General features: G+C 41.1%; 1 protein-coding gene across 1 annotated transcript; it reads right to left on the bottom strand.

Moving 5' to 3' along the window:
• Positions 1-47503: 47503 nt before the first annotated feature.
• On the bottom strand, positions 47504-120803 carry LOC142836132 (uncharacterized; the record flags this gene model as incomplete). The annotated part of the gene is made up of 17 exons (XM_075950143.1): positions 120750-120803; positions 119571-119730; positions 78919-79036; positions 78034-78207; positions 77347-77453; positions 74059-74120; positions 71269-71305; positions 69570-69631; positions 65771-65804; positions 63769-63830; positions 61225-61261; positions 59448-59509; positions 57298-57331; positions 55465-55522; positions 54850-54882; positions 54043-54192; positions 47504-47689 (listed from the first exon to the last, which is right to left on the bottom strand). Coding segments are annotated over exons 1-17 (1395 nt in total), but the record flags the coding sequence as incomplete, so codon positions are not given.
• Between the last annotated feature and the right edge of the window lie 23376 nt (positions 120804-144179).

Raw genomic sequence — 144179 nt, 5'->3', positions numbered from 1 at the left:
ATAAATATTGTAAGTGTAGTATTTTATTGATACCCATTTTATTATATGTAATTTTACTATGTTAAAGTTAAATCCTTCCTTTTCGTTTAAACAGAAAAGGGGAAATGGTGTCAGAGGTTTTTCTGTTCATGTGTTGCTTTAATTGGTTAAGGAATAAAGAAACTGATTTGGGCCTGTTAGGGAAGAAATTAGGTAGGCGGAGAAGATAGAACTGAATGCTGGGAAGAAGGGCACAGGGAGAGCTGCCATAGAGCAGCCAGTGTCAGACATGCTGAATCTTTCTTGGTAAGCCACAGTCACGTGGCAATACACAGATCAATAGAAATGGGCTAAATCAAGATGAGAGAGTTAGCCAATAAGAGGCTAGAGCTAATGGTCCAAGCAGTAATTTAATTAATACAGTTTTTGACTCGTTATTTTGGGTGTAAGCAAGCTGGGTGGTCGGGGTGAAAAGCAGGCCCTCCTCTGATCCTCCAACAGCAAAGAGGAGGAGGAATGGTTACCTCTTGCCTGCTACTGTTCTTACTCAGTGAAGGCCACTGTGCAGGACTGGACAGTGGGACAGGATACTGTAATCTCTGTTGGTCATACAGGAACACCAAGGCCAGGATCCAAGTTATACACGTTTGCCCAGTTTTCCACCTCTTCCCAGAAAAAGATGTCCTTCTACAGCTGGGAACCATGTATCTGCTGGGTCTACTCAGTCCAGGTGCCCCCAGATGTTTGAACACTGGATGAGGCATACCTTTTGTCTTTTTCCTTGGTTACTTCATCTTCCTAAGGAAGGGTTCTTTACAGGAAGGGGATTAGGAGCTGGGGGTCTTTGGAGGTGGATAGGGGCTGGCATGCAGGGTAGTGGTGAGGTGCTGGGTTCTCGGTAAGTAGCACCTAGGCTGGAGCGGCTGGAAAGATCTGCATTGAGTAGGAATCTGAGGGTTGTTTGAGGAAACCATGGTTTTTGATTGGTAATGTCTGCTTGGATGCAGGAGAGTGAGATGGCATTCCTTTGGGCCCTTCGTTGCCTGACCTGATATACCTGTATGGTACAATGTATACAGAGTCCAGGCTGGGAGAGAAGGACATGCTTAGGTTACTCATCAAAACAGAGCCTGCTGACCAGAACAAGCAGACCCATTTGTGGATCCTAAAGCAAAATGAAAATATGGCACTCCTGTTTAAACAGGAAGAATCCCAATATGGTGACAGCAGAATGCTGAAACTTACAGAGTCCCATCAGTGATTGTGTGTCTCCAGGGTTCTGTGCCTTGTAGAAAGTTCTGCCATTGCCTGGGATCGCAGCTTCCTGAGTGACTTCCTCCTTACTATCTTCCACAGGCTCCCACCATGGGCCACAATTCCCCCTGCTTCTGAGTGTCGACATGGAGTGGCAAAATCACAGTCAGAGTCAGCAGGGAAACAGGATTGTTTCAGCCAAGAGCCTTGTGGTCAATTCCCTGTGCAGAGCAGGATGACTCTGTTCAGAGCAGGGAAGTCCTGCTGTGGATGCAGGGACTCTTATCATCCTGATAACTGAAATTTTAGTAGTAGGTCCCCAGAAGCTTTGCTGAGGGGTGCCAAGGGTACCAGAACCCACTCCGGGAACACAGGAAAGAAGGAAGGCTTTGCTACTGCCAGTATCAGTATTCTCGGAGCTCCCATTAGAGTTTGCATGGGATTTCTCCTGGGTCCCTGTGTAGCTCTCAAAGGGCTATGCCATGGAGGTGGCTTCTTCCAGGCAGAAAGTAACAGGGTGGTTCCAGGACATATGATGCTACTGTTTTGGTGATGGTCCAGGAATGTCATGGATGTAGAAGCTGAGGCTTGGACAGGCCCATATCCTCTCTAAGAACCCAACTCAAGAGACATTAAACTGGGATTTCACCTCTGGAAGCAAGTGCAGAGACGTCTGACATGATTTGGACTGTACACAGGTCCATCTGCCTTGGATCCCCTTCTGTGGCTTTGAAGGGTGACACAATGGGGAGGACTTTGTTTTCCTCCTGGTGGTGGATGTGTTTATAATTGCCTAGGGTTTCTCAGACTTCTGTCTCGATCCGCCAGTACTGGGGGTCTAGGTTTATGTCTTGTCTAGCCATGGCCCTCTACCCTATGGTTGGCACCTCTGACTAATGGGTATATTTTGTGCTGATTCACTCCATGCACTGGCTTTTGGACTATAACCAAGAGACTCAGAGCATGGTTTAGAAAGTTGTGTTAGACCTGGAAGAACAGAAGATGCTCAGATGGAATAATGGGAGTACCCCTGACACAGAAGCTGGGGTGCATGAGCATGCGGCTGACTATCTGAGACCAAAATGGATGTGTGGAATGAGGCCTTTGGTCAGAGATTGGGGCTGCAAGATGACAGTTTACACTGGCTCCTGAGTCTCTCCCAAACCCACTTGTTACTGAAATCTACCAGTCTGTGGCTTCATCTCTTGGTGGCTCAGATTCCTTAAGACTTGGCTTTGTCCCCATCTCCTCTAGATCTCATTTACTATCATCATGACTTCTGTCTCTAGATCCAGCTGGTCCCCACTTTCACTAGCATCCCAATTAGAGGTTGACGCCATTGTAAGTCATTATGATAATGACACAAACACTTGTCTTAGCTGGGTGCAGTGGTAACTGTCTCTTATCTCATTACTACGGAGGCCGAGGCAAAAGAATTGCCATGAGTTTTAGTATTGCCTTTACTGAGACCCCATTTTTCCCTTGCTTTTATTTCTAAAGCTGCTGCATGTGGATTCAGAGTCTATGGCTACAGAGCCTTTGCATTAGCTGTCTCAGGGCTGCTGTGGATACCCTTCCCTCCCATTGTTTGCCCATCCTGGTCACCTTTCTGGAGGAAATTTCTGTTTCTTCTTGTTCCAGTTAGTAAGAAAGTTGCTGAAAGTCCTTCAGCATTAGGCACTTAGTCATCTCTCACTAGCACTGGCAAGGAGGGACATCATGATACCAGCCTCCGTGCTGAGCACTGCCTTGTCCATGTACTGATCATAACAGCTTTCAGAAGGAGGCACTAACAGAATTACCATTTGCTAGGTGGATAACTGGAAGCTCAGACAGGTGAAGTCACTTGCCTGGAGCCACACTGTGACTATTCTACCACTGAGTTACATCCCAGGTCTAAACTCATCTTCTACAACAATTACAGGACAGACTGGATAAGGGTAGCCAGCTGTCAATTTGTTCACCCCAACACTGGTCCTTGAGAATGGTTGAGAGAATGTATTTCAACATTTCAAGACAGGAAGTATTTAGTTATCTGGGGGATAAAAAAGAAGTCCACAGTCTACACTGTGACTGAGGAAGGCTGACAAGAAATTGCCATCTACCTGCACAAATGCCAGTAGAAGAAACCAGGATAATACCTATCTGGTAGCATTTACCAAAGCAACCACTCTGCTGAGGACACAGAGGTGAGTAAGGCATAGCTATCTCAAGATTCAACAAGATACTAAAACAGACAAAGATCACCAATCAATATAGCAATAACTTAGCAGTGTGGCCTAACCCAAGTCTTGCATAGTTACCAGTGTATCTATAGATGGCTCTTTCTGTGTCAGGGTTTTCTCAGAAATAGGAGGTGACCTATGGCAGAGAGTAACCAAAGCCTCTACTATGATGCTTTGCCTGCTGAGTTTGTAAATGCCTGGGGTTGTCAATTCCTGTCTGGGGACCCACAGGCTTGCTTCCTTCCACATTTGAACTCTCTGATTGACTTCCAGTCTCAGAAATTGGATCTGCCCCCAGGAGTTCTACAATCATAAAACAGTCACCTAGAAGAAACCTCTCCTCAATATACTCTGACATCTCCAATGGCAAGGGGCAGAATCAACTGTTCATCACATGCGCACAAATGTACAATAAGAAAAACACCCATTCACATAAAATAAAAAATAAATAAATCTAAAAAGAAAAAAAGTACATCAAATGCTTGGGCAAGGACAACAGCATCTAGACAAACGCTGCTTCCCTAAGTGACTTGGAAGGTCATTATCTACGTTGTGTGCTTATCATTGGTGATGGATACAGTATGAATACTGATTTCCTCATAAAGTGTGTATCCATGGAGCAAGCCAGGCTATCCACAACCAAGACACCAATAACCTGCATAGCTCTGACTGACTGGGAACTCACTATGCAGCCCATGCTGCCTGGAACAAGTAGAGATCCATGTCTGTTTGTGAGTGCTGGGGTTACAGCAGTGTACCAAAACACCAGAAAAAACAAACTTCTCTTAGGTGTGAAGAATCTGAAATCACTTTGTATTTTATTAATAAACACTACATTTTTTCAAATGGAGCTTTTAATGGGCAACCAGTATAAACAGTGAATGATACCCTTGGCAAATTATGAAAAACAAGAACAAATAAAATCAAAATAACAAAAGTAAAACCTAAACAACCAAAATAAAATAATCTAAACAAAAGGACAAACAAAAATTAAGCTGGCAGGATTCTCTCACTGCAGATTGATCGCACAGACCTAGAGCTTACAGCTGACCTTGGACAGGTGGAAGCAAAGCAGTCACTGATTGTTACAACCTTTTCAAGATGAGAAGAGCCATGCCTCTTTGGGGTTTTGTAGTGGGGAGCTGCGGGCTGCGTTCCTGCCACCCGGCTCCCAGCCACCTGGCTAGCTTATGCCCTGAAATAATAACATGAAACTGTATTCTTTGATGGGGAAGAGTCTTCTGTTTTGTGTTAATTTCATTGGTTAAATAGAGAGACTGCCTTGGCCCTTTAATAGGACAGAAAATTAGTTAGGCGGAGTAGACAGAACAGAATGCTGGGAGAAAGAAGCCAAGTCAAGCAGTTGCCATGATTCTCCCACTAGACACAGACACAGGTTAAGGATCTCCCTCGTAAGCCACCAGCTCGTGGTGCTACACAGATTATTAGAAATGGGCTAATCAAGATGTGAGAATTAGCCAATAAGAAGCTGGAATTAATGGGCCAGGCAGTGTTTAAAAGAATACAGTTTCCGTGTAATTAGTTTGGGTGTAAAGCTATTACAACAGAGTGGCTCCCAACGTGGCCAATTAAATCCACTTAAAAACCTGAGAGAACTTTAAAAAAAGGGAGAGTTTAACAAGGCTTTTTGCTGTTTCTGGGTGGCTTGCCATAAAGTTTCCTGCCTCAGCAGCAGGAAAAAACTGGCTGTTTTAAAATGCCGGGTTTCTCGGCTTTGCCACCATTGCAATCTCTGTCTGGCTCCTTCCGGAGACAGAGCTTTTGAATGGAGCATTTGGAGTAAAGTGCTATGGCTTGCTTGATGGCAATGTGGACTGATGTGTGCCTGGATATTTTGCGTTGGTCAGGGGCACCAAATGGCTCCGAGGCAGGAGTGGCTCAGCTCCACCACGCTGAACTGTGCTGGTCTCAGGCAGGAACTACCATAATTACCATAATAACAGCACAGTTAAGGTTAGGCTGGGCAGGACACAGGCGGTACTGTATTACCCCCACATGGTGAAACCTAAGTTTTTAAGAAGTGCTTAACATTTTAAGAAGTGCTTCTGGATAGTAAAAAATTACAGATTCACAATAGGACAGATTCAGACATAAAAGACCTCGATGAATGTTGGATGAGTGTACGTAGGCTTGGGAGAGAGAAGAAAAAAAATATAGAGAATGCCTTAAAAAAAGGTAAAGTCTTTAAAGAGACAGAGTACAGATAGTTATAGATTAAAAGAAATAAAGAAAAATAAGCCATGTAAAAATGGAAAATTCACAAAGAGTCTGGATTCTTTGTATTATTGTGCTGTCTTTGAATCTTTTGACTGTAAAGGAGCTAAGTACAGAGACATTTCATTACATGGGCTGCCAAGCTAAACCAGAATGAATATAAGAGTATTATGATTTCAGAATTTGGGTCTAAGAATATGATGCTTTGGAGAGGATCTTCTTTTGTTTTCACAGAGGATGAGACCCTGTGGATTGCTTCTATCCCAATATGGTATGTTAGACCGCGCCCTCCTGAAAGGTTTCTGTGAACACCTTTAGAAAATTACTTCACTCTATTGCTGACTGAGATGAACCTGGCACACAGGTTATACCATAAAAGACCTAAATAACAGTGCCCCATTCAGCAGGAAGCAGTTTGGAGAGAAATAACTATGTCCATATTCCCAAATATTGTTTATAAATGTTCTTTTACATTTAAAGGGGGATATCATATAGCTATGAATAATTTGCATTGGTGTGGATTTTAAGGTCAATTTTGTTATAAGTATATATATTTCTGATCTTAATTAAGGTATTGTGATTGTGTAGTTCATTTTTAAAATGTAATGTATAATTAGGAAATATAGGTTGTTGATGGATAATCATAAATAATAGTCAAGCTTGTAGTCATATTAGTTAGATTTTCTAGATATATAGAGATACATTTCAATTAGACAGGCATTCTTCATATCTTTCAAAGACTACAGAACATGGCATTTAATTTTTTAATAACTTAGGGCTTTTCGTGACAATGAGACATGTCTGCTCCTGGCAGCACCAATCTACTTCAAGAGGAAGATGGGCATCAAAGAGGCTCCTTATGGAGTTTGATAGCCATTTGGGCAAGAAACTGAACTTGCCTGGACTGTTACATAAACTGGACACAGAGAACCCACAGAAAGAGTGGGTCTTTCTTGCCTAATCTTGCCTAAAGGTGAGATGGTCTTTCGGGGTTACTGATTCATGAAAGGGTCTACAAGACATTCTGCAGGACACAGCAGAAAGTGACTGAACTGTCTTTGGAATTTTCCTGCTTCATGGAAATGTCTGCTGGAAACTATGGGCCTGTAGGCCGAAAATGGATGCCCCAACGATACAGAGGAACTTTGGGTGACTGTCCAGGCAGCGAAATGTCTCTGTCATTTCTAGAGGTTTGGACTTCTTGTTTACTTAGGTAATATTATATCCTTCTGGAGTCTTTGATAGAGTTGCAGAACGGTTAGTTATAGTTTTCCTTAGTTATGATAAAGGATAAAATAGATATAAATATTGTAACTGTACTTTTTGTTTGATAATTGTTTTATTATATGTAATTTTACTATGTTAAAGTTAAAGACTTTCTTTTTTGTTTAAAAGAATACAGTTTTCATGTAATTATTTCGGGTGTAGGGCTAGCTGGGTGGCGGGACGCAGCCCGCCGTTCCTATTACAACAATTTTTTAAACACTGCCTGGCCCAGTAGTTTCAGCCTGTTCTTGGCTAACTCTCACATCTTGACTGACCCATTTTGAATAATCTGTGTAGCACCATGAAGTGGTGGCTTACCAGAAAGATTCTAGTGTACGTCCATCTTGGGCTGGAGCTTCATCGAGTCTGCCCGAAAGAGGAAAGGCATGGTGATTGCCTCACTTCCTCCCAGCATTCTGTTCTGTCTACTCCACCTACCTAATTTTCTGACCTATCAGACCAAGCAGTTTTCTTTATTGATTAACCAATGAAACAACAAATTGACAAATGACCTTCCCACATCAGGGTTTTATACTATATGTCACATTCTCACCAAGGTCAAGGATTAACATGTTACAGGCTTTGTCTCAAGGACTGATGAATTCACTTGAGTCATGTCCACTAAATTTCCCTATATGGTCCATCAGGATGAGAAATGGTTATACTGGTGGACTCCTAGTGGAAGTCCAGCAGCTCTGGATTTGCTTCATTTCTTTTGTGAAGCCCTCCCCTGTGCATCCTTAGCTAGAGTAGAGTCCCAAACACCTCCATTTGCAGACACATCTTAAGTATACCTGGGCCAAGGCTTTTCCTCATCTGCAATCATTCCATTCCTAAGGTTATAAACATGTTGAAACTTCATCTTCCTAATGTGCACTGATACTGTTGTACCATACAGATTCTAGCAGTCTGAGTCTCCCTGATGCTTTATTCTGAACCCCACAGCTCTTTCATTTCTTTAGGCATCCTGCACATAGCCATGCATGTTTGTATCCAGTGTAACTTCCTCAGCTCTGAACTGGCTGCGGAGCTTTATGCACTTACCTCTGTCCATTCACAAGTCTACAGTAACTCATGCTTTTTTCTTCACAGTATCTCCTGCTCCACCATTAGGAACATACACCTTCAAAGTAATATCAGTTCCCCTCTTCATCAAACATGCTTAGTTCACACACCTCATAGCCCCCAAATCACTTCATTTCCTGTTTCCTTTGGGGTTAAGATAAACCTCCAATCCACTATGATTCTCTTGCTGGGAATCAGGGTTGCATGGCGAGTAATTTGTATGGTTCTGAGGATCTTTTCCCAACAAAGATCAGAAAGTTGGAATTGCCCTGAAAAGTCAACCTTATGATTGATATATCTATGTCATCTTATGGCATGCCTAAATCTCATCAACTGCTGGTACACTGGCAGTAAGCTCAGGTCATGCTCCCTGCAGGCAACGTTTGCTATACTTTCTCGTTCTACTGTCACATGATGCACAGGCGATACCCACATATTTTTCCTTTATACTCAGCAAGATCTCATCATCAACCAGGGGTCAGAAGTTGACCTCCTGCACTGGATATAGGGTGCCATGCTGCCTCTCGATGACTGTGGATTGTCGCATTCTGTAAGCATAAGCATGTCTTTCAGCTGATGTTCATGTGATCCATGAACACCTGACACAGCTTTGAACACCAGAATTTGATCTGAATTATTCCATCCAAATGACTGCTAGTGCCTACTAGTGATAATCTCTTGACTGAGGTGATAAACTCTTGACTTAGCACAGAGCACGCTCTGAGACACTAAGGGATGTGTTGGATGACTGCCCTCTGCTGACATGATATACACAGACTTGTTAGCAGACCTGAGAAGAATAAGCTTTACAGAAGGCTGATCCTGCAATGTGTTGACCATTATGGGTTTTTTTTCAATCAACATTTGTCTGTGTGGTTATTCAAAACATAACAAATCTATGGAGATTATCTACTGTCCATTTTTAATCTTAGCACTTGTAATGAGGAAGCAGGATGACCTGCTGAGCCAGTATGAGGACAGCTGGGGAAACATTGTACCTTGTCTCAACAAACAAAACACACAAATAAAATATACTCTACCTCTAAAACCTCACCTACCAATCCTTTCTAATAAATAGAACTTACAATTCTCCTTAACAGTTTCATCTTAGGAAGATATGGTGGGCAGAAGAAGTGATTTTTCTAATCTAAGTATCTTGCTCTTGCCTTTCCTTAGGTTCACATACAGACTGGATGGAATTGGGTATGACCATTTGAACTACTGAGCAATGTACACTGATGCTATCAAAGTACTGTGTCTATGACAATCTCTGCCTTTCCCTGAGTTATGCTGGTGCAGCATGAAGTGTCAGGGTCTGAGGCCAAACCATGCTGATCCCTTCAAGGGACTATAGAGAGAAGCCATCAGAGACACTAAGATTCCTTGGTTAGAGATTAAATCAAGCCAACCCATTCCAATTGAGGTGGGCTGTTTAACTACTGTTGATACTCCAATCCCCAAACTTCAGAATTCAGTTCAGGGTGGAGTTCAGACACCTACACCCTTGATGAGTACCTTGGTATCCTACCCAAGTGTCACATTTGTTATAGGACTGGCTGTAGATAAGCAACTTGTTGCTGACAGTAAGAGCTGACCCTGCCCAGGAACTCTGCCTACAGAGACTTTAGGGAAATCACTCCCTTATTTGTCAGGACTGTTAATAATGTTGTACAGTCTTCAGTTGGGAGTCACCAGCTACAGAGTACTTGAAAGGTGACTCACATTGTTAGGAACCTGAAAGTTTTTATTTCCCTTCTTTAAAGAAAAGCAGCTAAATTGAAATAGTCAATGCCTAGCCAGGGCCTGGCCATCCCACACGGGACCTCTCATTCTAGCTGCTTTTCCAGGAATGCTATGGATTTAGTTTTCTTGGTTCTACAGCTTCTGGTTTCAACATAACAACAAACACTGTATGTCTCTCAAACAGAACAAATAAACAACAGTAATGTATTAATATGAGTGCATCAGTGAAAAATCAGGCATAACCAGAATTGGGAAATCATGACTGTGGCTCACACGCAGGAATGGACACACCTTGGGAGCTTCTTCAGGGACAGTTTGAGGCAGAATGGGCATAGAGGAAAACAGAAAGCAGCAGTGCTGAGGCCACACAGGTCAAGTAACAAGCAGACTCTCAGCTCTCCATCTACGGAGCTCCTGTCGAGGTCACGGGTCTTGTCTGACCCCGGGCACTGGCTAAGATCATGCAGGTTTCTGTCCAGGGCACACAAAATTCCATTCAGGAGCTGTCAGCATGAGGAGCTAAGGTTGGGAATGGTGACTCACTGCCATTAATCATGTCCTGGGGTCTGACTGCTGTATTCTGGCTTTGTATGTATTGCTCCAAATTCTAATCCTCCTCACTTTTCTTTATTTCACCTTGATGTTATTTTGAAGATGGGGTTGGAATATGTAGAACTGACTGACCCAGAACTTGCCATGGAGAAGAGGGTAGCCCTGAGCTCTTGCCTCTGCCTCCTGAGTCCTGGATTGAAGACACTCATCAGCAGGCCTGAATTTCCTGTCACCTTCTCCATCCTCAACCTGTGTATCCACATTTTCTGGGCCACTTGGTTATTAAAGTGATGTTTAGTGCCTCAGTAAGTCAATTTCCTCATGCCAAAGCTCTTACGTGAAGCTCCCCATGAGACAAATGTCAAAACAATTCCCAGTCACAGGACATGTCAGCTTTTTTACTTTTTCCTCTTTTTTTCTAGACAGAATTTGTCTGTGTAATAGTCCTAGCTGCCCCGGAACTAGCTCTTGTAGACCAGGCTGGCCTTGACCTCAGGGAGACCCACTGTTTCTACCTCCCAAGTGCTGGGATTAAGGTGTGCATCATCCTGCCTGGCTATATCACAGTTTTCTGAGTCCTCTCACAACCAAGTTTTTCATTGACTTTGAACCTTTAGGAAACTTGAGAAAATACTTACATATCACACAGAAGGGAGTGGACACTAAGGTCGTGTCAAAGCTGGTATTAACATTACAAAATCAAACCAAAAACAAAGCACTGCGGGAACTCCCAATATAAGATATGCCTAATCTACATGTTACCCAGATGAAAAGTGACGGATCTGCTCCATAGCCAACAAGAAGTGATGCTGAAGAATGATCCTGAACCCACACAGAGCAGTAGGGACACCAGAACCCTGCATAGATACCTGGCAGCCTAAGACAATTAGCATGCCTACTTCATGTACCTGTTCCTACATGTACCCAAAATTTTCTCTCTCTGATTGGAGGTGATCCAGTCTAACTAATACAGTACATAGGGGTAGAAAGTTAAAAGCCAAGAGCAGAAGTTGGAGAGATGGCTCAAGTGTTAAAAGGATTTGGTGCTTTCAAAAGGCTCCAAACAATCCTCTATAACATGAGATGCATTGCCCTCTTCTGGCATTTTAGGGGAACTGCATTCATGTGGGGCATGACTATTTAGTAAGAAAAATACCATTCATATAAAAGAAAAATAATGAGCCTAAAAAGAAAAGCACATCAACTGCAATTCAGAGCTAACAGCCAGTATAAAAATCTGTTTCCCAAAGTGGCTTGGAAGGTCATTATCTTTTATGTTTATCACTGATGCTGTATTGTACAAAAAACCAAGGTTTCCTGGTTTCTTCTATACTTCCACAATGAATATTTTTATTGCCTGAGAGCCCATAGAGCATACAAACGTGTATTTCTCAATAATTTGGTCTTTATGATCAATTCACAGAAGCGTGTCTATAGAGTACTATATTTTATGAATAGCTAAATATATGACAGCTTGGATACAGTATGGATACTGACAGATCACATCAGAAATTGTGTATTTATGGAGTCAGCCACACATGACACCAATCCCCTGTATTTCCCTTGCTGGGTGGGAACACACTATGTTGTCTATGATATCTGGATCATTTGTAGATGCATAAATGCCTGTGAGTTCAGTGATTATAGGAGTGTGAAACCACACCTGACTAAAGAAGCTGGACTTAAGTATGAAAAGTTGTAATTGCTTTTTTAATTAAAAAACATAGAATTTTCTCAAAAGGGGCTTTAACGGGCAGTAAATATAAACAGTGAAAAGCCTTAGTAAATTGGGAAAAACAAGAAAAAGAACAAATAACATCAATATAACAAAAACCTAAATAACCCAAAACAAAACCCTAAACCAAAAACCAAAGAAAATGAAGATAAGTAGCATTCTCTCTCTGCAGATTGAACAACACAGAGCGACAACATATGCTTTGCCTTGGAGACATAAGAGGAAGACAGTCAGCAGGGCAGTGGTGGTGCACGCCTTTAATCCCAGCACTTGGGAGGCAGAGGCAGGCGGATCTCTGTGAGTTTGAGACCAGCCCGGTCTACAAGAGCTAGTTCCAGGACAGGCTCCAAAACCACAGAGAAACCCTGTCTCAAAAAACTAAAAAAAAAAAAAAGAGGAAGACAGTCACCAATTGTAACAGAATTTTCAAAATGAAAACAGCCACTCATCTTTGGGGCTTTATATGTCATGTTCTCCCCAAGGGTGAGAAGGCATTTTCCTCCTTGTGAGCTCCCAGTCACAAAGAGCTGTCTGTTTATGAAGAGGCCTAGATCCTAGGGTAAAAATGAGATGTTTTCAAGATGTCTATGAGTTTCTTAGGCTTCCTCAGTTCCTACAACAGCATTGTCAAGGGGGAAACGGAGTCAAGACTCAGAATCAGCCATGCTGGATCACTGGCTAGACATAATCAAGACCTATTACACAAAGGAAACCAAATTTGAAGAACACGATGCATGCCTTAAATTGAGTAGCTTTTGGAAATGGGGATAAACAGGTGGCTCTTACCACAGCAGCTCCTTCTGAAAGTGACCCTCAGTCTGGGCTGTAGCCTGTTCAAGCCGAGCCTGAAGATTTTTGGACATGGGAGATTGGTGTAGGGGGTTCTTCTGTCTATATGTTGCTTTCATTGGTTGAATAAAGAAACTGCCTTGGCCATTTGATAGGGCAGCACTTATATAGGCAGGTAAAAGAGAACTGAATGCTGGGAGAAAGAAGGCAGGCAGGGAGAGATGCCATGGAGCCGCCAGGTCAGATATTCTGAATCTTTCCTGGTAAGCCATGACCTCGTGGTGAATACAAATTATCAGAAATGGGTTGAATCAAGATGTGAGAGTTAGCCAATAAGAGGCTAGAACTAATGGGCCAGGAAGTAATTTAATTAATACAGATTCTGTGTTGTTATTTTGGGGGTTAAGCTAGCCGGGCAACGGAAAACGACCCGTACTCCTTTTACTACAGTATATGAAAGCAATTAAAACGAAGGTGAGGATCCATGGCATTTCAACTGTCTAGCTAACTGACTTCTCCATGGAGACCATGAAAGCCAGAAGGTCCTGGATAGATGTACTACAGAAAATGAGAGACCATGGATGCAAGCCCAGACTACTATACCCAGCCAAGCTTTCATTCACTATAAATGGAGAAAATAAAATTTTCCAGGATAAAAACAAATTTAAACAACACGCAGCCACAAATCCAACCTTACAGAAAGTAATAGAAGGAAAATCACTAACCAAGGAGTCCAACAATGACCAAATAACTCAGATATCTAGAGACCCTTCACCAACACAACTCAAAGAAGGGAAACACACAAACTCTATGACTAAAAATGTGAACGGAGTTAACAACCACTGGTCATTAATATCACTTAATGTCAATGGGCTCAACTCACCTATAAAAAGGCACAGGCTAAGAGATAGGATACCAAAACAGGATCCAACATTCTGCTGTTTACAAGAAACACACCTCAACCACAAAGACAGGCACCTACTCAGAGTAAAGGGCTGGGAAAAGGCTTATAAATCAAATGGACCTAAGAAACAAGCAGGTGTGGCCATACTAATCTCTAACAAAGTTGACATCAAACTTAAATCAATCAGAAGAGATGGAGAGGGGCATTTTATACTCATAACAGGAACAGTTCATCAGGATGAAGTCTCAATCCTGAATATCTATGCCCCTAATATAAAAGCACCCATGTATATAAATGAAACATTGCTAAAACTCAAGGCAGCCATCAAACTGCACACACTAATAGTAGGAGACTTCAACACTCCTCTCTCACCAATGGACAGGTCAATCAGACAGAGAAATAAGAGAATTAATGGAGGTAATGAAGCAAATGGACTTAACAGACATCTATAGAACATTCCACCCAAATACGAAAGAATATACCTTCTTCTCTGCAGCTCATGGAACCTCCTCGAAAATCGACCACATACTCGGTAACAAAGCAAACATCCACAGTTACAAAAAAATATTAGTAACTACCTGTGTCTTATCAGATCACCATGGATTAAAGTTAGAATTCAACAACAATGCTACCCCCAGAAAGCCTACAAACTCATGGAAACTGAACAGTCAACTACTGAACCATACCTGGATTAAGGAAGAAATAAAGAAAGAAATTAAAGTCTTCCTGGAATTCAATGAAAATAAAGAAACAACATACTCAAACCTATGGGACACTATGAAAGCAGTCCTAAGAGGAAAGTTCATAGCACTAAGTGCCCACTTAAAGAAAACAGAGAAAGCTCACATTGGAGACTTAACAGCCCACCTGAAAACTCTAGAAAAAAAAAAGAAGCAGGTTCACCTAGGAGGAGTAGAAGACTGGAAATAATCAAACTGAGGGCTAAAATCAACAAAATAGAAACACAGAAAACAATACAAAGAACCAATGAAACAAAAAGCTGGTTCCTGGAGCAAATCAACAAGCCTGACAAACCCCTATCCAAACTAATCAAATGGGAGAGAGAGAATTTGCAAATTAATAAGATCAGAAATGAAAAGGGGGACATAACCACAGACACAGAAGAAATTCAGAGAATCATTAGATCTTACTACAAAAGCCAGTATGCCACAAAACTGGAAAATGTAAAGGAAATGGACACTTTTTTAGATAAATACCATATACCAAAGTTAAACCAGGAACAGGTGAACAATCTAAACAGACCTGTTAGTCGCGAAGAATTAGAAGTGGTTATCAATAACCTCCCTACCAAAAAAAGCCCAGGACCAGATGGTTTCAATGCAGAATTCTACCAGAATTTCCAAGAAGAGTTAATACCTATACTTCTTAGTGTATTTCAAAATATAGAAACAGAAGAGGCATTGCCAAATTCCATTTATGAAGCTACAGTTACCCTGATTCCAAAACTGCACAAAGAATCAACCAAGAAAGAGAATTATAGGCTAATCTCACTCATGAACATCATCACAAAAATCCTCAACAAAATACTGGCAAACCGATTCCAAGAACACATCCAAAAAATTATCCATTATGATCAAGTAGGCTTCATCCCAGAAATGCAGGGCTGGTTCAACATACAAAAATGTATCAATGTAATCCATCATATAAATAAACTGAAAGAAAAAACCATATGATCATTTCATTAGATGGTGAAAAAGCATTTGACAAAACTTAACATCTCTTTATGATAAAAGTATTGGAGAGATTAGGGATACAAGGGTCATACCTAAATATAATAAAAGCTACATACAGCAAGCAGACAGCTAACATCAAATTAAATGGAGAAAAACTCAAAGCCATCCCACTACTCAGGAACACGACAAGGCTGTCCACTCTCGCCATACCTCTTCAATATAGTGCTTGAAGTTCTAGCAATAGCAGTAAGACAACATAAGGGGGTCAAGGGGATTCGAATTAGAAAGGAAGAAGTTAAACTTTCGTTATTTGCAGATGATATGATAGTGTACATAAGCGACCCCCAAAACTCCACCAAAGAACTTTTACAGCTGATAAACACCTTTAGTAATGTGGCAGGATACAAGATCAACTCCAAAAAATCAGTTGCCCTCTTATAAACAAAGGATATGGAAGCAGAGAGGGAAATCAGAGAAGCTTCACCTTTCACGATAGCTACAAACAGCATAAAATATCTTTGGGTCACTCTGACCAAGGAAGTGAAAGATCTATTTGACAAGAACTTTAAGGCATTGAAAAAAGAAATTGAAGAGGATACCAGAAAATGGAAGGACCTCCCTTGCTCTTGGATTGGGAGGATCAACATAGTAAAAATGGCAATTCTACCAAAGGCAATTTATAGATTCAATGCAATCCCCATCAAGGTCCTATCAAAATTCTTCACAGATCTTGAGAGGACAATAATCAACTTTATATGGAAAAAAAACCCGCAGGATAGCCAAAACAATCCTATACAATAAAGGATCTTCTGGAGGCATTACCATCCCTCACTTCAAACTCTATTACAGAGCTACAGTGATGAAAACAGTGTGGTACTGGCATAAAAACAGAGAAGTCAACCAATGGAATCGTATAGAAGACCCGAATTTTAACCCACAAACCTATGATCACCTCATTTTCGATAAAGGAGCTAAAAGTATACAATGGAAGAAAGAAAGCATCTTCAACAAATGGTGCTGGCAGAACTGGATGTCAACTTGTACAAGAATGAAAATAGATCCATATCTATCACCATGCACAAAACTCAAGTCCAAATGGATTAAAGACCTCAATATCAGTCCGAACACACTGAACCTGATAGAAGAGAAAGTGGGAAGTACCCTACAACAGATGGGCACAGGAGATCACTTCCTATGTATAACCCCAGCAGCACAGACATTAAGGGCAACATTGAATAAATGGGACCTACTAAAACTGAGAAGCTTCTGTAAAGCAAAGGACACCGTCACTAAGACAAAAAGGCAACCTACTGACTGGGAGAAGATCTTCACCAACCCCGCAACAGACAAAGGCCTGATCTCCAAAATATATAGAGAACTCAGGAAACTAGACTTTAAAATGCTAATTAACCCAATTAAAAAATGTGGCACTGAACTGAACAGAGAATTCTCAACAGAAGAAGTTCAAATGGCCATAAGACACTTAAGGTCATGCTCAACCTCCTTAGCAATCAGGGAAATGCAAATCAAGACAACTTTTAGATACCATCTTACACCTGTCAGAATGGCTAAAATCACAAACTCCAATTATAGCCTTTGCTGGAGAGGCTGTGGAGGAAGGGGTACCCTCATCCATTGCTGGGGGGAATGCAATCTTGTGTAACCACTTTGGAAATCAGTGTTTTGGTTTCTCAGGAAATTCGGGATCAACCTACCCCTGGACCCAGCAATACCACTCCTGGGAATATACCCAAGAGATGCCCTATCATATGACAAGAGCATTTGTTCAACTATTTTCATAGCAGTATTATTTGTAATAGCCAGAACCTGGATACAACCTAGATGCCCTTTAATGGAAGAATGGATGAAGAAAGTGTGGAATATATACACATTAGAGTACTACGCTGCAGTAAAAAACAATGACTTCTCGAATTTTGAATGCAAATGGATGGAAATAGAAAACACTATACTGAGTGAGGTAACCCAGACCCAAAGAGATGAACATGGGCTGTTAATCACTCAAAATTGGTTTCTTACCATAAATAAGGGTCACGAAGTCTACAATTGGTGAACCTAAAGAAGCTAAGAAAGAAGGTGACCAATGGAAAAACATATAGTTATCCTCTTGGCTATGGAAAGTAGACAAAATTGCCGGGGAGAAAATTGGGATCTTGGGGGTGGGGTGGGATGGGGGTAAGGAGAGATGGGGAGAGAAAAGGGAGAAGGGGAGGATGGGAGGAACTTGGGGAAAAAGGATGATTGGGATAAAGGAAGGTTGGATAGGGGAGCACGGAAGCACAATTCTTAGTTAAGGGAGCCACCTTAGGGTTGGCAAGAGACTTGAACCTAGAGTGGCTCCCAGGAGCCCAAGGCGATATCTCCAGTTAGTTCCTTGGGCAGCTGAGGATAGGGAACCTGAAATGACCCTATCCTATAGCAATACTGACGAATATCTTGCATATCACCATAGAACCTTCATCTGGTGATGGATGGAGATAGAGAGAGAGACCCACACTGGAGTACTGGACTGAGCTCCCAAGGGCCCAATGAGGAGCAGAAGGAGGGAGAACATGAGCAAGGAAGTCGGGACCACGAGGGGTGCACCCACCCACTGAGACAGTGGGGCTGATCTATTGGGAGCTCACCAAGGTCAAGTGGACTGTGACTGAAAAAGCATGGGATAAAACCGGACTCTCTGAACATGGCGAACAATGAGGGCTGATGAGAAGCCAGGGACAATGGCACGGGGTTTTGATTCTACTTCATGTTCTGGCTTTGTGGGAGCCTAGCCAGTTTGGATGTTCACCTTCCTAGACCTGGACGGAGGGGGGAGGACCTTGGACTTTCCACAGGGCAGGGAACCCTGACTGCTCTTTGGACTGGAGAGGGAGGGGGAGAGGAGTAGGTGGAGGGGGAGAAGGGTGGGAGGAAGGGGAGGAAAATGGGAGGCAGGGAGGAGGCGGAAACTTGTTTTTTTTTCCTTTTCTCAATAAAAAAAAATTTAAAAAAATTAAAAAAAAAACAAAGGTGAGGGTACATGGCATTTCTACTCTCTAGCTACCATCTTCCAAACCTTAGGTGGCGTGGACAGTCAACATTGATCTTTGGACTGATATCATACTTTTTATCCTCAAAGGAAAAGGATCACATAGTAGCTAGGTCTAGCATTTTTCCAGTCCTAAATATGTCATATTTTAAACAGCACTGTAAAATGGTCTTTCTACTTGAATGAATAGGACATTCTCAGTTCAGAAAAATCATTTTGTAAATAGCAACAGGATATTAATACCATGTCCCAGAGTATATGAGCAATACAATTGTTATTGATGATGAGTTACTAATCAACTATTTCATTTTATTGATAGCCATAATAAAGCCTTGCCATCTAGGAAGCTGAACAAGGTCATGAGGCTAGCTGAGTTCTCATGTCCAGGAAACAATTGAACATGAACATCATGCAGGATAGAGCCTCTCACGCTAGAGCAGCATTTCCTGAGATGTGTGGCTGAGAACCCTGGCCCTGCCAGGGCTCTGAGACCAAGCAGAAACTGGTGATTTCCTTGGCACTAGAGCTGGGAACCTGCATCCTGGCTCTCTTTGGGAATCTGTAACAGCACACTCTAGAAGGTTCTGATCTTACCTGCAGCTGAGGCATCTGCCTGTGTCATCCTGGAAAGTTCTTAACCTATTCTATTCAAAGAACACTTTGCACAGGAAATGGGTAATATTGCAGAAAACAAAGTTCAAAGGTAGAATTCTCTTCTCCACAAGGGATGTTCCTAAATAAAAGTGTTATTTCAGCCAGGTGTGGTGGAACACACATTTCAATCCCATTACTTTGGACCTGAAGCAGGCAGATCACTGCCAGTTCAAGAAACTTCTGCTCAGAACATAGAGAGTTCAGAAGGGAGACTCAATTCTGGAGACACACTGAGTATCAAATGTATTGTTTTCTGGACAGAATTTTTTGTTGACTGGACCAGCACAATTCCCTTAGGTATTTTCCTTGGTTCTAGTTGGAAACCATACATGTGAGCAGACAACCATAAAAGACATAGATCCCAGGTAAAAGGGACCCACTGGGCTCTACTTCCTCATCAACCCTGGGTTCCTACCTCAGCTGGGAGACTTCAAAGTGATGCTGTAGCTTTTCTTCCAAGTCCTTTTCCTGCATGGGCATTTCCCTCTGCCTCCACAGGAACTGAAGACTTTCCTCCAATCTCTTGAGTTCCAGTTCATTAGAAGACTGTGTTGTTACTGGAGGGTCACAGACCATCATACATCTCTAGGCACATACAAAGGATCCAAATAGCATGCTGAACAGCTAGATAGACAAAACAGTCAAAGTACCCAGGAGAGTAAGAAACCCTGATTCAATTTAGAGACAGATCAGAAACACAGTAGTCTCCTTTAGCCAATGGCACACATGCATGACACACAAGATCAGCTAAATACTGATACTACTACTACTACTACCATACAACACACACACACACCTGCAAACATACACACACACATTCTCCATCCTATGTACAGGGACCTCCTGGTGCTTTTAAACTTGTTATCTTGGCACTAGATCAGCTGGCTTCACAGACGGAGGATGCCATGGTTGCTTGTGTTCACTGAGTATGCTTAGAGATTCAGTGTTGCCCTCCATGTTACCAGGGTTTATGCAAGACGTCTTCCCACACCAAATATTACAATGACATTTCTCCCACTTCAGAACAGCGATTCTAGGTCCCCTGTGACTATTACACAGGATAATGATATAAACTCCCACAAGGGATTTCTAGGGGTCATAAAGGTGAGTATGTAGAACAAGAGTTGTGCTGCTTAAAGTGGGGTTTTCTGACCCCTAGCACCACCTGGAAATTGGTACAGGTAAATCCTCATGTCCCTTATAGACCCCTGGATCTCAGAGTCTCTATGGACACACAAACCTGAAAATGCACACACACACACACACACACACACACACACACACAAAATGAAAACCCAAACACATTAGGGAGAAGAAGCAGATAGGGGGAGAGAGGAACAGAGAGAGGAGGGGGGAACCATGTTTGCATGCTAAAGAGATTCATGGAGCATTATTGTCTAAGAGTATGAGGCACAAAGCTAGAGAGAAACTGTGATGAGTCCCAGGACTCATGCACACAGATGGACAAAGTGGGAACAGGTCTCTCCAGCCTCTACCAGGAACTTCCAGTACACAATCAATCAGCTTTCAGACAAGTTCAAAGACTCACACAAGCTCACAGCAGCTAGTATCTCACCCAAGCCACCACCTGTCAGGTCCTTCCCAAATGCACTCAGGGATCGGGAAAGTGCACATGACTATCTCAATCCCTTAGTCGTGTGACTCAGACCACAGGCTCTGGTTTTCATTTGGAGAAAGAAGAACAGCTAGAGTCACCATCTCCCTCCCCCCAAGCTTCAGGTCTGCCTCTCCTGAGAAGAATTTAAGACATGGGTCACATTGGAGGTCCGGTGCTGAGAACCCAAAACCTTAAAGGAAACGGTGAGGGTGACATTGCTGAAGGTCCCATGAAGACTAAAACAATGAATACCTGTTCTCCATGGTATCTTCACTGATGAAGGTCAGGTGGTCTTGCCGCTCATTTCTTTGGCTTGTAATCAGCTGCAGTTCCGTGGTCAGCCTATCCACTTCCTGCTTCATCTGCTTCTTGGTGAGGAGCATTGGGTGGGATTTTGGCTCCATAGCAGCATCTGTGGGTAGACAGAACACAAGTGAAACTGCACAGGATAAGGCACAGAGGACAGACAGACCAGCCTGAGGCCCAAACAGAAAGATCAAGTTTGGAACCAAGTAACAAACCAAATGTTTTGGCTCGGTTGAGTTGCACCCTCTGTGGATGTAATCTTTCCCATCACTATGCAGAGATGAGGCTACATAAGAAGCCAGGGGTTTTCTCTGCCTCCCTACACATGTTTCAGGTGAAAACAGAGGTCACCTCTTCAAGCTTATTCATAGCAGCACAGGATGCAACATGGCCCAGGGCCCTGAATCCTGCCCGTGGTTTCAGAAGCCAGGAGAAAAATGACAGCGTGCACAAGCACTCAGGTTCTGTGAGGACTCCAGATCTCCTGCCTGGAAGGGTTGTGAATTGAAAAGTCATGCAGGGGCAGAACATGATCAGCAGACTCACTAAGTCACCCCACTGACAGTCCAGAACATGGGAGCTGGCATCAAAGAGTCGATCTCTGCGCTAGTAGCATGCCTCTGAGAGTTGTTTGGCTACCCTAGAGAACTGGCTGCCCCCCTCAACTGCTGATCAGAACCCTAAGTGGGCCACTGTCAGGGAGAGGTGGTCAGAGGAATTCTGCTGTACAATCTGAGGACACAATGTCTTAGCCAGAAGCACTTTTCTCTCCCTGTAACTAGTGTCAGAGAGCCACTGAACCTAGAGGAAGCTGCTGAGTGTGAGGTGCAGTAAGGCATGTCCTAAGGTGGGGACACATTAGTGCCTCCCTGCCTTCTGCTGTTTGTTCTCCTTCTGTCCCCAAACCCCAGTAAATGTAGAAGCTAGATACTCCCACATAACAGTTTTGGCACGGCCAGTTCCTAGATTAGGGAACTGATAAACTAATGTTATGGAATCCTTGAATTTTAGGAATTATGATAAAAAGAGATCCCATTTGCATCTCAAGAATCTCTAGCTCCTCTGCCCCATTACTGGAGGGCCCACCTCCTCCAGGAAGCTCAACATTTCCTGCCCAGGACTCACTGTTTCTATCCAGAGCCATTCATTTGATCTTGTTTTACTCTTCTACATCTCTCTGCTTCCTGGATGATGATCACCATTCTCTCTTCAAAGTAGACTCCTCAGTCTTGACAACATCTCTAATGGTGTACCCTACAGGCACTGAAGGAATGGCCTAAGGGCAGCTGGAATTGCAACATCACTGGTGGCATCATGGGAGTCCAGGAGCTTTCCAGGATACAATAGATTGCGCAGAGAAGAGACTGCTGATGTCATGGGGAACAGCCTTTGCCACCATGCAAATTAGCTTTCCTGAAATGACCAGAAGCCCAGGTTCCCTTTCCAAGAGCCTCTCTTTGAACATAGGAGAAGATCTTCAGCACCTCTTCATTCTAAAGCTAGAGTTCCCTTAGGCCCATAGTACTTTCCATTTTGAGAAATAAGCTATGCTTTTCAAATAGCGCCCAGAAACTTCTTGTTCCTTCCATAATATCACTCTATTCATCAATATGAGCAATTCAATATTCCTGAGAAGTCATAGTAGGATAAATGTAGATGAGAAAACATCATGTTCCCGAAGTACAAGTGTTTGACAACACATACAGAAGAACCTGCAGGGCTGGCTACAGTGTAGGATTTGGTATAAGAGTACAGTCATAGAAGCCATAGGCTTAGATTTAGAAAACTGTCCCAGGTGCACTTAGAGAATGCACTCATCAGGCTACTGGCAAAAGTGTGATGATCCGTTGGCAGAGGAAAGCTGAAATAGTGGATCCACCATGATGAAAGGCCTCAGGCTGAGTGTGATGCTCTCCACACTGCAGGAAATACACAAAAGCAGGATTAGTTACAGGGCTCTGTAAGTTACAGCGAGGGTCTGACTAATGGAGGAAAAAGAAGGATAGTGGGAAAATAAAGACAACAACTGTAGACATATCTCAGTTGGCAGAGTGCCTGCCCAGCATGTGGCAAGTCCTGTGTTCAGTGACTAGTGCTGCCCTCACTGGTCCTGGTGGCTCCACTTATAATCTTAGCATTGTGAAGTGTAAGCAGGATGACCTAAGCTCAAGGTGAACCTGCAAAGCCACTGTGAGGACAGCTTGGGAGACATTAGACCCTTCCTCAACAAATAAACCAGAAACCAACCCTACCTTTAAGGCCTCACTTCCCAATCCTTTCTAATAAAAAGAACTTACCATTCTCCCTAACAGTCTTTCATCTTATGGAGATGTACTGGTAGGTAGAGTCATCTTTGTAATTAAAGGATATTGCTCGTGCCTTTCCTCAGATCCACACAGAGGTCAAATGAAAGTGGGTTTGGCCATCTTATCTACTGAGTAATACCCACTTCTGCTAGCATAGTACAATGCCTATGACAAACTCATGTAACTATTGGCTATAAAAAAACAAACAAGAGGCTGAGAGATAGCTCAGCAATTGACAGCACAGGCTGCTCTCCCAGATGCCCTGAGTTCAATTCCCAGCAACCACAGGCTGGCTTGCAACCATCTCCAGTGGGTTCTTATGCCATCTTCTCTTGTAAAGCTATGTGTAGATAAAGTACTCATTTACAGAAAATAAACAAATATTGAATAAACAAAGCAAATAAGACCATAGTTTCCATTTTGACCATATCCATTTTTGACTTATATGACTTTCCAAAGGCCAATCACTGATCAGAATAGCAAACCTGCCCTCTGAACAGTAGACACTGCCCTATTAGCAAACAACAGGCATTCATGAGCAAAGGGACAACGGGTCCTAAAGAAACAAGCCAGGGAGCAGCTACCTGATGGACTTTCAAGCTTGATAATCTCTTTGATCCATGACACACCACGGTGATGTTCATGGAGGCTACCCCTGCAAAGCAGAACACCTTCAAGGTCACCTGGGTGCCTGGTTCACCAATGCTCTGTACACAGAGTGCACCCAATGCACAGCCAGGCTGCATCTCTGCTCTAGAAGAAAAGGGCACAGAAGAGGGTAGGATGCAACAGTGAAAAGGACAGAAAATTGTTGGGTACAGGTTTCTGGGTAATGCCTCTTTTATTGTTTTTATCGACCTGTACGTTGTTCTATGCTCCCCTTCCTTCCTCCACTCTCTCTTTTTACCCTTTCCTATGACTGCCATGCTCCCAATTTACTCAGAAGATCTTGTCTTTTTCTCCTTCGTATGTAGATCCATCTATGTCTCTCTTAGGGTCCTCTTTGTTGTCTAGGTTCTCAGTGGTTAATGCCTCTCAAAGAAAATTACAGATTCTGTTGGTCTTAGGATGGAAACAGCAGTCAGTCCGGCAATGTTTGTGCCAGAGGAACAGGTTTGCACAGACTAGGAACAAGTGCCATGAGGCAAGCAAGACAGTCAGTGGGGAAGATAATATGGCTGAATTCTGTGAGGTAAGCATGCGATTGATACAGGGATAAGTCCACTGTGTGATGTAGTTTGAAGTGGTCTGCTCTTACTGGGCATTAAGGTAGTCAAAGTACTAGAATCTGACACATAAGAACCTGAGATTCCTTATGGGCAAAAGATGTTCAGGAAGTATCTTTTCATGTTAAGAAGCTTACAGGCAATGGTCCCACTGGAGACCACAGATGTGAGGCACAAATTCTGCCTGATGCAAGCAGTGATGTTGGGACAGTGTGCTTGTTAGTTTTCATTATTAGCCTGACCCAAAAGAAAGTCACTTGGAAAAAGGGACTCTCGATGAGGAATTACTGATATCAGATTGACTTTGTCATGACTGGGGGAGACTTTATAGATTGTTAATTGAGATAAGAAGACTCATCCTAAAATGGGCAGAATCACTTCATTGCCTTGGGCCTGAACTGTATAACAGTGAGGAAATCTGGAGCATACGCAGAGGACTTACGCAGGATCTCTGTCTGCACTATTACTTGTTATATAGATCTGGCTGACTGAACTCATAGAGGTACACCTGCATCTGCCTGTTGACTGTTTTGATTCAAAGTATGCACGACCAGGTCTGGCCAAAAATTATTAAGAAATATTTACATATGTGTTAGTTTTTAGAGACAGGGTTTCTCTCTGTAACAGCTCTGGCTATCCTGGAACTCCCTTTATAGACCAGGTTAGTCCCAGAACTACTGAAGAAGAAGCTGGAAGATCTCAAGGAGTTGAAGGCCAGTCTGATCTAAAGAACTAGTTCAGGACAGCCAAGGTCACAAAGAGACAACTTGTCTCAAAAAAAAAAACAGAAAAAATTAAAAAAAAATAGATTGTTGTTGGTGGAGTGTAGTTAGAGCTGCAGGCTGCATTCCTGCCATCCAGCTCATGGCCGCCTGGCTATGTTATGCCCCAAAATAACAACACACAACCTGTATTCATATAAACACTGCTTGGCCCATTTCTATTAATGTGTGTAGCAGCACGAGGTGGTGACTTATCTTGCCTAAGTCAAGCTGGGTGTCAGCTGTCTTCCTCCTATCACTCTCCACCTTAGTCCTTGAGACAGTCACTCAGAGAACATGGAGCTCACAGACTGGCTAGACCAGCTGGCTAGGAGCTTCAGGGATCCTCCTGTCTCCACCTTCCAGCCCTCAGATTACAGACACAAGGTGTCATGCCTGGTCCTCAAGGTAACCACATTAACATTTTACCTACTGACCAATTAAACAGCCCCTCCATAAATTTTCAAATGAATGCTGGAAGAACATCAGATATATGCTAAAAATATAGTATTGTTCACATTAGATGTAAATAACTGGGTCTTGTTAGGTATGAATAAGGCTCAACAACTTACTTGTGTAGAAGTCTATAGCACCAAAGCAGCCATAGACAATATGGGTGTGGATGCATCTCACTAAACCCTTATTTATGAAAACAGGCAGCAGGCCAGAGAAGAAAGCACTACTGTATCAAAAATACGGAGTACCCTAGGGGTTGCCTATGGTAGAGTAGGCAATAGATGAGCACCTAGAAGGTGGCAGGTCTATCAGATTGGAAAATGGTAGAAATGTTTTGACTCTGTTGCGTTACAGGCAGGTATGATTTATCATGACTCACTAAATCTTATGTTCTTAAAATGGGTGAATTTATTGCATTTTGTAATACCTCAACAAATTTGATTTGTTTTTAAAATAAAGTTGAAATTTTCATATGGCAACATCAATGATATGGAAAAGCCTGACCTCTGCGTCATAATAATCAACTCAGTATCACATTAAGGCCTACTAGGTAATTTTTCCTCATTCTAAAAATTGGTTAATAATTTTATTCTCAGGATTCTTTCTTGGTCCCCACCACAGGAGGGACGGTGTTGAGAATGAAATGATGAAAGTAGGTAAAATAAAGGGTACCTATCACAGAAGAAAACTGAGTGAACTAATTTTAAATGATAAGTATGAAAATGACAGTAAAGAACAGCAGCTACACTGACCTCCTCCGTAGTCTGCTTTAAATATCCAGACACTGTTCACTGTTAACTGCTGCTTCACCAGACATCAGACCCCAGCATCAAAGTCAGCTGCTGTATCCACTGTGATTTGCATCTAACAAGCATTCTGAACCAAATGTTAGTTTAAAAATACTCCCTGATAAATATTCAAAGAGATAATATGAGAAGACCCAAACAGAAAATGAAAACAGGCCAGCTTTCCCAAGCAAGAGGAAGGACAGATGTCTTATAGTAGTTTAGTTGCTTTCCATGGGGGAAAATAACAGCGAAGCTAGTGGCAAGTTTTCCCTTGAGGGCTAGGGTTTACATTTTGTCCATACCAGGAGCTGATCAATGAAACTGCACCAGCACACAGTATGGGGATTTCTGGCCTGTTTCCCACAACAGCAGCATTTAGCTGACAGGATAATATATTGTGGGGAACGGGAGTGGAGCTGGAGGTGGGAATAATAAGCAAAGATACAAAGTCTGAGAAAGATAAAATGGCTTGCTCAAGATCAGACAGTGAAAAATAGCAATGTCCTTTAGTAGAGATCACAGGAGAGTACCAACTTGGGGTTCTACAAAACTTGATGTTTAACTTCTAGGAAAGGCTTTCCCCTATGTTGACACCTCAAATTAAAAAGGGCAGTTGATTGTAGTGTACCAACCTAAAAAATTCTATACCTTTCATAAATAATTCATTATTTGTGGTGACAGGAACTGATTCTAAGATCAAGAGCAGGCTTATGATCAGCAAATAAAAATTCCTACAAGAAGCCTACATCATGGCATAAAGAGTAAATGCCTCACACCTTTCCCTTTCTTTCACTAACCATCCGTATCATACAAATGTCCCAAGATGCAGCTCTGAAGAGGTAAAACAAAGCACCCCATTGCCCAATGCAGAAATCAATCACAATGTTTCAGTACTGATCAACCATTCCAACCACCCAGCAAAAACTGATAAAAATAATGTCTGATCTATATACGATGACTTGATACACACAAATATGGACTAGAAACTATATACTTGGGGACATGTGCATGAAATAAACATCTTCCCACTAAAAGCTTCCTTCTCTCTCCCACAGTGTAGTAAGCTAGGCAGAACACACAGCACAATGACATTCACTTCCATAAGGATGTTCGTCCTTGTCAGTAATAACTAACGAGGAGGGGTCCCTTTGTTTGTCCCAGCTGCCCTACTAGCTTACCCCAGAAATAATCACACAGAAACTGTATTCATTTAAACACTGCCTGCCCCATTAGCTCTAACTTCTTATTGGCTAACTCTTACATATTAGTTTAACCCATCTTAATTAATGTGTATCGCCACGTGACTGTGGCTTACCAGCAAGATTCTAACTAGCGTCCATCTCAGGCAGGAGAATGCTAAAGTAATTGAGGCAAGGAAGCCCTGAGTTCAGAGCCGGCCTACACTACAAGACAAACACTAAAACAAAGAGAAAGGGGGAGTTAGGCCTTTAATTCCAGCACTCAGAAGGCAGGTAGATATGTGTGAGTTCAAGACCAGCCTGGGTTACATAGTGAAATCCTATCTCAAAACAGAGAGAAGCCTTAGCAAATTTTCCTAATCTAAATTTCACCACAGATATGCAAGCTAATTATCATTTTGTTCAAGGCCCAAGAATTACTAAGTCTCTCCCGTGTACATTATCAGTAGCTGGTAATCAATCACTTCACTGAAATCAAACGAATGCTCAATACTAACTGTGTGTAGAGACTTTTCTAGTAAAGACAGTACATAGCAAAATACAGCCCATCAGAGTCCCTCAGGAGGAAAAGGACTAGGAAAGACCATTTACACTACATACTGTCTCCATTTAGTGAAGCAACTTAAATTCTAAGGAACCCTAACACAAAATTATGTGTTGTCACATGTTATCACAGTCCAGGGAAGGAAAGCAACTGGAGTCCTGGTCACCTGATTTTGTAGGCAATTATGTTTGAATTATGTGACTCCCTAATAACTTCCAACTTTGCCAACCTCCTTTCCCTCACCACACCCACCTGGGAAAGGAAAACTAAACACAAATATTGTGTGTCCTGGATTCCTGGGACTTAAGAATATTTTCCCTTGCTTTCATCGGGTAAACAAAGCTGAATTTCAAGTCAATAAAAGCCAAACAAATCAGAAAACCCAAGCCACTCTTCTCGACGTTATTCACATAGAAAATAAAGCAAAATATCATTTGCAGTATTTTTCAAAGAAAACTTTAACTTTATAAGATGCCAAAGAGATGCACCTGAAATTGACATGAAATGGCGTGGCCATCATACTTCAATATGAATGACAGGACACTTAAGCCAGTTCCCCTTGGGAATTCAAACAGAATCATAACCATAGCATAAATCCAGCCACGGAAATGCAGTGGAATGAATCCACCACAAACTTAAGAAGGAACGTGGTCAATGCAGTTAGAAAAGCCCCAAGAAATAAAGATGGACAAAATGACACTGATTTATCTCACAGATACCTGAACTCATGGGAACGTCTTTACAATGACCTTAAAAAACTGGAGCACTTCTCCAGACCCGGGCAATCCAAAGGTTTAAAGAAATGAGTAAATGACTTTGGGGAATAAGAGGGGGTAATAAAAGGGTGACGGCAGTAACCAAAAAAGACACATCACTTTGGCAATGAAATCCCAATGTAGCTTCATTGTAAAGTGGAAAAGCAAAGACCGAATACTAAAATGTTTCTCAATCCAATTTTCATCAATTCAGTAGAGTTCAGAAACTTAATGTGATCCAGATAATCAGAGGCAACATGGGGTGGGAATGGGGCTAGGCAGTTTCTCAACTAGAAGAAAACAGGGTTTTCTACATCAATTGTTTCGTGCATCCTGAGAGTCCTGTTTACCAAAAACAGCAACGTCCTGGGTCTGAAAGTGTTAGCCTCTGCACTAGCGCCCCAGCTGAGGATCTGAATGCAGTTTTCTGAGCACCGGTCACCCCCCACCCCCAAGAAAGCGTGGGGAAATGCCCTAAGACTGCCAGGGCACGCAGTGCTTACCTGTCTGATCCGCTGTACCAGGGAGCTCTTTCCTGTGATGTCCATGCAGAGCAACTGTCCCTCAGAGGAAAATCCCAGCAGGAGCAACTGAAGATGGTCGCAGGAGAACGCGGATCCATGGAGGCTGGCATCGGCTGACGCACCACCCACTCCTCACCACGGATGCTCTCCCCTGACCCGGGTCCTGTATCTCGTGCGTGGCCACGGGCAACCGAGGCAGAGAGGCCATTGCGCGTGACTGCTCCTCAGACGCCCAGACTTCCCTCAACTAAGCTGAGCCCTCACCGGTCCGCTCCCCGGGCTCCCCAGCGGCCAAGTCCGAGCAGCTCCTCGCCTTGGCGGTGATGGCCAATAGGCGGCAGCTCCTTAGCGGCGGCCGGGCGGCCGCGGAGAGGTCGAGACTCTGCGGTGTTGAAGGAGCCCAGAAACCGAACAGGGGTCTCCTTGAATCCCCCTGCATACAGCCCCGCCCACCCGCGCATGCGCTGCCTGTGGACCTTGAGTAGACAGCTGCGCCCCCCCAGTGAACGCCCCTTCTGGGGGCGGGGCTTCTGAGGAGCTGTTGACAGTTGATCTCTTCAGGGAAAGAGAGTCAGTTTGAGAATTGGAACCCCTTTGATCAACCATGTCTCAGTGGATGCCCAAACCCCATTCAAGTCCGTATACTGGCAGCAGAAATTGAACACAGTGAAATTTGTGTGTGCGCGCGCGTGCGCGTGTGTGTATGTGCATGCATATATATGTGTGTGTGTATTTATATACACATACGAGCACATATATGTACATATATGTCTTAAATATATATATTTTTTTTAAAAGAAGAAGTTGAGAGGGATGGCATGGGTGAATATGTCCAAAATATATGAATATACAAAATTTTCAAAGAATTATATGAACACTTTCCCCTCTCAGTCCTAGGACTACAGGATTGAACCTGTGCAAATCTTGTGTTTGCTGCCACAGTCTACATGAATTCATATGTACATCAGTCCTTCTGTGCCTGGAAGTCACTCTTTCCTTGGAGTCATGCATCACCTCTGGCTCTTACAGGTTTTCTGTCTTGTCTCCTCATACCTCCCTGAGCCTTGTGAGGAGCAGTTCAATCAAAACATCCCATTTAGGACTCAATGCCTCAATGTCTGTCACTTTCTACACATTGTGCACTTGGGGTTTTTTTATCTACTAGAAGAAGAAGCTTCTCTGGTGTGAATTGGGCAAGACTGATCTATGGGTATAGCCAGCGGCCATAAAGAGACATTTTATTGATATGTTACATTATCAGAATAATAGTAGGCATCCCCTAAGACCATGACATCAGTTTGAAGCTCTTAGTCACTTTGCAGTGTAGGTATGAGTTCCATCTGAGGGAATCACAAAGTTATTGGTTGCTCCCACAAAATTTGTGCCACTCTTAAGCTAGTGTGTCATACAGGCAGGTCACTGCTGTAAGTCACAGGTTTGTAGCTCGGTAATATCGGTGATTACATTTCTCTTATGCTATCAAGCAGAGTACCTTCTAGAACCAAATAGCTGATCAATAAAGGTGAAGCTTCTAATTAGGCACTGACTCATCACTTCTATATTTGATGATAAAAGTAAATGCTATCGTCTGCAATAGAGCCTTACTATCAGTTTATGGAAAGTGATCAGTAGCATTGGAAATAACCTGTGATGTTTGAGAATTTCCATGGGGCTTCTTTGGCCAACAGCTCAACAAGGTATCAGCTATTCCGGGCACTGGAGGTTTTACTTGGTGGCATAAGATGTCCAGTTGTCTCCACTGTATTTGGTAACTCCATTTAGATTACTTTCAATCATGCATGTGTTTTAGGAATCTTCTACAGTAATAGGTTTCCACATTGGTTTCTCAAATGTCCTTTAGTGTTAGTTGTCCTCCCCACAGTCCCTCCCTTACCCTTTTCTCCCATCTCCTCCCATTTTAATTCTCCTAGTATCCCTGTCTCTCCACAACAACATATTCTATCTTTTATTCCTTAGGGGAGTCTCTCCTTCCCCAACTCCCTTACTTGGTATCCAAGCTCTATGGTTATCTGGACAATAACTACATATATTGAAAGCTTAAAAGCTAACATCTACATATGAGTGAAATCATACAATGTCTTTCAGGATCTATGTTACCTCAGCTGAGATGATGTTTTCTAGCTTTCCATTTACCTGAGAATTTTATGATTTTTAAGAACTGAATAATATTCCATTGCCTAAATGTATCACATTTTCATTATCCATTCATCAGTTTGTTGACATCTAGGTTGCTTCCTGTGTCCAGCTATTATGAATAGAGCAGCAATGAACATGAATCAGCAAATATCTCTGTATTTTGGTATATATCTAAAAATGGTTTAGCTAGATCTTGAGGTAGATTAATTTCTAGCTTCCTGGGAAATCACCACGCTGATTTTCATAGTGGCTGGAGAAGGTTGCACTCCCATCAGCAATGGATAAGTGTTACCTTTCCCTACATCATTGAAAAATTTTATTGATCTTGGGCAACGTTGTAAGAGGTGGAACACTATCCCTAGCTAGACTCCCAACAACCTGTCCATATCTGCCAAGTCCAACCTTGGAAGGGGAACAGAGCATCCCCAGCCTGGCTCACTAGCTATTGGCCATCAGTTGTGGAATAGTGGGTGCATCTTCTGCAGCCTGGATCTGTTGGACATGGCCAGACCTGGCAAAGTCATCTGTGAAAGAGAGTGCACAATTTTCCAACCCTAGATCCCAGAGAATGGCTGGCCCTGGGAAGTACAGTCGTGGGAGAGGTTGGCGCAGCTCCACCAGCCTGATTCCCCATGAGATGATCAGCCCAAGAGAAGTCTGTCATGGAAAAGCAGTGTGCCACACCCCTAGCCTGGCTCTCCAAATACTCTCCGGTCCAGGGTAAGCCAAGAGTTGAAGAAGGGGAACAACTACTTGGCCTGCCAGTCCCTGGGAAGGCTATCCAAAGAGGAGGTGGCACAGATTATTGTCAAGGGCAGAGACACCCAGGTAAGCCACCCCAGGGCCTGTCCTTTACTGTGGAGACCAGCTGTGGACAATTGGTGGCACAGCTTCCCCAGCATTTCTCTTAAGGGGTTGTTCAGCCCTGAGATTATCATACGTGGAAGATAGGGGCACAGCATCCCAGGCCTAGCTCTACAGGACATGTTGTGACCAACCATGGGAGATAGGGGTGCAGCTTCCCCCTACTGTCTCTGCAGGACCTGTTTAGTCCTGTTGAGGTCAATCATAAAGATGTGGGTGCAGACCCCTTGACTGGCCCTGCTGAATCTGGCCATACAGAAACCATTTCTGAAGGAGGTGTGCATACTATACCGGGACTGGAATCCCATGTCTTGTCTGGCCCTGCATTGGACAGCTGTAGAAGGAAGGATGAGGCTTCCCAAGCCTGAAATCTGCAGGGCAAGGTAGGAGCCTGGGAGGCCAGTCAAGGAAGAGGGGCATAGGAAATCCATGGAAGAGGGGCACAGCTTCCATGACCTGGCTTCCCATTCTATGGCCGGCCACTGGGATTTCTGTCATGGAGGAAGGAGCACAGCTTGCCTTGCCTGGCACCACAATCCCTGTTCTGTCCTAAAAAGTCAGTTATGAATACAGTGTGTGACTCCCCCAGGCTCTCAGGCCCTGTGGAGGAGTCACAGACCAGGCATGGAAGATGGGGCAGAGCTTTCACACAAGACACAGCAGTTACTGGCCAGTCCTGGAGAGGCCAGCCATGGAAGAGGAGAGGCAGATTCCCTGTCTTGACTCCCCATGTCCTGTTCATACCTGGGAAGGCATTCATGGAAGAGGTGTGTGAAGCATCTCTGGCTGGGCTTTCCTGGTACTCTTCTGTCCACAGCAGGCCAGCTGAGAAAGGGGAAGCAGGTTCCCTTGCCTGGCTCCACAGGGTCTTTCTGGCCCTGAAGATGCCAGCCTTGGAAGGTAGGGGCACAACATCCCTGACCTGGTTTCCTTTGGCTTGACTGGCCCAGATGGAACCACCTGTGGAACAAGGGGCTCAGATTCCAAGGCCTGTGTCACCAGGGTCTGTAAAGTTCTGCAGATCTGTAAAGATCTGCAGTTTTAGAGGGGGGTCACAGGTTCTCTGGACTGAATCCCCAGGTCCTATCTGACTTTGCAGAGGAAAGCCATGGTAGAGCAGGGCACAGGTTCCCTGCTATGGCTCCCAGTTTTTGTGTTGTCTTGCCGAGTCCAGTCATGGTTAGAGGTTGCAGATTCATATGGTCTGGGTTTTCAGGGCATGTTGACCTTGTGGAAGCAAGTCATGGTAAGTGGGGCACAGTTTTCCCTGCCTGGTTCTCAAGGGTCTGTCTGGCAGTCTGGAGAACAGCTGTGGAAAAGGGGTTATGGGTGCCATGGAGTAGAATCCAGGGCATGTGAGTCTTGGGATGGGCAGATTTGGAAACAAAGAAGCAAACTCAGGCTAGTGTCACATGGCTACAGTAAATGTCTATAAAGAAAACTGTAGGAAGGCATGTGTTTATTTGCCTATGCTTTGGATGGTACCAATAGATTTTGTAAAGATCATGGTTTCAAAGAATAGCAGTAATTTTTAATGGAATTAATAGAAGCAGCTATTAAAGATTGCCGCTTCTCGTTCTACTTAGTGTGCTTTGTAGAAAATTTCCACTTTGTTTAGAATTGAAGACATTGGGTGATAATGTAAATGATGGTGTGGAGAAGGTATATATGACTCAATACAAATCCTACTGAGTACAATCAGTCAAAAGAGTTAAAATAGCATTGTGTTGTGATGTGGGAGTGTCATATATCAATCTGTTGATTTCATTGGTTAAGCAATTAAGAAACTGCTTGGCCCTCATAGGTTAAAACATAGGTGGGTGGAGTAAACAGAACAGAATGCTCGGAGAAAGAAGCTGAGTCAAGGAGTCACCATGATTCTCCCACTCCAGGCAGACGCAGGTTAAGATCATTCCAGGTAAGCCAGCTCGTGGGCTACACAGATTAATAGAAATGGGTTAGATCGATATGTGAGAGCTAGCCAATAAGAAACTGAAACTAATGGGTCAGGCAGTGTTTAAAAGAATACAGTTTCCATGTAATTATTTTGGGTAAAGCTTGCCATGCAGGCAGCCGGGTGCTGGGGATGCAGTCCGCCGCTCCTATTTACAACAGTGTTGAAAAGAAACTTTGCAAAATATTGTTATTGGGTTGTAATGTAAACACATATAAAAGACATATCTGTTTTATACTTAATTATTAATTATATGCAATTTACTCTCCACTAGTGAGAATGATAACCAACAAAATTAATGTTTTGAATTGCTCCTTGTTGATCTTGTTATATGTAAAAGGGATTTGAGAGGGAGCACGAGCAAGGAACTCAGGACCGCGAGGGGTACACCCACACACTGAGACAATGGGGATGTTCTATCCGGAATTCACCAAGGACAGTTGGCCTGGGTCTGAAAAAGCATGGGATAAAACTGGACTTGCTGAACATAGCAGACAACGAGGACTACTGAGAACTTAAGAACAATGGCACTGGGTTTTGACCCTACTGCACGTACTGCCTTTGGGGGAGCCTAGGCAGTTTGGATGCTCACCTTACTAAACCTGGATGGAGGTGGGCAGTCCTTGGACTTCCCACAGGTCAGGGAACCCTGATTGCTCTTTGAGCTGATGAGGGAGAGGGACTTGATCGCGGGAGGGGGAGGGAAATGGGAGGCGGTGGCGGGGAGGAGGCAGAAATCCTTAATAAATACATAAATTTAAAAAAATAAAATAAAATAAAAATAAAAGGGATTTGATAAATCAAGACATAAACTATATACCTAGTCAGAATGAAAGAAAATGCTGCATTTTTTATGTGTGTCTATTTTTCAGCTTTGGGTTGTTTTTGCAGCAGGGGGTGAGGTGGGTAGGGTGTTGAGACAGAATATCTCTATATAACAGGTGTGGCTATGCTGAAACTTGATGTTTAGACTAGCCTGATCTCAAACTACAGAGATCTGTTTGTCTCTGCCTCCCAAGTGCTGGGATTAAATGTGTTCTCCACTACTGCCTGGCATGTGATTATGTTTTTATTTTCTTATTTTTTCAAAATTCTTCATTTTGTTTTTTAGAACAATCTTTTCTGATTTAGCATACCCAACCCAGTTCCCACTCCCTTCCCTCATACTTCCCCATCTTCCCTCCTTCACACCCATTGGCTCCTCAGAGTGTATAAGACTTCCCATGGGAAGTCAACATAGTGTGTTGCTATATTTTTTGTTATTATTTTTCTCTTTTATTGTACTATACATTTTGCTCTTCTTCCCTCTCATCTTCTCCTCTACTTTGCTACACTTTCCTGTGATCCCCCATGCTCCCAATTTACTAGGGGATCTTGTCTTTTTCTCCTTCCCATTTAGATCCATGTTTGTTTGTCTTAGGGACATCTTTGTTGTTTAGATTCTCTGGGATTGTGGATTGTAGGCTGGTTTTTCTTTGCTTTGTGTTTAAAAGCCCCTTATGACTGAGTACATTTTAAAACAAAAGATTTAGGTAAGTGGAGTAAAGATATCATTTTTTTGCTTGAAAAATTAAGGAAATAGTCTCTATTTTTCAATTTTAATTTATTGATCTGATGGAATTGCAGTAAATAATAACAATCATATTAGCAGAAAACTAACCTTTCAAAGAGTGAGAGCCTGTACTACATTTCTCTCTTCATGAGTCAAGTGTTTTGCCTTGCCAGCTTACAAAATAACCTTGTTCATGCTGCTTTCCAAATAGGTTAAAAAGTTTTAAAAAACAAACATTTAAAACAACAAAACCCTCCAAAACCAATACTATAAAATAAAATCAGACCCAAAAAGAAAAAAAAATAAGCAAACAAAAACTCCACTAAACCATAACCAAATTAAAGCATAAACACACAAAATGTGGAGTCCATTATGTGTTGGTCAGTTATTCTGGAAAGTGAGGCCTGTCCTGGATGGGTATCCAGTGTCACGCTATAAAAGAAAAGTGATTATCCTTGTCTAAGCTAGCATAACTGACAATTCTTTTGTTAACTTTTATCATAGTGTCTGAAGTGTTCATTCATTGAATAATTCATTCATTTTTCTAAAAAATATAACAAGATAAAATGTAAAATAAATAAAAAAAACTATTGCATCAGAGTTGGGCAAGACAAACCAACAGTAGGAAAAGAGTCCAAGAGAGGGCATAGGAATCAGAGATCCACTCAGTCACACACTCAGAAATCCCATAAAATCATTAAACTGGAGCCATGAGGTAAACTCTGCAGACCTGGTGCAGGCAGACCCTGCAGACCATGTCCATGCTGCTTTAGTCTCAGTGAGTCCATAAGAGCTTTGCTCCTGTTGATTCTGAGGGCCTTCTTCTCTTGGTGTCCTCCATCCACCTTCTTTTTATGGAGTTCCCTAACCCCCAAGGACATGAATTTCATGGGTACAGCCCCCTTATGGAAAAGTGGTTCAAAGTCTCTCACTCTCTGTACAATGTCTGGCTGTGGGTCCGTGTACTTGCTCTTATGTGCTGCATAAGGAAGCTTCACAGATAATATCAGAACAAGACACTGATCTATGAGTTTGTCAAAATATTAGGAATAATTTTATTAATGTATTTTTGTTAAACATGCAGTATCATAAATTTATTATAAACTGAAATATGAAAATGTATTGTTTACACATTTTATTAATGCATTTTTCATACCATCATTATTTCATTTTTCAATAGGTCCTTGGGCTATTAGTTTAGGGAGGGAAAATATGATCAAAATACCTTGAAATTAGAAATTTAAATTAATACAAAATATAAAAATAAAATCAGTTTGTGCCTTTCTGATCATGTGTGTGTGAGCATGTGTGTGTGTAATCTCAACCTGCTGCTATAAGACAAAACAAGAAGTATATAGTGCTACACACCACTGTTACCTCGGATCAGAATAACTGGAAAACTAGGACTAAAGCTTTTAACCTGGAAATGGTTCATTCAGGGAAGGAAACTGAGACAGGGTGGTAAAATATTCCATTTGACTGAAGAACTTGTAGCTATAGTGGTCTCCCCACTAGATGTGGAACTAAGGAAGAGCTCTAAATTGCTAAAGGGTCTTGCAAACTCCTTTCCTGCTCAGATCTACAAAATCCCTGATTAATTAATGGTTCTCCCTCCATGACAAGTGACGTGGTCTTCAAAGAACTTCTTTCTCCTGCTGTTGGTCTGAGGTGAGGCTTTAGCTGCTCCACTGCAGAAGCTATGTAGTCAGAGAACGCCATGGACAGCTGGTCCATGAGCTTCTTGCCTGATGGGGATAGGTCTGTGGGTGTGGAAAATGTGCAGGGGTGAGTGAGGGGTCAGAGGAACTTTGCACGCAGAGACAATGCTTGAGCCACATTTCTGGAGTCAGACCAGCTCTGTGGAGATGGTGTCAGAGCAGATGGGAGTCCCTTTACTGTATTTTAATGAAACAATTTTCTTAAATGAACAGACATTCCTCTCTTCTACGAAGTGATCATGCAGTACAGTTTATTCTTTTAGGTTTCTTTACAGAAATATAAATGCTTTATATAGTGTGGTTGTTCTGTCACCCTTTCTTTTGTGTCTCTCTACGCATGTATTACTATTCACTCTCTATTCTTCCATTTTGCATAATGTAATACCTTATGTGATTATAATAGTATCAATCCCACAGGGCAGGGAACCCTGATTGCTCTTTGGGTTGACGAGGGAGGGGGAATTGATTGGGGGAGGGGGGGAAATGGGAGGCGATGGCGGGGAGGAGGCAGAAATCTTTAATAAATAGAAAATAATAGTATCAATCTCCCATTGTAATTTGTATGCTTCTAATTTTCCAGTGGATTCTGCTTTTGTATTAATGACATTGGGAACCTATTAGGCATTTTCTGGAAGAGAGATTGTTCAAAAGTTCTAATAAGCCTGAGCAAAGTTAATGCATTCATAGTGACAAAACAGATGGCTAGGATGTCAAATTCTGAATCACTTGATTTGATATTGATATATTTTTGTATCTAATGGAGTCATATACATATGTAGTTTGGAAATTTGTCTAGTGTTCCTGCACCATTAGTGCTATAGGCATGAGCCCATTGCAGTACATGCACCATGAGAGGTGGGATACACGTTTCAGCCTCCTAGAGTATCTACAATGTGAGTGCTGGAAAACACTCATCAGCTTCTCACAGTGTATGCACTCTGAGTGCTGGGTTACTTGTTGGTGGTCACCCAGAACCCTCCAAAGAAGGTCTGGGATATAGGTGTCAGCATCCATAGTACAATAACAATGAGTCCTGGGTTACATCAGCATGTCCTTCCCACACGAGTGTTTCTGAGATACAGTCATCAGCCTTCCACATTATATGCACAATCAAATATGTGTGACAACCATGAGCCCACCACAGTATATGCACCATGAGAGGGGAGATACATATCTCCCACAGTATGTACCATGAGAGCTGGGTTACAGCTATGTGCCCACAGCAGTACATATACCATGAATGTTGGGTAATAGGAAATCCCATCCAAAAGTACATACACTATCAGTTCTGGGTTATAGCTATAAGCCTACCATTGTATATGCACAATGGATGCCAGGTTATTGGCATGATCCACCCACAGTGCATGCAGCTTGATTTTGGAGTTCATTATGGCACAGTATATTCACAATGAGAACATGGTTGAGGATGCAAGTCCACTACACTATGTTCCATAAGAATGCTGGACTGATGGTTTGAGCCTCATACAGTAGATCACGAGTGCTGCAATACAGCTGTCCAGTTCCCATTGTTAATGCACAATTAATGCTGAGTGTTAGCCATAAGAGCACTCCAGTACATGCTGGGATATATGTATGACCCTGTCACAGTACACCACCATGTGTGGTTGGAAACATATCAGCCCTCCACAGTACATGCACAGAGTGTTGGGATACAACCACGAGCCCACGATAGTGCTTGTACCATGAAGGCTTGGATATAGGCATGAGGCTCTTGCTGTATACACATGACTTGTGCTCAGTTACTGGTTTGAGTCTCACACATAACATTTACAATGAGTGCTGGATTTTAAGCATGAGTTTCCCTTTAATGTGCATGGTTGTATCTAGCACTCATGGTTCATGTTCTGCTGGAAACTCTTACTTAAAATTAAGAATTCATTGTTCATGAATTATTGTGGGCTTATGGGTGGAAACCAGCACTGAATGTGAATGTACTGTGGGAGACTTAGATGAGTCTCACAGTACTCATGGTGCATGTGCTGGGGGAGGATCATGCCTAAACTCCAACAATAATGTGAATGTACTGAGTGAGACTGAAGAACTAATGGTTTATGTGTGGATGGAGACTCCCATAGCTAACCTATCACTCATGGGGCAGGTACTGTCAGAAGTTCATGTCTATATCCCACCACTCACTGTGAATGCACTGCCCCAAATGCAAACCAGTAGCCCAGCACTTCCCTTGCATGCACTGCAGGAGGCTGACACAACTGCAGCAGCACTCACGGTGCATATCCTGTGTGAGACTGACACTTGTACCAGCAAGCATGGCGCGTGCACTGCAAGATGCCTGTAACAGTCTTAAAGAACCAGCTTCCAGGCTGCTGACAGCACTGAAGGGAAAGTTCACAGTGTAGCACAAACTGAAACTTTTTTTATCTGAGGGCTTAGGGAATGTACACTCAGACCTATTCTGATGGATTCCTTCTTTATTCTCTCATGGTGCTTTCATGATGCCCCTTTGTTACCCTCCCTACTTTCTCCATCTCTCATTCTAACTCTATCTTTACTCTTGATGTTTCGCTCCTGATTCTCTCATGCGTGATGTTATTATTCTTCTAGCCCATTTTAATTCCTTCTCTCATGGTTTTCCTCTGATGCCCCAAAGTTTCTTTGTTCTTCACAGCTTAGATACCCCAAAATTTTTCAAGCAATATAGCATCTGATTTGGCAAAAAAAATCATCTGATTTCAGGATAAGGACTGGAGCACCCTACACATTCTTTGTATTAAGGCATGGCCATGTTGCTTGGTCATTAAAATGGGTCCTTGTCTTGCTTCATGCCATGCTGTGGTCCTGGACCCTTTGTGGTTAGGATTGTCCTTGGTCAAATGAGATGAGGGTGTGGCTCGAATGCCCTTGAATTTAAGCTTTCCCCAGATGCCTTGGTAGTTAGGGAGCTGCCACACTGCCAATGATGTCCCTGGATCTTTGTATGGACTGAATGTTCTGTGTCCCTTCTGTTTTACATGTGGTTCCAAGCTTTGAATTCTCAGATTAATGTTTTTAATTTAGAATACCTGTTAAAGCCAGAAAGCATGAAATGGACCCTTAGAGGAGAACAGGCCTGGAGGGAGTGGGATGGCAGAGGAAATGCACTGTGGACGGGGTGAGGGAATCTTGCAAGTGGAAAGGTTTAACCAGGGATGGAAGAAGGGTGGTGTTGGGGAAAGGGTTAACCAAAAGTATGCATGGAGGAAAAAATCCTTTTGGACAAATATTACATTTTAAGTTGTTTAAGTTTAGCATGTTAAGGTTCTTGATGCCAACCATATAATGTTAAGTTTGATGTTGGGAAGTTACATAGTATAAGGTAAGAAAATGACCCAGAAAAAGATCCTCTGACCTCCACACATGGACCATGGTTTGCCACCAAGCCTAATAAATGAAGCTGCATCCTTGGAAGCCTAATAAAACAACTGAATGAAGGAGCCCTGCATGCATGGATAACGTTCCTCCCAGAAGATTAAGTTGACTAAACAAAGATCCCAATACTATGGGATAGTTCCCTCTGAGCTGTGAAGTAAGGGGGGCTCCTGTCAAACATTACAAGCTCTTGCCAATGTCCTCATTTACACATGAGAATTAGATTGTAGGACTCTTCTGAACACACTACACCCTTGGATATAGGACATTTAGAAGTCATGTTGTATCCATGCTGGCTAGCTTTCACAATACTAGAACTTCTATGCAAGCTACTGGATGAGGGAATTGCCAATGATTCTACCCATCTGTAGACCCTGCATGTGACAACTTGCCTGGCAAGATATTCTCTGTGTGTTGACTCTTATAGGAACAATGAAATTTGTGCTTTGCTTTTAGGTCTACCACATAGTGGGGAACTCTTGGCTGGTTCTGTAAACTTGGTTAAGAGCCCAATGACTGAGGCTATGGTGATGTAATATGGCAATATGTCTTATTCTAGAGACTGGAACCTTTGCTTGACATCACAGCCAGAGTTCATAACATACCTTGAGGTCACTTAAGACATAAGGCTGCTGTCCTACTGTGTACTCAAATTGATTGTTTAGCCAACTTTTAAGAGAAAAACGTAACAATTACCACTACTTTCCTTGGTCTTCCTACATAGCCACCTTTTACAAACTAAACTAATACTTAATTGTAATGTTAAATTATGTCTTCTTCTGTGCTTCTGATCCAGAATAATTCATGTATATCATTTGTATAAAAGAGCAAACAGAGGTTGAAAAACACTTCTAAATGAGTATCCACCAAAACAGTTGGGCACAGCAGCATTACTTGGCAATCATGGTATTTGTAATTTCTTTTCCTGTTTGGGTGAATTGGGTTCAGTTGCACTCATTACCTTAATCCCTTGTAAGACTCCATGAATGATTTCTGTAAAGTACCCCACTCCTTCCCCAGGTGATTCTTATGGGGAAATTCAATAGAAGAGAGAGCAAAAAAAGGGGCAGACACACAAATTCACACATAGGGTCACATGTAGGAACAGACAGACATAGGGACAGACAAAGACTCACACACACACACATACATACACACACACACACACACACACAACCAGACAAAGGGACAGACAGACTTCTTCAGAAAGGCACAGATTTGGAGGGAAGACAGGGAACATGGAGAAAATTCAAACCTGGAAATGACTCTCAGTGGAAGTGCTTTTATTTCCTTACTGCCATGCTGATGCAGTAGTGGTGACTCTGAGTTAATCACTGATGTGGTGAATCCACACAATAGGCCCTCTGTTGTTGTTTTGTTAAAATTACATGGCATCAAGCTGCCTTCTACGTACTCTCCCTGACACCTATACATTTGAGCAACTGTAATCCCTAATGAGAGAGGCTTCTTTAGGAAGTGGGCTCTGCTGACTGCACAGACTCACACCTGGCCAAAGTTTAGAGAACACATAACTGCGCAGTTCTCAGACCTCAGCAGGACACCTGAACCACAGCACACTGCAAGGCTCAGGGACAACTTTGGAAGTGAGAGGCAGAGGTTGAAGATTGTTTCTGTGAAATGGTGTCCAGGACACAATGATAATCACACACAGGAAGGGGCTCATAAGGCCCCACCCTCAGTGAGGGACTTTGCTCACTTAACATGTGCTTGGTGATGGAATGTCATAAAAAGTAAAGAGGGAATGCAGGTAAGCAGCCGCAGTTTAAATCTATGGATGTTAAGGCCAATAGAGTAGTTCGGGTGGTGTTTTTACTCATGTGAGAGCAGTGTGAGAATGGAAACCTCAACATGACTGGTTTGTGCCTTGGAAAATCCACTAAAATTCATTGAACTCCAGTTTCCAAAACTGCAATTGCAGGCCCAGATACCCAGAAATGGGCTCAATTTGGACTTTTGGAGGATTTCTGGGGGGTAGATAAATCCAACATTCCTTAAAAACTTGTGAAGCTACTTCCTCTTCTCAAAGGGGTCATTTCTCTTATCACTGGCAGTAGGAAACGTTGACTATCTGTGGTGGCTATTACTATAATAAGGTACAGACTAGCCTCCAGGCTCCTTCAGTAGAACTAGTACCCACTGTACATGTCAGAGTCCATGCTTGTGTTCTAGGTCTTCCACCCTGCTCCCTACACTAAACTCCCTCTAGTTCAGAAGCATCCCTATCCCAGCTTCTCATTCTCTTTCTAAACCTATCTCTCTGTCTCCTCCTGTCTCTATGTTGCTCTCCCTCTCTCTGCGTCCCATCTTCTGTCTCTCTCTATCTGCCTCTCTGCTCTGCTTCTGCTTCTATCATAGGCAGGTGCAGCTGACTATGTTCAGCCAACATCTCTTTCTGCTCTGGGTGATTTGATATGCTGCTGTCTGTTCTATCTCTGATAGCTATAATAGAAGCTTTCTCCTTAAACATGTCACCAAGAGGTCATGCCATCAGCTTGTACAATACAAGGAAACAGTTTAAAATATTTTCATAGTACATTTTAATGAAAAGCTACTAAAAACTTATATACAAAATTCAATATATACTGTATCAATTTTCAGAGAAATATTTAAGATTAAAATTTCTAAATTTTTTTCTGAGAGTAAGAATTTTATTTTATTAATTATTATTATTACTATTAAAATTTTTCACCTCCTCCCCTCCTATTTCTCTCTCCCTTCCCTCCTTCCCCCTTCCCCTCCCTCTCCAGTCCAAAGAGCAGTCAGGATTCCCTGCCCTGTGGTTAGTCCAAGGTCCTCCCCCTCCATCCAGGTCTAGGAAGGTGAGCATCCAAATAGACTAGGCTCCCACAAAGCCAGTACATGCAGTAGAATCAAAACCCAGTGCCATTGTCCTTGGCTTCTCAATCAGCCCTCCTTGTCAGCCATGTTTAGAGAGTCCGGTTTGATCACATGCTCCATCAATCCCAGTCCAGCTGGCCTTGGTGAGCTCCCATTAGATCAGCCCCACTGTCACAGTGGGTAGACGCACCCCTTGTGGTCCTGACTTCCTTGCTCATGTTCTTTCTCCTCAGTGGTAAAAAAACAATGACATCTTGAATTTTGCATCCAAATGGATGGAAATAGAACACACTATCCTGAGTGAGGTAACCCAGACCCAAAAAGATGAATATGGTATGTACTCACTCATTAGTGGATTCTAGCCATAAATAAAGGACATTGAGCCTATACATCATGATCCTAGAGAAGCAAAATAGGAAGGTGAACCTAAAGAAACACATGTAGTTATCCTCCCGGATATTGGAAGTAGACAAGATAGCCAGGCAAAAATTGAGAGCTTGCGGGTAGGGGTAAGGTGGGAGTAAGGGGAGAGGGGAAGAGAGAAGTGAGAAGGGAAGGATGGGGAGAACTTGGGGGGATGGGATGGTTGAGGATGGAGGAAGAGTGGATATGGGAGCAGGGAAGTATATATCTTAATTAAGGGAGCCGCAAGAGAGTGGACTCTAGAGAAGTTTCCAGGTATCCAAGGAGATGTCCCCAGCTTGTTCCTTGAGCAGCTGAGGGGAGGGCGCCTGAACTGGCCCTATCCTATAGCCACACTGATGAATATCTTGCATATCACCATAGAACCTTCATCTGGCGATGGATTGAGATGGAGACAGAGACCCGCATTGAAGCACTGGACTGAGCTCCCAAGGTCTAAATGAGGAAAATTTCTAAATTTTATAAAATATTTCTGACAGATTGTCACTTGAAAGCCAATGTAATAACATCATAAAAACATCATTTTAAAGGTGTCTAATATCTTTAATTTTTCAAAATAATGTACAACAGGTTAATAGGTTTTTTAGAATACTACAAAAGGAGGTGAACTAAGAAGGAACTAGATTACTATATGCTACCAGAAATACATTATAATTTATTTTTATGATATATTTTGATAGTATTCTTTCCTCCCCTGCAGTATATTCCACATGCTTCCTTAAAAATACAGTTTTAAAATCATGCATTCTGACTACAATTGAGCTCATTTAAAGGACCAGGTATTTTAATTGTACATATATACATACATAACCCCCCCCCACACATATGCCATGTTGATTTTCATATTCTAACCCTAGCTGGGCCTCTTAGCCTCAACAATTCTCAGTGGAATTTTTCATTCCTGAATGTTGAACAATAGGGTGCTAAGGAACCCATACATATCTATATTTGTATTCATAAAGATGTGGCAAACTCAGCATCTAATATTTGTCATCTTTTGTTACAAATGAGCAACTCTACTCATTTTCTGAAAATCTCATGAAATTCATTCTAGGCAGAAATTGATTTCAATATTTTATCAGATGGCAGAATAATGAATTTATTGACCTCTTGGAAATACTTTTGACCCTTTGCTCCTTTCAACTCTCCATTACAGATCCTTAACCTCCTTAGAATTCCACACAACTAGGAGGCTTCTGATCAAGGATTAAGAGAGAAAATCCAAGTAGCAAAGTGTTTTTGTTTATCTTTCAGAATTTATCAGTATGTTCCACTAGATAAAGTCAAATTCCTATTGAATTGTGTATCCCCTTGAGTTGTGTCCTCTCTCTGGGGATGCATGTACAGTACATGTTTAAATAGGTGAATGAAAGTTTAGCAAGCTTTACATGTACTGAAAGCATAATAAGGTCTATAGAATTAGATAAGATTTAATGTTTTAATGCCTGGCCAGTAATTCAAGGAACAAAACACTATATGTAATTTATCTGCAAAAGTGGTGCAAGATAGATGTTATGTCTCCCTCCCTTTTTTAATAACTCACTTAGTCCAACTGATAATGTCCACATGCACTTGGCTGTGGGGGATCCTACTGGAAGTCTTACTCCTTAAGATAAATGACACAAAAATGGGATGGGATGGAGGCAGAGGACAGGGATGGGGAAGATATGAGCAACATGGATGATCTGAATTACATACATTAAAATGTCAAAGAGTAAACTGAAAATATTCTTCAAACAATAAAATGAAAGAAAACCTTAAAAATATTTCTAACAGCTTGTCATTTGTTGACAGGAGCTCCTCTTAGGTTGTTCAGAAGAAACTAAAAAGAAAAGCAAGAATTATCAGTAGTATCAAGAACATCATTGGTGGCATCGTCAAGATAAGCAGTAACAGAGGCATCACCCGTAGAATCCTATGTAGTGTCATGTCACAATGAGTATCATTGTATTTGAGAACGGTGAGAATGTGGAGTCTTGTTTCATTGGTTTTATTCTCAGAGGTTGTTTCTTTTGGGGTGTTTGTTTCCAAAACACTGCTGTCCACATAAGTCACAGTGTATGGACACAAAAAAATAACAACTAATATCTAACAGTTACATTTCCCTGCTTAGCCATTCAGAAAATACAAGTTTCACATTAAGAGTGAAAATCATTTCCTCATTCCAGCATGGGAGGCAAGTGTGTGCTTACCAACTTTACTTGATCAGTTTGGTTGGACTAAACTGAATTGGTAATTTTATGTGATGCATTTTCAATATGACTAGAAAAGATAATCATTTTTTCTAGTTATAGGTAATATCTAAAGAGTCCTATACAAAGTATGAAATTTATTTATCATCATGCATATTAGAGCCAAAGAGAATTGGATTTCCCGCACAGAAATATTTATCTATTTTAAGACATTGGTGTGGTCTACCTTACCTTGTTAAGCTCCTTTAACTTTAACTGTGCAGGATTTCTAAATTAGGTTCCATATCCACGGCATCGTCAAAGCCACCAACTGCAGCAACCACATTGACGATGTTAGGAGGAGCAAGGATGTGGTTGCTGCCCAAAGTAGAAAAACCATGACAGGAGTCTTCGCTGCATAGCTGGTGCCGTGAGCAGGACTTGAAACAAGAACCCGCATATGAGCATTCTGAGGGTCCAATGCGTCACCTGGGATACAAACAAGAGCAGATTTCTGGTCAGTAGTGAAGCTAAGACACTGTGTTCTCTTCTAAGCAGGTATCAAGAACAAGGTCAGAATGTTGCACAGGGTCCATGGTGTCACCACTGTGGCTACCAGGAGCAAGCTCAGGGACAGCATGTGTTCTCCCCCTTGCATGCCCAGTATAAGTACCTAGAGAAGGTGTGTGATCCACGCTGGTGTTGTTAACAGTAGTTTCCTTAGATGACGATGACTGAAGATTGTCACCTGTTTCACTAACGCTGGTGGTGTTAACAGTAGTTTTTTCAGATGACCGACGATTGTTACCTCTTTCACTAACGCTGCTGGTGTTAACAGTAGTCTCCTCAGATGACCGACGATTGTCACCTGTTTCACTAACATGAGAAGTTGATGTGGCATTGGCATGGGCAGGAGGCTGGGGCACGATGTCATGCATATTAGATGGAGGAAGGAAATCTTCTCCCTTCTTTGTTTCAACCTTTAAGGAAATTTTGAGATGTTAGATTTCATTGAAAATCTCACTTATTTTTGTTCATTTTAGAACTTATCTGTTAATGTCAGGGTCTTGATTTAGAGTCCCCAAATGTTTGTTTTCTCGGGCTAATTTTATCACTATAACCGCTGATATCCTGAAACTTTTGCTTCCATTGGTTTAGTCAAAGGCCCAGAGTTTGAGAATCTTAAAAGGGGATCTATTCAGCTTTATGCCTTCTTTTCTTCTGTTCTTTGCTACCTCTCTATAATGGAAAGATGGAAAAAAAGACACAATGTGTCCTCTTCTGTCTTTATGACAAGGATTTTACATTCCATCCAGATTAAGAAAATGTGACAATCGGGGGCTTTGGAAACAAAAGGAACCTCGCTCTTCTGCACCACACTACTGCTTTCCCCATGGCTTTCACAATTGCCCATTAGGTTCCCTGGATAACAGAACAGTGAGGGTGACTTTTGAAATGCATGAATAAAGTGTGCCACTACCCACAGTGGATGGGAATTATGGGGCTGAAGGAAGGGTTCTGGGAGATGCCATCCAAACTGTTACTCCTTAGCTATGACTCTTTTTATATATGGCTGATGAATGTAATGGACTGTTCCAGCATCTCTGTGGTGGCTTGAATGAGAACAGACTCATGGGCTCATATATTTGAATGTTGGTTTCCAGGTAGTGTAACTATTTGGGGGGAAGGATAGGTGGTGTGGCCTTGTTGGAGGAGTTGTGTGGTCTTGGGTTTCAGAAGACTGGTGCCATTTCTAGTGAGCTCTTGGTTCCTTGTATAGATTTAAATGTAACTCTCAGCTGCTGCTACAGCACCATGCCTGCCGGCCTCAATCATGGTGGTGATGAAATTGTATGTATCCCATTGGAACCATGTGCCTTACTAGAACTGGATGGAGGTGGGTGGTCCTTGGACTTCCCACAGGGCAGGGAACCCTGATTCTCTTCGGACGGGCGAGGGAGGGGGACGTGACTGGGGGAGGGGGAGGGAAATGGGAGGCGGTGGCGGGGAGGAGGCAGAAATCTTTAATTAATTAATAAATAAATATATTTAGGAAGTGCCAGTTTTGAAAATGCATTTGATGCTGTTTGTCAGAAGGGGAGCCTCCCCAACTTTTATTCCAAATACAAATAATGATGTTAGGCCTTAATCATTCATGACATCTCAGGGAGACTCCTAACTTAGCAGTCTATGTTTACCTTTCTGTACCAGGTTTGAGGAGGATTTGTGCTACTTATGTGAAATACTCAAACGTTCCAAAGCTTACCCAACATGATCAAACAATGTAACGTGGAGATGGTAAACAAAATAGCTTGAGAAGCATTGTTTGTAAAGGAAAACATATGAGGAAGTAACATACTACGTGTGTGTCTGAACTGCTCAAGGGCATCATGTAAAAATGTTCAGTTCATTTGTTTCCTTGAGAATGATGAGCGTGAACACATCAAAGCTCAAGATTTGTGAGCCTTAGACACATTTTCACACGCCATATGTTTCACTCATTGCTTCATCATTAACTAAATATGCTTAAGCCAGTTATAAAAAGGAAATGAAAGGGCCACATGGTACAAGTATAGTTTTCCAGGACACATGTCACATGGAAATTAGAAACACTGAAGATGACTGAGAAGACCCTGAAAATATTTTCCTTATATGTTAGTTACACAACAGGAGTGCCAATCAATATATAGACACTATTTATTATCTGAATAATCAATATTGTATCATCCTAAAAATTACTATTGGAGTGTGTGTTTGCTTGTGTGCTTGAATTAATATGCCTGTTTGTGCTATGCTAGTGCGTGTGTGTATACGTGCATGCATACATGTGTGCGCGCACGTGTGTGTGTGTGTGTGTGTGTGTGTGTGTGTGTGTGTGTGTGTGTGTGTGAAGGGCAGAGGATAACCTTCAGGAGGCGGCTCTCTGCTTTCGCTGGGTGAGACAGGGTCTCGCAATGTTTCTGTGCCTCTGTGTGTTCCAGTCTGGCTGGTTTGTAGGTTTCAGAGCTATTCTACTCTCTCAGCCTCCAATCTGGATTTAGGGGTGTTGAGATTACACATGTGAGACACTTGTTGTTTGTTGTGTTATCTGGGATAGAACTCCTATCAATAGGATTGCAATGTAAGGGCTCTGATCTGCTGGCATATGTGTGTGTGTGTTCTAGCTTTTTAATGAAAAGAAGTATGTGTGTGAGAGAGAGGAGAGAAAAACAGAGATTGAGGTATTGGTTTTTATCAGTTCAGAATGAAGATGGAGAAAAACTCATTGTGATGTGAGCTTTTTCTTTCTCCTAAGCTAAGCATCATCTTTGTGCCTTTGAAGCCTGTGTCATTTATCAGCGTGTCTGACTGTAGCTCTTCATGAAGACTTCTGCTTAGTATTCTGTTAGCATGGGGAACTGACATTATCTAGATCAGGTGGTGACTTTATACTCATTACACTGCAATCACCAGGTAATGGGTTCTGGAAAACTCATGTGTTACTATCATTTTATGCAAATCTAACATCACAAAAGTGATGTCTCTTTTTATTTCAATCACATCTTTGAAGGATAGAAACAACTGCCCTTTCACTTTATTTGCCTCAAGAATATGCTAAGATCTCATTTCTATTAGTGATATTGTGGTTTGTATATTGTGGCTTATATTCTAATCCTTTGCATATCCAAGATGTTGGTCCCTTCACGCCAAGGGGAACACTCCATGGCCGCCACACTCATCACATTACCATTTACTTTCTGTATCAAACTAAAATTTCAACATTAGTCTAAAATTTGCATTTGTATTAATCATGTCAACTTATATGCTAATGATTTTTCACTGAAATCTTGGAAGATGTCTGGCAACTGAATGTCTGTTTACTAAAATCACTTGAGATCTGTCTCCCTGCTAAGACCTCCCTTGACTAATTACTCACTTTGATCATACATAATAACTAATATTAATTTAGAAACCAAGATGGATTAAGCTTAAAAGAAAGAACTTTTGAGTTTGGTTCTGACAATATTAAAATTACAAGTCTGCTCCCATCTCTCCTATTGCTGAATTTAGATGCTTCAAGGTAACTAGCTAGTTGTTAGCCATTTGTTTTTGTTTAATTTTTATTTTATTTTATTTATTTTTTTTTTTTGCTTTTTCGAGACAGGGTTTCTCTGTGGTTTTGGAGCCTGTCCTGGAACTAGCTCTTGTAGATCAGGCTGGTCTCGAACTCACAGAGATCCGCCTGCCTCTGCCTCCCAAGTGCTGGGATTAAAGGCGTGGGCCACCACTGCCCAGCTTGTTGTTATCCATTTGTAATGGAAACTGGCAATTGGTTAAGTAGGGGATACAAACAGAGCAAGCTCTGCTGCTTGTTTTTACCTTCTGAAGGTTTAAAACACAAAAGAAAATTGTTCATTTCCTTTACATTTTCCACTTTTCTCAAATACATATTTTTGAAATATGACCAGATAATTCTCTGGATTTCCTCAGTGTCTGATGTTATGTCCCCCTTATATTTCTGATTAATTTGGATTTTGTCTCTCTTTCTTTTGATTAGTTTGAATAAGGGTTTGTCTATCTTGCTGATTTTCTCAAAAACCCATTTCTTTGTCACATTGTCTCTTTGTTTCATTTACTTTGTTTCTATTTTATTTTATTTCTTTTTTGATTTTTGAGACAGAGTTTCTCCATAGCTTTTGGTTCCTGTCCTGGAACTAGCTCTTGTAGACCAGGCTGGCCTCGAACTCACAGAGATCCGTCTGCCTCTGCCTCCCGAGTGCTGGGATTAAAGGCGTGAGCCACCACCGCCCGGCTTGTTTCTATTTTATTGATTTTAGTCCTCAAATTGATAATTTCCTGGTATCTACTCCTCCTGGGTGAGACTCCCTCTTTTGTTCTAGAGCTTTCAGGTGTGCTATTAAGATGCTAGTGTGAGATTTCTCCAGGTTCTTTATGTAGGCACTTAGTGCAATGAACTTTCCTGTTAGTACTGCTTTCAAAGTATCCCAAAGAATTGGGTATGTCATGCATTCATTTTCATTAAATTCTAGGAAGGCTTCCTTTATTTTTCCTTGATCCAGGGATAATTCTGTTGAGAATTGTTCAGTTTCTATGAGTATGTAGAATTTTTGCAATTAGTGTTGTTGAATTCTAACTTTAACCCATAGGTGATCCAATAAGACACAGGGTTATTTCCACTTTTATTAATCTGTTGAGATTTGCTTTGTGATCAAATATGAGGTCGATTATAGAAAAAAAAACCTGTAGAAACAGCTGACCCAAGGTTGTGGGAGCTCACTGGCTCCTGACTGACAACTAGGGAACTGGCACAGGACCAAACTAGGCCCTCTGAATGTGGGTGACAGTCATATGGTTTGGTCAGTTTTGTTAGTCCACTGGCAGTGGGTCCAGTATTTATTTACCCCTAGTGTGTGAACTAGCTTTTTGGAACCCATTCTCTATGGAGGGATACTTTGCTCAGCCTAGATACAGGGAGGATAGCCTTAGTCCTGCCGCAAGGGATATGACAGACTTTGTTGACTTCCCGTGGGAGACCTCATCCTCTATGAGGAATGAATGGGGAGTGGGGTAGTGTGGAGTGGAGTGGTGGGCAGTTGGGAGAGCAGGTAGAAGGGAGGGAGAGCGAATTGGGATTGGTATGTAAAATAAAAAAGATTGTCTTAAAGAATAAAAGAAAAAGTAAAATAAATAAGTAAAAAACAACGAAGGCTATTACTTTTATAGTTGCTGTGACAAAATATTTGACAGAGATTATTTAAGCAAGGGAGAAAGGCTCATGGCTACAGGGAACTACTGTTTGCCTTCCCTGCTCTGACTGACTGACTTTCCCTGCAGCAGTTGAAGTAGGGAAAGCCAACAGGGAAGCTTTGTCTGTGGCAATGGTCTATTGCTTCTCACATGCTGGTAGACAGGGAAGGAGACAACTCAGAACTGATTCCAGAAGTAGTGATAACCATTAAGACCCACCGCAGACCTGCTAACCAGACCAAATCCCATCCCAAAGGTTAACCAATCTCCTAAATTGTAACAAAGTATTCAAACACATGATATCCCTTCTCTCCCTGTCACGCTTTTTCTCTTGTTTGGCGGTGGTGGTGGTGGTGTGGGTGGTGCTGGTGGTGTGTGTGAGTGCTACAAAATTTCAGTCCAAGTGTAAATCAGAGAGCCAGTGTGATGGCTAAATGGATGAAGGCACTTGCCAGCATGACTGACAACTTGAATTTGATACCTGAGCCTGAAATGAGAAAACTTACTCCTATATACATTATCCTCTGAATTCCACACTTCTGCTTGGTGCACATGTTCCTTGCCTCCCCCATCCTTAAATAAATAGAGACCAGGGTGTCCTTGAACTGACAGTCAGCCTCTGCTTTCTGATTACAGGGATTAAAGGTGTGCACCAACATGCCCAGCCTCCTATTGCTCTTTGTGCTGCCTCTGTGTTCTCTGGATTTCAATGTGTCAAAGTGGCCTAGGGCTAGCAGTTTAGTAAACACCCTGAGACTGACTACTCATTTCCACTGATGATATACTCTATTTGTGTACCAAACAGATTCATTCTGGGGACTGGAAAGATGGCTCAGTAGTTTATGACACTTGTTCCTCTTGCAGAGACCTGGACTAGATTCGAGCACCCACACATATGCTGACAACCATCTGGAACACCAATTCCAGAAGATCGAATGCTGTCTTGGGTGTCTGTGGGCAGCACACACACAAGGTGAATGGAGAGAATGCATGCAAAATATTTATACGCATAAAATAAATCAGTTTAAAACATTGTATGTATGTTATGTGCACTCACGTTGACAGTAATGACTCCAGGAGTCTTTATTTTTTATTCTCTGTATTTCATGAGTCCTCCACAACTGTGATAAAAGTTACTCACTTTCTGATTTTTGTTTCCATAGTCTAATTTGCTATCAATTACACCTTAGAACAGGGATTCTCAACCTGTGAACCCATTTGGGGATCCTAGGACCTTTTTACAGAGATCATCTAAGGCCATGTGGAAACACAGATATCAGCATTAGGATTCATCACATTAGCAAAATTACAGTTATGAAGGAGCAGCAAAAATCATTTTACAGTTAGGATCACCACATGAGAAATTGTGTTGAATGTTCACAGCATAAGGAATATTGAGAACTTCTGTCTTAGAAGGGGACAGGCTCGCATGGGTATTCATAGGAATGAGAGTATGACGGAGGTGAAAGGTATGTTCAAGGCTTTGTCTTCCCTGACAGGATTTGCAACTATACAGACTCAGAAACACAAAGTCAACATTCTCCTCACAGGCAAATATGTTACTTTTTAAATTAATAGGAATTACCATCAAGCATGATTTCTTTTTAGAGAATTTAGGCAGTGCCTCTCCCAGAGTACTTACGTCTATCATTGATTTTGATCTGCTAAGACCTGCTTGGTCCTGCTTCTTCATTGCAGCGATCTTCTTGGAATACAAACTTTGTTTCTCTATGATCTGCAAGGAAAAGACAGAGGATCAATTTTCCTAGTTTGATTAGGAAATGAACTCTTGATTTGGGGTGCACAATATCAGAACTAATTTATTCCGTACTAGCTAGATTGATACAATCATGAATTTGAAATTTGGCCTTTCCCTGTGATTGAGACTAAACTTAACTCACTATATTTTAAACTTTCTGAATCTTATTTGAGATGATGATTACTGTTAATAGCCCCCCTTCATCAGTGTTTCTCTTCTATGTTTGGGAGGCAAAATGTATATTATTTTCAACTTATAAATATACTCTCACTTACTAGTGTCCTCCATATCATAGTATCTGTGAAACTGCTTTATAGAAACCCATTTTTCTGCTGAGTCCCATTCAAAAGTCATTAATATTCAACTTCTGATTCACACAACACTTACTCTAAGGCTCCAGGTTACAAACAGGATTCCTAACCCCCAGCAGCTCACAGTGATGAGGTCACATTACTATGAACACATAAATGCTAAGTATAACCCTAAGATATTTTAAATAGGTGAACATGATACAAAGAATCAGAGTATATATTATTGTCAAATACAGAGCAAATATCCAGAAACCAAGGTGTTACTATATGGTATTGAATCTTCACGTCTACAATTGCTGGCTAATTGGGGAAAAATACTTACCGTGTACCTGGAGGAAGAGTTGTCAATATCCTCCTAGTGGAATCAAACAGAAAACAGACTGTAATCTCTTCATAATGAAAACTTGGTTGAACAGATTACAAATAGCTAAATTTCCAAAATTTCTTGCTAATGTAAACACAGAAGAAAAGAGACAAACAGAGGAGATGCTTTTATCTGTGATCCTGAAATAGAAATATCCAAGGGAAGAGAAAACCTACCTGCAATTATGCTGAGAGAAAAGGCACCTGGGTGATGCCTGGACCACTACAATAACCGGACCCTCTAAACTGTATTCAGATGTATCACCACAGTTGTTTTTAAAATCAGTCTAATGTGTATCTATTTCTGCAAACCATCCTTGATCAAGCACCAGGCATCTTCTAATATATGAGAACTGCACTCAATCTTCCCCTCCCTGTGTTTCCAGTTCATTCTCTTATTGGGCCACTGCTATCTGCAAGGACTTACTGCTCACTGGAATTTATAGAAAGGATGGTTCACTGATACCAAACACTTTTCTCTGACCAAATTTCCATATAAAACTGTGATAGGTAGAGTACTGCTGCATTTTAACAAAATTCATAAGGAAACAAATTTCACAAAGGAGAATTTTACCTTAATAGCAGAGGTGGTGGCCGTGTCCTCTGTTGTAACATGAGGGTTTTCAGAGAGCCTTTAGAGTAAAAACATGCAGTGAGGGGTGAATTTGGTCCTTAGAGCATCTCTCTTGAAAGATTTGTTATCTGTGCACTAAGTGACATTTTTGCATTTATGTAATTCAACGTTGACCCCCGTTTTAAAAATTTTTGGTTTGGCAGTTTCAACTTGTCTCAATCTATGGAACATTCAGTGAAGACTCACTCATAGTTCTATTTAAAAATGAAAATTTAAAAAGCCAGTGGTTTGGGAGATGGCTCAGTCAATAAGAATGTTTGCTGCCAACACAGATCAACCTGAGTTTGAATCCTCAGCATCCACATAAAAAACTGGGCATGGACACATGCACACGTACCCCAGTACTGTGGGTGGAACAGGCTACCAATTGGGCTTGATGGCTGCCAGACCAGCTCGAGGGTCAGTCAGAGATCTTATGTCAAGTGGATAAGTTAGAGAATGATGCAAGACACCAATATCCTCCTCTTTCCCTCATGTCTGCACAAAAAAATATGCAAAGCATGCAACAGGCACAGACACATGCACACATGCAACACACACATGCAACACACACACACACACACACACACACACACACACACACACACACACACACACACCCAATCACATAAGAGGGGGAAATGGCGAGTTTTGCACACACTTGTTATGATGCTTGCAGTAACTGATTGTTTTGAGCACTTAATGCTCCTATTTCATTTGTTCCCCTAAACCTAAAGTACCATGGCCTGTTTTTTGTAAAAAAAAAAAAAAATTAGGCATTTCATTTCATAGCACTCTCTTCAAAGAGTTGCTTTGTGAAAACATGAAATGTACTCTATGTCTAAGCATTAAGTTGCCATCTATCTCAGAAGTCATCATATTTTGGGGCCTTGAAGATTTGATAGTGTGTCCACATGCATATGTTGAAACTCTTTATACTCAAGAGTATTTCTGAGTCATTTTATAGGACACTAGGGAGCAACACTGTCCCCTCAGCTTTGATTCATCTGAGCTACAGCTACAAGTCCCTAATTTCAGGGTTTTTGACTGGCAAACTCTGGAACAAACACTTTCTTTTTGTAACTTCCACCTACCTAGGGATTCACCACAGAGGTGGAACTCATTAAGAGGGAAATAAACCTGCTAAACAGAAGCATGTCTATAAGGCCATTCTGAGGTGATTTTCTCAGCAAAGTCTGGGAGAGTTTTGCCCACACTCTTCCCAGCAGACACCTTGTCCCAAACATACTAGTAAACAGGATTAACAGCCTGAAAACTAATATTTTTACATATATGTAACTGCATGTTATGTGCAGTGTATTTGTAAGTATGTATGATTCAGATAAATACGTGCCAGTGTATAGGTGTGGTGACTGGAGTACAGACTTGGGTGTCGACCCTCACCCTCAGCCTTAGTTATATGGCTGAATCTCATTCATGAATGCAAGCCCCAGGCTCGCAATCCAGGCAAGACATCCAGAAAATGTGAGAGTATGCTCTGTCTCCACCTGCAATCTCACCAGGATTTTAGAAGCGCACAAGACTAACAGGCCTCATGTGGACCCTGGGCATCCATCTTCCATTTTCCCATATGCACAGCCAGCATTTTATCTGCCGAATCACCGCCACAGACAGGGAGTCCTAACAGCATTGCACACTGTATCTGAGGCATAATTCAGCTTTCATTAGCGAATAATCAAGAAGCTAAAATTGTCTTACACAGAGGAAAACTTGGTGCCAGCTTCTGAACTTTATATTCTCTAGATACTGTATTTAAAATCCAGACATTCTTACCTGAGTGGGATTTGGTCTTGATTTCTTCCATTATCTACAGAGTAGAAAGGCAAAATATGTTATAAGCAACTGTAGAAAAAAAGAGCATTGAATGCCAAGGCCAATGCTTCGTTACTACATATACTTTGAATCTGTGTAGCCTTCAAGGTGAATACTGGTTTATAGACAATATAAACAAGGATAACTCTTAATTTACATTTATTTGTATGTTTAAAATACAGAGACAATTTTATCAAAAGTCGATACTAATAATAAATTGGTATACAAAATACCTATGATCATGAGAATTATCAGAGAAACTGACATCTTAACCAGATCAATATCACAAGCTGAAATGTTAATTGGTAGCACAGTATTGCTGCTGCTGGATTTGTCTCTGGACTAGTGGTGTTAGGAGAATTGTGAAAAGAGCCTCTCTAAAGATTAAGTTGAACTTATTTCGTTGAAGATGAAAATTCCAGACACAGGGAAGCTAAGTCTATGAGGACCGCTCTTTGCAGCATAGCAAAAGTTAAGAAACACAGGTAGACCAAGGGCAAAGAATTTCCAGATGCCAGGGTGGCAAAGCTACAGAGAGAGAGAGGGGGGGGCATTGTGTGTACTCTCCTCAAGTGCTTCTGAGGAAGCTGCAGAAGCCCCTCAGTTCTAGCTTCTGGTCCCTCGCTAACGGGCAGTACAAAGAAGCTCAGCACTAGCTGCTATCACCTCTCATGGTAAGAGCTATGGGAAAGCCCCCTGCAGTAGTTATGCACCCTGAACTGTATCTCCAGGGCGAGAAGCATGGAAGAAACATGGGGAAAAAGCAGCAATTCCACGGGAGTAGTACCTCACAGGAAACGTTTGTGTCCACACAGACACAGCTTCAAGTGAGCAGCTTTCACTGCATGCTAACAGCCCGCCCTCTACAAAGGAATAAAGCAAATTTTTGCTTATTTCATTCACAGTATGGGAACTGCAGTATAACCTCCTTGACATTGCCTATGGCTGAGGCAGAGCATTTGTCCCACCAACAAATGGACTGCCAGTGAGGCTTAGCATGTGAGAGACCTCCATCAACCATCGTCACCACAAAGGAAATTTAATGTGGAAATAATGTAAAGGACAGTCACCCACATTACAATAATACTGACTCTTTTCAATAAAGTCTTGCAGACCCTCTACACTCCATGTCCTCCTATTCACTTGATGCTGTGCTCTCTATAGGCAAGGTAGGTGTGAAGACACTGTGGTGACAGCGGAGAGCCCAAACTCTGTAGTGTTCCTCCCACTCTTAGAATCTTATCCAGACTCAGTGGACCAGTCAGTGCTGTCCCCTGCAGAATGATGCTCTTTTCTCAGCCTTCCTCCTACTGTGGTGAATTGTTCTGGAAATTATGTCTATCAGCATATAAACCAAGTATCACCATATCCTACACTAATAAAACCAAAGGAAAAAGGTGCTGGCGGTATAGCCATTAGGGCGAGCACTAGTCTAGAATGCTTAGAATGGCAATGTTCAATCTGCAGCACTGCCAAAGGATTCAAAGTCCAGTTTTTAAGAAAGTTGACCAAGCCTATTATTTCTTATGCCAAGAAATAGTCAGATTAAATAGCAGATAATTAAAGATAAACATAAAACCATATGTGAATTTTCTAATATGTCCAAGTAGAGAAATTATAGAAAGGAACAAAACCCATAAAAATGTAGTTAATTTAGTTCTCAAAATCCTTAATGAAAGTAATTGAATACTGTATTTCTGTTTTTTGCATGATCACCTTTCATTGACACTAATATATATGTAGCATAAATGTAATATATTTATCAGAAAAAATGAAAGAAAAATTCATTTTATAACAAGCAAAATTGCTGTCACATAATTCTATAGGACACATACTGTGGACTAGTTAGAGGTCCTTTTATTTATACAAAGATACTGTGTGCATCAGAGGCTCATGTTAAATAAATAAACATGGTTCAGATAATATAGTTTGATGCTGAAATTTCTGAGAAAATCATTTCTGAAATAATTTTGAATGTGAAGAACATTAGGAAGCAAATTTTAATAAATGAAATTACATTTATATCTTATTTACTTTGTTCCTTTTTTGAATGAATTAAGTTGCTATTGAAACTAGGGAAGTAGCAGCAAAGTATTCATGATTACTCTTACCTCCACTGATCTGAAGAGACTTCTTAAGTATTGGTTTCAGCTCTCCAGGTGGTCGTATGCTGCTGTTGCATATTTTAAAATGTAATATTTTAATATTCATACAAGAACATTTACCAAATGCTTTGATTACTTGCTGTCTGATTTCCTAACATACATTAGAGATTTACAGTCAAGCATTAACTTGTCCTTCAATCAGTTGATTAGGTTTGGAGACACTTTTTTAAAACTTTTCCCATGTGAAAGAAAGGAAAGATTTAGTCAACAGAAATTAGTCCATCGAAAGCATAGAAACACACGAGGGAGAGAAAGAGAGAAAGACAGACAGAGATAGAAAGAGAAAGAGAGACAGAGAGAGAGAGAGAAAACACCAAAGACAGTAGTTTCTTTGTAGCACATTTTTTAATGCTGTAGTAACTGATGATCACTCTTGTGCTCAATGTAATTAGTACCCCGATTCCACTTGTCATGTCATCGTCTGTTTCTAGAGCATCACAGAACCCCTCTCTCTCAGGTTACTTTGTGGGCTCTCAATGCATGTGCTGCTATCTCTCACAAGGTTTGTTTGTGGACCATAGAATAGATTCCTGCTTCTGCTAGCACTCTGACAAGATACCATGGTCTAGGCTATGCTCAGGCTGTCCCTTAGTAGTCCATTCATGAGTGAATCTTGAAACCACAATCTGCCTGTTCCTATGCCAAATGAGCATTGCTATTAACTTAATGAGATAAAAATATGAACAAACAACAATAAAACTCAGTGGATAATTTCAGGTTATTAGCTTGAGACAGTTTAGAATTCCTAGTAGAAGAGAACATGGTTTTTACAAGGTGTGTCTTTGAACAGTTGTAGCTACGGTAATTTATGAATCTACACTTTGGACCTTTTAACTTGGAGTAATTTATTAAGAAATAATTAGTAATAAGCTATTTACTAATGTGTATCAAATGCTTTATGATACATGTTCCCACAAATGATAACACAATTGTCCTCTATTATGGAAGTAATCAATTAAGATGAGCACAGAACCAGCTTGACATACCACCTTTAATTTTCTGCCAAATCAGTGTCTGAGATAGCAGATCACTGACAGAAGGGGCCTTTTACTCTATGTTCATGTCCTACTGATGGGGAAGACAAAGCCCCTTTTATAGACACAGAAAGAGTAAACATGCCACAATTTGGCTCTCTACATCCAGATAATCTACTGAGATCCAGAGACTTCATTACTGTAGAAAACAGCTCACAGGAATGGAGAAGTGATGGATGGAGCACTGTGGTAGGAGGAAGGCACGGGATCTTCCACCATCTATGAAAGGGTCCTACGCAGAACAAAAGGGCCTCTGCATGTGGAGATGGTGTCAAAGGAAGAAAGTAATTTGTTGGCTTCTTGTAATACTGTGTGATAATGCAGAATGATCCAAAATCCTCTCAGTTCTCAGAATGACAAATGCGATGAAGATCTAGTTCACTAGCTGATTCCAGAAAAAATTTGAAAAGGCACTAAGTGTCAGATGGACAGAGTGAGTGTGGTTATCATCAGTAGGCTCGTTTTCCAAAACGCAGAATTGGTACTTGGGACATGATGGTTGAGTATACAACTCATGTCCACGATCTAAAAACAACAATATTTCTGGCTAAAATACATTGATAATACTATGGGGATTGTAAGACAAAGCAAAAATTGAGTGTATAAATCAGTATCTATCTGAGAATACAACCAATAATTGGTTTGTTATCTTGGAATTTCCTTAGTATTATTGTATTCTTAAACCTTACCTGCAAAAAGGCTTCTTATTGGTATTGTAATGTACTTCTAAAAAAATCAAAATGAATTTGTTACACTAGAGAAATATAACATATAAAATGATTAGATACATAGTATCCATTTTTGAGACTAATCTAGACTATTCTAGAGTAAATACTCTTTTTTAGGAAATTTGTTCATGTAGAATTAATCCATTTTGTTTATTTCAAATCAAACAAGACTTAACTTTATCAAGCACAATACCTAAAAATAAACAATCACCCTGTGATTCCCAAGACAGCCAGAACTATATAACAATAAAACTGTGTCTCACAAACAAAACAATAGATTCAAAATGGAAAACAAGGTCCATGGGCCTATACATATTTTTGTTCTTCAAGGAAACGAAGAACCTTGTTGAGCCTTTTAGTTAAAATTGTTCATTTTATTAGGCAAATTCCTACCACTGGGACTATATGTATTGTTTCTGTCTTTTGTATCAGGATAAAACCTGGCAGAAAGAAAGAGAAGAGGGACAGGGACCTTTACATAACAGCTCAAGGGAGGGCAGGCATCAAGCTTCCTCTCCTCATTCCCTTTGGGGAAAGAATATCCTTAGTTCTATCTGTGTTCCCAGACTTATATGCAGCTTAAAGGATGCTCATGATAGCAGGCATCATCTCCCCTGAAATGAATTACTGGAAAGATCTCTCCCTTGGGAGTAATAACCCCAAGCTCGACCTCAAGTGCAAGAGCATCAGAGAAACAGCTGTGAGACTGCAGCAGCAAATTCCATGGGCTTCCTTCTGACATAGGATCATTGTACAAGTTTACATATGTAAACAATAAACTCACTCAATCCTTCACTGTACACTTGCAGTTTGCTTTTAGAAATGAAACATTGGAGGCTGGCAGTGGTGGCTCATACCTTTAATCCCAGGGCTTGGAAACAGAGGCAGGAGGCTCTATGGGAGTTCAAGGCAAGCTTGTGTAAAGAATACATTAAAGGGCAGGCTCCAAGTATACATACAGAAAAACCCTGTCTTAAAAAAAACCTAAAATAAACATAAATAGACCAAAAAAAGAAATGAAATCATTCATTTTTGTCTTGTTTTAAGTCAAGGAAACTTAGTGTGCCTTTTTAGCATTCCCCCATGTCTCAGGAAGGTCATTTGAGCCACCAACTAGTGGACTGGGATTGCGGCTCAGTAGGAAAGCCTATGCTTATTATGCAGGAGGCCTCAGTCAGTTCTCACCACCACAGATGCCATGAACAGCAAACTTCATAATACAGTGACACAAAGCTGTCTCCATTACAATAATATTGACTCTCTTCATCTTACCTCTTGAGGGAAGAGGGTTTTGGATTCTCTACCTAGTGTGGTTGTCACTGACAACGTAAGGTATAAAAGACACTGTGATGACATCTGGTGAAAGTAAATACTACGTGGTGTTCCTGCCACTGCCACAAAGTCTCTCCAGACTCAATGGAGAAGCAGACAATTCTTTGAAATACAGAATGATGTCATTTTCTACACTCTGCTTTTTGTTTCAATTTTTTAAGATGTATTATATCTACAGTGTTTTGTCTGCATATATTCCTGCAGGCCAGAAGAGGGCACCAGATCTCATTACAGATGATTGTGAGCCACCATGTGGTTGCTGGGAATTGAACTCAGGACCTCTGGAAGAGCTGCCAGTGCTCTTCACCTCTGAGCCATCTCTCCAGCTCCTTGTTTCAGTTTTTATTCTTGGACCATGCTTTGCAGCATGGAAATGATATACACCCTTACCATGTTCTATTTAACAAAAACAGAAGGCAGAGATAATGGGTAGGGTGCTTGCCTACAATGCTCCCAAAGCCTTATGTTCAACCTCTAGCACTTCAGAGAAAAGAAAGAAAGAAAGAAAGAAAGAAAAAAAGAAAGAAAGAAGGGAGGGAGGGATTTAGGGATGGGTGGAAGGAACGAGGGGAGGCAGGGACCAAGAAAAAGGAAGAAGGAAAAGAAAGAAAAGGAAAACATATAAGGATTGTTAAGTCTTCCTAAAATCAATGCATTCACTGTAAAAGAAACACTTCCACCCTAAAGTAGGAGATTTCTAAAGAAAACAATTATACAGTATGCCAAAACTTTCCAAACTGAGAACTTTCACAGACATTTAAGAACTCAGATGATTTAATAACATCATAAGGTAGGAAATTAGTTAATGAAAATAATTAAGGTTTTTGTGACTTAATTTCATTTTAGTGGCAGTGAGATGTGTTAGCAATATGCAGTGCAAAATACAAGGCATTTGTCATAAAACTCAAGAAGAATCTGGATTTCTGACAATCCTATTTGCTGCAATGTGACTATGGAAGACATGTGCTGTGTAAAGATGTTTTCTCATTTATTCAAAGGCTGTACAGATATCAGCATTAAAGTGAAATAAGCAATGTTTTGACAAAAATACTTCACACTTGAAAGTGCTTGATGTATACTTGTTTTCCTTAACTCCTTTTTGGGTTCTAAAATCTTTACTCTTCCTTATTCCTTCTTCTTCGGGAAAGGTAGGACAGATGGAGTAATTCTTACCTTTGTTGAAGGTGACACACTTTTTCTTTCTCTGCTCTGGCTCTCTTGTCATTGTTCCTTCACTGTGACATATGTTGAAAGTGATTATCATTTAATTATCCATATAAAAACACTTAGCATGTTTATAAATTCTTTATTTTTGAGTCCCTAATACATCTTATATTACATATTACATAAATTCTTTATTTTTGAGTCCCTCATACATCTTACATTACATATTTACAAAAACATTTTTTGAAACAGGATCTCATTATGTATTCCAGCTAACTTTTAATACACTATATGTTTCATGCTTGTCTTGAAATCAAAGAGATCTATGCCTCCTGCCTCCCACATCCTGGGATTAAAGGCATGGGCAAAGAGGCCGAGCCAAATAATTCTGAATTCATTTTTCAACAGTTGGTGATGATGAATGACTGCTCTCCTTTCCACCTTTCCTCATGGAGAAGAACACAGACAATTTATCTCTTGATTAAAACACACACACACACACACACACACACACACACACACACACACACACACACACAAGCACAAGCACACAAGACAGGGGAATGGCGGTTTTTCCACACATTTTGTTCTGATGGTTGCAGTTACTGACTGTTTTGTGCTCTAAGTACTTAATGCTCCTATTTCATTTCTTCCCCTAAACCTAAAGCACCTTGTCCTGTTTTCTGTCAAGAAACTTTTTAGGCATTACATTTAGTCACTCACTCTCTCCCAAGAAATTGCTTTGGGAGCAACATCTTGATCTAAACATCAAACACCTAAAAATCTAAACATCTAAACATCAAGCTGCCAACAATATCAGAATTCACCATATTTTGGTGATTTGAAGCTGCTTTATTGGTAGTCTGTGCGCAAGTACATGATGAAATTCTTTTTTTTTCCTTTTTTTTTTTTTTTTTTGGTTTTTTGAGGCAGAGTTTCTCTGTAGTTTTGAAGCTTGTCCTAGAACTGGTTCTTGTAAACCAGGCTTGCCCTGAACTCACAGATCCGCCTGCCTCTGCTTTCCTGAGTGCTAGGATTAAAAGCATGCACCAAAACCACCTTGATCTATGAGGATCCTCTTTATACGCAATGGCCAGTACTTCCTGCACAAGTCTTGAGTATTTACAGGGCACTGCAGAGCAATACCGTACCCTCAGCTCTACTCCATCCGAACTATAGCTAAGAGCTCCAAATTTCAAGGCTTCTGGTTGGTAAGCTCTGGACCAACCAGTTTGTTTTTCTAACTTCACCTACCTTGTGAGTCACCACAGTTGGGTAAATCATTAAGGGAAATATTAACCTGCTGGACAGAAGCATGTCTATAACGCCATTCTGAGGTAATCTTTAGCAAAGCCTTGGAGAGTTTTGAACCTTGCCATATTATTCACACTCTTCCCACAGACAACTCAAACAAACAAATTAGTGAAAAAGATTAATGACTTGAAAATGGATCCTTTTACATATACGTGCAAAATATGTTATATGCTGTGTATTTCTATGTATGTGTGATTTAAGATAAATACATGCCAGTGTGTAGGTGTGGGGATTGGAATATAGACTTGGGAGTTGACCCTAACCTTAAGCATTAGTTTACTAGCTGGGTCTCTCACTCATGAATGCAAACCTCAGGCAAGCAATCCAGAAAATGTCAGGGGATGCTCTCTGTCCACGTGCAATCTCATCATAACCTCACCAGAATTTTAGAAGCACACAATACCAACAGGCCTCATATAGACCCTGGGAATCCGTCTCCCATTTTCCCATATACATAGCCAGAACTTTACCCACTGAATCACCTCCACAGACAGGGAGTCCTAATAGTATTTCATGCTGTATCAGAGGAATAATCAGTTATTTAAAACTATATGCTTCTCCATAGATAAATATTCAGCTTTGATTAGCATATAATCAAGAAGCTGAAACTGCCTTACACAGAGAAAAACATGGTGGCAGCTTCTAAACTTTATATTCGCTACATGCTCAGTGTATTTTAAAATCCAGACATTCTTACCTGAGTGAGACCTCGTCTTTTAGTCTTCGACTACCTATAAAGTAGAAAAACAAAATATTTTATAATCAATTGTAAAATATAAGAGCATTAAATGCCAAGGCCAATATTTTTTTACTACATATACTTTGTCCCCAAATGAGGCTAAAATTTAAAGTGAATATTGATTTATAGACAACAAATATAGATAACTCTTAATTGAGACTTCTTTGTATGTTTCAAATAGAGACAAACTTATCAAAAGTTACTACTTATAATAAATTGGTGTACAAAACACCTATGATCTTGAGCACTATAAGACATCTTAACCAGAATCAATATCACAAGCTGAAGTGTTAAAGCAGTAGCACAGTGTTGCTGCTGTTGCTTTTGTCTCTGGACTAGTGGTGGTAGGAGAATTGTAAGTGAGTATACTCATCTTGTATGGAAGTGAAAAGAGTTTCTCTAAGGTTTGAGTTGACCTTATTCCATTGAAGATGAAAATTCCAGACACAAGGAAGCTAAGTCTATGGTGACTGCCCTTTGCAGCATAGCAAAAATAAAACAAAACAAAACCACAAGCAGACCAAGGACAAGGGTCCCGGCAAAGAATTTCAAACTGATAGGTTGGCAAAGCTCCAGAGAGGGGTCAAGGTGTATACTCTCCTCAAGTGCTTCTGAGGAAGCTGCAGAAGCCCCTCAGTTCTAGCTTCTGGCCTTCGCTAATGGGCAGTGCAAAGAAGTTCAGCATTCGTAGCTATCACCTCCCATGGTAAGAGCTATTGCAAAGCCCCCTGCAGTAGTTATGCACTCTGAACTGTATCTCTAGGGCAGAAGCATGGAAAAACATGGGGACCAAGCAGCAATTCCATGGTAGTAGTACCTTACAGGAAACATCAGAGTTCCCACAGACAATGTATCAAGGTCCCACTGCATGCTAAAAGCCTGCCCTCTGCAAAGGAATAAAGCAAATTCTTGTTTATTTTATTCACAGTATATTAACTGTAATATAACTTCCTTGGCATTGCCTATGGCTGAAGCAGAGTGTTGGTCCCACCAACAAATGGACTGCCATTGAGGCTTAGCATCTGGGAGACCTCCATCAACCCTCTTTACCACAATGAAAATCCAAGGTGGTGCCTGTTCACCTGCAAGCTCTGTGGAACCCTAAAACACAGTTTGTTCCAACACTGACGGGCCCCAAGAACCTGTGAGCTCCGTGGAATTCTGAAACACAGCTTGCTCCAATACTGAGGAGACCTAAGAGACAGTCACAGCAAAAATTGGACCAAGATGCCAAGACATTGCTGGCCTCATTTGAAGGAAGAGATGGTAGGTGCCTATGCAAAAATTCCTCCAATATCCTAAAACACACCATGGTAACACGAGAATCCAGTAGACACACAAAAGGAAGACTTGACCATTCTAACCCAGAAGTAGAAGAAAACGACTTTGAACGTAACTTTATGAAAATGATGAATACCTTTAAAGAGGAAGTGAAAAACTCCCTTAAAGAAATTGAAGAGAAGACACACAAATTTGGAAGAAATAAATAAATCCCTCAAAGACACCCAAAAAAAATACCCATGATAAAACAATCAAACAAGTGAAAGAAACAGTTGAAGACTTGAAGACTGAAATACATGTAATAAAGAAAATTCAAACCACGGGAATTGTGGACATGGGAAATCTGGGTAAATGAACAGGAGCTACAGAGACAAGTATAACCAACGGAATATAAGAGATAGAAGAAAGAATCTCAGGTGCTGAACATACTATAAAGAAAATACTCATTGGTCAAAAAACATTAAATCCAACAAATTCTTAACACAAAACATTCAGGAATTCTGAGCCACCATGTAAAGGCCAACACTAAGAATAATAGGAGTAGAAGAATAAGAACTCCAGCTCAAAGGCACAAAAAACATATTCAACAAAATTATAGAAGAAAACTTTCCCAACCTAAAGGAGGATATCCCTATGAAGACACAAGAAGCTTACAGAACACCAAATAGACTGGATCAAAAGAATATCATCCCCTAGCTATATCATAATCACAACAAAGAACATACAGAATAATGAAAGAATATTAAAAGGTGCAAAGGAAAATGGTCAATATATAAGGCAAACCCATCAGAATTATGCCTGACTTCTCAATGGAAACCATGAAAGCCAGAAGGTCCTGGATAGATGTGTTGCAGACACTAAGAAACTATGTATAACAAGCCCAGGCTACTATACTCAGCAAAGATTTCACTCACCATCTATGGATAAAGCAAGATACTCCATGACAAAAGCAGATTTAAACAGTACATATCCAAAAACTCAGCCTTACAGAAAGTACTAGTAGGAAAACTTCCACCCAAGGAAGCTAACTACACCCACAACACCACAGAAATCTTACTAAAAGAATGTTTCTTAGTAAAAGAAACATTACTAAAACTTAAATCATACATCAAACCACACACAATAATAATAGGAGATTTCAACACTCCTCTCTATCCAATGGACAGTTCAATTAGACAGAAACTTAAGAGAGAAATAAGAGAAGTAACATATGTAAAGAATCACATGGACTTAACAGATATCTATATAACACTCCATCCCCCCCCAAAAAAAAGAACTCACTCAGAAGGAGTAGAAGACAGGAAATAATCAAACAGAGGGCTGAAATCAACAAAATAGAAACACAGAAAACAATACAAAGAATCAATGACACAAAGAGCTGATTCTTTGAAAAAAAATCAACAAGATTGACAAACCGTTATCCAAACTAATCAAAAGAGGGAGAGAGATCATTCAAATTAACAAAATCAGAAATGAAAAGAAGGACATAATAACAGACATTGAGGAAATTCAGAGAATCATTAGGTCATACTACAAAACCTGTACTACACAATATTGGAAAATGTAAAAGAAATGAACAATTTTTTAGATAGATACCATATACTCAATGCAGCAATCTGTGCTGTCGACTGTAGAATGATGCACTTTCTCAGCCTTCCTCCTATTGTGGCAAATTGCTCTTGAAATTATGTCTATCATCATATAAACCAAGTATCATCATATCTTAAACTAACTAATAAAACCAAAGGAAAAAGTTGCTGGCAATATAGTCAATAGGGCGTGCGCTACCGGAGAATGTTTATAAGAGCAGTGTTCAATCCCCCGAACTGCCTACAGGACTCAAAGTCCATTTATTTCTTTAAATTTTGGTCAAGCCTATTATTTCTTAGGTCAAGATTTTTGTCAAGATATATTCAGATTAAATAACAGATAATTAAAGATAAACATAATACCATGTGTGAATTGTCTAATATGTCTAAATTGAGAAATTATAGAAGGAGCAAAACCCAGAAAAACTTATTACCATTTAGTTCTCAAAAAACTTAAAATAATTGAATACTTTATTTTTGTTTTTTTAACATGATCATCTTATTGACATTGATGTATATAATAATATGTAGCATAAACACAATGTGGTTTTAATAAAAAATCCATTTATAACAAGCCAACTTGTGGTTACATGACCATAGAGGACACATACTGTGGAATAGTTAGAGATTTTTTATTTATACAAAGATACCGTGTACATCAGAGGCTCACATTAAATAAACAAACATGTTTCATATGATAAAGTTTGAGACTTGACAATTTCTCAGAAACTATTTCTTAAATAATTCTGAATCCAAACTCATTTGAAGGTAGATCAAAAGAAGATAGAATTACATTTCTATATTATTTCCTCTGTTCATATTTTGAAAAAACCAAGCTGTTTTTGAAATTAGGGAGTTGGTAGTCAAGTATTCACCATCACTCTTACCTCTCTTAATCCGGAAAGACTTCTTCAACAGGGATTTTAGCTGTCTTGCTGGTCTTACTGCACTGTGGTATATTTTAAAAAGTAATATTTTAATATTCATATAAAAACATTTACCAAATGTTTTCCTAAAATACATTAGAGATTTACCATCAGCCATTAAATTGTCTTTCAATCAGTTGATTAGGTTTGGTGACCATTTCCTTAACACTTTTTCTCATGTGAAAAAAGAATTTAGTCCACTAAAAACATAGAAAGACACACACACACACACACACACACACACACACACACACTAGTTTCTCCATAAAACTTTTTTAATGCTGTAGTAACTGATGGTCACTCTTGTGCTCAATGTAATTAGTACCCTGATTCCACTTGTCATGTCATCATCTGTTTCTAGAGCATCACAGAAACCCTCTCTCTCAGGTTACTTTGTGGGCTCTCAATGCATGTGCTGCTATCTCTCACAAGGTTTGTTTGTGGACCATAGAATAGATTCCTGCTTCTGCTAGCACTCTGACAAGATACCATGGCGTAGGATATGCTCAGGCTGTCCCTTAGTAGTCCATTCATGAGTGGACTTGAAACTACAATCGGCCTGTTTCTATGCCAAATGAGCATTGCTATTAACTTAATGAGATAAAAATATGAACAAACAACAATAAAACTCAGTGGATAATTTCAGCTTCAGACAGTTTAGAACTCTTATTAGAAGAGAACATGGTTTTTACAAGGTGTGTTTTGAACAATTTTAGCTATGGTAATTTATGAATCTGCACCTTGGATATTAACTGTGATGCATTTTGGACCTTTTAACTTGGAGTAATTTATTAATAATTAGTAATAAGCAATTTACTAAGTTGTATCAAATGCTTTATGATACATGTTCCCACAAATGATAACACAATTGTCCTCTATTATGGAAGTAATCAATTAAGATGAGCACAGAACTAGCTTGACATACCACCTTTAATTTTCTGCCAAATCAGTGTCTGAGATAGCAGATCACTGACAGAAGGGGCCTTTTACTCTATGTTCATGTCCTACTGATGGGGAAGACAAAGCCCCTTTATAGACACATAAAGAGTAAACATGCCACAGTTTGGCTCTCTACATCCAGATAATCTACTGAGATCCAGAGACTTCATTACTATAGAAAACAGCTCACAGGAATGGAGAAGTGATGGATGGAGCACTGTGGTAGGAGGAAGGCATGGGATCTTCTCCCAACTATGAAAGGGTGCTAGACAGAACAAAAGGGCCTCTGCATGTGGAGATGGTGTCAAAGGAGGTAAACAATTTGATGATTTCTTGTAACACTATGTGATAATGCAGAATGATCCCAAGTTCTGTCAGCTTTCAGAAAGACAAATGCAATGAAGATCTAGTTCACTAGCTGATTTCAGGAAGTTTTGAAAAGGCACTAAGTGTCAGATGGACGTAGTGTGTGTGGTAAATATTAGGAAGCTCATTTTCCAAAACACTGAATTGGTACAGGAGAAGTGATGGTTGGGTAAAAACCTCATGCCCGTGATCTAAAAACAATAAATTTTCAGTCTAAAAATACATTGAAAAAAATGTGGGGTTGTAAGACAACACAAAAATTGAGTGTATAAATCAGTATCTATCTGAGAATACAACCAATAATTAGCTTGTTATCTTTGAATTTCCTTAGTCTTTATATATTGTTAGACCTTACCTGCAAGAAGGCTTTATGTCAGTGCTGAAATTTTCTTCTAAAAAAATCAAAATTAATTCATTACAATGCTAGAGAAATATAACATATAAAATTCTTAGGCAAATAGTATAATTTTTTGAGATGAATCTAGATTATTCTAGAGTAAATACTCCTTTGTAAGAAATTTCCTCATGGGGAATTCATTCATTCTCTTAATATTTCAAATCAAAGAAGACTTAAATTTAACAAGCATAATACCTAAAGGTAAACACCCACCCATAAACAATTGAGATGATCCTAAGTGATCTCTCTCAGACAGATGGAGAGTAGCATCCTTACCAGTATAAGCATCAATTGACTGTGTCACAGAATAGCTTCTATGGTTCTTGTTTGACTTTGAGATAATGACACTTGAGAAAAATTCTAGAGTCTAGAACAACTTTAATCCCAGCACATGGATGGCAAAGGCAGGTGGATCCCTGTGATTCCCAAGACAGCCAGAACTACCTAACAATGAGATGGTGTCTCACAAACAAAACAACAGAATCAAAATGGAAGAAAAAATCCATGAGCCTATACACATTTTTGTTCTTCAGGGAAACAAAGAATCTTGTTCAGCTTTTTAGTTAAAATTGTTCATTTTATGGTACAAAACGCTACCACTGGGACTACATGTATGGCTTTTGTCTTTTGTATCAGGGTATAACCTAACAGAAAGAAAGAGAAGAGGGGCAAAGACTTTTACCTAACAGCTCAAGGGAGTGCAACAGGATTCCTCTCCTCATCCCTGTTGAGGGAAGAAGTTCCTTAGTTATATCTGTGTTCCCAGCCTTATATGCAGCTTAAAGGATGCTCATGAAAGCAGGCATCATCTCCCCTGAAAAGAATTATTGGAAAGATCCCTCCCTTGGTAGTAATAACCTCGAGATCTACCTAAGGTGAGAGATCAGCAGAGAAGAAGCTGTGAGACTGCAGCAGCAAATTCCATGGGCTTCCTTCTGACATAGGATCATTGTACATGTTTACATATGTAAACAATAAACTCACTGAATCCTTCCCTAGACACTTGCAGCTTGCTTTTAGAAATAAACATTTGAGTTGGGCAGTGATGGTACACTCCTTTAATCCCAGCACTTGGTACCAGAGACATGCAGATCTCTGTAATTTCAAGCTTAGCCTTGTCTACAGAATGAATTTCAGGTTAGGCTCAAAGTCAACACACAGGAAAACCCTGTCTCACAAAACCAAAATAAACATAAGAAAACAAAAATGAAATGAAACCTTCATTTATTTTTTTGTCTTGATTAAAGTCAGAGAAACTTAATGTGCTTTTAAGCATTCCTCATGACTCAGGAAGGTCATTTGAGCCACCAACTAGTGGACTGGGATTGCGGCTCAGCAGGAAAGCCTATGCTTATTATGCAGGAGGCCTCAGTCAGTTCTCACCACCACAAATGCCATGAACAGCAAACTTTATAATACAGTGACACAAAGCTGTCTCCATTACAATAATATTGACTCTCTTCATCTTACCTCTTGAGGGAAGAGGGTTTTGGATTCTCTACCTAGTGTGGTTGCCACTGGCAACTGAGGTATAAAAGGCACTGTGATGTGAGTTACTGAAAGTAAATACTATGTGGCGCTCCTGCCACTGCCACAAAGTCTCTCCAGACTCAATGGAGAAGCGGACAATTCTTTGAAATACAGAATGATGTCATTTTCTACACTCTGCTTTTTTCCAATATTTATTCCTGAATCATTCTTTGCAGCATGGAAATGATATTCACCCTTACCATGTTCTATAAGAAAAACTAAAGAGAAAAGGACTGAAGGTAGGGATAATGGGTAGGGTGCTTGCCTAGAATGCTCCCAAAGCCTTGTGCTCAATGTCTAGCTCTTCAGAAAACCAAATCAAAACAAAAAAGAAGGAAAGAAGAGAAGGAAGGAAGGAAGGAAGGAAGGAAGAAAAAGAAAAGGAAAACATGTCAGGATTGATAAGTCTTCATAAACTCAATACATTCATTACAGAATGAAGCTTTCACCCCTAAATGGGAGATTTCTAAAGAAAACAATTATACAGTAGGACAAAACTGTCCAAATTGAGAAATTGCACAGACATTAAAGAGGTCAGAAGATTTTAATTATATCATAAGGTAGGAAATTCTTCAATGAAAGTTATTGATTACTGAGGTTGGTTTGTGACATAATTACATTCTAGTGACACCTACCTGTATACTGTTATGCAGTACAAAATACAAGACTTTTGTCATAAAACTCAAGGAGAATATGTATTTCTGATAATCCTATTTGCTGCAATGTGACTATGGAGGACACGTGTGTAAAGTTGATTTCTCCTTTATTCAAAGGCAGTACAGATATCAGCATTAATATAAAATAAGCAATGTTTTGACAATATATTTTCACAGTTGAAAGTTCTTTGAAATAAATTCTTAATTCTGACTTTTCAGAATATTTGAAAACCACAGAACTGCATTTATACTGGATTTCCTTAACTCCTTTTTGGGGATCTAAAATCTTTACTCTTCCTTATTTTCTTTTTTTTTTTTTTTTAATTTTTTTTTATTGATAAAAGGAGGGTAAAGAAAAGAAAAAAAAACAAATTTCCACCTCCTCCCACCAGCCTCCCATTTCCCTCCCCCTCCTCCCACTCTTCTCCCCCTCTTCCCACTCTTCTCCCCCTCCTCCCACCCCTCTCCCCTACCCCCCACTCCTCTCCCCCTCCCTTTCCAGTCCAAAGAGCTGTTCCTTATTTTCTTTAGGGAAGGTAGGAGCAGTTGGAGTCATTCTTACCTTCGTTGGAGTTGGCACACGTTTTCTTTGATTGTTCTGATTCTACTGCAGCTGCTCCTCCACTGTGACATATGTTTAAAAGTGATCATCATTTAACTAGTCATATAAAAATACTTAGCATGTTTTCTAAATTCCTTATTTTTGAGTCCCTAATATATCTCTCATTAGATATTTACAAATAATTTTTTGAAACAGGTCTCATTATGCAGTCCAGATTACTTTAAACCCACTATATGCATCATGTTGGTCTTGAAATCAAAGAGATCTCTGTGCCTCCTGTTTTCCAAGTTCTGGGATTAAAGGCGTGGGCAACAAGGCCCAGCCTAAGAACTCTATACTAATTCTTCAACAGTTGGTGATGATTAATGACTGCTGTCCTTCCCACCTTCCCTCAAAGAGAAGAAACAGAGAAAATTTATCTCTTGATTAAAACACTTTCTCTCTCTCTCTCTCTCTCTCTCTCTCTCTCTCTCTCTCTCTCTCTCTCTCTCTTGCACACACACACGAATGATAGCAGTGCTTTTTCCATAGATTTGCTTTGAATGCTCCAGTAACCTTGTATTTCTATGCTCGTGGTGTCAGTGTTCCTGTTCCACTCATCTGCCTGCTTGTCCCTAAGGCCCCACAGTCCTATCTGTCAGAACTCTTTGGAGGTATTTTGTTGAGTACTATGCTCTAAGTGGTCAGTATGTAAAAAAGTATTTTTTTTTTTTGCTTCTAAGCATCCTTCTGCCTGCATTCTTAGAAGCCATGACAGTTGTGGCACCTTCAAATTGTTTTAACAGTTCTTTTATGTGTGAATGCTGAAACCACCGCCTGGCTGTTTCTTTGTTCATAAGCCTTTTTGTGTAATCCTGAGTCTTTGTAACTCACGACCAGCTTCCAAACTCAAGGAAAGCAACGCTCTTTTGTCAGCTATATTCTTCCCAGGTCAGAGCTAAGACTGCTGTACTTCAGGGCCTATTGCCAGTATATTCTGGACCAGCAGTTTTATTTTCCTAGTTTCTGCTTTGGCTGTCATCACAGTCTTGGAACTTGCCATGGGGACTTTTCACCTGCAGTGTGAACCTTGTCCAAAATAGCACCGCTGCTGAAGTGATCGCCAGAAAACTAAGAAAACCTTCAACCTTGACCACTATTTCCCATGTCTTTTTAGCAGATAATGATCCCCAGTCTTACTAGATCAACAATCTAAACTTACTTTTTCATCTTCATATTTGATATGCGTTCCTGTTTACATCTGTGTATGCATTTGTGTCTGTTGATCCTAGTGCATGTTTTTTAGGTCAGAGGACATCCTTGACTGGCAGTCCTTGCCTCTTAACTTAGTTTTGAGGCAGAGTTTCTTGTTGTTAACAGCTGTACAAAGCAAGACTATCTAAAGTATAACTTTCCAGACAGTCTCCTGTCTCCATCTCCCATGTCCCTCAAGGTTCTCTGAGATTAAGATGCACACAGCATATGAGGCCCTTTCTGTGTTCTGAGGAGCTGAACTCTGAAATCTTGGGTTTGTGTGATAAGTACTTTATTCCTGAGACATGTTCCTAGTCGTGAATTCCTAAAACTGTGCTATTCCATGTCAAAGTCACAAGCATACTTTATTTGCTTCAAAAGTACCAGCTTTACAAATTTCTGTCTGTCTTGTATTAAAGGAAGAATAAATGACCTCAAATGGTTCTTCTTAGAGGGGAACACAGGCCCTCTAACTGGATTAGAGGTTTAATTGAAAGTGCTCTGCACTCAGAAGCCTTAGTTGCATAATTAATAGCAATACACTTAGAGCCACCTCTTAATTTAGACCCAAAGTCTTCTTCTAAAAATTGAGTGTTTTACAGCCAGATAGATGGCTCAGTGGGTATACATAATTGTCACAGTAGCCAAGAATTTGAATACCTGGAATTCAACAAAAAGTCAGACACTGTGTAAGGTATCTATAATCCCAGCACTTTTATAGTACAAAGAAAGTGGAGGTAGTAAGATACCAAAGAGGCTTCCCAACCTGCTTACCTGGAGTAAGTGGCCAAGTGCCAAATAAAAATAGAAAAAATGCCTCAAATAAGATGGAAGACAAAGCCATCACACAGTGCTATACTGTGTCTTGGCTGGGAATATCAGTGCATGCATGTCCTCTGACACAAAAACAAGTACATGAAGATGAGGGATGCTAAACCATGTTTAGAATATATGGTATGTCCAAAGTGTATTTTCAATAAAAACATACACAACACACAGGCTTTACTTTTTAATTCATCTGAGTTTAAACTTGTATGTATGAACAAAAAAGGTAATCATTTAATTTTTAATGCTGAAATCATCTTAAATACCAAGTGTCCATTTTAGAGCTGCTATTTCTGTGATAAAACACCATGACCAATATGAACTTGGGGACCAAAGGATTCATTTGGCTTATATGTCTGCATCATAGTTCATCATTAAAAGAAGACAGGGCAGGAACTCAAACAGGGAAGGAAGCTGGAGGCAGGAGCTTATAGAGGCCATGGAAGAGAGCTGCTGCTTACTGGCTTGCTCATTCTGCTTTCTTATAGAACTCAGGGCCATGAGCTCTGGAACAGCACCTCCCATGATGTGTTGGGCCCTTATCCATCAATCACTAATTAAGAAAATGCCTTACAACCAGATCTTATGGAGGCATTTTCTCAATGGAGTCTTAGTTCTTTGTACTCACTTTGGACAAGTGTCCCTATCCAGATTAGCTGTTTCAGGAGTTTGGGTGTACAGATTCACATCTGACTAACACAGTGTCAAGATAGTTCAGACAGGACAGGGGAAAATAATAGCATCTGGTAATATCATCTAATTGATGGATACCCTAAACTATTTGCTTACCCAAATTCACTTAAAGCAAAGTGAGTGATCAAAGAGACAACATGATTTGAAAAAAATATTTAAGTTGAACATATATAAGAAGAAAATATATAAGGAACAGGCTAAAAATAATAAAATTATACATTTCAGTGTTGATAATAAAGTTGACACTTTTCAAAGTAAACAACATTAATGTGAAGTTGCCTTAACAAGTAGAAAATTGCCAATCAAATCAGATTAGAAATGATCACTTGTTTTTGAATGGGAAGCTGAGCCCTGGTACACACTGTTCCTTTGTTTATGTTGGAACAGTCTCTTTTCCAGCTCACACTCCCTGTGAGCTAGTCTTTCTCAATATATGCTTATGAGTTGAAGCCATTTTCCCTCTAGCATTTTAGTGTTCATTACTTAAGCAATGACACCCTCAAGAACAACACTAAGATTGTAAAAAAGAAACGGTACCTATTTGGTGTAAGCTCCGAAGGTGCTTCTGCACCGTTCTCAATTAAAAACTCCGCCATTTTAAGTTGATTTTCAAACAAAGCGAGTTTATAGGGTGTCAAACCATACTGTAAAGGAAAAATTTCATTTTATAAATTGACATGCTTTTCAAATGAAAAATGTATCACAGATTTTGAAAACAAAATGAGTCACAAAGGGATAGATTTTCCTTCAGCCCTTGCTGCATATTCACACACACAGGGCTTCCCTTTCCTTTGAAACATCTTTCCCTGTCCAACAATGCCTGTGAACACCACTATTTCCAGAACTTCCCACAAACACTTGCTGGTTCCAAGTTTCTTAGCTCCATAGAGAGCTCAATTGCCCCTATCCTAAAACATGGAGATAGATTTCTGTTTTTTCTACAGACATTTATCTTAAAATTATTTTTTCTATTGTTTGTGTGTATGTGAAGTATGTGTGGGCCCAAGTCCTCTACTTGTTGAATTTTAAAGTAAAGCCCAAATCTGAAACAAAATGTGCTGTGCTGAGTTCCTTTAAGTTACCTACAAAACTATGAAAAACAGATTTGAAAAAAATGCTTTACTCTGAACAGATTCAGTGAGACTGCTTGAGCTTCAGAATATGGAAAGTGATCTGAGTGTCATTGCTAGAAGTACATTGTGAATGAAGTTGAATGATTCTTACCTCTGTTTTGGCTTTAATGTCTACATTATACTCCAGCAGTTTACTGACAACTGGTATGTTCCCTCTGCAAATGGCGTGGTGGAGGGCAGCATCGCCATTGGCATCTACAATGTGGGGATCAGCCCCGTGCCTGAGTAGAATAGAGATGCATTCTAAATTGTCCCGCTGGGCGGCCTGTGGGTATTGGATAAAGAAAGAGACACTGAAATCAAGAACTTTAATAAGCATTCCAACAATTCCATTGACTAGTTACCCTTGGATGAGACCAATAGTTTAGGTCATGCATATTATCCCTCTCAAGTAACCAGACATTCCTAAATTCATAACCTCCCCACCAAAGTTTTCCAAGTGGTAAAGTTTCAGAGGTGTGCCACCACACCTAGGTATTAAAGGATTTCACTAGCACTGTTTGGCCTTTTTTGTAGTGGGGGAGGTTGCTTGTTCATTTGCTTGTTTTGATAACTTGACACAGGTTGAAGACACCTGGAAAAAAGAATCTCACTTGAAGAATTGGCTCCACCAGACTGGACTCTGGGAAGCGTGTATAGTATTTTCTTGATTAAGGTTGATCTGGGAAGGCACAGCTTCTTAGGGGTGGTGGCATGACTGGGAAGGTTATCCTGAGTAGTATAAGATATCTGAGCAAGCCTTGGAAAAAGCCTCGGGAAAGCATTATTCCCCCATGACCTCTGCTTTATTTTCTGCCTCAGGTCCTGATTGAACTCCTGACCTGGTTTCCCTTCATGACTGACTGATGTGGAATTGTAAGCCAATAAGCCTTTCCTTTCCTGAGATGGTTTGGGCCAGTGTTTCATCACAGCAACAAAAACCAAACAAGGATAATTTCTAATCCATTTTATACCAAAAGTGTTTCACGATAGCTACCTTAATTAGGGGCGTGCAGCCTTCATCATCCTTCATATTAATATCGGTACAGTCGTTGGATGATAGCAATGTTACTACATTAGGATGATTATGGGCAGAGGCGTAGTGAAGTGGACTCCTACAAATTGAGAGGACATTTTAGGAAATTACAGATTATTATGTAAAGGCACACTCAAGTAGACACTAATGTGCATTTCCTTCTGATGTAAAAGAAGAAACTAAAATTTTCTTATTTACTTATTTCTCTACTCAGGTGTTCATTTTCTGTGCTAGGCATATAGCGCATGGCTGTCCCATTCAAGGCGAGTGCTCTATCACAAGCTTCACCCTTCCTCAGAGCAGCCTCTCTGGATAACAGGAGAATGCCCAGTAGATTGAACTCAGATTGGATTTGAATCCTACGCTAATCACCGAGGGTTACTAGTTACAACATAGACCTCCTATGAACTCCACAAATCAATCTCTCCATCTGTAGAATGGGGATTCAACACTGCAGCTCTCTTACACAGTGCTGCTGTGACGCTTCAACTCACATCTTCAAGAGCACGTACAAATGCTTCCAGCACCTGACAGCTCAGTGTTGCTAAATACGATTACAATTTGTTCCTAATGGTAACAAACAGAATATTTCAATGAAGAGAAATAGCAGAATTATACCTACTGCAGATGTGAAAGTTTTTACTCAAGTATCTTTACAATATTTTAAAACTATATTCCCTAAGCTGGCCTTGAACTTGGTAATCCTCCCAGTAGGTAGGAATGCAGGCAGTTCCACCGCACCCACCTTACTCTTTATTTCACACTTTAGCATCGCTGATGTCTGCCACTTATAATTCATGATATTTTATGACTAAAATTGGCGATGTTTTTTACTTTGCTACCATACAAAATAAAAGGTCACCATGCAGTCCATTGTGCCTGACATCCAATGAAATATGACACAATCCACAGGCCCATGACACATCTAAAGGTCACATGTATCTATGTAAATTTCTGCTCTTAAGACTATGAAATGTAAACTATTTAGAATAGCAATAACAACAAACAAAAATCTAAAATTTCAGTCATCAATACTTTAATTTTTTGCATTTCTCTTTGCCCAGAATTAATGTTTCTATATTTGCTGCCAACAGGGACACAACATAGTCCTCAGTCAATAGACAAAATGTCCATGTTAATATAGACACCAGGTAGTAGCAGATGGCTTTGCCTTATACCTCCATGAATTAGCACCAAAACTTATTAAATCTATCCAGAAGGAGATAACCCATGGTATCATAGCTCCCTTGCTTTGATTTTCAAAAAGTTTAAAGACAAAAATTACTAGGGATTCAATTGAGCATCATTCGTTGTTTTCAATATTTAAATTTATAGAACGTCAGGAAAGCTGACTGAACAGAGAAATGTAATATCTTAAGAATGAGAGGGTCTTGAGAGCTAGTAGGTTTGTATGCTGTACAGTAGATATCTAAGTTACATGCAGGGAATAAGTGGATTGGCAGAATGGATAGATACAGCTGGAAAATTCAGTGTTTTTAAAGAATATACTTATTAAGCAAAAATACTTTGAAACAATAATTTACTGTTCTATTATTTGTATGAAGCTCTAATTTGGAAGACTGAATAACTATAGACTAAATAACCTCACAACTACAGACATGATCAAGAAGCATGTGAGCTATGGAGAATCTACTGTTGAGGGTCATTGTTTCCTGCCTATAATCTAGTGAGAAACAGGAAACAAGGACTAGGAAAGAGGGCTGCAGTGATTGTTACAACTAAGTTGGAAAATCACTCACCCTGCAAGCCTGAGACCCCAACTTCAGAACCCCCAGCACCTTGAGAAACTGGTGCTGGAGATGTGGATACAGGAGGATCCCCACATCTATCTTGCCAGCAAGTCTAGGTCAATCAGTATACTCCAAGACAATCAGTCAAACACAGCGGGGATTTTGGTGAGAGAATCTGTCTAAAAAGCTGAGGTGGAGGAACCACAGGGTGGTTCATCAGGTGAGGGCACCTACTGGCAGAGCCAATGGCCTATGTTCAATCCCCAGAATCCACAATGTGGCAGAACACAGCTGTCAATAGTTCTCTTCTGACCTTCAGACACTTGCTTGGCATGTGTGAGGCACAGGTGCACACACACATATGATTTTTTTAATGAGATGAAAAGAATTTTTCAAAGAGAATGTCAACCATTAGCCTTCATGTATTTACCAAAACACACACAACATGTATATAAGGGGCCAGGGGACAGAGTTATAGTTCAAGTTGAAAATTTCTTTATGAAATCCCTCAGCAAGCATAAAACAGACATAAGATTTCTTGTTAATTCTTTGGGTTTTTTTTGGCTTTGAGTTGGCTTTATATGTGAAAATTTATCCTATGATACAATTTTCTGTGTTGCATATAACATAGCATTAAAACATATACGTTAAAGGGCTGGAGAGATGGCTTGGCATTTACAAGCTCTAGTTTTTCCTGCAGAGGACCTGGGTTTGATTCCTAGCACCCACACAGCAGATCACAACTGTCCATGACCCCAGTTCCAGGAGATCCAACACACTCTTCCTATGCTTGTGTGGTATACTGAAAATACATACAGCCAAAACACTCAAACCTAAAAAATTATAAGTGTACACATAAAAAGATGTATATGGTTTCCTTAGCTAAATTCCTTTACAGCCCTCAATAAAGTGCTCTAAAAGAGACAATGTAAAGGGATTTGTAAACTAACTGAAGTTCTTTGTTTTGCTTCTCTTAAAGAAAGCCTCGGAGCTGCCCTTCCAAGGTGTGCAGGTTTCAGGTGCCTAGGAGCTTAAAGCAGGTACAAACCCAGAGGTCTCCATGAAAGAAGAGCCTTAAGCATGACATCTGCCCTCCCACAGGCTGCAGATCTGGAAGGTATGTTTCTCCCTGGTAGACCCTGACTGTCCCCAACAGTTTCTGCCCCTCCTGCCCCTCGCCCCTCCCCAAGCCCCATTACCTGCCCCTCCGGTCGCACTCGTTAACATGGTGTCCACTGGCATTGATCAATCTCTCGACTAATTTGACATCGCCCACACTGGCCGCCCTTTGGAATCGGCCCACGGGATCGTACCCAATTAGGTACAAAGGAAATCGCTGCTGTCTTCTACCCAGGCACCGATGACCCAGGCATGCGGGCCACAGGCGGGTATACCAGCGAGACCGCTGAGGGGCCCGAATGGTTAGGGCATCATACTCCATATCCTCCTGCATGTTAATGCTCAAGGCTCTACAGGCCATCCTGGCCCTCCCGATAACCCCGCCCCTCCTCCCAGCCCTCCTGGCCCTCCTGGCCCTCACGGGCCTACTACCCCTCCCTTCCTTCCCCTTTAACCAACCCCACCCTCCCAAACCCAATAGTAAACGTTCAAAATCTGGTAAAAACTCCCCACTGAACCAAATAAGCGTCCTGCTTGGGCAGATCCTTGGTTCAGTGTGAGCTGAATTCTGAGTCACTCTTAGCAACACAGTTCTAGGGGCATAGTGATGCGCTATGACCTCACAATGGTACTCAGCAGCTGTGCACCGAGGTTGTGTTCTGTGCGTGCCCATGTCAGACTCCAGCGTCAAAAGCATACAGTGCTCAGTACATGTAGACAAATATTGTATGTTTTCTCTTTTAAGGATGTTATGGTTCTGATATGGGAACTTCAATCTGAATACCCACAGAGGTATGGAACCTAGTAAGGGACCAGGAGGGAGGAGAGGAAAGGAAAGAAAAAAGTCTATAGTGTTATTTAGCTATTTAGGAAAACTAGAATTGGATGGTTTAATGAAAGGGGGATGGGACAGAAAGGTAAAGGAAGGAAAATGGAGAGGGACAACCAATACTAAAGGTCCTTTGAAAAACTATATGGACACTGACTATCCCGGAATCTTCCTTTACATATGTGAAAGGAACCCACAGGGAGACAAAAAACAACAGGGGAGTGAAGACTTCAACTAGATATCTTGTGCCACCAAATTAAACCTCCAGTGCCAGGAACAGGTTACAGCCTGTTGAGTCATTCACCAAAGGGACCCATGGAAACCACCAAATGGCACAGGCTATTGCCAAGGCTCTTGGTTGCTCACACAACCTGATGTTAAGGTCTTGTCTCTTGAGGGAACACTTCTGTCACTGAATATGGAGAAGTTGAGCTGGTGTCTAACTATATTATTCACCTACTAACCACAGTTCACTGTACTGGAAGGTACTCTACATGCCCCTGGAGGAGAAAAGTAGTCCTCAATACCTCTCAGCACAAACCCTTCAACCTATAACCAAACCCAAATGGAAGGAAGCTCACAGATATTTATATCTAGGGGATCCAACACCCTCTTGTCTCTTTGCAGGCACCAGACATGCACACAGTGAACATACATATATGCAGACAAAACATACATAGACATGAAATGTGATCTGTAGATATTGAGAAGTAATACATTTATGTAGTAAGTTTACTCTTTTAAAGTATATAACCCAGTAGGTATTTTTTTTACTATGTTCTTACAATAATGCAACCATTATTCGATTTACTTTTAAAATAATTTGTCATTTGAGAAAAACCACTTTATTCATTAGCAGTTACTCTTCATTTCTCCAGACCCCCACCACCTATTAGTTACCAAGCTAACTTTCTGTTTCAAGTGTCTCATTCTGGGTATTAAAGAGAAATCAAATCATCTAATAAAGAAGTGTCTCATTCTTCAGTCCTTTGGCTACTTTCAACTCAATGTTTGTGATATTTATTTATGTTATAGGATGTATCCTTTCTCTACCCCTTTCCATGACTAGAAACTAGACCACTGTATTAACACACCACCCTTTGTTTACCTACTCATCAAGCAGTAGGTAATTGGGGTATCTCCTTTTCTATATATATATAAACGCTCAGTTGCTAGTAGTTGCACCAGCAGTAATGTTCCTGTTCTCTGGTATGTTTACACTCTCACATATGTCCCAGCACCTGTGAATGCTAGACAAGTGCTTTCCCTGTGACTTATATCCTCAGCATGCAACATGTACTTTTCAATTCTTAGACCATATTTTGCTGTCCAGCTTCAAACTCATATATGATAGACACACCACACACACACACACACACACACACACACACACACACACACACACACACACCTCTACCAAGTGCTGGGATTGCAGAGCTGTGAAACCAGGACTGACTTATCTTTTGTATTTTAACCATTTTAATGATATCAAGTATCATCTCATTGAAATTTGATTTGCAACACTTGACGGCTGATGGTGTTGAACATCTTCCAGTGTGCCAGTGGGACATTTGGAAATCTTTCCAGGTCCCACAGCATGTGGGTGAGGTTCAACCCGCAGCTGGTAAGGGACAGACAAGTATGCCATGTAGATGAAGATTGAGTGCAAAGTTTTATTAAAAGGGGAGGTGTAGTAGGGAGGAAGGGATGGGAGGAAGGGACAGAGAGAAAGAGAAAGAGAGAGAGGGAGGAGGGAGAAGGAAAGAGGATGAGACCTGCTTGCCTCAGTGGGGGATAAAGAGAAAAAGAGAGAGAGGGAAGGGGGGAGGGAGAAAGAGAGGGAGAGCACTAGAGAGACTGAGAGTGAACAGAGGGTCTCTTAAAGGGACAGGATACCATTTGCTATATAGCCAGGCAGATGGTGTGAGGTGCTGTGTGAGGGTGTACCTGAATACTAACAACATTTCTCTTCAGATCCATTTATTGCCCTCTGTGTCACTGGGCTGTCATTCTAGTGTTGAGTTATAAGAAATCTTAAATTCTGAAGAAAATTCCCTATAGGCTTATATATGATTATATACAACACATGAGAATAAATCAAAGAACAGGGGATATATAATGATTTCTTCTGGACCCATGTATGAGGCAAGCTCACACTACCCCCAAGCTCATGCACAGCCCTATGTTTTCCTTACTAGCTAGCATTTTACAAGCATTTGCTTATTTAGGGAGGGAGAGAAATATAAGAAACACTTCTGTTTTTAATTTTTAATGGAAAGAAAACAAGGGAAAAAGCCATTGAAATGGCTCTGCACCTAAGACCATATTCCATACAAGCCTGATAACCTGAATTCCATTCCTGGAATCCATAATAGGAGAATTAAACCAACTCCCTGATGGTGTCCTCTGACCTCCACCTTATCTTTCATACACACACACACACACACACACACACACACACACACACACACAGAGAGAGAGAGAGAGAGAGAGAGAGAGAGAGAGAGAGAGAGAGAGAGAGAGAGAGAGAGAGATGCGCCAAGGATGATCACTGCTTATTGGCCTGTGCTCTATGGCTTTCTCAGTCTGTTTTCTTATGGGAATGAGGACCATCTGTACAGATTGCTGCTACCCACAGTAAGCTGGACCTTCCTACATCAATCATTAATCAAGAAAATGTCTTCAATGACTTGCCTACAGGAAAATGTAACAGAGAATGTCCCTCCTTCTTCCCACATTATGTCTAGGTTTGTGTCAACCTGGCAAAAATTAACCCCCACAGCAGCACCCAAGGCTCAGGTGTTACTGTAGAAGAGGGAGCAAGAAAGGGTGTAAAAGTCAGAGTTGGGGGAGAATTGCTGGAAACTGGGTCTTCAGGAGAGGACACAATGACTGCACTCAGGAATTCCATGCAGCCATGTTTTCCTGCAGCAGAGCTATATAATACTGGGGCTTCACCACTCCAACATTCATTGAGAAAGGCTCATAAGGTCCCATCCCTCTATGTGGAACTATGAGAAGTTAATGGAGGGTAGGTGAGGGATCAGCATAAAATTTTTACAGAGGAGAAAATGCAGGTAAACCATTAACCAACTGTTTTTTCTCTCTACCAAATAATTTAGTGATATGAATAATATTTAGCACTTGGGCAGTAGACTGGTTGCCACCTTAAAAATCCACCAAAAAGCTACTGATGCCATAAAGAGTTTTAAATGAATGATTTCTAATTAATGTATTTTAATAGAAAACTCTTAAATATGCAAACACTTTAGTAAATTTTTGTCAGCATTCAGAAAATGCTTTTCTTTAAAATTTCTATAGGTTTTTCATTCTTCCTGACATAGATTGTGAATGTCGGCATACTGATCCTGAAGGAGGTGCTTACAAGGAACAAGGATGTACTTGAGCAGAACCTAGACAGAAAAGCACGAGTAATATCCTCAATCTCAAAGGCTTTAGAAATAGGTTAGCATAAGCCAGTAGGGCAGATTGAGAGCACCACTCATAGTTGAGAATAAAATTATGTAAGAACCCCTACATTACAAAACGAGAAGAATGCAATATGCTTATGTTTGCACCCAGACTTTGTCATCATCTACCTAAATGCTGGATAGTTTTCCATTGTTATCTAGTCAACAACCATGTACTAGGACAAGCAGTAGACTCACGAAATGATCCACTGTTCAGCAACCATATGATATAACCCTCCCAAATCAGATGGACAGCATGTCCACACTGGTCATATTCTATGTACATGTAGTACAGGGAACTGCTGGAGCACACAGAAGGCTTATGTGTCAGACTTGGGCCAGCACTATAGGCTCTAAGGTGGAGAACAGTGAAGACAAAGTAAGCCAGAAAGACAGAGGCAGTACCTGCAAACAGCCAGAGGTGAGAAAGCACACATCTGGTGGGAAGCTACAGAGAAAGAAGTGGATGGGGCAGTTGGTGAGAGGTGAGGATGAATAACTGGATGATGGAGGAAGGTAATTGTTAATTAATAAAGAAACTGTTTGGCCCTGATAGGTTAGAACATAGGTGGGTGGAGTAAACAGAACAGAATGCTGGGAGGAAGTGGAAGTGAGCTCAGACTGGATAGCTCTGCTCTCTGGGGCAGACGTGATGAAGCTCCGACCCAGGATGGACATAGGCTAGAATCTTCCCGGTAAGCACACCTTGGGGTGCTACACACATTAATAGAAATGGGTAATCAAGATGTAAGAATTAGCCAGTAAGAAGCTAGAGCTAATGGGCGAGGCAGTGTTTAAATGAATACAGGTTGTGTGTTGTTATTTTGGGGCAGAAGTTAGCCAGGCAGCCGGGAGCTGGTGGCAGGAATGCAACCTGCAGCTCCCACAACAGAATGGCTGCCCAACGTGTGGACAACTGTATCCACATAAAGCCTGAGACAGCTTGGGAAGTAATTATAGAACAAAATGAAAGCATTGCGCCTGGTTTCTCGGTTCTGCTCTGCTTGCTAGAGGCAAGCAAGTGCTCTCATCTAAGAGAGGCTTCCTGACTCAGCTTTAGCTGCAAACCTTGCAGCTCTTTTAAGAGATCCTGCCACGAAACACTTAAATGGTGTTGATGAAAGCCGACTGAATGGTTGTTTGTTTTCAGCAGTAGCAGGGAAAAAAATAATCTGTGTTGTTTTAAAATGCCGGCTTTCTGGGCCATCCTGCCAGGGCAAACTCTGACTGTTTGAGGCAGGAAGGCTGACTACAGAGAGAAGACTTGTGTGTTGGCTGTAGAAATAATACTGCAGCTTACTTGCTGGCAGGGACCTTGAAACACCATAGACTTGTGGCAATAAATGTGGCTACAATGGTACCTCCTCAAAGAGGCTGGAAAGCTAAGGAATGGGCGGGATCCAGCCGTCAAAGCCACGACTTTAGTCCTACTGATATTGCTTGGCAAATTAAAGACTCAAGTGGTCAGAAAAAGAGAGATATACAGTAAAGAGAAATTCAAATACAAAGAAAACTTCTAAATGATTTACAGTGTGTTAAAAATGTGCAGGCTAAAAGTTGAAGTTCTTAAAGTAAAAAAAAAAAAAGGAAGAGAATTGTTGGGTGTGGTAGTACACACCTTTAATCCCAAAACTTGGGAGGCAGAGGGAGATTGACCTCTGTGACTTCTAGGTGTGTTAGCACACGCCTTTAATCCCAATGCCTCGGAGGCAGAGACAGGCAGATCTCTGAGAGTTCAAGGACAGCCTGGTCTACAGAGTTATTCCAGGTCAAAGATACAGAGAACCTCAAAAAGCAAAAAAATAAAAGTAAAAATAAACAAAATAGAGGTTAAAATAAAGCGCAGAAAGATGGAAAATACACAGAGAATTTTGATACTGTATGCTATTATGCTCTGTTTGAATTGCTTTAATGCTGAGGAAGGAGCAACAGCTGCTAAAAGATATTTGTTTATAAATGCTGCTGAACCAATCCAAAACAAATATTTTGAAAATACCTTGACATCAGAATTTGGATCTAAGGATATGATACTTTGGAAAAGAGATTCTTCCTTTCTTTTCACAGAAGATGACACCCTGTGAATTGCTTCCATCCCAATATGGTATGATAGACCACTCCCTCCTGAAAGGTTGCTGTGAACACCCTCAAAAAATTACTTCACTCAATTGATGACTGAGATGAACCTAACACACAGGTTATACCCTGAAATATCTGATTAACAGCACCCCCCCATACAGCAGGAAGCAGTTTGGAGAGAAATAACTGTGCTCATATTCCCAAATATTGTTTATAAATGTTCTTTTACATTTAAAGGGGGATTTTATATAGATATGAATAATTTACATTGATATGGATTTTGCTTTAGTGATTTAAATTTAAGGTCAATTTTGTTATATGTATATGTATTTCCGATCTTGATTAAGGTATTATGATTGTGTAGTTCGCTTAAAAATGTAATGTATATAGGTTGTTAATGGATAATCATAATAGTCAAGTTTGTAGTCATGTTAGTTAAGATTTTCTAGATGTACATAGATATATTTTAGATAGGCATTTTTCATATCTTTCAAAGATTATAGAATATGGCATTTAAAATGTTTTAATAACTTAGGGTTTTTCATGAAAATGAGACACTCTGCTCCTGGCATCACCAATCTACTTCAGGAAGAAGATGGGCATCGAAGAGGACCCTTATAGAGTTTGATAGCCATTTGGGCAAGAAACTGCTCTTGCCTGGACTGTTGCATAAACTGGACACAAAGAACCCGCAGAGAGAGGACTGCTGAACTTGCCTAAAGGTGAGATGATCTTTTGGGGTTCCTGAATCATGAAAGAGTCTGCAAGACATTCTGCAGGACACAGCAGATAGTGACTGAACTGTCTTTGAAATTTCCTGCTTCATGGAAATGTCTGCTGGAAACTATGGGCCTGAAGGCCGAAGATGGATGCCCCAACAGTACAGAGGAACTTTGGGTGACTGTCCAGGCAGCAAGATGTCTCTGTCATTTCTAGAGTTTTGAAAGTTACGTATTTTTTGTTTGCTTAGGTAATACTGTATTCTTCTGGAGTCTTTGAAGGAGTTAAAGAATAACTAGATAGTTATAGTAATAGTTTTCCATTGTTATGATAAAAGATAAAATAGATATAAATATTGTAACTGTAATTCTTAATTGATAACTGTTTTGTTATATGTAATTTTGCTATATTAAAGTTAAAGCCTTCCTTTTTTTTGTTTAAAGAGAAAAAGGGGAAATGATGGAGGAAGATCATTGGTTAATTAATAAAGAAAGTGCTTGGCCCTGATAGGTTAGAACATAGGTGGGTGGAGTAAACAGAACAGAATGCTGGGAAGAAGATGAAGTGAGCTCAGTCTCGATAGCTCTGCTATCGTGAAGAAGCTCGACCCCGGATGGACGTAAGCTAGAATCTTCCCAGTAAGTGCACCTTGGGGTGCTACACACATTAATAAAAATGGGTAATCAAAATGTAAGAATTAGCCAGTAAGAAGCTAGAGCAAATGGGCCAGGCAGTGTTTAAATGAATACAGGTTGTCTGTTGTTATTTCAGGACATAAGCTAGCCAGGCAGCTGGGAGCTGGTTGCAGGAATGCAACCCGCAGCTCCTTCAACAACTGGAGAACTTAATTGATAAGGCTTGGTCACTTTATTCATAGGCCACCTACCTAATTTTCTGACCTATCAGACCAAGCAGTTTTCTTTATTGATTAACCAATGAAACAACAAATTGACAAATGACCTTCCCACATCAGGGTTTTATACTATATGTCACATTCTCACCAAGGTCAAGGATTAACATGTTACAGGCTTTGTCTCAAGGACTGATGAATTCACTTGAGTCATGTCCACTAAATTTCCCTATATGGTCCATCAGGATGAGAAATGGTTATACTGGTGGACTCCTAGTGGAAGTCCAGCAGCTCTGGATTTGCTTCATTTCTTTTGTGAAGCCCTCCCCTGTGCATCCTTAGCTAGAGTAGAGTCCCAAACACCTCCATTTGCAGACACATCTTAAGTATACCTGGGCCAAGGCTTTTCCTCATCTGCAATCATTCCATTCCTAAGGTTATAAACATGTTGAAACTTCATCTTCCTAATGTGCACTGATACTGTTGTACCACACAGATTCTAGCAGTCTGAGTCTCCCTGATGCTTTATTCTGAACCCCACAGCTCTTTCATTTCTTTAGGCATCCTGCACATAGCCATGCATGTTTGTATCCAGTGTAACTTCCTCAGCTCTGAACTGGCTGCTGAGCCTTATGCACTTACCTCTGTCCATTCACAAGTCTACAGTAACTCATGCTTTTTTCTTCACAGTATCTCCTGCTCCACCATTAGGAACATACACCTTCAAAGTAATATCAGTTCCCCTCTTCATCAAACATGCTTATTTCACACACCTCATAGCCCCCAAATCACTTCATTTCCTGTTTCCTTTGGGGTTAAGATAAACCTCCAATCCACTATGATTCTCTTGCTGGGAATCAGGGTTGCATGGCGAGTAATTTGTAGGGTTCTGAGGATCTTTTCCCAACAAAGATCAGAAAGTTGGAATTGCCCTGAAAAGTCAACCTTATGATTGATATATCTATGTCATCTTATGGCATGCCTAAATCTCATCAACTGCTGGTACACTGGCAGTAAGCTCAGGTCATGCTCCCTGCAGGCAACGTTTGCTATACTTTCTCGTTCTACTGTCACATGATGCACAGGCAATACCCATATATTTTTCCTTTATACTCAGCAAGATCTCATCATCAACCAGGGGTCAGAAGTTGACCTCCTGCACTGGATATAGGGTGCCATGCTGCCTCTCGATGATTGTGGATTGTCGCATTCTGTAAGCATAAGCATGTCTTTCAGCTGATGTTCATGTGATCCATGAACACCTGACACAGCTTTGAACACCAGAATTTGATCTGAATTATTCCATCCAAATGACTGCTAGTGCCTACTAGTGATAATCTCTTGACTGAGGTGATAAACTCTTGACTTAGCACAGAGCACGCTCTGAGACACTAAGGGATGTGTTGGATGACTGCCCTCTGCTGACATGATATACACAGACTTGTTAGCAGACCTGAGAAGAATAATAAGCTTTACAGAAGGCTGATCCTGCAATGTGTTGACCATTATGGGATTTTTTTTCAATCAACATTTGCCTGTGTGGTTATTCAAAACATAACAAATCTATGGAGATTATCTACTGTCCATTTTTAATCTTAGCACTTGTAATGAGGAAGCAGGATGACCTGCTGAGCCAGTATGAGGACAGCTGGGGAAACATTATACCTTGTCTCAACAAACAAAACACACAAATAAAATATACTCTACCTCTAAAACCTCGCCTACCAATCCTTTCTAATAAATAGAACTTACAATTCTCCTTAACAGTTTCATCTTAGGAAGATATGGTGGGCAGAAGAAGTGATTTTTCTAATCTAAGTATCTTGCTCTTGCCTTTCCTTAGGTTCACATACAGACTGGATGGAATTGGGTATGACCATTTGAATTACTGAGCAATGTACACTGATGCTATCAAAGTACTGTGTCTATGACAATCTCTGCCTTTCCCTGAGTTATGCTGGTGCAGCATAAAGTGTCAGGGTCTGAGGCCAAACCATGCTGATCCCTTCAAGGGACTATAGAGAGAAGCCATCAGAGACACTAAGATTCCTTGGCTAGAGATTAAATCAAGCCAACCCATTCCAATTGAGGTGGGCTGTTTAACTACTGTTGATACTCCAATCCCCAAACTTCAGAATTCAGTTCAGGGTGGAGTTCAGACACCTACACCCTTGATGAGTACCTTGGTATCCTACCCAAGTGTCACACATTTGTTATAGGACTGGCTGTAGATAAGCAACTTGTTGCTGACAGTAAGAGCTGACCCTGCCCAGGAACTCTGCCTACAGAGACTTTAGGGAAATCACTCCCTTATTTGTCAGGACTGTTAATAATGTTGTACAGTCTTCAGTTGGGAGTCACTAGCTACAGAGTACTTGAAAGGTGACTCACATTGCTAGGAACCTGAAAGTTTTTATTTCCCTTCTTTAAAGAAAAGCAGCTAAATTGAAATAGTCAGTGCCTAGCCAGGGCCTGGCCATCCCACACGGGACCTCTCATCCTAGCTGCTTTTCCAGGAATGCTATGGATTTAGTTTTCTTGGTTCTACAGCTTCTTGTTTCAACATAACAACAAACACTGTATGTCTCTCAAATAGAACAAATAAACAACAGTAATGTATTAATATGAGTGCATCAGTGGAAAATCAGGCATAACCAGAATTGGGAAATCATGACTGTGGCTCACACGCAGGAATGGACACACCTTGGGAGCTTCTTCAGGGACAGTTTGAGGCAGAATGGGCATAGAGGAAAACAGAAAGCAGCAGTGCTGAGGCCACACAGGTCAAGTAACAAGCAGACTCTCAGCTCCCCATCTACGAAGCTCCTGTCGAGGTCCCGGGTCTTGTCTGACCCCGGGCACTGGCTAAGATCATGCAGGTTTCTGTCCAGGGCATACAAAATTCCATTCAGGAGCTGTCAGCATGAGGAGCTAAGGTTGGGAATGGTGACTCACTGCCATTAATCATGTCCTGGGGTCTTACTGCTGTATTCTGGCTTGTGTATGTATTGCTCAAAATTCTAATCCTCCTCGCTTTTCTTTACTTCACCTTGATGTTATTTTGAAGAAGGGTTGGAATATGTAGAACTGACTGACCCAGAACTTGCCATGGAGAAGAGGGTAGCCCTGAGCTCTTGCCTCTGCCTCCTGAGTCCTGGATTGAAGACACTCATCAGCAGGCCTGAATTTCCTGTCACCTTCTCCATCCTCAACCTGTGTATCCACATTTTCTGGGCCACTTGGTTATTAAAGTGATGTTTAGTGCCTCAGTAAGTCAATTTCCTCATGACAAAGCTCTTACGTGAAGCTCCCCATGAGACAAATGTCAAAACAATTCCCAGTCACAGGACATGTCAGCTTTTTTACTTTTTCCTCTTTTTTTCTAGACAGAATTTGTCTGTGTAATAGTCCTAGCTGCACTGGAACTAGCTCTTGTAGACCAGGCTGGCCTTGACCTCAGGGAGACCCACTGTTTCTACCTCCCAAGTGCTGGGATTAAGGTGTGCATCATCCTGCCTGGCTATATCACAGTTTTCTGAGCCCTCTCACAACCAAGTTTTTCATTGACTTTGAACCTTTAGGAAACTTGAGAAAATACTTACATATCACACAGAAGGGAGTGGACACTAAGGTAGTGTCAAAGCTGGTATTAACATTCCAAAATCAAACCAAAAACAAAGCACTGCGGGAACTCCCAATATAAGATATGACTAATCTAAATGTTACCCAGATGAAAAGTGACGGATCTGCTCCATAGCCAACAAGACGTGATGCTGAAGAATGATCCTGAACCCACACAGAGCAGTAGGGACACCAGAACTCTGCATAGATACCTGGCAGCCTAAGACAATTAGCATGCCTACTTCATGTACCTGTTCCTACATGTACCCAAAATCTTCTCTCTCTGATTGGAGGTGATCCAGTCTAACTAATACAGTACATAGGGGTAGAAAGTTAAAAGCCAAGAGCAGAAGTTGGAGAGATGGCTCAAGTGTTAAAAGGATTTGGTGCTTTCAAAAGGCTCCAAACAATCCTCTATAATATGAGATGCATTGCCCTCTTCTGGCATCTGAGGGAACTGCATTCTTGTGGGGCATGACTAGTAAGAAAAATACCATTCATATAAAAGAAAAATAATGAGCCTAAAAAGAAAAGCACATCAACTGCAATTCAGAGCTAACAGCCAGTATAAAAATCTGTTTCCCAAAGTGGCTTGGAAGGTCATTATCTTTTATGTTTATCACTGATGCTGTATTGTACAAAAAACAAGGTTTCCTGGTTTCTTTTATACTTCCACAATGAATATTTTTATTGCCTGAGAGCCTATAGAACATACAAACATGTATTTCTCAATAATTTGGTCTTTATGATCAATTCACCGAAGCGTGTCTATAGAGTTCTATATTTTATGGATAGCTAAATATATGACAGCTTGGATACAGTTTGGATACTGACAGATCACATCAGAAATTGTGTATTTATGGAGTCAGCCACACATGACACCAATCCCCTGTATTTCCCTTGCTGGGTGGGAACACACTATGTTGTCTATGATATCTGGATCTTGTGTAGATGCATTTATGCCTGTGAGTTCAGTGATTATAGGAGTGTGAAACCACACCTGACTAAAGAAGCTAGACTTAAGTATGAAAAGTTGTAATTGCTTTTTTATTCAAAAACATAGATTTTTTTCTCAAAAGGGTCTTTAAACGGGCAGTAAATATAAACAATGAAAAGCCTTAGCAAATTGGGAAAAGCAAGAAAAAGAACAAATAACATCAATATAACAAAAACCTAAACAACCCAAAACAAAACCCTAAACCAAAAACCAAAGAAAATGAAGATAAGTAGCATTCTCTCTCTGCAGATTGAACAACACAGAGCGACAACATATGCTTTGCCTTGGAGACATAAGAGGAAGACAGTCAGCAGGGTGGTGGTGGCGCACGCCTTTAATCCCAGCACTTGGGAGGCAGAGGCAGGCGGATCTCTGTGAGTTTGAGACCAGCCTGGTCTACAAGAGCTAGTTCCAGGACAGGCTCCAAAACCACAGAGAAACCCTGTCTCAAAAAACCAAAAAAAAAAAAAAAAAAAAAGAGGAAGACAGTCACCAATTGTAACAGAATTTTCAAAATGAAAACAGCCACTCATCTTTGGGGCTTTATAAGGCATGTTCTCCCCAAGGGTGAGAAGGCATTTTCCTCCTTGTGAGTTTCCAGTCACAAAGAGCTGTCTGTTTATGAAGAGGCCTAGATCCTAGGGTAAAAATGAGATGTTTTCAAGATGTCTATGAGTTTCTTAGGCTTCCTCAGTTCCTACAACAGCATTGTCAAGGGGGAAACGGAGTCAAGACTCAGAAGCAGCCGTGCTGGATCACTGGCTAGACATAATCAAGACCTATTACACAAAGGAAACCAAATTTGAAGAACAAAACGCATGCCTTAAATTGAGTAGCTTCTGGAATTGGGGATAAACAGGTGGCTCTTACCACAGCAGCTCCTTCTGAAAGTGACCCTCAGTCTGGGCTGTAGCCTGTTCAAGCCGAGCCTGAAGATTTTTGGACCTGGGAGATTGGTGTAGGGGGTTCTTCTGTCTATATGTTGCTTTCATTGGTTGAATAAAGAAACTGCCTTGGCCATTTGATAGGGCAGCACTTAGATAGGCAGGTAAAAGAGAACTGTATGCTGGGAGAAAGAAGGAAGGCAGGGAGAGCTGCCATGGAGCCTCCAGGTCAGACATGCTGAATCTTTCCCAGTAAGCCATGATCTCATGATGAACACAGATTATTAGAAATGGGTTGAATCAAGATGTGAGAGTTAGCCAATAAGAGGCTAGAACTAATGGGCCAGGCAGTAATTTAATTAATACAATTTCTGCATGGTTATTTCGGGGGTTAAGCTAGTCAGGCGAAAAGACACAGCCTACTCCTCCTACAACAGAATGGCTGCCCAATTTGGCCAACTAACTTCATGTAAAACCTGAGAGGTCTTTAAAGGGATTCTAGACACACAGAAAAAAACAGACTTTAACATAGCTTTTGGCTGTTTGCTGGCCACATGCTGAAGAGAGATTTTCCTGATTCAGATGTAGAAAAAAAAAAAGATGTGCAGTTTTAAAGTGCGGGCTTTCTGGGCTATGCTCCTAGCGTGACCTCTGTCTCTTGCAGGAGACAGAGAATTTGGATGGGCTTTTGTGAGTAAAGTGCTTGCTTGATGGCAATGTGGACTGTTGTGTGCCTGGAACTGTGCATGGCTCAGGGCCACCAAATGGCTCTGAGACAGGAGCGCCTCCACCATGCTGAACTGTGCTGATCTCAGGCACGAACTATCGTAATTATCATAATAACAGCACATTGAAGGTTTAGACTGGGCAGGAAACTGGTGGTACCTTATTACCCTTACATGGCACAACTTAAGTTTTTAAGAAATGCTTAGCATTTTAATAAGTATTCCTGGACAGTAAAGATTCACAATAGGACAGATTCAGAAATAAAACACATCTAACTGTTGAATAAAGGTATGTAGTAGGCTTAAAAGAGAAAATAAATAAAGAGTATATAGTCATAAAATAATGCTTAAAAAAGGGTAAAGTCTTTGAAGAAACAGAGTAAATGATAAAGAAAAGTAAGCTATGTAAAAAATGGAAAATGTATAGAGTCTGGATTATCTATATTACTGTGTTTTCTTTAAATATTTTGACTGTGAAGGAGCTAAAAACAGAGAGACATTTCATTGTGTGGTCTGCTAAGCTAAACCAGCATATATGTTGTAAAGGTATAACGACTTCCATTATATGGAAGGATATGATGCTTTAGAAAAGAGGTTCTTCTTTTGTTTCCACAGAGGATGAGACTCTTGGATTTCTTCTAGACCAATGTGGTATGATAGACCACACCCTCCTGAAATGTTGCTGTGTAGACCCTCAAAAAATTACTTCACTCAACTGCAGAAAGAGATGAACCTAGCACACAGGATATACCATAAAAGACCTGATTAACAGTGCCCCCATACAGCACGAAGCAGTTCGGAGAGAAATAACTATGTCCATATCCTCAAATATGTTTAGAACTGTTTGTTTACATTTAAAGGAGGATATGATATAGATATGAATGTTTTTCTTTGGTATAGATCTTGGTTTATTGATAGAAATTTAAGGGCAATTTTGTTATATGTATATGTATTTCTGATCTTGATTAAGGTATTGTGATTGTGTAGTTCATTTAAAAATGTAATATATAATTAGGAAATATAGGCTGTTAATGGATAATCATTAATAATAGTCAAGCTTTTAGTCATGTTAGTTAGATTTTCTAGATATATTTCAGTTAGATAGGCATTCTTTATATCTTTCAAAGACTACAGAATATGGCATTTAAAATGTTTTAATAACTTAGGGCTTTTCATGACAATGAGACATGTCTTCTCCTGGCAACACTAAGGTACTTCCTGAGGAAGATGGGCATGAAAGAGGCTCCTTATGGAGTTTGCTAGCCATTTGTGGAAGAAACTGCTCTTTCCTGGACTGTTGCATAAACTGGACATGAAGAACCCACAGAGAGAGGACAGCTGATCTTGCCTAAAGGTGAGATGGTCTTTTGGGGTTCCTGCTTCATGAAAGTGTCTGCAAGACATTCTGCAGGATAAAAAAGAAAGTGACTGAACTGTCTTTGAAATTTCCTGCTTCATGGAAAGGTCTGCTGGATACTATGGGCCTGAAGGTTGAAGATGGATGCCCCAAGGGTACAGAAAAACTTCGGGTGACTGTCTATGCAGCAAGATTTCTCTGCCATTTCTAGAGTTTTGGAAGTTGCTTATTTCTTGTTTATTTAGGTAATATTATATCCTTCTGGAGTCTTTGATGGAGTTGAAGAAAAGATAGTTATAGTTATTGTTTTCCTGTTATGATAAAAGATAAAATAGATCTAAATATTATAAATGTAATTATTGCTTTATAACTCTTCTGTTTTATGTAATTTTACTATATTAAAGTGAAAGCCTTTGTTTTTTGTTTAAACAGAAAAAGGGGAAAGGGTGTAGGAGGATCTACTGTCTACGTGTTGCTTTCATTGGTTGAATAAAGAAACTGCCTTGGCTTTTTGATAGGGCAGCACTTAGATAGGCAGGCAAAACAGAACTGAATGCTGGGAGAAAGAAGGCAGGCAGGGAGAGATGCCATGGAGCCTCCAGGTCAGATATGCTGAATCTTTCCTGGTAAGCCATGACCTTGTGGTGAATACAAATTATCAGAAATGGGTTGAATCAAGATGTGAGAGTTAGCCAATAAGAGGCTAGAACTAATGGGCCAGGAAGTAATTTAATTAATACAGTTTCTGTGTTGTTATTTTGGGGGTTAAGCTAGCCGGGCAAAGGAAAACGACCCGTACTCCTTTTACTACAGTATATGAAAGCAATTAAAACGAAGGTGAGGATACATGGCATTTCAACTATCTAGCTAACTGACTTCTCCATGGAGACCATGAAAGCCAGAAGGTCCTGGATAGATGTACTACAGAAAATGAGAGACCATGGATGCAAGCCCAGACTACTATACCCAGCCAAGCTTTCATTCACTATAAATGGAGAAAATAAAATTTTCCAGGATAAAAACAAATTTAAACAATAGCAGCCACAAATCCAAACTTACAGAAAGTAATAGAAGGAAAATCACTAACCAAGGAGTCCAACAATGACCACAATAACTCAGACATCTAGAGACCCTTCACCAACACAACTCAAAGAAGGGAAACACACAAACTCTACGACTAAAAATGTGAACGGAGTTAACAACTACTGGTCATTAATATCACTTAATGTCAATGGACTCAACTCACCTATAAAAAGGCACAGGCTAAGAGATTGGATATGAAAATAGGATCCAACATTCTGCTGTTTACAAGAAACACACCTCAACCACAAAGACAGGCACCTACTCAGAGTAAAGGGCTGGGAAAAGGCTTATCAATCAAATGGACCTAAAAAACAAGCAGGTATGGCCATACTAATCTCTAACAAAGTTGACTTCAAACTTAAATCAATTAGAGGAGATGGAGAGGGGCATTTTATACTCATAATAGGACCAATTCATCAGGATGAAGTCTCAATCCTGAATATCTATGCCCCTAATATAAAAGCACCAATGTGTATAAATGAAACATTGCTAAAACTCAAGGCAGCCATCAAACCGCACACACTAATAGTAGGAGACTTCAACACTCCTCTCTCACCAATGGACAGGTCAATCAGACAGAGAAATAAGAGAATTAATAGAGGTAATGAAGCAAATGGACTTAACAGACATCTATAGAACATTCCACCCAAATATGAAAGAATATACCTTCTTTTCTGCAGCTCATGGAACCTTCTCGAAATCGACCACATACTCAGTAACAAAGCAAACATCCACAGTTACAAAAAAATATTAGTAACCACCTGTGTCTTATCAGATCACCATGGATTAAAGTTAGAATTCAACAACAATGCTACCCCCAGAAAGCCTACAAACTCATGGAAACTGAACAGTCAACTACTGAACCATACCTGGATTAAGGAAGAAATAAAGAAAGAAATTAAAGTTTTCCTGGAATTCAATGAAAATAAGGAAACAACATACTTGAACTTATGGGACATTATGAAAGTAGTCCTAAGAGGAAAGTTCATAGTACTAAGTGCCCACTTAAAGAAAACAGAGAAAGCTCACATTGGAGACTTAACAGCCCAACTGAAAACTCTAGAAAAAAAAGAAGCAGACTCACCTAGGAGGAGTAGAAGACTGGAAATAATCAAACTGAGGGCTAAAATCAACAAAATAGAAACACAGAAAACAATACAAAAACCAATGAAACAAAAAGCTGGTTCCTGGAGCAAATCAACAAGACTGACAAACCCCTATCCGAACTAATCAAAAGGGGGAGAGAGAATTTGCAAATTAATAAGATCAGAAATGAAAAGGGGGACATAACCACAGACACAGAGGAAATTCAGAGAATCATTAGATCTTACTACAAAAGCCAGTATGCCACAAAACTGGAAAATGTAAAGGAAATGGACACTTTTTTAGATAAATACTATATACCAAAGTTAAACCAGGACCAGGTGAACAATCTAAATAGAACTGTTAGTCGCGAAGAATTAGAAGTGGTTATCAATAACCTCCCTACCAAAAAAAGCCCAGGACCAGATGGTTTCAATGCAGAATTCTACCAGAATTTCCAAGAAGAGTTAATACCTATACTCCTTAGTGTATTTCACAATATAGAAACATAAGAGGCATTGCCAAATTCCTTTTATGAAGCTACAGTTAGCCTAATACCAAAACCGCACAAAGAATCAACCAAGAAAGAGAAGTATAGGCCAATCTCACTCATGAACATCGATGCAAAAATCCTCAACAAAATACTGGCAAACCGAATCCAAGAACACATCTGAAAAATTATCCATTATGATCAAGTAGGCTTCATCCCAGATATGCAGGGCTGGTTCAACATACAAAAATCTATAAATGTAATCCATCATATAAATAAACTGAGAGAAAAAAACGATATGATCATTTCATTAGATGCTGAAAAAGCATTTGACAAAATTCAACATCTCTTTATGATAAAAGTATTGGAGAGATTAGGGATATAAGGGTCATACCTAAACATAATAAAAGCTATATACAGCAAGCCGACAGCTAACATCAAATTAAATGGAGAGAAACTCAAAGCCATCCCACTACTCAGGAACACGACAAGGCTGTCCACTCTCGCCATACCTCTTCAATATAGTGCTTGAAGTTCTAGCAATAGCAATAAGACAACATAATGGGATCAAGGGGATTCGAACTGGAAAAGAAGAAGTTAAACTTTCGTTATTTGCAGATGATATGATAGTGTACATTAGCGACCCCCAAAACTCCACCAAAGAACTTTTACAGCTGATAAACACCTTTAGTAATGTGGCAGGATACAAGATCAACTCCAAATAATCAGTCGCCCTCTTATACACAAAGGATTTGGAAGCACAGAGGGAAATCAGAGAAGCTTCACCTTTCACGATAGCCACAACCAGCATAAAATATTTTGGGGTAAATCTAACCAAGGACGTAAAAGATCTATTTGACAAGAACTTTAAGGCATTGAAGAAAGAAATTGAGGGGGATACCAGAAAATGGAAGGACCTCCCTTGCTCTTTATTGGGAGGATCAACATAGTAAAATTGGAAATTCTACCAAAGGCAATTTATAGATTCAATGCAATCCCCATCAAGGTCCCATCAAAATTCTTCACAGATCTTGAAAGGACAATAATCAACTTTATATGGAAAATAAACCACAGGATAGCCAAAACAATCCTATACAATAAAGGATCTTCTGGAGGCATTACCATCCCTCACTTCAAACTCTATTACAGAGCTACAGTGATGAAAACAGTGTGGTACTGGCATAAAAACAGAGAAGTCGACCAATGGAATTGTATAGAAGACCCGAATTTTAACCCACAAACCTATGATCACCTCATTTTCGATAAAGGAGCTAAAAGCATACAATGGAAGAAAGAAAGCATCTTCAACAAATGGCGCTGGCATAACTGGATGTCAACGTGTAGAAGAATGAAAATAGACCCATATCTATCACCATGCACAAAACACAAGTCCAAATGGATTAAAGACCTCAATATCAGCTCAAACACACTGAACCTGATAGAAGAGAAAGTGGGAAGTACCCTACAACAGATGGGCACAGGAGATCCTTCCTATGTATAACCCCAACAGCACAGACATTAAGGGCAACATTGAATAAATGGGACCTACAAAAACTGAGAAGCTTCTGTAAAGCAAAGGACACTGTCACCAAGACAAAAAGGCAACCTACTGACTGGGAGAAGATCTTCACCAACTCCGCAATAGACAAAGGTGTGATCTCCAAAATATATAGAGAACTCAGGAAACTAGACTCTAAAATGCTAATTAACCCAATTAAAAAATGGGGCACTGAACTGAACAGAGAATTCTCAACAGAAGAAGTTCAAATGGCCAAAAGACACTTAAGGTCATGCTCAACCTCCTTAGCAATCAGGGAAATGCAAATCAAGACATCTTTTATATACCATCTTACACCTGTCAGATTGGCTAAAATCAAAAACTCCAATTATAGCCTTTGCTGGAGAGACTGTGGAGGAAGGGGTACACTCATCCATTGCTGGTGGGAATGCAATCTTGTGCAACCACTTTGGAAATCAGTGTTTTGGTTTCTCAGGAAATTCGGGATCAACCTACCCCTGGACCCAGCAATACCACTCCTGGGAATATACCCAAGAGATGCCCTATCATATGACAAAAGCATTTGATCAACTATGTTCATAGCAGTATTATTTGTAATAGCCAGAACATGGATACAACCTAGATGCCCTTTAATGGAAGAATGGATGATGAAAGTATGGAATATATACACATTAGAGTACTACGCTGCAGTAAAAAACAATGACTTCTCGAATTTTGAATGCAAATGGATGGAAATAGAAAACACTATACTGAGTGAGGTAAACCAGATCCAAAGAGATGAACATGGGCTGTTAATCACTCATAATTTGTTTCTAACCATAAATAAGTTTCACGGAGTCTACAATTGGTGAACCTAAAGAACCTAAGTAAGAAGGTGAACCAATGGAAAAACATATAGTAATCCTCTTGGCTATGGAAAGTAGACAAAATTGCCGGGGAGAAAATTGGGATCTTGGGGGTGGGGTGGGATGGGGGTAAGGGGAGATGGGGAGAGAAAAGGGAGAAGGGGAGGATGGGGGGAACTTGGGGAAAAAGGAGGATTGGGATAAAGGAAGGTTGGACAGGGGAGCACGGAAGCACAATTCTTAGTTAAGGGAGCCACCTTAGGGTTGGCAAGAGACTTGAACCTAGAGTGGCTCCCAGGAGCCCAAGGCAATGTCTCCAGTTAGTTCCTTGGGCAGCTGATGATAGGGAACCTGAAATGACCCTAGCCTATAGCAATACTGACGAATATCTTGCATATCACCATAGAACATTCATCTGGTGATGGATGGAGATAGAGACAGAGACCCACACTGGAGCACTGGACTGACCTCCCAAGGTCCCAATGAGGAGCAGAAGGAGGGAGAACATGAGCAAGGAAGTCGGGACCACGAGGGGTGCACCCACCCACTGAGACAGTGGGGCTGATCTATTGGGAGCTCACCAAGGCCAGCTGGACTGTGACTGAAAAAGCATGGGATAAAACCGGACTCTCTGAACATGGCGAACAATGAGGGCTGATGAGAAGCCAGGGACAATGGCACGGGGTTTTGATCCTACTTAATGTTCTGGCTTTGTGGGAGCCTAGACAGTTTGGATGTTCACCTTCCTAGATATGGACGGAGGGGGGAAGACCTTGGACTTTCCACAGGGCAGGGAACCCTGACTGCTCTTTTGACTGGAGAGGGAGGGGGAGAGGAGTAGGTGGAAGGGGAGAAGGGTGGGAGGAAGGGGAGGGAAATGGGAGGCTGGGAGGAGGCAGAAACATGTTTTTTTTTCCTTTTCTCAATAAAAAAAAATTTAAAAAAATTAAAAAAAAAACAAAGGTGAGGGTACATGGCATTTCTACTCTCTAGCTACCATCTTCCACAACCTTAGGTGGCGTGGATAATCAACATTGATCTTTGGACTGATATCATTCTTTTTATCCTCAAAGGAAAAGGATCACATAGTAGCTAGGTCTAGCATTTTTCCAGTCCTAAATATGTCATATTTTAAACAGCACTGTAAAATGGTCTTTCTACTTGAATGAATAGGACATTCTCCTACAGTTTAGAAAAATCATTTTGTAAATAGCAACAGGATATTAATACCATGTCCCAGAGTATATGAGCAATACAATTGTTATTGATGATGAGTTACTAATCAACTATTTCATTTTATTGATAGCCATAATAAAGCCTTGCCATCTAGGAAGCTGAACAAGGTCATGAGGCTAGCTGAGTTCTCATGTCCAGGAAACAATTGAACATGAACATCATGCAGGATAGAGCCTCTCACGCTAGAGCAGCATTTCCTGAGATGTGTGGCTGAGAACCCTGGCCCTGCCAGGGCTCTGAGACCAAGCAGAAAGTTGTGATTTCCTTGGCACTAGAGCTGGGAACCTGCATCCTGGCTCTCTTTGGGAATCTGTAACAGCACACTCTAGAAGGTTCTGATCTTACCTGCAGCTGAGGCATCTGCCTGTGTCATCCTGGAAAGTTCCTAACCTATTCTATTCAAAGAACACTTTGCACAGGAAATGGGTAATATTGCAGAAAACAAAGTTCAAAGGTGGAATTCTCTTCTCCACAAGGGATGTTCCTAAATAAAAGTGTTATTTCAGCCAGGTGTGGTGGAACACACATTTCAATCCCATTACTTTGGAGCTGAAGCAGGCAGATCACTGCCAGTTCAAGAAACTTCTGCTCAGAACATAGAGAGTTCAGAAGGGAGGAAGGGAGACTCAATTCTGGAGACACACTGAGTATCAAATGTATTGTTTTCTGGACAGAATTTTTTGTTGACTGGACCAGCACAATTCCCTTAGGTATTTTCCTTGGTTCTAGTTGGAAACCATACATGTGAGCAGACGACCATAAGAGACAGAGATCCCAGGTAAAAGGGACCCACTGGGCTCTACTTCCTCATCAACCCTGGGTTCCTACCTCAGCTGGGAGACTTCAAAGTGATGCTGTAGCTTTTCTGCCAAGTCCTTTTCCTGCATGGGTATTTCCCTCTGCCTCCACAGAAACTGAAGACCTTCCTCTAATCTCTTGAGCTCCAGTTCATTAGAAGACTGTGTTGTTAGTGTAGGGTCACAGACCATCATACATCTCTAGGCACATACAAAGGATCCAAGTAGCTTGCTGAACAGCTAGATAGACAAAACAGTAAAAGTACCCAGGAGAGTAAGAAACCCGGATTCAATTTAGAGACAGATCAGAAACACAGTAGTCTCCTTTAGCCAATGGCACACATGCATGACACACAAGATCAGCTAAATACTGATACTACTACTACTACCACACACACACACACACACACACCTGCAAACATACACACACATACAAAGACAGAGAGAAAAAGAGAGAGATAGAGGAAGAAAAGGAGGAAAAAAGGAAGCCAGTAGAAAGAAATAATATGACAGAATAGGACATCTAATGTGGGATTCCCCTCTGTACACTGTTAATGTATTTTATTGCCATTGGTTAATAAAGAAGTTGTTTTTGTCAATAGCTTAACAGTGTAAAGCCAGGCTTGAAGAGCTATATACAGAGAGTAGGTGGAGTGAAGGAAAAGATATTGAGATGTCCCCAGGAAACAGACAAACCAGAACCTTGCTAGTAAGCCACATCGCCGTGGTGATTCTGAGATTAATAGAAAAGGGTTAATTTAAGATTTAACCAAAAATACACTTAAGCTATTGGCCAAACAGTATTGCAAATAATATAGTTATGTGTGATTATTTCAAGTCTGGGCGTCTGAAAATCAACAAGCAGCCTCCAACAACAGACTGGTGTGTTAATGTGGGGCTGATTACATCCTTGTAAAACCCAAGAAGCTTGAAAATGAATTCTAGACATAAAGGAAAAGAGAAGAATGGCTTCTTGGTAGCTGGCATTTTTTGGATGGGCTGTGTTTGTTGGTGGTGAGCAGGAGCACCATGGTTCCTTTAAAAGAAGTTTTCTTTATTTGGTAATAGCAAAAAAAGTGTGGTTTCCAAATGGAGGCTTCCTGGTGTGTGTTGTCAGCATGCACTCTGGCCCCTTCAGGAGGTCAAGCACTTAAATAGGGTTTGTGAGCAGTGTGCTGCAAGTTATTTCGTGGCAACATGGGCCAACTGGTTACCAGAGTTGAGGCAGTAAGCTTGGCTCCCTCCCGATAGTCTCGGATGCAGTGAATAGATCTCTGCCATTTGGATTAGGTGGAGCCAAAAGGCAAAGCAGCCTTAGGCCTAACAACACCACTTTGCATTTTAGGAAGCAGTCCTGGTCAGAAAAGGAGTACAGATACACAATAAAGACAAATTCAGATTAAAATGAACTCTAAATGGATCACAGTGTTGGATAAATATATAGCCTTGGGAGGGAGAAGAAAAAGAATATATTCAGTTATAAAAGGAAATGAATTGTTACAAAAAGTCTTTGAGGAGATAAAATTCAGAGTTATAGATAAAAGGAGTAAAGACAAATAAGCCACATAAAGATAGAATATACACAGAGATTCTTGATTATGTATATTATTGTGTTTTCTCTGAATTTTTGATTGTGAATGAGCTAACTACACAGAGATATTTCATTGTATAGACTGCTAAGTTAAACCAACATATATATTTTAAAGTTATCTTGACTTCAAAATTTGGGTCTAAAGATTTGTTGTCTTGGAAAAGAGATTATTTTGTTTCCACAAAGGATGAGAACTTGTGGATTCCTTCCAACTAATGTTGTTTGATGGTCCAAGATTCCCCGAAAAGTTACTGTGAACACCCCCAAAATTACTTCATCCAACAAAACAGGAAGTTGTGGAAAGAACTACATCCTAATCCCTAAATGATTGCTTATAAATGTGTTTATATTTAAAGGGGCATTGCTATAGAGATGGGTACTTTGCATTGGTATAGATCTTTGTTCAATGATACAAATTTTAGGTCAGTTTTGTTATTTGTACATTTATGCTCTTGATTAAAGTGTTGTGTTTGTGCAGCTCATTTAAAAATGTAGTGTATAATTAAGAAATATAGGCTAATATTAGTCATCTACAATGATCAAGATTGTCATCATGTTAGTTAGGTTTTCTAGATATACAGAGCTATATTTCAGTTAGAAAATCTTCAAACCTTTCAAAGACTAACAGAATATGGCATTTACAATGCTTTAAAAACTTAAAACTTTTCATGACACATATGCTCTTGGCAGCACCAATCTACTTTAAGAGGATGGTGGACATGAAAGAGTCTCCTCATGGAGTTTGTTAATCATGAGGGCAAGAAACTGCTCTTGCCTGAACTGCCTGACTGGACTTGCAGAACCCATAGAAAAATGACTACTGAATTTGTCTAAAGAAGGTGAGACGGTCTTTCAGGGTTCCTGTGTCATGAACAAGTCTGCAAGACATTCTGCAGGATACAGAAGAATGTGACTGACAAACTACCAATATACATGGAAATGTCTTTGAAATTTTTTGCTTCATGGAAAAGTCTGCCGGATACTATGTGCCTATGGGCAGAAAATGGGAAGCCTCAAAGTTACAGAAGAAATTTGACTGTCCAGGCAGCAAGATGTCTCTGTCAATTCTGGAATTTTAGAAGCTGCTTACAATGCACTTCCTGTTTACTTATGTAATATATCCTTCTGGAGTCTTTGATGTCTTTGAAGGAGTTGAAGAACAGGTACCTACAAGTATAATGTTACTTAGTTACTATAAAAGATAAAGTAGATATAAATATTGTAACTATAATTCTTGCTTGATAACTGTTTTGATATATGCAATCTTGCTATGTTAAAGTTAAAACCTTACTTTTTAATTAGAAAGAAATGGGAAGGTAATGTGGGATTCCCCTCTGTATTCTGTTTATCTGTTTTATTGCCATTGGTTAACAAAGAAGCTGTTTTTGCTCAACGGCTTAACAGAGATAACAGACTGCCCTCTGCTGACATGATATACACAGACTTGTTAGCAGACCTGAGAAGAAGAATAAGCTTTACAGAGGCTGATCCTGCAATGTGTTGACCATTATGGGTTTTTTTTTCAATCAACATTTGCCTGTGTGGTTATTCAAAACATAACAAATCTATGGAGATTATCTACTGTCCATTTTTAATCTTAGCACTTGTAATGAGGAAGCAGGATGACCTGCTGAGCCAGTATGAGGACAGCTGGGGAGACATTGTACCTTGTCTCAACAAACAAAACACACAAATAAAATATACTCTACCTCTAAAACCTCGCCTACCAATCCTTTCTAATAAATAGAACTTACAATTCTCCTTAACAGTTTCATCTTAGGAAGATATGGTGGGCAGAAGAAGTGATTTTTCTAATCTAAGTATCTTGCTCTTGCCTTTCCTTAGGTTCACATACAGACTGGATGGAATTGGGTATGACCATTTGAACTACTGAGCAATGTACACTGATGCTATCAAAGTACTGTGTCTATGACAATCTCTGCCTTTCCCTGAGTTATGCTGGTGCAGCATAAAGTGTCAGGGTCTGAGGCCAAACCATGCTGATCCCTTCAAGGGACTATAGAGAGAAGCCATCAGAGACACTAAGATTCCTTGGTTAGAGATTAAATCAAGCCAACCCATTCCAATTGAGGTGGGCTGTTTAACTACTGTTGATACTCCAATCCCCAAACTTCAGAATTCAGTTCAGGGTGGAGTTCAGACACCTACACCCTTGATGAGTACCTTGGTATCCTACCCAAGTGTCACATTTGTAGATAAGCAACTTGTTGCTGACAGTAAGAGCTGACCCTGCCCAGGAACTCTGCCTACAGAGACTTTAGGGAAATCACTCCCTTATTTGTCAGGACTGTTAATAATGTTGTACAGTCTTCAGTTGGGAGTCACTAGCTACAGAGTACTTGAAAGGTGACTCACATTGCTAGGAACCTGAAAGTTTTTATTTCCCTTCTTTAAAGAAAAGCAGCTAAATTGAAATAGTCAGTGCCTAGCCAGGGCCTGGCCATCCCACACGGGACCTCTCATCCTAGCTGCTTTTCCAGGAATGCTATGGATTTAGTTTTCTTGGTTCTACAGCTTCTGGTTTCAACATAACAACAAACACTGTATGTCTCTCAAATAGAACAAATAAACAACAGTAATGTATTAATATGAGTGCATCAGTGAAAAATCAGGCATAACCAGAATTGGGAAATCATGACTGTGGCTCACACGCAGGAATGGACACACCTTGGGAGCTTCTTCAGGGACAGTTTGAGGCAGAATGGGCATAGAGGAAAACAGAAAGCAGCAGTGCTGAGGCCACACAGATCAAGTAACAAGAAGACTCTCAGCTCCCCATCTACGGAGCTCCTGTCGAGGTCACGGGTCTTGTCTGACCCCGGGCACTGGCTAAGATCATGCAGGTTTCTGTCCAGGGCATACAAAATTCCATTCAGGAGCTGTCAGCATGAGGAGCTAAGGTTGGGAATGGTGACTCACTGCCATTAATCATGTCCTGGGGTCTGACTGCTGTATTCTGGCTTGTGTATGTATTGCTCCAAATTCTAATCCTCCTCACTTTTCTTTACTTCACCTTGATGTTATTTTGAAGATGGGGTTGGAATATGTAGAACTGACTGACCCAGAACTTGCCATGGAGAAGAGGGTAGCCCTGAGCTCTTGCCTCTGCCTCCTGAGTCCTGGATTGAAGACACTCATCAGCAGGCCTGAATTTCCTGTCACCTTCTCCATCCTCAACCTGTGTATCCACATTTTCTGGGCCACTTGGTTATTAAAGTGATGTTTAGTGCCTCAGTAAGTCAATTTCCTCATGACAAAGCTCTTACGTGAAGCTCCCCATGAGACAAATGTCAAAACAATTCCCAGTCACAGGACATGTCAGCTTTTTTACTTTTTCCTCTTTTTTTCTAGACAGAATTTGTCTGTGTAATAGTCCTAGCTGCCCTGGAACTAGCTCTTGTAGACCAGGCTGGCCTTGACCTCAGGGAGACCCACTGTTTCTACCTCCCAAGTGCTGGGATTAAGGTGTGCATCATCCTGCCTGGCTATATCACAGTTTTCTGAGTCCTCTCACAACCAAGTTTTTCACTGACTTTGAACCTTTAGGAAACTTGAGAAAATACTTACATATCACACAGAAGGGAGTGGACACTAAGGTAGTGTCAAAGCTGGTATTAACATTACAAATTCAAACCAAAAACAAAGCACTGCGGGAACTCCCAATATAAGATATGCCTAATCTAAATGTTACCCAGATGAAAAGTGACGGATCTGCTCCATAGCCAACAAGAAGTGATGCTGAAGAATGATCCTGAACCCACACAGAGCAGTAGGGACACCAGAACCCTGCATAGATACCTGGCAGCCTAAGACAATTAGCATGCCTACTTCATGTACCTGTTCTTACATGTACCCAAAATTTTCTCTCTCTGATTGGAGGTGATCCAGTCTAACTAATACAGTACATAGGGGTAGAAAGTTAAAAGCCAAGAGCAGAAGTTGGAGAGATGGCTCAAGTGTTAAAAGGATTTGGTGCTTTCAAAAGGCTCCAAACAATCCTCTATAACATGAGATGCATTGCCCTCTTCTGGCATTTGAGGGAACTGCATTCATGTGGGGCATGACTATTTAATAAGAAAAATACCATTCATATAAAAGAAAAATAATGAGCCTAAAAAGAAAAGCACATCAACTGCAATTCAGAGCTAACAGCCAGTATAAAAATCTGTTTCCCAAAGTGGCTTGGAAGGTCATTATCTTTTATGTTTATCACTGATGCTGTATTGTACAAAAAAACAAGGTTTCCTGGTTTCTTCTATACTTCCACAATGATTATTTTTATTGCCTGAGAGCCCATAGAGCATACAAACGTGTATTTCTCAATAATTTGGTCTTTATGATCAATTCACAGAAGCGTGTCTATAGAGTACTATATTTTATGGATAGCAAAATATATGACAGCTTGGATACAGTATGGATACTGACAGATCACATCAGAAATTGTGTATTTATGGAGTCAGCCACACATGACACCAATCCCCTGTATTTCCCTTGCTGGGTGGGAACACACTATGTTGTCTATGATATCTGGATCATTTGTAGATGCATAAATGCCTGTGAGTTCAGTGATTATAGGAGTGTGAAACCACACCTGACTAAAGAAGCTGGACTTAAGTATGAAAAGTTGTAATTGCCTTTTTATTCAAAAACATAGAATTTTCTCAAAAGGGGCTTTAACGGGCAGTAAATATAAACAGTGAAAAGCCTTAGTAAATTGGGAAAAGCAAGAAAAAGAACAAATAACATCAATATAACAAAAAACTAAATAACCCAAAACAAAACCCTAAATCAAAAACCAAAGAAAATGAAGATAAGTAGCATTCTCTCTCTGCAGACTGAACAACACAGAGCGACAACATATGCTTTGCCTTGGAAACATAAGAGGAAGACAGTCAGCAGGGCAGTGGTGGCGCACGCCTTTAATCCCAGCACTTGGGAGGCAGAGGCAGGCGGATCTCTGTGAGTTTGAGACCAGCCCGGTCTACAAGAGCTAGTTTCAGGACTGGCTCCAAAACCACAAAGAAACCCTGTCTCAAAAAACCAAAAAAAAAAAAAAAAAAAGAGGAAGACAGTCACCAATTGTAACAGATTTTTCAAAATGAAAACAGCCACTCATCTTTGGGGCTTTATATGTCATGTTCTCCCCAAGGGTGAGAAGGCATTTTCCTCCTTGTGAGCTCCCAGTCACAAAGAGCTGTCTGTATATGAAGAGGCCTAGATCCTAGGGTAAAAATGAGATGTTTTCAAGATGTCTATGAGTTTCTTAGGCTTCCTCAGTTCCTACAACAGCATTGTCAAGGGGGAAACGGAGTCAAGACTCAGAAGCAGCCATGCTGGATCACTGGCTAGACATAATCAAGACCTATTACATAAAGGAAACCAAATTTGAAGAACACAATGCATGCCTTAAATTGAGTAGCTTCTGGAAATGGGGATAAACAGGTGGCTCTTACCACAGCAGCTCCTTCTGAAAGTGACCCTCAGTCTGGGCTGTAGCCTGTTCAAGCCGAGCCTGAAGATTTTTGGACATGGGAGATTGGTGTAGGGGGTTCTTCTGTCTATATGTTGCTTTCATTGGTTGAATAAAGAAACTGCCTTGGCCATTTGATAGGGCAGCACTTAGATAGGCAGGTAAAAGAGAACTGAATGCTGGGAGAAAGAAGGCAGGTAGGGAGAGATGCCATGGAGCCTCCAGGTCAGATATTCTGAATCTTTCTGGTAAGCCATGACCTCGTGGTGAATACAAATTATCAGAAATGGGTTGAATCAAGATGTGAGAGTTAGCCAATAAGAGGCTAGAACTAATGGGCCAGGCAGTAATTTAATTAATACAGTTTCTGTGTTGTTATTTAGGGGGTTAAGCTAGCCGGGCAAAGGAAAACGACCCGTACTCCTTTTACTACAGTATATGAAAGCAACTAAAATGAAGGTGAGGATCCATGGCATTTCAACTGTCTAGCTAACTGACTTCTCCATGGAGACCATGAAAGCCAGAAGGTCCTGGATAGATGTACTACAGAAAATGAGAGACCATGGTTGCAAGCCCAGACTACTATACCCATGCAAGCTTTCATTCAGTATAAATGGAGAAAATAAAATTTTCCAGGATAAAAACAAATTTAAACAATACGCAGCCACAAATCCAAACTTACAGAAAGTAATAGAAGGAAAATCACTAACCAAGGAGTCCAACAATGAAAACAATAACTCAGACATCTAGAGACCCTTCACCATAACTCAAAGAAGGGAAACACACAAACTCTACGACTAAAAATGTGAACGGAGTTAACAACCACTGGTCATTAATATCACTTAATGTCAATGGGCTCAACTCATCTATAAAAAGGCACAGGCTAAGAGATTGGATATGAAAATAGGATCCAACATTCTGCTGTTTACAAGAAACACACCTCAACCAAAAAGACAGGCACCTACTCAGAGTAAAGGGCTGGGAAAAGGCTTATCAATCAAATGGACCTAAGAAACAAGCAGGTGTGGCCATACTAATCTCTAACAAAGTTGACTTCAAACTTAAATCAATCAGAAGAGATGGAGAGGGGCATTTTATACTCCTAACAGGAACAGTTCATCAGGATGAAGTCTCAATCCTGAATATCTATGCCCCTAATATAAAAGCACCCATGTATATAAATGAAACATTGCTAAAACTCAAGGCAGCCATCAAACCGCACACACTAATAGTAGGAGACTTCAACACTCCTCTCTCACCAATGGACAGGTCAATCAGACAGTGAAATAAGACAATTAATGGAGGTAATGAAGCAAATGGACTTAACAGACATCTATAGAACATTCCACCCAAATACGAAAGAATATACCTTCTTCTCTGCAGCTCATGGAACCTCCTCGAAAATCGACCACATACTCGGTAACAATGCAAACATCCACAGTTACAAAAAAATATTAGTAACTACCTGTGTCTTATCAGATCACCATGGATTAAAGTTAGAATTCAACAACAATGCTACCCCCAGAAAGCCTACAAACTCATGGAAACTGAACAGTCAACTACTGAATCATACCTGGATTAAGGAAGAAATAAAGAAAGAAATTAAAGTCTTCCTGGAATTCAATGAAAATAAAGAAACAACATACTCAAACCTATGGGACACTATGAAATCAGTCCTAAGAGGAAAGTTCATAGCACTAAGTGTCCACTTAAAGAAAACAGAGAAAGCTCACATTGGAGATGTAACAGCCCACCAGAAAACTCTAGAAAAAAAAAGAAGCAGGCTCACCTAGGAGGAGTAGAAGACTGGAAATAATCAAACTGAGGGCTAAAATCAACAAAATAGAAACACAGAAAACAATACAAAGAACCAATGAAACAAAAAGCTGGTTCCTGGAGCAAATCAACAAGCCTGACAAACCCCTATCCAAACTAATCAAACGAGAGAGAATTTGCAAATTAATAAGATCAGAAATGAAAAGGGGGACATAACCACAGACACAGAAGAAATTCAGAGAATCATTAGATCTTACTACAAAAGCCAGTATGCCACAAAACTGGAAAATGTAAAGGAAATGGACACTTTTTTATATAAATACCATATACCAAAGTTAAACCAGGACCAGGTGAACAATCTAAATAGACCTGTTAGTCGCGAAGAATTAGAAGTGGTTATCAATAACCTCCCTACCAAAAAAAGCCCAGGACCAGATGGTTTCAATGCAGAATTCTACCAGAATTTCCAAGAAGAGTTAATACCTATACTCCTTAGTGTATTTCAAAATATAGAAACAGAAGAGGCATTGCCAAATTCCATTTATGAAGCTACAGTTACCCTGATACCAAAACTGCACAAAGAATCAACCAAGAAAGAGAATTATAGGCTAATCTCACTCATGAACATCATCACAAAAATCCTCAACAAAATACTGGCAAACCGATTCCAAGAACACATCCAAAAAATTATCCATTATGATCAAGTAGGCTTCATCCCAGAAATGCAGGGCTGGTTCAACATACAAAAATCTATAAATGTAATCCATCATATAAATAAACTGAAAGAAAAAACCATATGATCATTTCATTAGATGGTGAAAAAGCATTTGACAAAATTCAACATCTCTTTATGATAAAAGTATTGGAGATATTAGGGATACAAGGGTCATACCTAAATATAATAAAAGCTATATACAGCAAGCAGACAGCTAACATCAAATTAAATGGAGAGAAACTCAAAGCCATCCCACTACTCAGGAACACGACAAGGCTGTCCACTCTCACTATACCTCTTCAATATAGTGCTTGAAGTTCTAGCAATAGCAGTAAGACAACATAAGAAGGTCAAGGGGATTCGAATTAGAAAGGAAGAAGTTAAACTTTCGTTATTTGCAGATGATATGAAAGTGTACATAAGCGACCCCCAAAACTCCACCAAAGAACTTTTACAGCTGATAAACACCTTTAGTAATGTGGCAGGATACAAGATCAACTCCAAAAAATCAGTTGCCCTCTTATAAACAAAGAATATGGAAGCAGAGAGGGAAATCAGAGAAGCTTCACCTTTCACGATAGCCAAAGAAATTGAAGAGGATACCAGAAAATGGAAGGACCTCCCTTGCTCTTGGATTGGGAGGATCAACATAGTAAAAATGGCAATTCTACCAAAGGCAATTTATAGATTCAATGCAATCCCCATCAAGGTCCCATCAAAATTCTTCACAGATCTTGAGAGGACAATAATCAACTTTATATGGAAAAAAACCCGTAGGATAGCCAAAACAATCCTATACAATAAAGGATCTTCTGGAGGCATTACCATCCCTCACTTCAAACTCTATTACAGAGCTACAGTGATGAAAACAGTGTGGTACTGGCATGAAAACAGAGAAGTCAACCAATGGAATCGTATAGAAGACCCGAATTTTAACCCACAAACCTATGATCAACTCATTATCTTTAAAGGAGCTAAAAGCATACAATGGAAAAAAGAAAGCATCTTCAACAAATGGTGCTGGCATAACTGGATGTCAACCTGTAGAAGAATGAATATAGACCCTTATCTATCACCATGCACAAAACTCAAGTCCAAATGGATTAAAGACCTCAATATCAGTCCGAACACACTGAACGTGATAGAAGAGAAAGTGGGAAGTACCCTACAACAGATGGGCACAGGAGATCACTTCCTATGTATAACCCCAGCAGCACAGACATTAAGGGCAACATTGAATAAATGGGACCTACTAAAACTGAGAAGCTTCTGTAAAGCAAAGGACACTGTCACTAAGACAAAACGGCAACCTACTGACTGGGAGAAGATCTTCACCAACCACGCAACAGACAAAGTTGTGATCTCCAAAATATATAGAGAACTCAGGAAACTAGACTCTAAAATGCTAATTAACCCAATTAAAAAATGTGGCACTGAACTGAACAGAGAATTCTCAAGAGAAGAAGTTCAAATGGCCATAAGACACTTAAGGTCATGCTCAACCTCCTTAGCAATAAGGGAAATGCAAATCAAGACAACTTTTAGATATTATCTTACACCTGTCAGAATGGCTAAAATCACAAACTCCAATTATAGCCTTTGCTGGAGAGGCTGTGGAGGAAGGGGTACCCTCATCAATTGCTGGTGGGAATGCAATCTTGTGCAACCACTGTGGAAATCAGTGTTTTGGTTTCTCAGGAAATTCGGGATCAACCTACCCCTGGACCCAGCAATACCACTCCTGGGAATATACCCAAGAGATGCCCTATCATATGACAAGAGCATTTGATCAACTATGTTCATAGCAGTATTATTTGTAATAGCCAGAACATGGATACAACCTAGATGCCCTTTAATGGAAGAATGGATGAAGAAAGTGTGGAATATATACACATTAGAGTACTACGCTGCAGTAAAAAACAATGACTTCTCGAATTTTGAATGCAAATGGATGGAAATAGAAAACACTATACTGAGTGAGGTAACCCAGACCCAAAGAGATGAACATGGGCTGTTAATCACTCATAATTGGTTTCTTACCATAAATAAGTTTCACGAAGTCTACAATTGGTGAACCTAAAGAAGCTAAGGAAGAAGGTGAACCAATGGAAAAACATATAGTTATCCTCTTGGCTATGGAAAGTAGACAAAATTGCCGGGGAGAAAATTGGGATCTTGGGGGTGGGGTGGGATGGGGGTAAGGAGAGATGGGGAGAGAAAAGGGAGAAGGGGAGGATGGGAGGAACTTGGGGAAAAAGGATGATTGGGATAAAGGAAGGTTGGATAGGGGAGCACGGAAGCACAATTCTTAGTTAAGGGAGCCACCTTAGGGTTGGCAAGAGACTTGAACCTAGAGTGGCTCCCAGGAGCCCAAGGCGATGTCTCCATTTAGGTCCTTGGGCAGCTGAGGATAGGGAACCTGAAATGACCCTATCCTTTAGCAATACTGACGAATATCTTGCATATCACCATAGAACCTTCATCTGGTGATGGATGGAGTTAGAGACAGAGACCCACACTGGAGCACTGGACTGAGCTCCCAAGGGCCCAATGAGGAGCAGAAGGAGGGAGAACATGAGCAAGGAAGTCAGGACCACGAGGGGTGCACCCACCCACTGAGACAGTGGGGCTGATCTATTGGGAGCTCACCAAGGTCAGCTGGACTGTGACTGAAAAAGCATGGGATAAAACCGGACTCTCTGAACATGGCGAACAATGAGGGCTGATGAGAAGCCGGGGACAATGGCACGGGGTTTTGATTCTACTTCATGTTCTGGCTTTGTGGGAGCCTAGCCAGTTTGGATGTTCACCTTCCTAGATTTGGACGGAGGGGGGAGGACCTTGGACTTTCCACAGGGCAAGGAACCCTGACTGCTCTTTTGACTGGAGAGGGAGGGGGAGAGGAGTAGGTGGAGGGGGAGAGGAGTAGGTGGAGGGGGAGAAGGGTGGAAGGAAGGGGAGGGAAATGGGAGGCTGGGAGGAGGCGGAAACTTGTTTTTTTCCTTTTCTCAATAAAAAATTTTAAAAAAATTAAAAAAAAAACAAAGGTGAGGGTACATGGCATTTCTACTCTCTAGCCACCATCTTCCACAACCTTAGGTGGCGTTTACAATCAACATTGATCTTTGGACTGATATCATTCTTTTTTATCCTCAAAGGAAAAGGATCACATAGTAGCTAGGTCTAGCATTTTTCCAGTCCTAAATATGTCATATTTTAAACAGCACTGTAAAATGGTCTTTCTACTTGAATGAATAGGACATTCTCCTACAGTTCAGAAAAATCATTTTGTAAATAGCAACAGGATATTAATACCATGTCCCAGAGTATATGAGCAATACAATTGTTATTGATGATGAGTTACTAATCAACTATTTCATTTTATTGATAGCCATAATAAAGCCTTGCCATCTAGGAAGCTGAACAAGGTCATGAGGCTAGCTGAGTTCTCATGTCCAGGAAACAATTGAACATGAACATCATGCAGGATAGAGCCTCTCACGCTAGAGCAGCATTTCCTGAGATGTGTAGCTGAGAACCCTGGCCCTGCCAGGGCTCTGAGACCAAGCAGAAAGTTGTGATTTCCTTGGCACTAGAGCTGGGAACCTGCATCCTGACTCTCTTTGGGAATCTGTAACAGCACACTCTAGAAGGTTCTGATCTTACCTGCAGCTGAGGCATCTGCCTGTGTCATCCTGGAAAGTTCTTAACCTATTCTATTCAAAGAACATTTTGCACAGGAAATGGGTAATATTGCAGAAAACAAAGTTCAAAGGTGGAATTCTCTTCTCTACAAGGGGTGTTCCTAAATAAAAGTGTTATTTCAGCCAGGTGTGGTGGAACACACATTTCAATCCCATTACTTTGGAGCTGAAGCAGGCAGATCACTGCCAGTTCAAGAAACTTCTGCTCAGAACATAGAGAGTTCAGAAGGGAGGAAGGGAGACTCAATTCTGGAGACACACTGAGTATCAAATGTATTGTTTTCTGGACAGAATTTTTTGTTGACTGGACCAGCACAATTCCCTTAGGTATTTTCCTTGGTTCTAGTTGGAAACCATACATGTGAGCAGACGACCATAAAAGACAGAGATCCCAGGTAAAAGGGACCCACTGGGCTCTACTTCTTCATCAACCCTGGGTTCCTACCTCAGCTGGGAGACTTCAAAGTGATGCTGTAGCTTTTCTTCCAAGTCCTTTTCCTGCATGGGCATTTCCCTCTGCCTCCACAGGCACTGAAGACCTTCCTCTAATCTCTTGAGCTCCAGTTCATTAGAAGACTGTGTTGTTAGTGTAGGGTCACAGACCATCATACATCTCTAGGCACATACAAAGGATCCAAGTAGCTTGCTGAACAGCTAGATAGACAAAACAGTAAAAGTACCCAGGAGAGTAAGAAACCCGGATTCAATTTAGAGACAGATCAGAAACACAGTAGTCTCCTTTAGCCAATGGCACACATGCATGACACACAAGATCAGCTAAATACTGATACTACTACTACTACCACACACACACACACACACACACCTGCAAACATACACACACACACATTCTCCATCCTATGTACAGGGACCTCCTGGTGCTTTTAAACTTGTTATCTTTGCACTAGATCAGCTGGCTTCACAGATGGAGGATGCCATGGTTGCTTGTGTTCACTGAGTATGCTTAGAGATTCAGTGTAGCCCTCCATGTTACCAGGGTTTATGCAAGACGTCTTGCCACACCAAATATTACAATGACATTTCTCCCACTTCAGAACAGCGATTCTAGGTCCCCTGTGACTATTACACAGGATAATGATATAAACTCCCACAAGGGATTTCTAGGAGTCATAAAGGTGAGTATGTAGAACAAGAGTTGTGCTGCTTAAAGTGGGGTTTTCTGACCCCTAGCACCACCTGGAAATTGGTACAGGTAAATCCTCATGTCCCTTATAGACCCCTGGATCTCAGAGTCTCTATGGACACACAAACCTGAAAATGCACACACACACACACACACACAAAATGAAAACCCAAACACATTAGGGAGAAGAAGCAGATAGGGGGAGAGAGGAAGAGAGAGAGGAGGGGGGAACCATGTTTGCATGCTAAAGAGATTCATGGAGCATTATTGTCTAAGAGTATGAGGCACAAAGCTAGAGAGAAACTGTTATGAGTCCCAGGACTCATGCACACAGATGGACAAAGTGGGAACGGGTCTCTCCAGCCTCTACCAGGAGCTTCCAGTACACAATCAGCTTTCAGACAAGTTCAAAGACTCACACAAACTCACAGCAGCTAGTATCTCACCCAAGCCACCACCTGTCAGGTCCTTCCCAAATGCACTCAGGGATCGGGAAAGTGCACATGACTATCTCAATCCCTTAGCTGTGTGACTCAGACCACAGGCTCTGGTTTTCATTTGGAGAAAGAAGAACAGCTAGAGTCACCATCTCCCTCCCCCCAAGCTTCAGGTCTGCCTCTCCTGAGAAGAATTTAAGACATGGGTCACACTGGAGGTCCGGTGCTGAGAACCCAAAACCTTAAAGGAAACGGTGAGGGTGACATTGCTGAAGGTCCCATGAAGACTAAAACAATGAATACCTGTTCTCCATGGTATCTTCACTGATGAAGGTCAGGTGGTCTTGCCGCTCATTTCTTTGGCTTGTAATCAGCTGCAGCTCCGTGGTCAGCCTCTCCACTTCCTGCTTCATCTGCTTCTTGGTGAGGAGCATTGGGTGGGATTTTGGCTCCATAGCAGCATCTGTGGGTAGACAGAACACAAGTGAAACTGCACAGGATAAGGCACAGAGGACAGACAGACCAGCCTGAGGCCCAAACAGAAAGATCAAGTTTGGAACCAAGTAACAAACCAAATGTTTTGGCTCGGTTGAGTTGCACCCTCTGTGGATGTAATCTTTCCCATCACTATGCAGAGATGAGGCTACATAAGAAGCCAGGGGTTTTCTCTGCCTCCCTACACATGTTTCAGGTGAAAACAGAGGTCACCTCTTCAAGCTTATTCATAGCAGCACAGGATGCAACATGGCCCAGGGCCCTGAATCCTGCCCGTGGTTTCAGAAGCCAGGAGAAAAATGACAGCGTGCACAAGCACTCAGGTTCTGTGAGGACTCCAGATCTCCTGCCTGGAAGGGTTGTGAATTGAAAAGTCATGCAGGGGCAGAACATGATCAGCAGACTCACTAAGTCACCCCACTGACAGTCCAGAACATGGGAGCTGGCATCAAAGAGTCGATCTCTGCGCTAGTAGCATGCCTCTGAGAGTTGTTTGGCTACCCTAGAGAACTGGCTGCCCCCCTCAACTGCTGATCAGAACCCTAAGTGGGCCACTGTCAGGGAGAGGTGGTCAGAGGAATTCTGCTGTACAGTCTGAGGACACAATGTGTTAGTCAGAAGCACTTTTCTCTCCCCGTAACTAGTGTCAGAGAGCCACTGAACCTAAAGGAAGCTGCTGAGTGTGAGGTGCAGTAAGGCATGTCCTAAGGTGGGGACACATTAGTGCCTCCCTGCCTTCTGCTGTTTGTTCTCCTTCTGTCCCCAAACCCCAGTAAATGTAGAAGCTAGATACTCCCACATAACAGTTTTGGCATGGCCAGCTCCTAGATTAGGGAACTGATAAACTAATGTTATGGAATCCTTGAATTTTAGGAATTATGATAAAAAGAGATCCCATTTGCATCTCAAGAATCTCTAGCTCCTCTGCCCCATTACTGGAGGGCCCACCTCCTCCAGGAAGCTCAACATTTCCTGCCCAGGACTCACTGTTTCTATCCAGAGCCATTCATTTGATCTTGTTTTACTCTTCTACATCTCTCTGCTTCCTGTCTGATGATCACCATTCTCTCTTCAAAGTAGACTCCTCAGTCTTGACAACATCTCTAATGGTGTACCCTACAGGCACTGAAGGAATGGCCTAAGGGCATCTGGTATTGCAACATCAATGGTGGCATCATGGGATTCCAGGAGCTTTCCAGGATACAATAGATTGCGCAGAGAAGAGACTGCTGATGTCATGGGGAACAGCCTTTGCCACCATGCAAATTAACTTTCCTGAAATGACCAGAAGCCCAGGTTCCTTTTCCATGAGCCTCTCTTTGAACATAGGAGAAGATCTTCAGCACCTCTTCATTCTAAAGCTAGAGTTCCCTTGGGCCCATAGTACTTTCCATTTTGAGAAATAAGCTATGCTTTTCAAATAGCGCCCAGAAACTTCTTGTTCCTTCCATAATATCACTCTATTCATCAATATGAGCAATTCAATATTCCTGAGAAGTCATAGTAGGATAAATGTAGATGAGAAAACATCATGTTCCCGAAGTACAAGTGTTTGACAACACATACAGAAGAACCTGTAGGGCTGGCTACAGTGTAGGATTTGGTTTAAGAGTACAGTCATAGAAGCCATAGGCTTAGATTTAGAAAACTGTCCCAGGTGCACTTAGAGAATGCACTCATCAGGCTACTGGCAAAAGTGTGATGATCCGTTGGCAGAGGAAAGCTGAAATAGTGGATCCACCATGATGAAAGGCCTCAGGCTGAGTGTGATGCTCTCCACACTGCACGAAAGACACCAAAGCAGGATTAGTTACAGGACTCTGTAAGTTACAGCAATGGTCTGACTAATGGAGGAAAAAGAAGGATAGTGGGAAAATAAAGACAACAACTGTAGACATATCTCAGTTGGCAGAGTGCCTGCCCAGCATGTAGCAAGTCCTGGGTTCAATGACTAGTGCTGTCCTCACTGGTCCTGGTGGCTCCACTTATAATCTCAGCACTGTGAAGTGTAAGCAGGATGACCTAAGCTCAAGGTGAACCTGCAAAGCCACTGTGAGGACAGCTTGGGATACATTAGACCCTTCCTCAAAAAATAAACCAGAAACCAACCCTACCTTTAAGGCCTCACTTCCCAATCCTTTCTAATAAAAAGAACTTACCATTCTCCCTAACAGTCTTTCATCTTATGGAGATGTACTGGTAGGTAGAGTCATCTTTGTAATTAAAGGATATTGCTCGTGCCTTTCCTCAGATCCACACAGAGGTCAAATGAAAGTGGGTTTGGCCATCTTATCTACTGAGTTCTGCTACCCAGTTCTGCTACCCAGTTCTGCTACCCAGTTCTGCTAGCATAGTACAATGCCTATGACAAACTCATGTAACTATTGGCTATAACAAAACAAACAAGAGGCTGAGAGATAGCTCAGCAATTGAGAGCACAGGCTGCTCTCCCAGATGCCCTGAGTTCAATTCCCAGCAACCACAGGCTGGCTTGCAACCATCTCCAGTGGGTTCTTATGCCATCTTCTCTTGTAAAGCTATGTGTAGATAAAGTACTCATTTACAGAAAATAAACAAATATTGAATAAACAAAGCAAATAAGACCATAGTTTCCATTTTGACCATATCCATTTTTGACTTATATGACTTTCCAAAGGCCAATCACTGATCAGAATAGCAAATCTGCCCTCTGAACAGTAGACACTGCCCTATTAGCAAACAACAGGCATTCATGAGCAAAGGGACAATGGGTCCTAAAGAAACAAGCCAGGGAGCAGCTACCTGATGGACTTTCAAGCTTGATAATCTCTTTGATCCATGACACACCACGGTGATGCTCATGGAGGCTACCCCTGCAAAGCAGAACACCTTCAAGGTCACCTGGGTGCCTGGTTCACCAATGCTCTGTACACAGAGTGCACCCAATGCACAGCCAGGCTGCATCTCTGCTCTAAAGAAAAGGGCACAGAAGAGGGTAGGATGCAACAGTGAAAAGGACAGAAAATTGTTGGGTACAGGTTTCTGGGTAATGCCTCTTTTATTGTTTTTATCGACCTGTACATTCTTCTATGCTCCCCTTCCTTCCTCCACTCTCTCTTTTTACCCTTTCCTATGACTGCCATGCTCCTAATTTACTCAGAAGATCTTGTCTTTTTCTCCTTCGTATGTAGATCCATCTATGTCTCTCTTAGGGTCCTCTTTGTTGTCTAGGTTCTCAGTGGTTAATGCCTCTCAAAGAAAATTACAGATTCTGTTGGTCTTAGGATGGAAACAGCAGTCAGTCCGGCAATGTTTGTGCCAGAGGAACAGGTTTGCACAGACTAGGAACAAGTGCCATGAGGCAAGCAAGACAGTCAGTGGGGAAGATAATATGACTGAATTCTGTGTGGTAAGCATGCGATTGATACAGGGATAAGTCCACTGTGTGATGTAGTTTGAAGTGGTCTGCTCTTACTGGGCATTAAGGTAGTCAAAGTACTAGAATCTGACACATAAGAACCTGAGATTCCTTATGGACAAAAGATGTTCAGGAAGTATCTTTTCATGTTAAGAAGCTTACAGGCAATGGTCCCACGGGAGACCACAGATGTGAGGCACAAATTCTGCCTGATGCAAGCAGTGATGTTGGGACAGTGTGCTTGTTAGTTTTCATTATCAGCCTAACCCAAAAGAAAGTCACTTGGAAAAAGGGACTCTCGATGAGGAATTACTGATATCAGATTGACTTTGTCATGACTGGGGGAGACTTTATAGATTGTTAATTGAGATAAGAAGACTCATCCTAAAATGGGCAGAATCACTTCATTGCCTTGGGCCTGAACTGTATAACAGTGAGGAATTCTGGAGCATACGCAGAGGACTTACTCAGGATCTCTGTCTGCACTATTACTTGTTATATAGATCTGGCTGACTGAACTCATAGAGGTACACCTGCATCTGCCTGTTGACTGTTTTGATTCAAAGTATGCACGACCAGGTCTGGCCAAAAATTATTAAGAAATATTTACATATGTGTTAGTTTTTCGAGACAGGGTTTCTCTTTGTAACAGCTCTGGCTATCCTGGAACTCCCTTTATAGACCAGGTTAGTCCCAGAACTACTGAAGAAGAAGCTGGAAGATCTCAAGGAGTTGAAGGCCAGTCTGATCTAAAGAACTAGTTCAGGACAGCCAAGGTCACAAAGAGACAACTTGTCTCAAAAAAAAAACCAGAAAAAATTAAAAAAAATAGATTGTTGTTGGTGGAGTGTAGTTAGAGCTGCAGGCTGCATTCCTGCCATCCAGCTCACGGCCGCCTGGCTATGTTATGCCCCAAAATAACAACACACAAACTGTATTCATATAAACACTGCTTGGCCCATTTCTATTAATGTGTGTAGCGGCACGAGGTGGTGACTTATCTTGCCTAACCCATATTTAGTAATCTGTGTAGCACCAGCCTTACCGGGAAAGATTCAGCATGTCTGACCTGATGGTTTGCTTCATCGCGTCTGCCCTGGAGTGGAGCAGCATGATGTCTGTCTGAGGCGTCTTACCTCACTTCCTCTTCCTCCCAGCATTCTGTTCTGTTTACTCCAGCTACCTCTGTTCTAACCTATCAGGCCAACAGTTTCTTTATTAATTAACCAATGACCTTCCTCCATCAGTGGAGGCTGCTCATTCATTCTCGGCCACACAGATTTGAAATAACCATATAGAAACTATATTAATTAAATCATTGTATGTCTTATTAGAGTGGGATTCTTATTGGCTAGCTCTTATATCTTAAATTAACCCATTTCCATTATTTTATATTTTACCATGAGGCTCATAGTTTACTGGCAAGGTCCTAGCACATCTATATTCGGCAGCAGCTACATGGTGTCCCACTTCCCCCTACGCTGATCATACTAGGGTTCTGGTACAGCACCAAGCAAATGTATCTCTAGACTATTCACAGTGCAACAGAGGACCCTGTTGACAGTCAGATTCCTTGGGCTGTAAGACACTCAGACATGACCTCTGGTGTAATAAACCTGCATATGCACCTTGAACAATCTTACCAGTAAAACTCTAATGATCAAGAATGGTAGGATGCTCCTTCCAGGACAACTCAAAGAGTTTGTGACAGTGCTTGTATTTAAGCTATTAGAGCTTCTCCCTGAAATAAACCCAAGGCCCCACGTCCCCAGGCCTAGCAACTGTCTTCATGGCCTTGATTGTGCTGAGTAGCAAGGGAAGGTTCTGCCTGCTGTAGGAAATTCAGAATATGTGAGTCTGAAATTGTTGCATCCCTCTGCATGCTCTGGAGCTATTCAGAGGTGGAAGTTTGTATGCATGCTTTAGCAAAGCACATGCTGCTCATCACTGCTCAGTATTCAGTCTTGGTCAATGGCTACCTCATCCCTCTACCTCTTCTTTGTCTGAAATTATCTTGAGCATGATGATCATGGCTGTAACAATGAATAGGCCTCCCAGCACTGCTGCCATTGTGAGCTGCCACTTATCTGACCATCTCTAGTTGTCCTGACACTGGAACCTCCAAGATGGGTATGCTTTCTTTTGCTACATGTCTGTTTCCCCAGGGAGATGCAAGCAATGTGAGGTTTAATTTCAGTGCTAGTACCAGGCCTTCTTTACAGTAAGCACTTTAAACATACAAGTCAGCCGGGCGGTGGTGGCACACGCCTTTAATCCCAGCACTTGGGAGGCAGAGGCAGGCGGATCTCTGTGAGCTCGAGACCAGCCTGGTCTACCAAAGCTAGTTCCAGGACAGGCTCCAAAACCACAGAAAAATCCTGTCTCGAAAAAACAAAACAAAAAAAAATACAAGTCACAAGGAGGATGCTATCGCCCATGTTTTTAATCCCAGTACTCAGAAGGCAGAAGCAGGTAGATATCTGTGATTTTGAGGCCAGTTTGAACTACAGACTGAGTTCCAGGACAGTTAGAGCTACATGGAAAGACACTGTCTCCAAAAAATAAAAGTGAGCTTGAGAGATTTTTCTCAGCAGTTAAGATTACTGGCTACTATTGTGGAGAATAGTGTTTGGTTTTCAACAACTATATGGAGGTTCACACATACTTTTCTAGCCACTTAACACACCAAAAACACATGTGGTATCCAAAAGTACCTGAAGAAAAAATACCCATATGCATAAAATAAAGAAATTAAAATAAAAGATGCCAAAGAACTACAAATAGCCTGCTCTAAAAACTCCAACTCGTTGATTGGACTCTGTAAGCTTCAAGTCCCACTCTGCCCCCAGCCCTTTGTATCCCCCATGACCTCATAGGACCTCTGAAACACAGTCTGCAAATACACAGAGAGGACCAAGAGGTGAGTGACCACCCACTTGGCAGGTCACCCCATTCTCTAGATCCTCCATACCAGGGAAAACTCCCAGGACCCTTGTCTCAGCTTCTCTAGCCAGCCAGTAGGTAAGCATACCATCAATCAGACCCTGTAAGTTACAAGTCTCACTCTGCCCCCAAACCTTACTATCCCCCATGACCCAGAGCAACCCTGAAACACAGGCTGAAAGTACATAGAGAGGTTCAAGAGGTCGGCTATTTCAACACCCCTCCACCACTGATTGGACCCTGTAAGCTACAAGTCCTACTCTACCTCCAAACCCTCCTATCCCCCACAATCTCAGAGGAACTCTGCAGCACTAGATGTGACTTTACAGAGAGGACCAAGAGAGGAACTCTGAAGCACAGGCTGTGACTGCACAGAGTAGGCCAAGACAGTGAATCAAAAGAGAAGAACAAGAAAGTGGACCAAGAGAGACCTCAGTGACTTCCTGAGATACAGACAGTGACAGTACAGAGCAGACAAAAAATAGTTTCCGCAGACACAGACAGCCAGTAGAATGTTGGACCATGAGGCAAGGACACTGCCAGCACAAACTGGAGGAAGACATGGGTAGGTGCAAATGCAAGAATTCATTCAACAACCTAAAATGCAACATGGCAACACCAGAACCTGGTGGTCATACAACAGGAAGACTTGATCACTCTAACCCAGAAGAAGCATAATATAATGATTTTAAACATAACTTTATGTGGATGATGAAGACATTTAAAGAGGAAATGAAACATTCCCTTAAATAAATGGAGGAAAAGACAAACAAAAACTTGTAAGAAATCAACAAATCTCTTAAAGAAGCCCAAGAAAACCAAGAAAAAACAATCAAACAGGTGAAGCAAACAGTTCAAGACTTGATGACTGAAATAGAGGCAATAAAAAAAAAACACAAACTCAGAAGATCCGTCCATCCAGAGGGGTGAGTGTGTGCCCAACCAGCAGCCGGTTGGATGCCCCAGAAATGGAGCACAGGCACCCTCTATTGCCTAAACTTTCTGGCCATTCAGAGGGGCTTCTCCCTGGCTACTGCCTTTCTATTCTTATCCTATCCCAGCTTGCCCCTCAAGCACATCTTTCCATCTGTGGGGTGGTAGGATCTCCCAACTCAGCCTGCTTTCAGGGCTGAGAGTCTGGGGACAAAGAGGTGAGTGCAACTGCTGTAGGAGTTTCTTTGTTCCACTGAGCCTGCACCCAGAAAGCCTGCCCTTTTGTCTGTGAGGTCCTTGACCAGCAGGTGACCCTGATTCTGTACCAGAAATTCCATCCATCTGGAGGAGTAAGTGAGTGCCCGACCAACTAGCCAGACACCCTGGGAATGGAGCACAGGCACCTCAAATCCCCTAAACTTTCTGACAATTCAGAGGGGCGTCTTCCTGGCTACTGCCTTTCCCTACTTATCCCATCCCCGCTTGCACCTCCCCCATGCACTTCTTTCCATTTGTGGGGTTCTTAGATCTACCACCACAGCCTACTTCAGGGTAGAGAGGGTCTGAGAGACTCCAGTGCAGAGAGTACCTAAGAGAGGGCAGACCAAGAAAAACCCCCAAGTATGCAGGTAGCCACAGCAAAGATCGGATCAAGCCACCAAGACTCTCCAAACAGCATTTGAAGGAAGAGATGGGCAGGTGCCAATGCAAGAATTCCTCCAACAATCTGAAAAACAGCATAATAACACCAGAATCCAGCCAACATACAACAGGAAGACTTGAACACCCTAATCCAGAAGAAGTAGAAGAGATAGACTTTAAACATAATATAATGAAAGTGATAGAGTCCCTTAAACAGGATGTGAAAAACTCCCTTAAGAAATGGATGAGAAGAATAACAAAAAGTTTTAAGAAATGAGTAAATCCCTCAAAGATACCCTAGGAAACCAGGAAAAATCAATCAAACAGGTAATGGAAACAGTTCAAGACTTGAAAAATGAAATAAAGGTAATGAAGAAAACACAAACCAAGGGATAGCTGGTTATGGAATATCTTGGTAAGTGAACAGGGACTACAGAGACAAGTATAACCAACAGAATATAAGAGATAGAAGAAAGAATCTCAGGCACTGAAGATACTATAGAAGAAACAAACTCATTGATCAAAGAAAACAGCCAATGCAATGAATTCTTTTTTTATTAATTTATTTATTTATTAAAGATTTCTGTCTCTTCCCCGCCACCGCCTCCCATTTCCCTCCCCCTCCCCCAATTAAGTCTCCCCCCAGCCCGAAAAGCAATCAGGGTTCCCTGGCCTGTGGGAAGTCCAAGGAACCCCCACCTCCATCCAGGTCTAGTAAGTTGAGCATCCAAACTGCCTAGGCTCCCACAAAGCCAGTACGTGCAGTAGGATCAGAAACCCATTGCCATTGTTCACAGGACTGAAATCTCAAGGTCCAAATCAGGAGCAGAAGGAGAGAGAGCACGAGCATGGAACTCAGGACCGCGAGGGGTGCACCCACACACTAAGACAATGGGGATGTTCTATTGGGAACTCACCAAGGCCAGCTGGCCTGGGTCTGGAAAAGCCTGCGATAAAACCAGACTCTCTGAACATAGCGGACAATGAGGACTACTGCAATGAATTCTTAACACAAAACATCCAGGAAATCTGGGACACCATGGAAAGACCAAACCTAAGAATAATAGGGGTAGAAGAAGGAGAATTACAGCTCAAGGCCTAGAAAATATATTCAACAAAATTATAGAAGAAAAGTTTCCCAACCTAAAGAAGGATATTCCTATGAAGGTACAAGAAGCATACAGAACACTGACTAGACTAGATCAAAACAAAACTAAACAAAACATCCCCTCAAAAATATAATAATCAATACACAAGACATACAGAAAAAGAAAGAATATTAAGAGCTGCAAAGGAAAAAGGTCAAGTAACATATAAAGGTAAACCTATCAGAATTACACCTGACTTCTTTATGGAAACCATGAAAGCCAGAAGGTCTTGGATAGATGTGATGCAGAAACAAAGAGACCATGGATGCAAGCCCAGAATATTATACCCAGTCAAGCTTTCTTTCACCATCAATAGAGTAAACAAGATATTCCAGGATAAAAACAAATTTAAACAATATGTTGCCACAAACCAGCCTTACAGAAAGTAATAGAAGGAAAATCACAATCCAAGGAACCCAACAACACTCACAATAACTCAGACATCTAACAACCCTCCACAAACACAACTCAAAGGACAGAAACACAGAAACTCTACCACTGAAAAAATAAACAACCAGAATTTAACAACCACCGGTCATTAATATCAATATCAATGGACTCAATTCACCTATAAAAAGGCACAGGTTAAGAGAATGGATGCAAAAACAGGATCCAACCTTCTGCTGCTTACAAGAAACACACCTCAAGCAGAAAGACATACATTTACTCAGAGTAAAGGGTTGGGAAAAGGTTTTTCAATCAAACAGACCAAAGAAACAAGTGGGTGTGGCTATACTAATATCTAACAAAATTTACTTCAAACTAAATTCAATAAGAAGAGATGGGGATGGACACTTTATACTCATAACAGGAACAATTCAACAGGATGAAGTCTCAAGCTTGAATATCTATGCCCCTAATATAAAAGCACCCACATATGTAAGAGAAACATTACTAGAACTCAAAGCACACATCAAATCTCTCACACTAATGGTAGGAGACTTTAACACTCCTCTCTCACCAATGGACAGGTCAACCAGACGGAAACCTAACAGAGAAATAAGAAAACTAAAAGAGGTAATAAATCAAATGGACTTAACAGACATCTACAGAACATTCCACCCAAATGGGAAAAAATATACCTTCTACTCAGAATCTCATGGAACCTTATCAAAAATTAATCACATACTCAATAACAAAGCAAACTTCCACAGATACAAAAATTTTAGCAACCACCTGTGTCTTATCAGATCACCATGGAATAAAATTAGAATTCAACAACAATTCTACCCCCAGAAAACCTACAAACTCATGGAAACAGAACAGTCAACTACTGAAACACCCCTAGGTCAGGGAAGAAATAAAGAAAGAAATTAAAGTCTTCCTTGAATTCAACAATAACAACAAAAAAGACACAACATACCCAAACCTATGGGACACCATGAAAGCAGTGCTAAGGGGAAAGTATATAGAACTAAGTGCTCACATAAAGAAAACAGAAAAAGCACACATTAGAGACTTAACAGCACAGCTGAAAGCTCTAGAAAAAAAGAAGCAGACTCACCCAGGAGGAGTAGAAGACTGGAAATAATCAAAATGAGGGCTGAAATCAACAAAATAGAAACACAGAAAACAGTCCAAAGAATCAATGAAACAAAGAGCTGGTTCTTTGAAAAAAATCAACAAGATTGACAAGTCCCTATCCAAATTAATCAAAAGGCAGAGAGAGAACATGCAAATTAACAAGATCAGAAATGAAAAGGGGGACGTAACAACAGACACTGAGGAAATTGAGAGACTAATGAGGTCTTACTACAAAGGCTTATATGCTACAAAGTTGGAAAATGTAAAAAAAATGGACTTGTTTTTAGATAAATACCATATACCAAAATGACTGCTCTTTGGACTGGAGAGGGAGGAGGAAAGGAGTGGGGGGAGGGGGAAAGGAATGGGAGGAGGGTGAGAGGGGGGAGGGGGGACGGGGGGATGGGGAGAGGAGTGGGGAGGAGGCGGAATTTTTTTCAATTAAAAAAATTAAATCAGGACCAGGTGAACAATTTAAATAGACCTATAAGTCATGAGGAAATAGAAGCTGTCATAAAAAAGACCCTCACAACCAAAAAAAGCCCAGGACCAGATGGTTATAATGCAGAATTTTAGCAGAACTTCCAAGAAGAGTTGATACTTATGCTCCTTACGGTGTTTCACATAATAGATACAGAAGAGGTTTTATGCAGCTACAGTTAACCTGATACCAAAACCACACAAAGACTCAACCAAGAAAGAGAATCACAGACCAGTCTCGCTCATGAACATCACTGCAAAACTTCTCAATAAAATACTGGCAAACTGAATCCAAGAACACATCAAAAAATTATCCATTATGATCAAGTAGGCTTCATCCCAGAGATGCAGGGCTGGTTCAACATATAAAAAATCTATCAATGTTATCCATCATTATAAATAAACTGAAAGAAAAAAAACATATGATCATTTAATTAGATGCTGAAAAAGCATTTGACAAAATTCAACACCCCTTTATAATAAAGGTCTTGGAGAGCTAGTTAGGGATACAAGGATCACATCTAAATATAATAAAAGCAATATACAGCAAGCCAACAGCTAATATAAAATTAAATGGAAACTCAAAGCCATTCCACTAAAATCAGGAATAAGACAAGGCTCTCCACTCTCTACATATCTTCAACATACTTTTTGAAGTTCTAGCAATAGCAATAAGACAACATAAGGAGATTAAGGGGATTCAAACTGAAAAGAAAGAAGTCAAACTTTCGTTATTTGCAGATGATATGATAGTATACATCAGTGACTCTAAAACCTCTACCAAAGAACTCCTACAGCTGATAAATACCTTCAGTGATGTGGCAGGATACAAGATCAACTCAAAAAAAAATCAGTAGCCCTCCTATACACAAAAAGATAGAGAGATAGCACCTCCCAGCTTAGCCTGCTCGGGCGCTGGGACCGAACCGGAATCGGGAGGGCAAAATGGAGGGCGGTAGTTCCTTTGTCTCCATAGCTTGCCTGCAGCAAGCAGTGTGGGCCCTTTGTTTGCGAGCTACCCAAGCAGCACGGAGTTTCGATCTGGGCACCGGGAGAGCCATCATTGGGATGAGTGAGTGTGGCAGCAGCCGGGAACAGGGAACTCAGACATTCCTCATCCCTCCTCCACTTCCTGGTCATCCTGCAGGGGCTATACTGCCCAATACCTCCTCTCTCTTCCTATCCCACCCAGCTTACATCCAGAACCCCCTACCCCCTGTCTCCCTCCCTCCCTCCCTCTCCTCTTTGGCGGCATAGCACCTCCCAGCTCAGCCTGCTCGGGTGCTGGGACCGAACCTGAATCGGGAGGGCAAAAGGGAGAGTGGTAGTTCCTTTGTCTCCACAGCCTGCCTGCAGCAAGCAGGGTGGGCCCTTTGTTTGCGAGCTACCCAAGCAGCACGGAGATCCGATCTGGACACCAGGAGAACCATCACTGGGGAGTGACATCACTGGGAAGGTACATCAGTGGGCAAGAAGACCTGATCCTGTAAAAGAAGATCCATAGGGGAGTATTCGGAGGAAGAGATGGGCAGGCGCCAATGCAAGAATTCACCCAACAATCGGAAAAACAACATGAAACCACCAGAACCCAGCGACCTCACAAGAGGAGGATATGAACACCTTAATCAAGAAGAAGTAGAAAAAACTGACTTTATGAAAGTGATAGAGGCCCTTAAACAGCATATAAAAAATGCCCTTATAGAAATGGATGAGAAGTATAACAGAAAGTTCGAGGAATTGAGTAAATCAGTGAATGATACCCTAGGAAACCAAGGAAAAACAATCAAGCAGATAATGGAAACAGTTAAACACTTGAAAACTGAAATGAAGGCAAAGAAGAAAACACAAACAGGGGGCCGGCTGGACATGGAAAATCTAGGTAAATGAATAGAGACTACAGAAACAAGCATAACCAGCAGAATACAAGAGATAGAAGAAAGAATCTCAGATTCTGAAGATAACATAGAGAAAATAAATGCACTGATCAAAGAAAACAGCAAGTCCAACAAACTCTAATCACAAAACATTCAGGAAATATGGGACACAATAAAAAGACCAAACCTAAGAATAATTGGAGTAGAAGAAGGAGAAGAAGTGCAGCTCAATGGTCCAGAAAATATACTTAATAAAATTATAGAAGAAAACTTTCCCAACCTGAAGAAAGATGTACCTATGAAGGTTCAAGAAGCATACAGAACACCGAATAGGCTGGATCAAAAAAACACATCCCCTCGCCATATACTAATCAAAACACAAAGCATACAGAATAAGAAAGAATATTAAGAGCCACAAAGGAAAAAGGTCAAGTTACTTATAAAGGTAAACCTATCAGACTTACACCTGACTTCTCTATGGAAACCATGAAAGCCAGAAGGTCCTGGATAGATGTACTGCAAAAACTAAGAGACCATGGATGCAAGCCCAGACTACTATACCCAGCCAAGCTTTCCTTCACTATAAATGGAGAAAATAAAACTTTCCAGGATAAAAAACATTTAAACAATACACAGCCACAAATCCAGCCTTACAGAAAATAATAGAAGGAAATTCACTAACCAAGGAGTCCAACAATGACAACAATAACTCAGACATCTAGAGATCCTTCACCAGCGCAACTCAAGAAGGGAAACACACAAACCCTACTACTAAAAAAGTGACCGGAGTTAACAACCACTGGTCATTAATATCACTTAATGTCAATGGGCTCAACTCACCTATAAAAAGGCACAGGCTAAGAGATTGGATACAAAAACAGGATCCAACATTCTGCTGTTTACAAGAAACACACCTCAACCACAAAGGCAGGCACCTACTCAGAGTAAAGGGCCGGGAAAAGGCTTATCAATCAAATGGACCTAAGAAACAAGCAGGTGTGGCCATACTAATTTCTAACAAAGTTGACTTCAAACTTAAATCAATCAGAAGAGATGGAGAGGGACATTTTATACTCATAATAGGAACAGTTCATCAGGATGAAGTCTCAATCCTGAATATCTATGCCCCTAATATAAAAGCACCCACGTATGTAAAAGAAACATTACTAAAACTTAAGGCAGACATAAAACCGCACACACTAATAGTAGGAGCCTTCAACACTCCGCTCTCACCAAAGGACAGGTCAATCAGACAGAGAAATTAGAGAATTAATGGAGGTAATGAAGCAAATGGACTTAACAGAAATCTATAGATTATTCCACACAAAGAGGAAAGAATATACCTTCTTCTCAGCATCTCAGGGAACCTTGTTGAAAATTGACCACATATTCAGTAACAAAGCTAACTTACACAGTTACAAAAAAATATTAGTAACTACCTGTGTCTTATCAGATCACCATGGATTAAAGTTAGAATTCAACAACAATGCTACCCCCAGAAAGCCTACAAACTCATGGAAACTGAACAGTCAACTACTGAACCATACCTGGATTAAGGAAGAAATAAAGAAAGAAATTAAAGTCTTCCTGGAATTCAATGAAAATAAAGAAACAACATACTCGAACTTATGGGACACTATGAAAGCAGTCCTAAGAGGAAAGTTCATAGCACTAAGTGCCCACTTAAAGAAAACAGAGAAAGCACATATTGTAGACTTAACAGCCCACCTTAAAACTCACCTAGGAGGAGTAGAAGACTGGAAATAATCAAACTGAGGGCTGAAATCAACAAAATAGAAACACAGAAAACAATCCAAAGAATCAAAGAAACAAAAAGCTTGTTCCTGGAGCAAATCAACAAGATTGATGAACCCCTATCCAAACTAATAAAACGGCAGAGAGAGAATACACAAATTTATAAGATCAGAAATGAAAAGGGGGACATAACCACAGACACAGAGGAAATTCAGAGAATCATTAGATCTTACTACAAAAGCCAGTATGCCACAAAACTGGAAAATGTAAAAGAAATGGACACTTTTTTAGATAAATACCATATACCAAAGTTAAACCAGGACCAGGTGAAGTATCTAAACAGACCTGTTAGTTGCGCAGAATTAGAAGCTGTTATCAAAAACCTCCCTACCAAAAAAAGCCCAGGACCAGATGGTTTAAATGCAGAATTCTACCAGAATTCTTGGAATTCTTCCAAGAAGAGCTAATACCTATACTCCTTAATGTATTCCACAATATAGAAACAGAAGGGTCATTTCCAAATTCCTTTTATGAAGCTACAGTTACTCTGATACCAAAACCACACAAAAACTCAACCAGGAAAGAGAATTACAGGCTAATCTCACTCATGAACATCGACGCAAAAATCCTCAACAAAATACTGGCAAACCGAATCCAAGAACACATTTGAAAAATTATCCATTATGATCAAGTAGGCTTCATTCCTGAGATGCAGGGCTGGTTCAACATATAAAAAATCTATCAATGTAATCCATCATATAAATAAACTGAAAGAAAAAAAACCATATGATCATTTCATTAGATGCTGAAAAAGCATTTGACAAAATTCAACATCCCTTTATGATAAAAGTATTGGAGCGATTAGGGATACAAGGGTCATACCTAAATTTAATAAACGCTATATACAGCAAGCCGACAGCTAACATCAAATTAAACGGAGAGAAACTCAAAGCCATCCCGCTAAACTCAGGAACACGACAAGGCTGTCCACTCTCCCCATAACTCTTCAATATAGTGCTTGAAGTTCTAGCAATAGCAATAAGACAACATAATGGGATCAAGGGGATTCAAACTGTAAAAGAAGTTAAACTTTCGTTATTTGCAGATGATATGATAGTGTACATAAGCGACCCCCAAAACTCCACCAAAGAACTTTTACAGCTGATAAACACCTTTAGTAATGTGGCAGGATACAAGATCAACTCCAGAACATCAGTCGCCCTCTTATACACAAAGGATATGGAAGCAGAGAGGGAAATTAGAGAAGCTTCACATTTCACAATAGCCACAAAAAACATAAATAATCTTGGAGTAACTGTAACCAAGGAAGTGAAAGATCTATTTGACAAGAACTTTAAGGCACTGAAGAAAGAAATTGAAGAGGATACCAGAAAATGGAAGGACCTCCCTGGCTCTTGAATTGGGACGATCAACATAGTAAAAATGGCATTTCAAAATCAAAATCAAAATCCCAAGAAAAGTCCTCACAGACCTTGAGTGAACAATAATCAACTTTATATGGAAAAACAAAACACCCAGGATAGCCAAAACATTCCTATACAATAAAAGTACTTCTGGAGGCATTACCTTCCCTGACTTCATACTCTATTACATGCTACAGTAGTGAAAACAGGTTGGAATTGGCATAAAAACAGAGATGCTGACAAATGGAATTGTATAGAAGACCCGGATTTTAACCCACAAACCTATGAACACCTCATTTTTGACAAAGGAGCAAAATGTATACAATGGAAGAAAGAAAGCATCTTCAACAAATGGTGCTGGCACAACTGGATGTCAACGTGTAGAAGAATGAAAATAGATCCATATCTATCACCATGCACAAAACTCAAGTCCAAATGGATTAAAGACCTCAATATCAGCCCGAACACACTGAACCTGATAGAAGAGAAAGTGGGAAGTACCCTATAACAGATGGGCACAGGAGATCCCTTCCTAGGTATATCCCCAGCAGTACAGACATTAAGGGCAACATTGAATAAATGGGACCTACTAAAACTGAGAAGCTTCTGTAAAGCAAAGGACACTGTCACCAAGACAAAAAGGCAACCTACTGACTGGGAGAAGATCCTCACCAACCCCGCAACAGACAAAGGTCTGATCTACAAAATATATAGAGAACTCAAGAAACTAGACTTTAAAATGCTAATTAACCCAATTAAAAAATGGGGCACTGAACTGAACAGAGAATTCTCAACAGAAGAACTTCAAATGGCCAAAAGACACTTAAGGTCGTGCTCAACCTCCTTAGCAATCAGGGAAATGCAAATCAAAACGTCTGAGATATTATCTTACACCTGTCAGAATGGCTAATGTCAAAAACACCAAGGATAGCCTTTGTTGGAGAGGCTGTGGAGGAAGGGGTACCCTCATCCATTGCTGGTGGGAATGCAATCTTGTGCAACCACTGTAGAAATCAGTGTTTCGGTTTCTCAGGAAATTCGGGATCAACCTACACCAAGACCCAGCAATACCACTCTTGGGAATATACCCAAGAGATGCCCTATCATATGACAAAAGCATTTGTTCAACTATGTTCATAGCAGTATAGTGTAATAGCCAGAACCTGGAAACAACCTAGATGCCCTTCAATGGAAGAATGGATGAAGAAAGTATGGAATATATACACATTAGAGTACTACGCTGCGGTTAAAAAAAAATGACTTCTCGAATTTTCCATGCAAATGGATGGAAATGGAAAACACTACCCTGAGTGAGGTATCCCAGACCCAAAAAGATGAACATGGGATGTACTCACTCATAATTGGTTTCTAGCCATAAGTAAGGGTCACGGAGACTACAATTGTTCAACCTAAAGAAGCTAAATAAGAAGGTGAACCCAAGGAAAAACATATAGTTATCCTCTCGGCTATTGGAAGTAGACAAAATTGCCGGGGAGAAAATTGGGATCTTGGGGGTGGGGTGGGATGGGGGTAAGGAGAGATGGGGAGAGAAAAGGGAGAAGGGGAGGATGGGAGGAACTTGGGGAAACCGGAGGATTGGGATAAAGGAAGGTTGGACAGGCGAGCACGGAAGCACAATTCTTAGTTAAGGGAGCCACCTTAGGGTTGGCAAGAGACTTGAACCTAGAGTGGCTCCCAGGTGCCCAAGCCGAGGTCCCCAGTTAGTCCCTTGGGCAGCTGAGGATAGGGAACCTGAAATGACCCTATCCAATAGCAATACTGACGAATATCTTGCATATCATCATAGAACCGTCATCTGGTGATGGATGGAGATAGAGACAGAGACCCACACTGGAGCACTGGACTGAGCTCCCAAGGTCCCAATGAGGAGCGGAAGGAGGGAGAAGATGAGCAAGGAAGTCAGGACCACGAGGGGTGCACCCACCCACTGAGACAATGGGGCTGATCTATTGGGAGCTCACCAAGGCCTGCTGGACTGTGACTGAAAAAGCATGGGATAAAACCGGACTCTCTGAACATGGTGAACAATGAGGACTGATGAGAAGCCAGGGACAATGGCCCTACTTCATGTTCTGGCCCTGTGGGAGCCTAGCCAGTTTGGATGTTCACCTTCCTAGATATGGACGGAGGGGGGAAGACCTTGGACTTTCCACAGGGCAGGGAACCCTGACTGCTCTTTTGACTGGAGAGGGAGGGGGAGAGAATTTTGGGAGAGAGGGAAAAGGGTGGGAGGAGGGGGAGGGAAATGGGAGGTTGGGAGGAGGCGGATACATTTTTTTCTTTTCTCAATAAAAAAAAAAAGATAGAGAAGCAGAGAGGGAAATCAGAGAAACTTCACCTTTCATGATAGCCACAAATAAATAGCATAAAGTATCTTGGAGTTACACTAACCAAGGAAGTGTAAGATCTATTTGACAAGAACTTTAAGGCTTTGAAGAAAGAAATCGAAGAGGATATCAGAAAATGGAAGGATCTCCCATGCTCTTGGATGGGTAAGATCAACATAGTAAAAACAGCAGTTCTACCAAAGGCAATCTATAAATTCAACTCAATTCAAAATCAAAATCCCAAGAAAAGTCCTCATAGACCTTGAGAGAACAATAATCAACTTTATATGGAAAAACAAAAAACCCAGGATAGCCAAAACATTCCTATATAGTAAAGGTACTTCTGGAGGCATTACCTTCCCTGACTTCAAACTCTATTACATGCTACAGTAGTGAAAACAGGTTGGAAAAGGCATAAAAACAGAGATGCTGACCAATGGAATCATATAGAAGACCCGGATTTTAACCCACAAATCTATGAACACCTCATTTTTGACAAAGGAGCAAAATGTATACCATGGAAGAAGAAAGCATCTTCAACAACCGGTGTTGGCATAACTGGATGTCAACCCGTAGGATAAAGAAAATAGATCCATATCTATCATCATACACAAAACTCAAGTCCAAATGGATTAAAGACCTCAATATTAATGTGAACACACTTAACCTGATAGAAAAGAATTTGGGAAGTAGACTGCAACACATGGGCACAGGAAACTACTTCCTACATTATCCCCAGTAGCACAGAAAAGAAGCATAACATTGAATAAATGGGACCTCCTGAAACTGAGAGGCCTCTTTACTGCAAAGAACACTGTCATTGAGACAAAAGCATCCTTCTGAATGGAAGAAGATCTTCAGCAGATGAAATTCAAATGGCCAAAACACACTTAAGGTTAAGTTCAACCTCCTTAGCGATCAGGGAAATGCAAATCAAAACAACTTTGAGATACCATCCTATACCTGTCAGAATGGCTAAAATCAAAAACACCAGTGATAGCCTATTCTGGAGAGGATGTGGAGTAAGGGGAACACTCATCCATTGCTGGTGGGAATGCAAACTTGTGCAACCACTTTGGAAATCAGTGTGGTGTTTTCTCAGGAAATTTTGATCAACCTACCTCAGCATCCAGCAATAGCACTCTTGGGAATATACCCAAGAGATGCCCAATCATACTCCAAAAATATTTGTTCAACTATGTTCATAGCAGCTTTATTTTTAATAGCCAGAGCCTGGAAACAACCTAGATGACCCTCAATGGAAGAATGGATAAAGAATGTATGGAATATACATGCATTAGAGTACTACTCAGTGGTAAAAAAAAACAATGACATCTTGAATTTTGCATGCAAATGGATAGAAATAGAAAACACTTTACTGAGTGAGATAACCCAGACCCCACAAGATGAATATGTTATGTACTCACTCATTAGTGGACTCTAGCCATAAACAAAGGACATTTAGCCTATAGTTCACAAGCCTAGAGAAGCCAAATAATAAGGTGAACCCAAAGAAAAACATATATAGATCTTCCTAGAAATTGGAAGCAGACAAGATTGCCAGGCAAAAGTTGGGAGCATAGGGGTGGGAGTGGGGGTAGGGTGGGGGAAAGGGGAGAGGGGGAGAGAGAAGGGAGAAGGGAAGGATTTGGGAGAACTTGGGGGAGTGGGAGGGCAGAGATAGAGGAAGAGTGGATATAGGGTCAGGGAAGAAGATATCTTCATCAAGGGAGCCATTTTAGTGTTGGCAAGAAACTTGGCTCTAGATGGGATCCCAGGTGTCCACGGGGATGCCCCTAGCTAGGCCCTTGGGCATCAGAGGAGATGGTGCCTGAACTGGCCTTGTCCCATAGTCACACTGATGAATTTCTCGAATATCACCATAGAACCTTTGTCAGGCAATGGATGGAGAGAGAGACAGAGACCTACATCAGAGCACTGGACTGAGCTACAAAGGTCCAGTTGAAGAGCAGAAGGAGGGAGAAGATAAGCAAGAAAGTCAAGACTGTGAGGGGTTGGTCCACCCACTGAGACAGTGTGCCTGATCTAATGGGAGCTCACCAAATCCAGCTGGACTGGGACTGAATGAGCATGTAATCTCTGAATCTGGCTGACAGTGGGGACTGACTGAGAAGCCATTGATAATGACACTGGGACTTGTTTCTACTGCATGTACTGGCTTTTGGGGACCCTAGTCTATTTGGATGCTCACCTTCCTAGGCATGGATGGAGAGGGGAGGACCTTGGACTTCTCACAGGGCAGGGTACCATGCCCTCTCTTAGGACTGCAGGGGGAAAGAGGAGGGTGTGTGGGGGAGTGGGAGTGGAATGGGAGGAGGGAGGGAAGTGGAAATTTTTGAATGGAAAAATAAAAAAAAGAAAATAAATCAAAATATCATTTGCAGTATTTTCCAAAGAAAACTTTAACTAACAGATGCCAAAGAGATGCAACTGAAATTAACATGAAATGACATGACCATTGTGTTTCAATATGAATGATAGGACAATTAAGATAGTTCTACTTCGGGAATTAAAACAGAATCATCATCACAGCAAAACTCCAGTCAACCAAATGCAGGGAAATGAATGCACCCAAAACATAAGAAGGCACGTGCTTAATGCATTCTGTAAATCCCCAAGAAATGAAAGTGTACAAAATGACACCTATTTATCTCAGAATCATCTCAGTTCATGGGAACGCCTCTACAGAAAATGACCTTTCAAAATCTGGAGCACTTTTCAGACCCAGAAAATGGAATGGTTTAAAAACATGAATGAGCGACTTCTGGAAATAAATGGGGATGATAAGGGAGTGACGGTAGTAAGCATAAAAAGATACATCACTTTGGCAATGAACTCTCAAAAGAGCTTCATTATGGAGTAGAAAAGCAAAGACCGAACACCAAAATCCAATTTTCATTATGAATTCCTGAATTCACAGTAGGGTCTAGAAACTTAACGTGACCCAATCTTTCAGAGGCAAGATGGGGTGGGAATGGGGGTAGACAGTTTCTCAACTAGAAGAAAACAGGGTTTTCTGCATCGTTTCATGCATCCCGCGAGTTCTATTTACCAAAAGCAGCGACTAGCTGGGTATGCACTAGGGCCCCAGCTGAGGATCTGAACGCAATTTTATGAGCATTGGTCACACCCCCTCCCCCAGAGAAAGCGTGGGAAAATGCTTTAAGACTGCCAGGGCACGCAGTGCTTACCTGTCTGATCCACTGTACCAGGGAGCTCTTTCCTGCAATGTCCACGCCGAGCACCTGTCCCTCAGAGGAAAATCCCAGCAGGAGCCACTGAAGATGGTCGCAGGAGAATGCGCATCCATGGAGGCTGGGATCCGCGGCTGCGCCACCCACTCCTGGCCACGGATGCCAGGGAGAAGGGTCCACCCCCGCGTTGCTCTCGCCTGACCCGGGTCCTGTATCTCGCGCATGGTCGCGGGCAACCGAGGCAGAGAGGCCATTGCGCGCGACCGCTCCTCAGACGCCCAGACTTCCCTCAACTACGTTGAGCCCTCACTGGTTGGCTTCCCAGGCTCACCCGCGGCCAAACCCAAGCAGCTCCGCGCCTTGGCGGTGACCGACGAGAGGCGGCAGCTCCTTGGCGGCGGCTGAGGAGAGGTCGAGGATCCGCGGGAGTGAAGGAGCCTGAAGCTTAACAGGGGTCTCCTTGACTACCCCTGCAACAGCCTCGCCCACCCGCGCATGCGCTGCCCTTAGACCTGGAGTGACAGCTACGCCCCCAGTGAACGCCCCTTATGGGGGCGGGGCTTCTGAGGAGCTGTTAACAGTTGATCTCTTCTGGGGAATGACAGTCAGTTTAAGAACTGGAACCCCTTTGGTCAATCATGTCTCAGTGGATGCCCAACTCCAGTCCCTATACTGGCAGCACAAATTGAACCCAGTGAATTATTATAATATATATATTAACAGGGATCTCCCTGTTATATATAATAAGTATATATTTAAAAAAAAGTTGAGAGGGATGGCGTGGGTGAATATGTCCAAAATAGTTATATGCATGTATGAAAGTATCAAAGAATTATATAAACACTTCCCCCCTCCTCTCAGTGCTGGGACTACTGGATTGAACCTGTGCAAATCTTGTGATTGATGCCACAGTCTACATGAGTTCATATGTACATCAGTCCTTCTGTGCCTGGAAGTCACTGTTTCCTTGGAGTCATGCATCACCTCTGGCTCTTACAATTTTGCTGCCTCCTCTCCTCACACCTCCCTGAGCCTTGTGAGGAGGGGTTCAATCAAAACATCCCATTTAGGACTCAATGCCCCAATGTCTGTCACCTTCTACACATTATGCACTAGGGGGTTTCCCATCTACTAAAAGAAGAAGCTTCTCTGAGGTGGATTGGGCAAGATGCCATTAAGAAACATTTTATTGCTGTTCCTTTATCAGAATAATAATAGCAGGCATCCCCTAAGACCGTGACATATCAGTTTGGGGTTCTAAGCCACTTTGTCAGTGTAGGTCTGAGCTTTATCTAGTGGAATCACAAAGTGGCTGGTTGCTCCTATAATATTTGTGCCTCAAACTAGAATGTCTCACTGTTGTAAGTCACAGGTTTGTAGTTTGGTAATATTGGTGATTACCTTTATCTTTTGGTATCAAGTAGAATAGCTTCTACTACCATGGGGGCTAATCAATAAAGGCAAAATTTCTAATTAGGCACTAGCTCATCTATTCCATATTTGATGATAGAAGTGAATGATATTTTCAGCAATAGAGCTTTACTATCAGTTTATGGAAAGTAATCACTGGCATTGGAAATAACCTAATATACTTGAGGGTTTCCATGGGGTCTCTTTGACCAAAAGCTCAGTAAGGTATCACCCATTTCTGGCACTGGGGGTTTTACTTGGTGGCATAAGATGTCCAGTTGTCTCTGCTGTTATTTGGTAACTCCATTTAGATCCCTTTTAAACATGCATGTGTTTTAGGAATCTTCTACAGTAGTAGGTTTCCATGTTGGTTTCTCAAATGTCCTTTAGTGTTAGTTGTCCTCCCCATAGTCCCTCCTTTACCCTTTTCTCCCATCTCCTCCCATTTTAATTCTCCTAGTATCCCTGTCTCTCCACAACAACATATTCTATCTTTTATTCCTTAGGGGAGTCTCTCCTTCCCCAACCCCCTTACTTGCTATCCAACCTCTGTGGTTATCTGGACAATAACTACATATATTGAAAGCTTAAAAGCTAACATCTACATATGAGAGAAAACATACAATATCTTTCAGGATCTATGTTACCTCAGTTGAGATGATGTTTTCTAGCTCTATGCATTTACCTGAGAATTTTATGATTTTTAATAGCTGAATAATATTCCATTGTCTAAATGTTTCACATTTTCATTATCCATTGATCAGTTGGCGGACATCTAGGCTGTTACCAGTTTCTAGCTATGATGAATAGAGGAGCAGTGAATATAAATCAGCAAGTATTTTCATATTTGGGATATATACACAAGAATGGCTTAGCTAGATCTTGAAGTAGATTGGTTTCTAGCTTCCTTGGGAACCACAGTGGCTAGAGAAGGTTTACTCCCACCAGCAATAAATAAGTGTCACCTTTTCTCTACATCATTGACAGCACATGCTCTATTTTATTGATATTGGCCATTCTGGGTGGTATAAGAGGAAATCTCAAAGTCCTTTTAATTTGCATTTCCCTGGTGGCTAAAGATGTTGATCATGTCTTTAAAGGTTTCTCAGCCATTTCTGTTTCATTTTCTTGAGGGTTCTGTGCTTAGTTCTCTATCCAAAGTTTGAATTGAATTATTTGTTTTCTTGATTTTCAGCTTTTAATTTATATGTTTTAGATATTAATCATCCATCAGATGACTAATTGATAGAGAGATTTCCCCTCTCTGTAGGCTGCTGCTTTGTCCAAATGATAATGTCCTTTACCATATAGAAGTTTCTCAGCT

The sequence above is a fragment of the Microtus pennsylvanicus genome, chromosome 15 (genome assembly GCF_037038515.1).
Source record: "Microtus pennsylvanicus isolate mMicPen1 chromosome 15, mMicPen1.hap1, whole genome shotgun sequence".
Classification (NCBI taxonomy): Eukaryota; Metazoa; Chordata; class Mammalia; order Rodentia; family Cricetidae; genus Microtus; species Microtus pennsylvanicus.
Note: the sequence above shows the minus strand (reverse complement) of the source record. Positions and strands in the feature narration are given on the sequence as shown.